General features: G+C 41.3%; 1 protein-coding gene across 2 annotated transcripts; it reads left to right on the forward strand.

The window, feature by feature from the left end:
• Positions 1 to 4,706: 4,706 nt before the first annotated feature.
• SAMD5 (sterile alpha motif domain containing 5) lies at positions 4,707 to 76,795 on the forward strand. 2 transcript variants are annotated; one of them, XM_086318222.1, is made up of 3 exons: positions 4,707 to 10,931; positions 59,839 to 59,896; positions 70,742 to 76,795. In XM_086318222.1, the coding sequence occupies exons 1-2, from the start codon at positions 10,467 to 10,469 to the stop codon at positions 59,860 to 59,862; spliced, it is 489 nt and encodes a 162-aa protein (XP_086174348.1). In that variant the 5' UTR covers positions 4,707 to 10,466; the 3' UTR covers positions 59,863 to 59,896; positions 70,742 to 76,795. The 2 variants fall into 2 exon arrangements, with proteins under 2 accessions (XP_086174348.1, XP_086174347.1); XM_086318221.1 differs by lacking the exon at positions 59,839 to 59,896.
• Positions 76,796 to 129,602: the final 52,807 nt, after the last annotated feature.

The raw sequence follows: 129,602 nt of genomic DNA on the forward strand, positions 1-129,602 counted from the left end.
CAATAAAGCAAGTCGTAAGAATTTTTTTTGTTTCTCAGCGCATATAAAAGTTATGTGTACACTATATTGAAGTCTATTAAGTGTGTGATGGCACTGCGTCTTTAAAAACAATGTACATACCTTAATTAAAAGATAATGCTGTTGGGGAAAAAAAAGGATGCTGATTGAATTGTGCAACTCAGGGTTGCCACAAACCTCCAATGTATGAAAAATGCAATATCTTCAAATGAGGTATGTCTGTGTCATAAATTCTGAACATTTCTCACCCCAGATTTGCCTCTGTAGGGACCAAGTCCAAGGCTTTGCTAGACCTATTGAGCACTGCTTCTGCCCTTGATCCCTCTGGTCTCTATTCCATGAAGTAGATAGAATAGTCCTATTAAATTATGAATCAGCTCAAGTTCTCCTAGCCCAGAACCCTCCAGTGACTTTTCATCACATTTGTGTGCTGTGTGTTAAATTGCTTCAGTTGTGTCCGACTCTTTGAGACGGTATGAACTGTAGCCTGCCAGTCTCCTCTGTCCATGGGATTCTCCGGGCAAGAATACTGGAGTGGGTCCCGATCCAGGAATCGAACCTGTATCCCTTATGTCTCCTGAACCGGCAGACGACTTCTTTACCACTATCACCACCCAGTTTAAAATAGGGCCAAATACCCCTTGCAGCAATTTGGTCCTGCCTCGCCTCTCTGATTCCTCTTGCTTCCACTCTCCTGTGCTTTTCCTTTCCCCCCCACAGTTCATAAACCTTCTCGTTTCTCCCCAAATGCACCACGTTTGATCCTGCCTCAGTACCTTTCCATTTGGTGTTGCGGCTACCCAGAGCACTCCTTCCTCCAGGTATTTCATGACATGTTCTCTCCCCTTTATTTTTCTTTATATTTTTATCTGCATCTGAAATGATATAGTGTTTTATTTGAACCTTTCAAGGACAGAAACTGTGTCCCTCTTTAGGCAGTGCTATATCCCCACACTTAAAAAAGTGCGAGAAACATGACAGGCACTCAATGAATATTAAAAGATAAAAACTAATCAATGAAATAAGGTATTTAAAATTTTTTTAGTTCTAGTTCCACCTACTTGCGTAGTGGACATTGATTATACTCTTTGAAATGGAGCTTTTGTCACAGGTATGGTTCTAGTTGTCTGCAACTCTGGACCTTTACATAATCTCTCTGATCTCTGTCAATGTCAATATCACCTCTTGAGAGTGGCGTGAATGCCCTGTTGGTTCAGTTGTGTCTGACTCTTAGCAACCCCATGGACTGTAGCCTGCTAGGCTGCTCTGTCCATGGTTTTCCCAGGCAAGAATACTGGAGTGGGTTGCCATTTCCTTCTCCAGGGAATCTTCCCAACCCAGGGATTGAACCTGTGTATCTTGCATTGCAGATGGATTCTTTACCGTTGAGCCACCACGGGAGGCCCCCGTGAGAGTGGTAAGGACTGTAATTACAACAGACCACCTTGTGTTCATCTAAGAGTTTCAAGTCACCCACAGAATAATGTGGAATTTGCGCTGCCTGTATATTTGTTTACCTTTTATTATGAAAATCAGAAAATGTAAAATCATAAAGAAAATAATATAATGAACCCAATTTAATATCACCTAGCTTCAACAATTAATTAATCGTTAAGCTTGTTTCATGTAATGAGTTTTTCAAAAAGTTTGTTTCGGTTTGTTAGCCAAAACTTTTTGGCCAGCTCCATATCTCAACTTCTTACTTCTCCAGGTTAACTCTGAAACAAATCTAGGCATTATCTCATTTCACCTGCAAAATTTGCATCTCTATTGTGTGGTTACATTAAAAAAAAACACAAAAAACACACTTAACCATAATACTGGTATCACACCTTAAAATTATCAATTTCTTAATATCAACAATTAGTCAATATTCACATTTTTCTCATTTTCTTATAAAAATATTTAACAATGTTTGTTTGAATCAGGTTTCAGAAAAAGTCTGTATTTTTTAATTGTTTGATCTGCCTTTTGTTCCTCGTCAAAGTCCCTGTCTCCTAATTCCCCTCCCCACCCACTCTCTATTTTGCCACTTTTGTGGAAGAAACAAGGCCTTTTTTCCCCTGCAATCTCCTTTCATTCTGGATTTTGCTGATTGTACCTTCCACATTTTTATTCTCACACTCTTGTAAGTGTGGAGATATAGTGTTTCCTATAAATTGCTAAAGTGAAAGTGGAGAGTGAAAAAGTTGGCTTAAAGCTCAACATTCAGAAAACGAAGATCATGGCATTCGGTCCCATCACTTCATGGGAAATAGATGGGGAAACAGTGGAAACAGCGTCAGACTTTATTTTTGGGGGCTCCAAAATTACTGCAGATGGTGATTGCAGCCATGAAATTAAAAGACGCTTACTGCTTGGATGGAAAGTTATGACCAACCTAGATAGCATATTCAAAAGCAGAGATATTACTTTGCCAACAAAGGTCTGTCTAGTCAAGGCTATGGTTTTTCCTGTGGTCATGTATGGATGTGAGAGTTGGACTATGAAGAAGGCTGAGCGCTGAAGAATTGATGCTTTTGAACTGTGGTGTTGAAGGACTCTTGAGAGTCCCTTGGACTGCAAGGTGATCCAACCAGTCCATTCTGAAGGAGATCAGCCCTGGTTTTTCTTTGGAAGGAATGATGCTAAAGCTGAAACTCCAGTACTTCGGCCACCTCATGTGAAGAGTTGACTCATTGGAAAAGACTCTGAAGCTGGGAAGGATTGGGGGCAGGAGGAGAAGGGGACGCCAGAGGATGAGATGGCTGGATGGCATCACTGACTCGATGGACGTGGGTCTGGGTGAACTCCAGGAGTTGGTGATGGACAGGGAGGCCTGGCGTGCTGTGATTCATGGGGTCACAAAGAGTTGGACACGACTGAGCGACTGAACTGAACTGAACTGATAAATTGCTAATTATTTGTAGAGCTTTGATCAGAATCAAGTTCAACATAACTTTTAGCAAAACCTCTTCATAGGTAGTATCTACTTCCAATTGGAAGTAATAGTAATATCTGGATGTTCCTCTTTTAGTGATGCTGTCAGCTGTTAACATACTACTTAGATTAGCAGTTATCGAATTTTTTGCCTTATGAGTATATTACAGTCTTAAAAATTATCAAGGATCCTGCAGAGCTTTTGCTTTTGTGGATTTTATCTACTGATATTTACTATTTTAGAAAGTAAAACAGAGAAAACTTTAAAATATTTCTTTTTTGGGAATTAACTGGCAGTCCAATGGTTAGGACTCCACACTCTCACAGCCAAGGGTCCTGGTTTGATCCCTGGTCAGGGAACTAAAGCCCACAAACTTACAATAGTTATTTGTTTAAAATAACAATAATCAAACATTATATGTTAACATAAATAGCTTTTATGTGGAAAACTCTATTTTCCAAAGCAAAAAATTAGCAAGAAGAGCACTGTTTAATATATTTATTAATCTCTTTTATTAATCTCTTAAGCCAGACTGCTGGCTTCTTCCTTTTGTTTCTGTATTCAATCTGTTGCAATATGTTGCTTTACTTGAAGTACATTAAAAAAAAAATCCATCATCACAAAGATGTGTTGTTAGAAGTGGAAGGATTGTTTTAACACCCTTTTCAGATAATTGTAGATATTTTTCTTGGTACTATATGAAACCTTGATGAACACCTTTAGTTTTCTAAAGATTAGTTGCAATGTGAGATCTAAAACCACATCAGTGAACGTTTCCTATTCAGTTACAGATAGGTTTATCTTCCTTTTTTAGTGGATCTCTCAGCAGGCATGAATTTGTGACAATATTTGGAAAATATACTGATATAGGTAGAACTTCCAAATGCTGACGTATTTCTTTATTCAGTATCAAAGAATCACATTGATTAATAACCACTGGCTATTTTTAAAAAATCTGTCTTAGAAGCTTTCAAGCTCATGGTAACAAACTAAGGTTTCCATAGGGGCCCCAGTTACATGCAGGTTTCCTTTAAGTTAAAGGTTCAAGAGTGTTCAAGAATTTTAGACTGTATATCCCAACAGCAAACTTAAACCAAGTAAGAAGAAAGAGGTGAAAACAAATATATAAAATTAATCTACCTCAAAAAAGAACACCTACAGCCTCTCAGTCAATAGGGAGCCAAATAGACCTCAGGAAGTAGCCTCACCAAATCATTTGTCCTAAGACCGGATTGGAAATCAACTGTTAGGTGGGAACAACTAATATTTGTTCAGTTTTTGACACCTGTTCATAAACTGAGTGATTTCACAGTTGTGATTAGGTAAATAACTTGCACTTGTCAGAGATAGCTTTCATCAATATTATTTCACTTGTATTGAGATTATTTTGATTATATCAGTATAACCTAATTTTCAGGTGGCAAGTTAACTTTGCAGATTTAAATGAGAAAAAAAATAAAAGTTACTGCTAAGAGCTTCCTATCATTTAACAAAATAGCTTCACCTATCATCTTTACCTTGCTGCTGCTGCTAAGTCGCTTCAGTCGTGTCCAACTCTGTGAGACCCCATAGATGGCAGCCCACCAAGCTCCCCGGTCCCTGGAATTCTCCAGGCGAGAACATTGGAGTGGGCTGCCATTTCCTTCTCCAATGCATGAAAGTGAAAAGTGAAAGTGAAGTCACTCAGTCGTGTCCAACTCTTAGCGACCCCATGGACTGCAGCCTACCAGGCTCCTCCATCCATGGGATTTTCCAGGCAAGAGTGCTGGGAGTGGGGTGCCATTGCCTTTTCCATCTTTATCTTAGGAAACACCAAACTAATTCTTTCTTCTGGTTCCTGAGAGCATTTGAAAATATAGAAATTGGGGGGCTTACCAGAATGGTAGAGAATTAGGCTGCAATGCAGAAGACCTGAGTTCGATCCTTGTGTCAGGAAGATCCCCTGGAAGAGAGCATGGCAACCCACTCCAGTATTCTTGCCTGGAGAATCCCATGGACAGAGGAGCCTGGTAGGCTACAGTCCATGGGGTCACAGAGAGTCAGACACAACTGAGCAACTGAACAGCAGGAGAGTGGACCAGAGATAAGAGTATAAGATTGTTAAAAAAACATATCTCATTTTATTTTCTATCTCTATTAATCTCTTGCTTGGCTCTTCCTGTTAGTGATCTCCAGGTCTCTGACTTTTTGAACTTTTTTTTTTTTTTTACCCTTTGTTCCTTCCTTAAAGAAAGAAAGGCCTGTTATAATAGTAATGAATTATCTAATGGAATCCTGCTGCTGCTCCCTACTGCTCCATGTCTCTCCTCCTTTCATATACGTGTTGTCACGCACAAGTATAATGTATACGGCTCAGACATATTAACAGACATCCCCGCCCACCCTGCCCCCAATTAAGTTGCCAACCCAACGCCTGACTCCCAGCCACTGAACAGATTGCCTGTTACATCACTCAAGTCCATTATTCTTTTTTCTCCCTATGGCATATGCTCCTCCTAGATGCTTTTCAGCTCGTAGTTTAAACAGAGGCAAGACATATTCTGCATTTGAAGATTAATATTATATATCCTTGACTTTTACAAGCCTAGACACCCTGGGGACTGACATTTAATAGATGTTAATGGAATTTAATTTTTACACACCCTATGTGTGAACATTTATCTTCAAAAAAAAATGGTGTGAAACCTCATGAAACCTTATGTGGCACCAAGAAAATTTCACAACAAATTATTTTTCATTCTATATCCTTAAATCAAGTTACAGAGCCTGAGCAAAGTAGAAAAGCTGTCTTCTGAGATTTAGAATTTAAAACTTGAATATAATTATCATTAATTTATTACACTGAGTATCAACAGGCATTTTGCCAGTTATTACCATTACAAAACAGTTCAAAAGAATGCCTAAAAAGAAACATTTAGAAACTTTGTCTAAGATAGGTTAAAAAAGAAAACCTATTTTATTCTTGATTTTCATCAGGTGAGGGGTCCTCTCTCAAAAAAAATATCTGGCCCCAAACATTAAATAATAATCAGCATCATAAATGTTTTGGACATTTTCTTAAAAAGAAATTCTAATAAAGCAATACCACTTGAGAATACTTGTAAAATTATAGGTACTTGACAATGTGTGTTGAGTAAATTAATTTGGTGTTCTAAGGCTGTGCCTAGAAGCATAATAGCCACTTGTATTTTTTAAAGTACATTTTTGTCTGGATGTAGAATAGTTTAATTACAAATTTTGGCTAATGTAATGATTCATGGAATTTGAATAATTAATTAAAGATAGAAGAAAATATCACCTTCGTAATCTTAATTCATGAACCCACATACAAAAAAACAAAAAACTATGGGTTTATTCTCTACATATTTAGAATGCTGAAATCTCTCCAGTTCCAATTAATGAAAAAAAAACTCTTCTCTTTTTGCTTCAGTGCCTGGCACTGAAGTGCCTACTTAATAAACATTTGATGAGTAAATGAATGATTTTGACAGTAGCCAGGCGCTTACAGCAAAATGAGGTAATGCAGGGCATTGTGAAGAACAGGGGAGGAAACAGATCTGGGTTCCTGTCCTAGATCTGTCAACAACCAGGGGCGTGACCTTAGGTAAGTGACTTGACTTTCAGAGCCTCAACTTCCTTTATGTAAACATGGATGCTTGAGATGACCTTGAAAGGCCTTCTAGCTCCAAAAAACTACAGTTCTAAATCTTTAAAATTGCCTGTTTTACTTTGGATTTTAGCCTTGTGTCTCTCTCTCCCCTTAAACCTAAAAAACTTTTGTATTTGAGATTACACATAGTTGCCTTTGGAACTAAATCTATTTAGAGAGGTTCAATATGCCAAGGCAAGCAGAAGAAAGAGCCTTGAGGGCTCACACATAAAAGGCTTGAGCAAGTGCAGGAAAGGAGAGAGGTTACTAGAAGTATCTGGAAAGTGTTGTTTGGACTAGTGAAGACTCCACATAGCAGGCTTTCTCTAGAGGTAATAGTAAGTTTTATTTATGACTGATTATCAAGTGATTAATTTAGAAAAGGCTTCCCTTCCAAAGAGAGTACCAGGATGCTTTATTTCCTAATTGGATACTGACTTGCCCATAAATAAAGGGAGAATCACTGCCGCCGGCTGGGGAGACACTTTGACGTAGCAGGTTTGTTCTTGTCTCTGCCCTGATTTACTGTATGACCTTGGGCAAGTCATTTATCTTTCCCCAAACAAGTTTCCCTAATTATAAAATGGAAATAAAAACACTGCTGCCCTTCTCTAAGGATTAATGAGCAAGGTGAACATCTCTCAGCTCACAGAGTGGAAAAGGCTGTAGATAAGCAAGCAAAGAACCCCTTGGTAACACTGTTGGATTTTTCATACAACTGGGGAAAGGAAAAAAAAAATCACAGCAGTACAACATGGACCTTTCACTTTCCCACTCTAAAAACAAAATGCATTCCCTTATTACAACCAGTCAGATGTTTTCTGCATGTTCTCTAGAAGCTTCCTGGCTGAACACAAGCACTGAATCAATGCCTCCGGAGTTCTAACCCTCGCTCTCCTGTGAACAGTGGTGACATCTTGGGTGGGAGGAACAGGGATTCTTTTAGCTGCCTCCCTTTCTTCTGTAGGATGTTGTTGTTGTTTGTCACTAAGTCATGTCTTGCTCTTTTGTGACCCTGGTGTACTAGGGCCCACTAGGCTCCTCTGTCCGTGGGATTTTTCCCGCAAGAATACTGGAGAGGGTTGCCATTTCCTTCTCCAGAGGCTCTTCCCATCTCAGGGATCGAAGCACTGTCTCCTGGAAGATTCTTTACCACCGAGCAACCAGGGAAGCCCTATACTGTATAATAATACGATATTTGCCGTATATACAGAGAAATGTGTAGGTTCCTGGCATATAGGAAGTTCCAAAGAAATATCTGATATAACTTCTTTTCTCAGCAGCATTATTCAAAGTGCTGGAATATTTGCCTCCTACAAGTCAAAGGTCCTTATGAAACAGTGTCTGGGTACAACGGTGAATCTGATGCAAAAAATAAACATTCATATTTTAAAAGGGGGCCAGGAACTAGTATAAAACCTTGAAGATACTTCTTTCGCTGAACTAAATCAAGTTTGGGGTAACTTATGGCACCCCACTCCAGTACTCTTGCCTGGAAAATCCCATGGACGGAGGAGCCTGGTAGGCTGCAGTCCATGGGGTCGCTAGGAGTCGGACACGACTGACCGACTTCACTTTCATTTTTCACTTTCATGCATTGGAGAAGGAAATGGCAACCCACTCCAGTGTTCTTGCCTGGAGAATCCCAGGGACGGGGGAGCCTAGTGGGCTGCCCTCGGGTCGCACAGAGTCGGACACGACTGAAGCGACTTAGCAGCAGCAGCAGAACACCTTAAAATTCAGTCACGCTATCGCTAGGGGGCACTGTGAGTCCGCCTTGGAGCGAGAGAGGAGGTGAGCCGCGAGGGGCGGAAAGGACTTAGTGATTCCAGCGCCGAAGCGCGCAGAAGACTAGCATCCTAACAGAGTCGACGACTCCAGAGTCGAGCTCCGGAAGGGATGACCCGGGTGACCCAGAGGGGATGGGGAAGGGCTACTTGCAGCCCCACGGCACTCCGCGCTCGATTTCCCACCTCCCACCAGGTTCCTTCCAGGCAGATCCTTCCTGGCAACTGTTCTTAATCTGCTAGTCCCGAGGCTTGGGAACCCGGGTCATCCTCTTCTCTCCGCCCCCAAATATAGGGAATATTTTGGGTGCAATTAGGTGCGTTAGTTTCCCGCCTCAAAGGGCAAAAGCTATTTGATTCTTTAAGGGGTCTATATCCCCAAAGGGGTTACACTCTTCTGATTTAGGTAAAGCGGACCTTCTCCCCGCCCTAAAGACCAAATGTGCAGATCTGGAAACGACACTGAAATCATCGTGGTCCACCTCCAGGGTCGGGGCTAGTGGCTGGAACGTCCCCACGGAGACTCCAGGAGAAATGTCCAGTTCAGGTCCTGAAATGGCTCAGGTGCGTAGCTGAATCGCCCATCCCCGAAAAGAGAGGAGACAGTGACCTTGCCCACCAAGTACTTAGACCCAAATTTCCCGAGCCCAAGAAGAGGTCAAGACACTCAAGGAAACTCGGGCGAGGTACTCGGGCTGTTCAACCTGCTTCTCGGGTCCCCACCCCAGGGGCCTGTTCAGGTATTGAGCACGAAAGAGACAAATCGGTAGATTTCGTTCTTCCCAAGAGAGAAAGCGTGGCAGGCGGAGGTCCGCGCGTCTCCTCTAACGCGAGCTGGGTGGTGGTGTATCGAGGTCCACGCGATCCCGGGGCGGGAGGCTTGCGCTCTGCTGCCCAGGCTCTGGGACTGAACACCTCGAAGTGCCGTCCCTGGAGGACAGAGCCACTCGGGGAGGTCGGGCAGGATGCTGGGTGGTGGCGGTGGGACCGGAAGGAAAGCGTAGTGGACACGAGGGTGAGAGGACCCGGTGGGGGACCGCAAGGGATGCGCCAGCGGAGGGAAAGCACAACCCAACCCAAACTTTCGCGGACCCCGGGGTCTAGGAAGCGCGAGCCAGGCAGAACCACCAGCCTCTCCCACCGCCCGGTGCGCCCAGCGAGGAGGGGCCGAGCGCAGCGCGGGCTGGAAACGGGCGGTCCCCGCGTCGCGCCCACTCGCCGAGCCAACGCGCCGCTGCTCCCGGCGCTGAGCCGCGGTCCACCTGAGAAGCCGGACCGCGGGGCTCCGGCCTGCGCGCGGGCTCGGACGAAAGGGGAAATCCAACACGGATCGGGAAACCAGAGTGGAAACTTGACCTCACAGCCTCGCCCCGCCGGGGGAAGTGCCCTTGGGCGGCCGGCGAGCGCGCAGGCTGGAGTCAGGCTCGGGAAGAAGTGAGCGCAGAGATTTTCACGGGCTAGAGAAAACGGATTAAAAAGACACGTAAAAAGCCATCCAAGGCGGCCGCTGGAGCCCGGCAGTTTGGAAGACCACCCCCTTTCCCGCTAGGAGGACAACCGTGACTCGCACTCGCCGAGACCAGGCGCTCCTGGGCGGCCTCGGGTCTGCGCGGAGGAGGTGTCTCTCCAACGCCGGGAGCATATTCAGACGCCCACGGCAGCGGCCAGGGATTGAGATGCGGCGCGCAGCCGGGGGACCGTCCCGGCTGAGGAAGGTCCGGGGCGGAGCCGGGCACCGCTGACCTCGCACGGGTCCGAGGGGTGTGCCCGGGCCCCGCCTGCCTCCGCCCCCTCGCGCGCCCGCCGTGCGCTCCTCCCCGCGGCGGCTGTGGCGGCGAATCCAGGGGCTGCGCGGAGCGGCTCGCCCAGCCGCCAGTGCCTGCAAGCTCCGGGTTGCTTGGGGAATTCACTTGGCTGCTTTGCCGCTACTCCCTCCTCAGGCTTCTGATGGCTTTCTGTCTCCGGCCCTGTCCCTCTCTTTAAAAGGAAAACTTTACCGAGATTTCGTTTTCCCCTTTGGAGGAAGAGGATTAAAAGTTCTCAGAACTGGTGCCGCTCGGGCGCTGTTTGCCGGCGGGGTTCCGGTGCCACCATGTGCACCAACATAGTTTACGAGTGGCTGAAAGCGCTGCAGCTCCCGCAGTACGCCGAGTCCTTCGTGGATAACGGCTACGATGACCTGGAGGTGTGCAAGCAGATCGGGGACCCGGACCTGGACGCCATCGGGGTGCTGGCGCCCGCGCACCGCCGCCGCATCCTGGAGGCCGTGCGCCGGCTGCGCGAGCAGGACGCCGCCGCCGCCGGCCTCTATTTCACGCTGGAGCCGCAGCCGCCGCCCGCGCCACCCGGGCCGTCCCCGCTCGCCGTCCCCACCCGCCGCCTGGGGGAGTCGTGCGGCGGCCCGAGCCAGGGTCCCCGCGGGGACCCCCGCGGCCAGACGACCGCCCCTCGCGGCAGGGAGCTGGTGAGCTACCCGAAACTGAAGCTGAAAATCATGATCCGGGATAAGCTCGTCCGCGACGGCATCCACCTGAGCAAGCCCCCGTACTCCCGCAAGGTAAGGGGGCGCCGCCCGGACAGCGCGGGGCGCGCGGCTTAGGGACCCGCCCAGCCGCTCGGCTCCGGCTTGGGGCAGCCCATTCCGGGAGACGACGCGAGACGAGGATGCTTCGGGCGTTTGGGATCCTTTTCTGTGTTCTTTCTGTCTTCGCTCTTTTATTCCCTCCTCCCTGGTGTTAAGACAGGACCTCTCACCCAGGTGTTAATAATTCTCCACTAGGACCAAGTCCCCCGCGTAGTCTCGGTCAGCAACTGGACGCTCGGTGCTCCCCCAGTGGGGCCCCGGGCAGTTCTTGATAGCCTCCGTGTATTTTTGGGTCTAGGGGTATCAGAAGAATGGTTAAACCCCACATGGTTCTCGATCTTTCTTTTTTCTCGTTCTTTTCCTTGCCTTTTCTAGAAGCTGCCAAGGGAAACTGGCCAACTCTTTTCATCAAAGAGTGAGAATTGATGCCCTGTTGCTCTCAATTCCATTCAGTCGCATCCCAGCACCGCTGCACATTTGGAACGCGAATGACTGACCTGAACAGTGTAGGGGAAAAGTTAACAGAAAGCCAAGTCGGCCCACTTGGAATAAGTTCCTTCGACTTAGGTAGAGGGAGGTAGTGGGTGCTCAGGGCGTTGGAGGTCCCAGGGCCACTGAAGGTGCGCTGCTGAGTTCTGTGCTGGGTCACCAGTTTGGTTGATTATTAATTCAGGTGAGATGAAGCAGGTGCTACGGACTTCTCAGTGGGTTCGAATGTGGGAAAGGAGGGCACAACCCAAGGAAGTGAGATTTTTCGTCACCAGTGAGGAATTCCCTAGGGAAGGAGCCTGGAAAGAAGCGGGGAAGTTGTGGCAGCCGTTGTGTGAGGAAGGCTGAACTGTGGATTTGAGCGTTTAATGATTATTTCTTTCGAGAACTCGGCCTCCAGCTGAGACTGTTCAGCTTAGGCTTCTGCAGCCATCCAGGTAGAGGGGTCCTAACTTGAAAGGAGGAAGTAGACAGTACATGGAATCCTCAAGCCTGCCTGCGGTTACTGTAGGAAATGGAGCGCCTCAACGGGAAAGTCAGGACAGAGAGAGGCCCAGGGGGAAATGATGGTGCTGCTGCTCTTGCTGGCGAGGAGTGAACACCGCCTGCAAACAGGGCCAGGCGGATAATCCACACGTTGTGTGCTTGTCTGGGGCGCTTGCATTGCTTTATAGTCTGAAGACCATAACGTCTGGATTCAAGGAAGTTCCAAAGAAAACTGTAAAAAGTAGACAGAGGAGTTCAGGCCACTCAGACTTCTGTGATAACAGCCCAGGAAGTGAGGTGGGCTTGGGCTGTGAGAGTGTGAGCACCTGGGCACATGGTGAGAGCACAGGTCAAGTCCTGGCCAGAAAGGGATGCCAAGAACAAGTTCATGTCACTTGGTATTGCTTATGCTTCAGGAGGAGAGCTGGGTGCTGGGCTGGGAGGACAGAGGAGAGGATGGGCTGTAGGCAAGGTTGATGTGCAGGAAGTAACACATTTTGATTCTGATGCTTAAAAAGACAGACTAGATATCAAACAGAATCTAAAAAGAATCAGTGGAGGAGGATTCTAAGCTCATGAGTGCCCGGCCATCGGCTTTGGACTGTGCATTCCTGCCTAAATCAGTGTATGATATGGGTAAGAGCAATTTAATGAAGAAAATTTCAGCTTACATTGTAGTACGATTTACTTTTCATGTAAATAATAATTTTGGTCAACTTCTATATGTAAATCCCATAACAATAATGTTCGATAATAAAAATGTACCCTTTTTCACTTTCTATGCCTATGTAATTCTCTTTCTCAAACTGAAGAACAAAATGAGGCCAGAATGTTTTTGAACCACTTCCACTGATGCTCCCAACTGGGGACCAGAAAAATGTGGCTGACAAATTTAATTGTAAAAATATTCTGTTACTTTATATATTTTTTGCAAGAAAAACATACACTAAATTATAAATAATTATACTTAGAAACCAAAATATAATTAGTATAGTCCAAACTGAGCATGCACGTGTATAGTGCCAGATTATGTTGGTCATTCTGAATTTGTTGCTTATGTGTCCATTATCTCTTTCAGTTTTGGATTTTAGTTTATTTAAGATGTTTTTGGATGCAGCTTGTTTCTTTACAGACAGGTTTAGGACTCCTCTTTAAAATGTGATCCAATTTTTAATTTCCTCAGATTCCTTGGCTCTGTTATGATCAGAAAATATAATGTTTATTATGTGCATTTGGAATTCTGCTTATTAGAGAGGCCTCACCTCTTCTTTATAGTCTCTGCATGGCTGATCCTTGTAATTTTTTTGTACTGTGGTGAGATTATTAGATGGTTTGAAAGCAGATTTTACCAAGGGTGATCAAGGCAGGAAGAGTGAGCCCTTACAGAAGAAAGTAAGTTGCAGAGTTTCCCCAAGAATTACTTGAAAGGACTGTAGGATTGTAGTATTTGCCTCAATAACAGATAATATTACCAGGAACTCTGCCACACTGCTATGTTCATTACATCTTATCAACAGTTGTTAATTTCCTCTTTTAGGTCAGTTAAAGTGTAAGAAAAGTAAGTTTCTCTTTGTTTTCCAAAGGCAGTATAGCTTTGGAAAAAGCGCTGCTTAAAATCTAAAAACATTGAATGACTCCCTCCTTTGCCCTGTCCTTAGCTTCTCTGACTGTGGTGATTTTCTACCTTCATGAAATGAGGACATGTTTTCACAAAGTAAGTATTAGGTAAAGCTTTGTACAAGAAAAAAAGGAAGTGAAGTTGCTCAGTCATGTCCGACTCTTTGCGACCGCATGGACTGTAGCCTACCAGGGTCCTCTGTCCGTGGGATTCTCCAGGCAAGAATACTGGAGTGGATTGCCATTTCCTTCTTCAGGGGATCTTCCCAACCCAGGGATCAAACCCAGGTCTCCCTCACTGTGGGCAGATGCTTTACCATCTGAGCCACCAGGGAAGCTCCTTCTCAATACCAAGCTTCTCTCTCTGGAGGCTCTGCCAGGCTCCAGGTTACTGAGATAGGCAGAATGCACCAGCCCTGCCCTCAAGGAACTTGGGATCTGGTGGGGAAGACAGAATAGAATGAACAACAATGATAAGGTATGCTGATTGCTTTCATGGGAGGCACATGAGCCATGGACAGGTGCCTCCAATCTAGTCTCGGGAGGTGGGGTCATGACAGGCTCTCTAGAACCTGTCTTTAGTCTGAGAACTGAAGGATGCAGGGGTTAGCCTGAAGGAGAGGAGGGACCTAAAGAGAACAAGTGTTCTAGGCAGAGAGATGGTGTGCTCAAGGGCCAGAAGGCGAGGGATGGCACCATCCAGCAGGGCAGAGGGGATGTAGAGGGATTCAGTCTGGCTGGAGCACAGAGTGCTTGGAGGAAGTGGCAGGAGGTGGAGACAGGCGGGGGCTGGTCCTGAATGGACTTGGACTGTATCTCAAGAGGGGAGCTATTGATGGATCCTGACCAGAGATGGAGTAAATGATTAGGATGAGGTTGCAGTGTCAGGAGACACATGCTGCAGCCTGGACTGCTTGGTGACAGTGGGAGGTGCCATGGAGGTAAGTGAGCCAGGATTGGATGACTATTTGAATGACAAGGGTGAGAGAGGAGGGAGGTTGAAATGACAGGTAGAGAGTTCCAGTCTAGGGTTGCGATGCCCTCTCCTGAGTAGGGAACCCAGGAGAAAAGCAAGTTTAGAAACAAAGATGTTGCCTTCGGATTTAAACACACTGAGTGTCCAATGCCGGAGGCATATTTGTACATATTTATCTAGTTAACAGTTAGAAACATGGCTATGGAGCAGAGAAAAGATGCTGGGGCAAAAGATACAGATTTGGGAGTTGTCCCCATGTTGAAGCCACAAATATGTGTGAGCTGTAGAGGGAGAAGAGAGAAGGGACCCAGACAGAACCCTGGAGAAAACCAGGATTTGAGAGATGGGTGGAGGATGAAGAACCTTGGAGGGAGGTGAAAGGGTGAGTCTTCGGAAGCAGTGTTGCTTCAAGGAGGAGGGACTGGTCAGGAGGTCAGAGTGCGACCAAGCAGGATAAGAAATAAGTGTATCCATGGGAAGTAGCAGCCATGCCAGCGGGGACCTCTGAAATAGCAGGTTAAAGTGATGGACAGAGAGGAAGTAAAAATGGGGAGCACAAACTTTTTCTTTTTAAAGACTTAATTTTTTTAAAGAGCAGTTTTATTTTTTTTAAGATTTTAAAATAAGATTCTTTTATGTGGACCATTTTTAAAGTCTTTATTGAACTGGTTGCAATATTGATTCTGTTTTATGCTTTGGTTTTTTTGGCCATGAGGCATGTGGGATCTCAGCTCTCCGATCAGGGATAAAACTCATATGCCCTGAATTAGAAGGTGAAATCTTAACCACTGGACCATCCTGAAAGTCTCTAAAAGCACAGTTTTAAGGTCACAGCAAAACTGAGAGAATGGTACAGAGATTTCCTATCTACCCCGGCCCCTACCCAAGCATGGTTGCCTGTCTTATCTGCATCCCCCACCAGAAGTGGTACATTTGTTATGATTGATAAACTTACATCAGTACATTGTAATCATCTAAAGTTCAGATTTTACATTAGGGTTCACTATTGATGGTATGTATTCTGTGACTTTGGACAAATGTATACTGAATGACATATAGCCATCATTATGGTATCAAGCAGGGTATATTCACTGCCCTAAAAATCCTTTGTGTTCTGCCCATTCATCCCTCTCTTTTCCAACACCTGGGGACAAATTATTATTATTATTATTTTTTTGCTATTTCCATAGTTTTGCCTTTTCCAGAACATCACATAGTTAAGAGTTCTGTAGCCATTTCAGATTGGTTTCTTTCACTTATTAGCGATAGGCATTTATGATTCCTCTGGGTCTTTTCATGGCTTGTTAGCTCATTTCTTTTTAGTGCTGAGTCATATTCCATTGTCTGGATGTACTGCAGACAACTTTTTAACGAAGTCAGACTGAGAAGATAGAATTGAAGCTACATCTGGAGGAAGAAGGGGGAATTTGGGTCAAGCGAGGAGTTTTGTGAATTTGTATTTTTTTCAAGAATGAGAGAAGCTATAGCGTGTCCGAGTGTTGGTGGGAGAACGTCAGGGAGAGGGAGCCTGTGAAGATAATGGGAGAAGGGAGATGACCCAAGAGATCAAGGAAGTGGAGGGAATTGTGTCCAGAGAACTGGAAGGAAAGGGGGTGGAGACACTTTCTCTGTGACAGAGGGGTAGAGAGGAGGATGGATGAGCAGACTGGGGACTTTGTTGGGGTGACATTGAAGAGTCTTCCTTTCTCTCTCTGCCCACATGATACCAGTGAGGGGATAGATGGAGAGATTAGAGATTTTTGGCGAACATTGTGTTAATAGATAAATATTAGGTATTTTGAATCTGGTGTTTATGCTGCTGCTTCTGCTTAGTTGCTTCAGTTGTGTCCAACTCTTTGTGACCCCATGGACTATATATAGCCTGCCAGGCTCCTCTGAAAACTGGAGTGGGTTGCCATGCCCTCCTCTAGGGGATCTACCCGACCCAGGGATGGAACCTGGGTCTCCTGCATTGCAGGCAGATTCTTTACTACTGAGGCATGAGGGAAGCACCTTTGCCTAAATAGAAATATTGTAGAACAATGCTAAAAGGATTTATATAAGTAAACATGAATAGAAACCACACTCACTATTCATATATTTGTGCTGCAGGTTATAAGCTACGTATGATGTTGTGTTATGTAAATTTGGCCATGCTTGTGCATGGGGGTGATGGTAGATGTGGATGGTTCAGTTCAGTTCAGTTGCTCAGTCGTGTCTGACATTTTGTGACCCCATGGACTGCAGCATGCCAGGCTTCCCTTTCAATCAACAACTCCTGGAGCTTGCTCAAACTCATGTCCCTCATATTGGTGATGCCATCCAACCATCTCATCCTTTGTCGTCCCCTTCTCCTCCTGCTTTCAATCTTTCCCAGCATGAGAGTCTTTTCCGTGAGTCAGTTCTTCACATTACATGGCCAAAGTATTGGAGCTTCAGCTTCAGCTTCAGCATCAGTCCTTCCAATGAATATTCAGGACTGATTTCCTTTAGGATGGACTGGTTGGATCTCCAAGAGACTCTCAAGAGTCTTCTCCAACAACACAGTTCAAAAGCATCAATTCTTCGGCGCTCAGCTTTCTTTACAGTCCAACTCTCACATCCATACATGACTACTCGAATAACCATAGCTTTGACTAGATGAACTTTTGTTGACAAAGTAATGTCTCTGCTTTTTAATATGCTGGTCTAGGATGGTCATAGCTTTTCTTTCAAGGAGCAAGCGTCTTTTAATTTAATGGCTGCAGTCACCATCTGCAGTGATTTTGGAACCCAAGAAAATAGTCTTTCACTGTTTCCATTGTCTCCCCATCTACTTGCCATGAAGATGTGGATGGTAGGGAACTGTAAAAGTATCCTGTTTTCTAGCAGACTTGGGAAAGCGGAAGGGGGCTCTAGGGTAGATTGTGGATGAAGCAGGTATATAGATTTCACTGGAAAATACCTCCTAGGCACACGCTACCAACTAGAGCTGTTTCAGTTAGTATAACCTTACTTAATAATACTATAGGAGTGTTAAACTTCATTCACACCACAGACTTTCATGGTAGTAGGGTTATTCATAGGTGTCTGGGAGAGATGGCTTGGGATGAAGGTGTTTGGAGGTAGCATGAGGGCTCCTGTGTCTGGCACCAGGGTGAAGGATATAGAAGAAATATTTAGAAAGAGGTTGGCACAGATAGGCTTGTGTCCTTTGGAGTTGTGCCTTGGGTCCTGGCAGAAGCTGAAATGACAATAAATATCCCTTCTCCCAGGAATTTCTGCCTTTATGAAGTTACTTTGGACAGCCTGGACGTTGGCAAATTTCAGCTTTTTCAAATCAAATCAATATCATCAAGTATCCTCAATCTGGGCAAGAGATGATCTTTCTAGGTTTTTTTGTTTGTTTGGTCTTATTCCCTGAAAAGAATACTGTGGATAAAAAAGAGAGAGAGGAGATGAGCTTGGGTGCTGGCAGGGCTGCCCGTTTCATCATGCTCCTCATAGTTTAGTTTCTATGGAGTTTCAGCATCCCTGGACCCTCAGCCATCCATCCATCCACGCATCCATCAATCCATCCGCCTGCCGTACTTGATGAACATTGAACAAATGCCATGTGCCAAGCCCTTGGCTTTATTGTAGAGAACTAGACAGATATCCTTCTGCTTACTCTTTAATGGACCTTGATGTTGAGGGTCCAGCCCATTGCTGAATGGATGCACCATGTAAAAGTTGAATATTACTTCCAAAAGTTAGCAAGGATTGGAGAATTTTATGCTTGTCTTCATTTCAGATGTTAAAAAACAAGATCAACTGTGGTTGAGACTCTAGTCAGGTAATGAAGTTTAAAATCAAAATGTTTTTCTTCATTAAGTAGTATCAAAGAAGAACTAGGACTTAAAGTGCTATTCTTGCAAGTCATTTGAAAAGAAGATATTGGCAGCAGGGCCAGGACCAAGATAATGCAGGTAGGGTGCCAAGGTGCAAAATTGAAGAAAGGGATCACCCTCGGGGTTGTGCCAGCCTGGGCAGTCTGCCATTAACAAAATCAATCCCTTACCAAAAAATAGCGGATATTTGTGGGGATTGCAGGGAGCCTTCAAGTCGAATGCTGGGCAGTCACCTACCCTTCAGATACTCAGAACCTGCCTTCAACAGCAGGGTGCTGAGAGCCTAGTTAGAGAGCTGAGCTCCCAAACTAAGAGGACATGGTTTCTATGGTGATGACAGCCCATTCAGGTTATCCAGGTGAGAGAAGCATGTGGGTTCCTGTTACTCCTCTGTTGACATGATGGTCTAGTGGTTAAGAGCACAGGCTCAGAAGCAGACTGCAGAGTTCATGTCCCACCTCTGCCCCATGCAAGGTCATCTTTGGCTCCTCTCTCTGCTGTGTGCTTAGTCACCCAGTCGTGTCTGACTCTTTGTGACCTTATGGACTGACCTGCCAGGCTCCTCTGTCCATGGGATTCTCCAGGCAAGAATACTGGAGTAGGTTTCCATGCCCTCCTCCTGGGGATCTTCCCAATACAGGAATCCAACCTGAGTCTCTTACGTCTCCTGCATTAGCAGGTAGATTCTTTAGTGTCTGAGCCACCAAGAAAGCCCAAGAATACTGGAGTGGGTAACCTGTCCCTTCTCCAGGGGATCTTCCTGACCCAGGAATCGGACCAGTGTCTCCTGCATTGCAGGCGGATTCTTTACCAGCTGAGCAAACTGGGAAGCCCCTCTCTAAAAAGTAGTAATACTCGTGACTCTTAAGGTGATTGGTCCTTGTACAGGTGGCACTAATGGCAAAGAATTGCCTGTCAATGCAGGAAATTTAAGAGTTATGGATTCGAACCCTGGGTCAGGATGATCCACTGGAGGAGGAAATGGCAACCCACTCCAGTATTCTTGCTGGGATAATCACATGGACAGAGGATCCTGGTGGGCTGTAGTCCTTAAAGTGATTAGATGAGCTAATACCCTTGAAGTCATTAGAACAAAATTTCTATCCATTTCTTAGGACTGTGATCATAAACTCCCACAAACTGGAGGTGTGAAAAAATAGGAATTTATTCTCTGCCGGTTCTGGAGGCTAGATGTTCAAAACTAAGGTTCGGTAGAGTCTTGTTCCAAGATCCTAAAGGTCTGCACCGATTTACCTTTGGAGGTTTCCCCAAAGCACCTCCAAACAGCGCATCTCTCCCTGCCACTGAGAGGACAGGCACTGCCAACCTGCTGGAGCATGTGCCCAGATGTCCAAGCTGTCTGCATGGCAGCCTGGACCTGGTGCCCAGCCTTCCCCTGCTCTCAAAGTGCAAGTGTCAGTCGCTCAGTTGTATTTGACTCTCTACGACCCCATGGACTATAGCCGACCAGGCTCCTCTGTCCATGGAATTTCCCAGGCAAGAATACTGGAGTGAGTAGCCGTTCCCTTCTCCAGGGGATCTTCCCGACCAAGGATTGAACTTGGTCTTCTGCATTGCAGGCAGATTCTTTACCATTTGAGCTACCAGGGAATCCCTTGGTCTGGGCCCCACTCAAACTAATGGATTTGGAGGGGTCTTTTGGTAAAAGGGCTGAAGCAGCACATCCAGAAGGGGCATAGGTTTTCTCCAGAATCCAAAGGGGCACTGTGCCCCTTCTTTGATTGTCAGAGTGGCCAGATGCAACAGCTCATCCTTACTTTAGATAGGATATCTCAGTATAACCCACACCACTGGACCCCTGACAGTTGCACTGAGATAGAAAGCCCCTGAATTTTTGTTAGATTTCCCACTTTCTTACATGCAGAAGTCTTACCAGTACATCTAGAGTAGTTGGTACATCTTGCCCACTAGGTTCAAGCAGCGTGATGTCATGAGTATAGTGGTCCAGTGTGTTATTTTTCAGAAAGGAAAGGCATTTGGAAGAACATTGCCCATGGTGAGGGCAGGTATATCCAGGACTGTGATAGTTATCACTTTTCAACGTCGTAGTCTGTGTAGAGCTAGAAACAGCATTGAATCCTTGGCTTATGAAAGTTAAGTGAAAGTGAAAGTCAAGTCGCTCAGTCGTGTCCGACTCTTTGCGACCCCGTGGACTCTGGCCCACCAGGCTTCTCCATCCATGGGATTCTCCAGGCAAGAATACTGGAGTGGGTTGCCGTTTCCTTCTCCAGGGGATCTTCCCGACCCAGGGATTGAACTGAGGTCTCCCGCATTGCAGGCAGACGCTTTAACCTCTGAGCCACCAGGAAGGCCATCCTTGGCTTATAGCTAAGGCTTATTATAGCTAAGGCTTATTATTGCTACTGCCAGCATGTGAGCTAAAGGTTTATAACAGTTATTTTCTAAGGTTTATGAAAAGTGCTATTTGAGATCAAACTGCTGATTTGGGCTTGAGGAGGTTTGGGTGGAGTAGGAAGAGAATCCTTGTTTTCAGTCAATATGAAAGTATTAAGGACAAGGAATTGTGGATCATGCCAAAAGGCATTAAGTATACAATCTGTCTTACATAGAGACTAAGTGATATCTAATAGTTTAAACAGATTTCATTACCGCTTCTAATCGAAATAAATGGTCTGATGAGCCCTTAAAACCTTCCTATTATGTTTCCATAAAGTTATAAATACTAACAAAATAAGATCTACCACATTTGGAATATGCTCAAAAGACAAGGAAAACAATTCGTGTGTATTCTTTACCAAAATCCTAATGAACAGCTATTCCAATTTTAAGGTATTTTTCTTAGAGCATAACTTTATAATGAGACTAGAGATGAACCTGTTGATTTGACACCTGTATTTTTTTAGCACTACCTCTATTTGACAAGATTATTTTAAGTACAAGTCAGAAAATAATATACAGTATTTATTTTCTTGATTTTTTGTTTTAAACAGTTAACAATTAAAATAAGGAATGCATTTCAGTTTTAAAGAATTCAAATTTAGTAAAACCATTTCATCTATGGAATAGAATTTGCACTTAACCAAACTAACATACGACCCACTTGCAGTTTGTACCAGTTTGTACTGTGTTCCCGTTTTGACTTTTCAACACAAATGAAAACTCTTTAAGTGGTCACATAAGAATAATAGAATTGAACTAATTCAAGTTTTGTTTGTTTTTTAACCAATCATGGTGCTAACATTGTTTATTTTCAGTCTGTTTGACTTATTCATGTAGTACCATGGGAGAGACATGACCACTTTTACCAGCTTATTTTAGAAAAGGACTCTTAGAACCCAGTTTGTGGGTTGGTCCCAGTTATATAACCAGGAGTTCTGTGAATTAACTCCCACGTAGAACACGATGCTTATAAAACGACAGGTAATAAAAGATGCTAGTTTGAAGTGAATGTAATACCATTATCACTTGACAGTAACTGTGACAGCTAGAAGTTAGGCCAACAAAAGATTTTTTCAGGGAGAAATGTTGTATCACTGACATTGTTTAGAGTTTCTTTAGGGCATGCTCATAATTCAGAGTTTCATTTTCTTTTAAGGGCTCGTCTTTGCCTGCCCCTCTCTCTGCCCTGTCCTTGGAAGACATAAAGAAACTTAATCTTTTTAGTTTAATAAAAATTATTTATTTTGTTAAATGGTGCCAGTATATATCTCAAAAGACTGTTGTGTGAATTAAATGGAATAATATTTATAAGGTTACTTTATAAATTCTAAAAGAACTATACAAATTTAAAGTGTTCTTATTGATAGTGTATAAATCATTGTTTCTAATACAATTTTAAAATATTTCTGATTGAAAAGTGAATACACTGAATTGAGAAAATTTGGAAAATACTAAAGCAGATTGAGAAGAAATTTAAAATGGTCTGTACAATTTCTAACCCTCATAGTGTATTTCTTTAAAAATTACCCATGAATTAGAATTTCTGTCTTATACACATGCACAAATCTGGTATTGGATAAGAAGACGGGTAAGGCTATTCTTGTGTTAGCAAATATCATTTGATGATTTTAATACTAAGACATATTCCATCTTAGTTTAACACCATAATTAATTCAGTCATTTTCTTATTGGGTTGAAGCCTTACCCATGTTATTATTGATTATTTAATTTCTTTATTATTTGAAAATGTCATGTTTGAGAAGTAGTATTTCATCATTCTTTGAATGATATTTCTTAGATTACCAATCAACATAGTTTTATATTTGTAGCTTTTATATTTATAATTGCTACTGCTAAGTTGCTTCAGTCGTGTCCGACTCTGTGTGACCCCATAGACGGCAGCCCACCAGGCTCCCCTGTCCCTGGGATTCTCCAGGCAAGAACACTGGAGTGGGTTGCCATTTCCTTCTCCAATGCATGAAAGTGAAAAGTTAAAGGGAAGTTGCTCAGATCTCGAAGTTGCTTCTCGATCCCATGGACTGCAGCCTACCAGGCTCCCCCATCCATGGGATTTTCCACGCAAGAGTACTGGAGTGGGATGCCATTGCCTGCTCCGATATTTATAATTACGTAGTGCTTTTAATGGTGTTTGCCTATTTTTTTTTTGTTGGTCTTAAACCATTTCCGGTTGCTTTGCAAGAATTCTTTCTATATTAAGGAAAATAATAATTGTTGCATAAAGGTTGCAGAGGTTTTTCAGAGTGTTGGTTTAGCTTAGAATTTTATGATTTATTTTTGGATGTCCAAAATTTTTAAACTCTTATGTATTCTACCTTATCAATAATTTTAGTTGTTTCTTTGAGACTGAAGGAATATAGAGGATACAGACTTAGAATTGAACTTAAAATCTTTTTTTTTTTTTTTACCATTTACTTGGACAAATTATTTAATCTTTCTAAAACTGAGTTGCTCCATCTATAAAATGGGTGAACTATCACCCACTTGTTAAAGAGTGTTGAATACAGAGACAGTATATGAGAAACACCTCAGAGAGTAACTGACGGATAGTAATTCCTCAAAACGTCTGGGTAATGTTTGTGGTATAATACAAAACCGTATGATTATGAGGTTATTCTTAATATGAAGACTTATCTTAAATTATTAGTTTATGTCCTTGTGATTCTGTTGAGGCTAGTTGTTCTTTTCCTAATTTCAAAAAGCTTTTATACTATCAATAACATATATACTTTATTTGTCTGGTATAACAGTTGAAAATATTTTGCCCAATTTACCGTTTGCTTTTTATGGTTTTCTCTTTTTTTAATGAAGAAATATAATCAATCTCTATTTTCATGATTACTTTTATCCTTATAATATTTTATGATATTATCCTTATAATATTTGTGATTATTTTATCCTTAAATTCCTTCTCTATTAAAAAAAATCAGTTAATATTTACCTATATCTCCAATTAATTTTTTTGGTTTCAGATTTACACCAAGCTCTCTAATTCATCTGAAATTTATTTAGGGACACGATATAAGATAAAGTTCTAATGTTATATGTAATCTGATATAGACAAAATTTTGTCACCTACTTTCACAGGAATTATAGCTTTTATTTGTCTGTTCTGGTCTTATTGCATTGGCTAGAGTTTATATGGCAGTGCTAAATAATAATGATAAGTAGATGTTTTTGTCTTATTCCAAATTTTAATGGACATGCTACAAGGATTTTGTTAGTATTCTGCCATTGGCTCTCAGCTTAGGGTATCCTTCATGATGTTGAAGAGCATCTTGGTTTTAGTAACTTTGTAGGCATTTTTTATTAGGAATGGACATTTGATTCTAGTAAATGTCTTTTTTTGCAACTTAAAAATAGTTGAGAGTCTTTTTCTTCTTGGGCCTGCTGCTTGATGTATTGCATGAACAGATTTCCTGACATGAAACCATCCTTAAGTGATGTCTTTTGAAGCAACCTGGGTGTGAGGGTAGGAATTTTGTGATCTCACGCCCAGATTATTGTCACATTCTTTTATACTACGTATCTTTCCTTTCACGATGATGTTTGACATTTACCTTCAGTTTGGTAAGCGCTGCGACAGTTGTTGTCGTGATATTATTACAGTTGACTTCTGCCAGTAGCTTTTGGAGGTTGTCATCTCTGTCTAGACAAGCAGGAGAGGCAGTGACAGCGGGGAGATGGGGGGACCAGCACCACACTCTTCTTACTCAAAAGGCAGTTGACACGGAGTTGTGAGTAATGATTTAGTTTTCTGGTTTGTGGAGACATTTTGTCTTTGAACCAGAGGGCAGAGACTCTGAGGGGGGTGAGGGGTTAACTTGAATCTTTATTGATTTTACCGTTTTCGCAGCCAAAATGGGCTCCCCGCCTCACCACCATGTGCAGCTCAGGAAATTGCTCCCAGATTCTAGAATTATATTCTTCTGCTCCTACTCTTCCACTTCCCCCACGTACCTTGTATTCCCTGATCAATTAGTCTTCGCCCTTTCTGCCCCCACCCCACCCCACCCCTTTTAGTGGAAAATACAGATGGGGCTGCTTGTCAGATGCCATGTTAAATAGAAAACCCTTATAAAAGAAATGGAAGTGGCATTCATTTTAATGTGAATGTTTGGCTTTGTATAGAAACAACAGTCCACTTGTAATAAAGATAAAACTGGAGAACTCTGTAAGAAATATTATTGGAACAAGTCCTTGATTGACAATTAAACATTTGTGGAAAGGTCAAATAGAATGACTTTCATTTTAAAAGGCCATTGAAGTGAATATTAAAGATGGGATACAAGAATGGTATGTTTGTAGATGAAACAGCTACCTCAGTTGCAGTATTCTGCTTAGTTTGTACAAATGGATGCACCCAACACTTCCCAAGCTGGCCATCAATCATGCAGTAAAGATATAGGCACTTTAAAGTAGCCATAGACCAGAGAAGGCAATGGCACCCCACTCCCGTACTCTTGCCTGGAGAGTCCCATGGACGGAGGAGCCTGGTAGGCTGCAGTCCAGTGGGGTTGCTAAGAGTCGGACACGACTGAGTGACTTCACTTTCACTTTTCACTTTCATGCATTGGAGAAGGACATGGCAACCCACTCCAGTGTTCTTGCCTGGAGAATCCCAGGGACGGGGGAGCCTGGTGGGCTGCCATCTATGGGGTCGCACAGAGTCGGACACGACTGAGGCGACTTAGCATTAGTATAGCAAGGTAGTCATGTATCAATGCAAAATGAAATACTGCTGGATTAGGATGCTGTTCTTGGGAAACTCTTGATTGACAAAAGTAGTACTGCTTTAAGTATTAGGCATATTTTCATGGCCAGAAAGTAATAAAGTGGTAGATGGTCTTTATGAAGGGGAAATATTTTACATTAAAAAAGTTGAGTAATTTTTGTGCGTGTGTGTGTTTAGCTGCTCAGTTGTATCTGACTCTTTGCAACCCTATGGACTGTAGCCCACCAGGCTCCACTGTCCTTGTGATTTCCCAGGCAAGAATACGGGAGTGGGTTACCATGCCCTCCTCCAGGGAATTTGCCCAACCTAGGGATTGAATCTGTGTTTCCTGTGTCTCATGCATTGGCAGATGGATTCTTTACTGCTGAGCCACCTGGGAAGTCCCTGAGTAATTCTTAGGACTTGCTAACTACAGGATCCAGTTAAGATGAAAAGTTCAGTTCAGTTCAGTTCAGTCGCTCAGTCGTGTCCAACTCTTTGTGACCCCATGAATCACAGCACGCCAGGCCTCCCTGTCCATCACCAACTCCTGGAGTTCACTCAAACCCATATCCATCGAGTCAGTGATGTCATCCAGCCAACTCATCCTCTGTCGTCCCCTTCTCCTCCTGCCTCCAATCCCTCCCAGCATCAGAGTCTTTTCCAATGAGTCAACTCTTCACATGAGGTGGTCAAAGTACTGGAGCTTCAGCATTAGCATCATTCCCTCCAAAGAACACCCAGGGCTGATCTCCTTTAGAATGGACTGGTTGGATCACCTTGCAGTCCAAGGGACTCTCAGGAGTCTTCTCCAACACCACAGTTCAAAAGCATCAATTCTACGGCGCTCAGCCTTCTTCATAGTCCAACTCTCACATCCATACGTGACCACTGGAAAAACCATAGCCTTGACTAGACGGACCTTTGTTGGCAAAGTAATGTCTCTGCTTTTGAATATGCTATCTAGGTTGGTCGTAACTTTTCTTCCAAGGAGTAAGCATCTTTTAATTTCATGGCTGCAGTCACCATCTGCAGTGATTTTGGAGCCCCCAAAAATAAAGTCTGACACTGTTTCCACTGTTTCCCCATCTATTTGCCATGAAGTGATGGGACCAGATGCCATGATCTTAGTTTTCTGAATGTTGAGCTTTAAGCCAACTTTTTCACTCTCCTCTTTCACTTTCATCAAGAGGCTTTTGAGTTCCTCTTCACTTTCTGCCATAAGGGTGGTGTCATCTGCATATCTGAGGTGATTGATATTTCTCCCGGCAATCTTGATTCCAGCTTGTGCTTCTTCCAGCCCAGCGTTTCTCATGATGTACTCTGCATATAAATTAAATAAGGAGGGTGACAATATACAGCCTTGACATACTCCTTTTCCTATTTGGAACCAGTCTGTTGTTCCGTGTCCAGTTCTAACTGTTGCATCCTGACCTGCATATAGGTTTCTCAAGAGGCAGGTCAGGTGGTCTGGTATTCCCATCTCTTTCAGAATTTTCCACAGTTGATTGTGATCCACACAGTCAAAGGCTTTGGCATAGTCAATAAAGCAGAAATAGATGTTTTTATGGAACTCTCTTTCTTTTTCCATGATCCAGCAGATGTTGGCAATTTGATCTCTGGTTCCTCTGCCTTTTCTAAAACCAGCTTGAACATCTGGAAGTTCACGGTTCACTTACTGCTGAAGCCTGGCTTAGAGAATTTTGAGCATTACTTTCCTAGCGTGTGAGATGAGTGCAATTGTGCGGTAGTTTGAGCATTCTTTGGCATTGCCTTTCTTTGGGATTGGAATGAAAACTGACCTTTTCCAGTCCTGTGGCCACTGCTGAGTTTTCCAAATTGGCTGGCATATTGAGTGCAGCACTTTCACAGCATCATCTTTCAGGATTTGAAAGAGCTCAACTGGAATTCCATCACCTCCACTAGCTTTGTTTGTAGTGATGCTTTCTGAGGTGCACTTGGCTTCACATTCCAGGATGTCTGGCTCTAGGTGAGTGATCATACCATCGTGATTATCTCGATCATGAAGATCTTTTTTGTACAGTTCTTCTGTGTATTCTTGCCACCTCTTGTTAATATCTTCTGCTTCTGTTAGGTCCATACCATTTCTGTCCTTTATCGAGCCCATCTTTGCATGAAATGTTCCCTTGGTATCTCTAATTTTCTTGAAGAGATCTCTAGTCTTCCCCATTCTGTTGTTTTCCTCTATTTCTGGCTCTACCTAAATGTGAAAGAAAAAAAAAGAATTCAATGAGTTGTTAATTGCATCTAAAGCCAGTGCTCTAGTCACCGTCATTTGTAAAGCATCTAAAGAAAAGATGGGATTAGTTCCTGTCTGGGGTCCCACAAACCCCCTGTATCTCTGGCTTGCTTAGGCTTGCGCAGTAGAAGAATAATTCAGGATATGCATATTACATCCATTATAGATTAGAGTGGAGCCAGGGGGTATGCAAAGTAATTTATTCTTTTGAGACCGACTTCATTATAGAGAGGTGGTGGAGAGTTGGAGTTAGGTTGGTGACATTAACTTTGAGTTTTATTGCCATGTCATTTTAAATCAGAGTTTTTACTGCCACTTCTTGGCAGAGCAGTTTGGGCCATGTGTTTATCTCTGTTAATATGGTTCCTTATATTGATATACTCACCTTGAAAATAGTGGTGAATTGAATCTTCTTTTTTTTTTTTTTGAATTGAATCTTCTAATCGTTTATTAAAACATTGTGACAGTGACACGCTTGACCTGCTGAGTCATATTAGTCCTGCTGTCTGACAGGAAGCATGATCTTCTTTATCATCCCCAAGATTGCTGTTTTGGGATGCACATGCTGAATTATGTTACAAGTGATTTGCAGGAAAAGTAGGAGAGGTGTGCTTTTGGAGGCAACAAACTTAAAAAGCAGGAGCTTCCTAGAGCAGCGAGCTAACCCTGTAATATGACCACTTCACTGTGCTTCGATTCACTCATTGTGAGATTTAGACGTATTCTTGGTTCAAGGGCTTTCCAGGTGGCTCAAGTGTAAAGAATCTACCTTCCAAGGCAGAGGACACAGACAAGAGAGGTGGGTTTGATCCCTGGGACAGGAAGATCCCCTGGAGGAGGAAATTGCAACCCACTCCAATATTCTTGCCTGGAAAATCCCATGGACAGAGAAGCCTGTGAGCTACAGTCCATATAGGGTTGCAAAAAGGAGTCAGATACGACTAGCGACTGAATACATATACATTCTTGATTTAACCTTATATGAATTAATTATGGATATGTCTGATTTTCCTCTTCAATCAGGAGGGGACTTCTTGACTGAACTACCTCCTTCATGCAGGATAATAATCGTGGTAACAGTCTATATTATTTGAGTGCTTTATCACAGTATTTCATTTTGTCCTCATCACAGGTCTCTGAGAGCAACGTTATTTGTGCTATCCGTTTTATAGGTGAGGAAGATGAGGACTAGTTGTGGGGAAGGGAGTGGATATGTCCTAGAGATTTTCACTTTATTTTTAAAATTTAATAGCATGCTAATCAGTGTAAATTCCACAGGCTCATGATAGAATGAATCCATATTTTATGTTTGATAAGACAAAGAGAATGCCTTCATTCTTCCAACATGCATTACAGATACTGATTGGCAAAAGGAGACTGGAAAGAGACTCATATAGAAATTGAATCACATCAGTTTGGTAACACAAGACCCTGTTAATCTTGTGTTAATCTTCATCAGTGTTAATCCACTGATGAAGCAATTAGTCATCATTAACTGTGAATGTTACTGTGAACATATTCTGCACAGCAAATACTAGTTCTTTTTGGTTCTGATTTTCAAGAGTTTTTACTGTATTTTTAATAAAAATTTTTTATTTGGCTGTGCCAGATCTTAGTTGTTGCTTGCAACTGAGCTCTTTAATCTTGGTTGTGGCACATGGGATCTTTAGTTGTGGCATGTGGGATTTAGTTCCCTAATCAGGGATCAAGCCTGGGCCCCCTGCATTGGGAGCACAGAGTCTCAACTAGGGAAGTCCCAGTTTTTACTGTATTACTGTCTTTGCTATATATATAACTTGTGATTTTAGTTTCTTTTTTTTCTTAATTATGTTTGGCTGTGCTGGGCCTTCGTTGCTTCACCAGCTTTCTCTAGTTGTGGTGAGCGGGGGCTACTCTTTGTGGTGCTTGGGCATCTCATTGCAGTGGCTTCTGTTGTTGTGGGACTTCCCAAGTGGTGCAGAGGTAAAGAATCTGCCTGCCAGTGCAGGAGATGCAAGAGGCTTGGGTTCAGTCTCTGGGTTGGGAAGATGCCCTGGAGAAGGAAATAGGAACCCACTCTAGTATTCTTGCCTGGATAATCCCGTAGACAAAGGTGCCTGTCCTTGGGGTCGCAAAGAGTTGGGCACGACTGAGCATGCTCCCCCTCTTGTGGAGGCTGTAGGGCACGTGGCTCTGTAGTTTTGGCCTAAGTTGCTTGGTGGCATGTGGCATCTTCTCTGATCAGGGACCCAACCCATGTCTCCCATGCTGACAGGCAGATTCTTTAACCACTGAGCTACCAGGGAAGCCCAATTTTAGTTTAAGATAAGTTCTTAAGATCCAGGGCTTTTCTTCATTTAGAAAAAGTGTAGAATAGCATGGGAAGCAGACGTTTAATCAAGTGATTCTCTTCTTTCTTGGAATACTTCTTCTGAGTTGCTTTTGGAGCCTCCAACACAGGTTTTGAACATCTGTAATATGGTTGGATGGCATCACCGACTTGATGGACGTGAGTCTCAGTGAACTCCGGGAGCTGGTGATGGACAGGGAGACCTGGCGTGCTGCGATTCATGGGGTTGCAAAGAGTTGGACACAACTGAGCGACTGAACTGAACTGAACTGAACTGAATGGCATTTTGGTGTTTGAGGTGGGGTTCTGAAACAATTGCAAGTCATTTTAGTAAACAAGTTAGTGTGTGCTCAGTCACACAGTCATGTCAGACTCTTTGCAATCCCATACTAGTCTCCTCTGTCTATGGAATTTTCCAGGCAATAACACTGGAGTGGGTTCCCATTTAGTTAGTGGGTAGTCCTATTTTAGTTCCAAATCCCAAACAAATGGATGCTTGGGGCTAGTGCACTGGGACGACCCAGAGGGATGGTATGGGGAGGGAGGAGGGAGGAGGGTTCAGGATGGGGAACACAGGTATACCTGTGGCAGATTCATTTTGATATTTGGCAAAACCAATACAATATTGTAAAGTTTAAAAATAAAATAAAATTAATAAAATAAAAAGTAAAACAAACAAACAAAAAATGTGACTGTATTGAGACAAAGCTGATTTTCTTAGAAATGTGCATTCTAGGGAGAAATGATTTATTAATATTTTTATCATGTATATAGCACTACTGTTGTAATAAGCATTGTCTCCCAAGTTACTTTTTAAAAGATTTTTATTTTTAAATTTAAAAAATTTAATTTATTGGAGTATGTTTGATTTACAATGTGTTAGTTTCAGATGTTGGAGAAGGCAATGGCACCCCACTCCAGTACTCTTGCCTGGAAAATCCCATGGATGGAGGAGCCTGGTGGGCTGCAGTCCATGGGGTCACTACAAGTCAGACACAACTGAGCGACTTCACTTTCACTTTTCACTTTCATGCATTGGAGAAGGACATGGCAACCCACTCCAGTGTTCTTGCCTGGAGAATCCCGGGGACGGGGGAGCCTGGTGGGCTGCCGTCTATGGGGTCACACAGAGTCAAGACATAACTGAAATGACTTAGCAGCAGCAGCAGTTTCAGACACACAGCAGTGATTGTTATACATATATTCATTGTTTTTTTAGATTCTTTTCTCATACAGTTATCACAGAATACTGAGCAGAGTTCCCTGTGCTGTGCAGTAGGCCCTTGTTGGTTATCTATCTTCTATGGAATAGTTCCTGTGTGTTCATCCCAAGCTCCTGATTTATCCTTCCTGCTACCCTGCTGTGTTTCCCTTTTAGTAACCTTGTGCTCAGTCGCTCAGTCGGATCCAACTCTTTGTGATCCCATGGACTGTAACCCACCAGGTTTCTCTGTCCATGGGATTCTCCAGGCAAGAACACTGGAGTGGTTGCCATTTCCTCCTCCAGGGGATCTTCCCAACCCATGGATCAAAGCCAGGTCTCCTGTATTGAAGGTCTCCTGTATTCATTACCATCTGAGCCACCAGGGAAGCCCATATGTTTGTTTTTGATATCTGTGAGTCTGTTTCTGTTTTGTAAATAATTTTACGTGCAATCTAATTTTTTTAATGATACAAATTTGTATCATTTAAAAAAATTAGATTGCATGTATCAGTGATATCATACACTATTTGTCTTTCTCTAACTTACTTCGTTTAATATGATAATCTCTAGGTTGCTGAAGTGATAATCTCATCCATGTTGCTGCAAATGGCATTGTTTCATTCTTCTTTATAGCTGAGTAATATTCCAGTGTGTGTGTGTGTGTGTGTGTGTATACCACATCTTCTTTATCCATTCTTTTGTCAATGGACATTTATATTGCTTCCATGTCTTCGTTATTATAAATAGCCCCAAAGGATATGTGCACACAAGTGTTCATTGCAGCACTGTTTACAAAAATTACTTTTAAGGATACTTTTTTTAGCACATGTGTCTTGATTTGTTTGTTTAAAAAATATATTTATTCATTTATAATAAGTACCCCCTTTGCTTAGGTTCATCCATTTTAATGGTCTTACTTTGCAATAAAATTAAGGATATTTGAAATTGAGTAGCAGTTCCAAACTTGGGGAAATAAGCTGTCGTGATCTGAAGAACTAGTTGACATATTGTTGAGTTCCAGTAAAGCTCAGCCCACATTACATCTGTGAGCACCATGTGTGTCTTAACTGGAATATGCCTAGGAAACCTTCAGATCATTTCAGTCTGAAAAAAAGACTCACATACTGAATATGAGGCTTAATTTTGTTGGAAAGAAGGAAAGTTTCAAAATAATGAGAAAGCCTTTGGTTATACTGTAATGTCCATTAGGATCAATAACTTGTTTTAAATAATATTAAGCTCTATAGTTCTGCTTTCATTTAAGGTATAGAAAGCCACAAGAAGACACTGCTCCCACTTTAAGCATGAGAAAAAGATGCATAATGTACAATATCATGCCTATCTTTTGTTCCATCAGAGATCTGAGTTCTAAAGGCAAACAGGTGATCCAAATTCCAAGGAGAGAAGAGACACATCATGGTCAGTTCAGTTCAGTCTCTCAGTCGTGTCTGACCCTTTGTGACCCCGTGGACTGCAGCACACCAGGCCTCCCTGTTTATCACCAACTCCGGGAGTTTACTCAAACTCATGTCCATTGAGTCGGTGATGCCATCCAACCATCTCATCCTCATCCTTCTCCTCCTGCCCTCAAACTTTCCCAGCATCAGGGTCTTTTCCAATGAGTCAGTTCTTTGCATGAGGTGGCCAAAGTATTGGAGTTTCAGCTTTAGCATCATTCCTTCTAATGAATATTTAGAATTGATTTCCTTTAGGATGGACTGGTTTGATCTCCTTGCAGTCCAAGGGACTCTTGAGTCTTCTCCAACACCGCAGTTCAAAAGCATCAATTCTTCGGCACTCAGCTTTCTTTATAGTCCAACTCTCACATCCATACGTGACTACTGGAAAAACCATAGCTTTGACTAGATGGACCTTTGTTGGCAAAGTAATGTCTCTGCTTTTACCAGCTGTCAACGCAGATGTTAAGACAACAAGCAAAATTTTTTGAAAAATTTAAAAAGCTAGTATGGGCTAGCAGAACAGTTTTAAGTGGTCACAAACACAAACACACCCCAGACACAAAGAGGATCTGTATATGCTTGCCACTCTTTTCCATAGGCCTTCACTCAATACTCATGAGAAAGATTAGGAGGGGGCAGAAAACCAGAGAGAGCCTGTCAGTGATGCAGGCATGCAGGTGATAGGAGACAGGCACAAAATCCCCCAGTGTCCCAGAACTTTTGTCATAGGATACAAAAGGTGTCATAGGCAGAGGATGGGCAAGAAAGCTGCCCAACCACCTGGATCCAGGTTCTCTTTTACAGATTAGTTGGTTAGGTATAGAAAATAACTGTTCCAGCCCTGCACTGATGCTGGATAAAGCCCATCTGTACCAAGGGAGCTACAAGATTGAAGGCAGGAGGAGAAGGGGACAACAGAGGATGAGATGGTTGAATGGCATCACTGACTCAAAGGACATGAGTTTGAGCAAACTCTGAGAGACAGTGAAGGACACTGGAGCCTGGCATGCTGCAGTCCATGGGGTCGCAAAGAGTCGGACACGACTGAGCGACTGAACAACAACCACCACCAAGGGAGGAGTGGGAAATCCATTTATGCCCAGGATCTGAACTGACATTAACCGGGGGTCTGCCATAGCTGGGGAGGAGCAGGCATGGACCCATGGTCCTCCAGCAATGCAAGGTAGAGACTGGCTGTCATTCATGGGTAGAGAAGGAAGGGATGCTGAGAAAGCCTCACCTCGGAAGCTTAGGTGCACAAGGTCTGTCAAAGACAGGTGCAACAGGAGGATAAAGAAAACTTTTGACTCCACCATGGAACACTAAAAAAAACTCCTCTGTTACGCCAGATCTCTCACTAAACATAAGGTAGCTGGAATCCACTGCTAGAGGAATTCATAGTTTTTGCTGTACCTTGTTACTATGGCAACAACAAAACACGAATCTACTTCAGTACTCTTAGATTAACACAGCTACTCACAATAATAGCCTGGTAACAGAAGAGATGTGCCCCTCCCAGAAGTAAATTCATTTACCTTAGTCTCAGCTGCTCTTTTACATACAGTGTTTTGCATTTAATCAAAACTCATAGATATGCAAAAGGAATGGAAAAGTAAATTGACTTAGCAGAGAAAAAGCACTCAATAGAACCAGACCTAGGAATGACCAGGATGTTGTAACTATCAGGTTGAAAGTTAAAAAATGGCTATTAATTATAAAAAAAATACCATAGGGGAAAATGGGTATGGGATTATATGGAAACTCTTTATACTACCTTCTTGATTTTTATATAAATCTGAAACTTTTCTAAAATAAACTTTATTAAAAATTATATTGTTAAAGAACATATTTAAAATATATTATTAAGGAAATTAAAGTTTAAGCCAGAGACTGAGAGAAAGAATTTGTAAAATGCTTGTCGGATTAAAGGACTGATGCTGAAGCTGAAGCTCCAATACTTTGGCCACGTGATGTGAAGAACTGACTCATTGGAAAAGACCTTGATGCTGGGAAAGATTGAAGACAGGAGGAGAAGGGGATGACAGAGGATGAGATGGTTGGATAGTTGGATGGCATCACCGACTGGATGGAAATGAGTTTGAGCGAGCTCTGGGGGTTGGTGATGGACAGGGAGGCCTGGCGTGCTGCGGTCCATGGGGTTCAGAGAGTTGGACACGACTGAGCTACTGAACCGATGAACTGACTGACTAGAATATAGAAAGAACTCTAACAATTCACCAATAAGAATAAAATCATTTCAGCAGGAAAATAGACAAACATTTGACCTTCACTAAAGATTTATGGATTGCAATTATGCCCATGATAAGATGCTCAGCATCATTAGTCATTAGATAAATGCAGATTAAAACCACTGTGAGATACTGTACAGTTCAGTTCAGTCCCTCAGTTGTGTCCGACTCTCTGCGACCCCATGAATTGCAGCACGCCAGGCCTTCCTGTCCATCACCAACTCTGGGAGTCCACTCAAACTCGTGACAGTTGAGTTGGTGATGCCATTCAACCATCTCATCCTCATCCTTCTCCTTCTGCCCTCAATCTTTCCCAGCATCAGGGTCTTTTCCAATGAGTCAACTCTTTGCATGAGGTGGCCGAAGTATTGGAGTTTCAGCTTCAGCATCAGTCCTTCCAATGAACACCCAGGGCTGATCTCCTTCAGAATGGACTGGTTGGATCTCCTTGCAGTCCAAGGGACTCTCAAGAGTCTTCTCCAACACCACAGTTCAAAACCATCAATTCTTCGGCACTCAGCTTTCTTCACAGTCCAACTCTCACATCCATACACGACCACTGGAAAAACCATAGTCTTGACTAGATGGATCTTTGTTGGCAAAGTAATGTCTCTGGTTTTGAATATGCTATCTAGGTTGGTCATAACTTTCCTTCCAAGGAGTAGCGTCTTTTAATTTCATGGCTGCAATCACCATCTGCAGTGATTTTGGACCCCCCCCCCAAAAAAAAAAGTCTGACACTGTTTCCACTGTTTCCCCATCTATTTGCCATGAAGTGATGGGACCAGATGCCATGATCTTAGTTTTCTGAATGTTGAGCTTTAAGCCAGCCCTTTCACTCTTCTCTTTCACTTTCATCAAGAGGCTTTTTTTTTTTTTAGTTCCTCTTCACTTTCTGCCATAAGGGTGGTGTCATCTGCATATCTGAGGTTATTGATATTTCTCCTGACAATCTTGATTCCAGCTTAGAATGGTTAAAATGAAAAAGCCTGTCAAAACCAAGCACTGTTAAGAATATAAAGCAAGTAGAATGCATGTTTCTGATAATGCAGAATGGTCCAACCTCTTTGGAAAACAGTTTGGCAGATTCTTATCAAGGTACTCATAAGCTTACCACACAACTAAGCAGCCTCATTCATAGCTGTTCCCAAGAGACGTTAAACGTATGTTCATCGAAAACTTGTGCATGGATATACATAGAAGCTTTACTGAAAATAGTCCCAAGCTGGAAACAGCCTGAATCTTCATCTGCTTGTGAGTGTAGAAACAGATTGTCATATATTCATACTGTGAGATACTACCAAACAAGAAAAAGGAACAAATAACTGGCCCTTGGCAATAACCTTGGAAGCCTTATGCAAGATGAAGGGAGCCAGATTCAGAAGACTACGTAGTATATACTTCCATTTGTATGATATTCTAGAAAAGACAAAAGTATAGTGACAGAAAAAAAGACCAGTGATTGCCGTGGGCTGGGATGGAGGGATGGGAATGACTGCCAGAGGGCACGTAGAAAATTTTTGAGATGATGAAAATGTCATATATTTTATTGTGGTTGTGGTTTCATGACTGTATATGTCTGTCAAAACTCATTGAGACAAATAGATTAAAAGGATACACTGTTGTATGCAAATTATATTTAAACAGACTTATCCCAAATGCTAGTATACTCTAGAAGGACACATAGTAAGGTCTTAGAAAAAATTTAAAATATAATTTTGAGATCATGTGATACTTTCTGTTTACAATAATGCTGTGCTATGTGAGGAGGGTTGGATAAGTTACCGCTCTTCTTGGGGCCTTATTTTCCTTATCTGTGAAATGGGATAGCAATCCTTGATACCTTATATGAATTTTTTTTGCGAGCATTTAAATAATACACATAAAGGACTTAGAAAAATTCCCAGAACACAGTAAGGACTCAAATAATGTTATCTCTGTGTTGCTTTAGCAATTGAATGTAATAGGGGACAGAAGACTTAGATCTCCATGTGTTCTTGATGACCTGAAGTAAGAATCTAGATAAGTGTTACTATTGATCACTGAAAAACTGCAACCTAAAAGTTGAGGATTATGTTTTATTTAGTGGCCTTATGGGTTATAGCCTCTCAGATAACTTGGAGAGGAGGTAAGGGAGGTAAGGGTCTGAAGAGGTAAGTGAGGAGCCAGGGTATATAGGAGATTTTGCCCCAAAAAAAAAATCCAAACCAAACAAAAATCCAGGTAGTCTAAGTATCAAAAGATGACTGCTAATTAAAGAAAAAACAGACACCTCAAGTTAATGAGTTTAGCACTTTTCTCTGTATGGGAAGATGCAAGAGTCTGAGCTTATTCAAATTACTCCTTTGATATACACTTTAACTATCTAGGGCCAGTGTCCTGTTTTTCTCCAGCCTGTGTTCCCCTTAGGTTCACCATCAAGGGTGGCTGAAGAGGTTGATGACTTGATGGCTGCAACACCCTTTGTTTACTGAAAGGCAGGTGCCATTCTTTGTCCATGCTGTTTTACTGCAAAACTGATGTTTGCTTGTGCTGTGCATAAACTCATTTCTGCATTCATTTGACATTTTTTGACTCTGTCTGTTAGACTTTGTTTGTTCGGTGGTGGAATTATCTTGAAGAATAAGACTCAGTCTGTGCTCTCAAGAACTTATTATGAGAACAGACCACTCAATAAGGAATTACAATGCTCTAACTGTGATAAGTACTGTGAGTAGGTGTGGGAGCCTGTTATGAGAGTCAATGGAGTGGGTATCTGATCTGGAAAGCAGGAAGATCTTATGGAGGAGGTGATGATGTGGTTGACCCCTGATGCAAGCTAGTCATCAGTTGGCCTGTTTGGGAGTGGAAATACATTTTTAAAACTTCATGGAACACCCATACAGAGAGAATAGAACCTTAAAAAATAGAACTCAATCTGTATAAATAGTCTTCAGTCTTTAAGTAAAATCAGTTGATATCCAGAGTGTCCATAGCTAGAGCTTACAAAGGATCTGATTCAAACCTTTTCCCGTTTGTGACTTGGCATCATTGTTAGTCATAATGGAAAGGTCAGACTTAAACCACAGCCCTCAAATTGCTAAAGAGAGCAGTTAAGATTGTAAGTTGAGGTGTGAACCATGGTGGTTGGTTCCTGTGTGGGCAAAATCAGCTGAAACCTGTGTCACAGAGTCTCATGAAGAGAGAAACATCTGTCAACCTGTGTTAGAGAAGTGCTGGTTATTGTCAGTGTCCCTGAATGTGCTTGACAAATTCTGCTGCTTTTGAAGGATCAGTCTGTTGATATGCTTACCTACAGGTAGAAAAGCACAACCGAGACAGCCAGTATGCCATCTGGAAAGCTAGATGGTTTATGATGTTCATTTCAGTTCAGTCACTCAGTTGTGTCTGACTCTGCGACCACATGGACTGTAGCCCGCCAGGTTCCTCTGTCCATGGGATTATATAGGCAAGAATACTAGAGTGGGTTGACATTTCCTCTTCCAGGGGCTTATTTAGTGTAGGATGCAGCTTAGGGCTGGGCTGGGTTTTTGGGGTGCTTTGCTTTAGTGCTAAGGAGTGTAGAATTTATTCCATTGCGTGGGACCTGTCAGATATGTTTGACCAGGACAGTTACCTAAACCTGTTTATTTTACAAAGCTTCTTTATGCTTTCTCCATTCTCTGTTTTCTTCCCTGTTATCTCCTCAGGAATTCTGATTCTCTTTCTCCACAAGCACCAGTTTATTGGGTTGCTACCCTCCAACTTCGGGGCTTTGATTTAAAAAACTGTCTCCTATATTTCTCTAATGGTAATCAACTACTTTTCCTTTTTTGTTGGTCAAAAGCATATAATTCAGGATATTCCTGCAAGGGTTGAACATGGATTTAATTGCTAAACTGTATTAGTTGACTGGGGCTGCTATAACAAAATACCACAGGGTGGGTGATATAAACAACAAAAATTTATTTTCTCACAATTCTGGAGGCTGAAAGTCCAAGGTCAAGGTGTGGGCAGGGTTCATTCCATTCTGAGGACTCTTCTTGGCTTGCAGATGGCCATCTTTTCCCTGGGTCTCCTCTCTGTGCATTGTCTGTGTCCTAATCTTCTGATCGCCTCTTATAAGGGCACCAGTCCTATTGGATGAGAGCCCACCCATATGACCTTATTATCCTGTAATTACCTCTTAAAGACCCTATCTTCAATACAGTCATATTCTGGAATTCTGGGGCTTAGGACTTCAACATGTGAATTTGGGGCAGGACACAGTTCAACCCATAACACTGACATAAAGGGGTTGCATCTATATTCTACTACCTGACAGGCAGTCATGCTGTTGGGGTTTAAGTCAATCTGGGTCATGTGTTGGGATCTGAGCTTGACTCTAAGGCTGAAAGTGGCTAGTTGCTCAGAAGCTGATGGATCTAGGTGGTTGCTCAGTGAAGGTGATCCGTTCTGAAGAGCTCTGCTGCTGCTAAGTCACTTCAGTCATGTCCGACTCTGTGCAACCCCATAGACGGTAGCCCACCAGGCTCCCCCGTCCCTGGGATTCTCCAGGCAAGAGCACTGGAGTGGGTTGCCATTTCCTTCTCCAGTGCATGAAAGTGAAAAGTGAAAGTGAAGTGGCTCAGTCGTGTCCAACTCTAGCGACCCCATGGACTGTGGCCTACCAGGCTCCTCCTTCCATGGGATTTTCCAGGCAAGAGTACTGGAGTGGGGTGCCATTGCCTTCTCTGTCTGAAGAGCTCAGTCTCTCCCAAATCCAGAAGCAGTCCTTATTACAATAGTTTTAAGTAAGTTTGGAAAGGAAGAAGATAAGTCCGTGGCACAATTGCATGATGTTTACTAGAGAACAACGAACTAAGCAAGTGCTCAACAGCAAGTATAGTTGATGAGATCCCAGGCACTCAGGTCTTATGCCCTGCAACAGCATATATAGTTGATGAGATCTCAGGCGCTCAGGTTAGATGCCCTGGGCTCCATCATTTTTGATTTGTGTAACCTCCAACAGAGATGGCTTAATCTTTCTCTGCCACTCTTTTCTTATCTATAAATGAAAGATAATGTTCCCTACCTTATAAGATTGTTCTGAAGATTAAAGGAGAAAATGTATACCAAGCATTTATCACAGTGCTTGGTACATAGTAAGCATTCAGGAAGTTAACTAATATGTGTTCAATGTTTAGCTGCTGTTAGAGATAAAAATGGTGAATCTTTTCACAGGCATGTTAACAGTAGAACTATTAGCAAAATATTTGTCTTTCCAGCCATATTTGTATAAATAAAGTAAACTTTTTCTTATATATTTAAAAAATATTTTAAATATAGTTCTGGTAACCTTATCAAATAATGTGTACTTTTTATTCTTGTGTACACCATAATATTTTTGAAAAATAACTCTCCTTGGCCTTAATCCAACAATTTGAGAAATATCAATTTAGATATAACTTCAATTTCAGTTCAGTCACTCAGTCATGTCCGACTCTTTGCAACCCCGTGGACTGCAGCATACCAGACCTCCCTGTCTATCACCAACTCTGGGAGTTTACTCAAATTCATGTCCACTGAGTTGGTGATGCCATCCAACCATCTCATCCTCTGTCATCTCCTTCTCCTCCTGCCTTCAATCTTTCCCAGCATCAGTCTTTTCCAATGAGTCACTTCTTCGCATCATGTGGCCAAAGTATTGGAGTTTCAGCTTCAGCAGCAGTCCTTCCAATGAATATTCAGGACTGATTTCCTTTAGGATTGACCTAGGTAGATTTATCTTCTAGAATTGAACATTTGATTCTGTTAACAGTATAAATTTAATTGTCTTACTTATGTGGAGTAGATGCAAATACGTTATTTCTTTGTGTTAAGATACCCAGAACAATTGGATACCATTACCATTTTGTTACAGATAATGTTATAGGAAGGTTTGCATGAAGAAAGGATGGCATTCACAGAAAATGCTGAATAAACTCACTGGTAATGATTTTCTTGAACCTTTTGTGCTTTCTGCCTACTTCTTCCCACTTTGAGCAAAGCAATTTATTATTAATGCTTTTCATACCACTTTGCTAGTCCTATACTCACTTTAGCATATTTTGAAACATCCAATAAAAATGAGTTGGGCACTTATAAATACTTCGTAATATATGGCTATTTTTTTTTTAACAAAGGGATTGGATTTCATTTTGGCCACTCGTGCTTCAGCGATGGCCACAGAAGGAAAGAGCTATATGGCTATTTCGAATAGTATCATAAAATAATTCTTTCAAAAGTTGCCCAGTTTATACAATGCAAATGGTAACTGAGATACTTACGATTTGTATTGCATGTTTAAAAGAATAAAGTCAGCAGAAAAGGTTTGTTAGTTTTAGTAACAGATTGAAAGGACATTTAAAAATGTCATAAATAGTTGGGACTCTTCAGCATCTTTTTTTTTTCCCCTTAAGATGGATTAGTCTTTACCACATATGGAAAAGGTACTTTTCTAATATTTATAGTCTCCTTTAAACAATCCTACAAACAGAGCTATCCAGCAAACATATTCAGAGGTTCTGCCACAGGAAAGGAAGTATTTGTTCTTTGTGATTGGGATTTCTCTTTAGCAATAATTACCATAAGGACAAATATCATATGATACTGCTTATATGTGGAATCTAAAAAAGTACAAATGAGCTTATTTACAGAATAGAAACAGGGTTATAGGTGTAGAACACAGTCTAATAGCTACTGGGGGAAAGAGGTTAGGGATAGCCTGGGAATGACCTATACACACTGTTACATACGAAACAGATAACTAATAAGGACCTACGGTATAGCACAGAGAACTCTCCTCAGTATTCTGTAATAACCTCCATAGGAAAAGAATCTAAAAGAGTGGACATATGTATAACTGATTCACCTTGCTGTACAGCAGAAAGCAGCACAACATTGAAAATCAACTATGCTGTGTGTGTGCCTCGTCGTGTCCGACTCTTTGCGATCTCATGAGCTGTAGCCCACCAGGCTCTTCTGTCCATGGGATTTTTCAGGCAAGAATACTGGAGTGGGTTTCCATTTCCTTCTCCCGGGCATCTTCCCTACCCAGGGGTCGAACCCATGTCTCCCGCTTTGCCAGGCAGATTCTTTAGCTGCTTAGCCATCCAATACAAATGAAAAAAAATTAACCTTTTAAACTACAAGTAGAGGTGACTAGGAAAGGAATCAGGTTAATACTAGTGTAAGAATGTTTTCAGTAATAATTACTTACCACAGTCTTATACACGTGTGTCACATACACACATGCACATTTTTCTTGTTGGCATTTACCTTGGAGCAGGGCCGGTGGGCAGTGTGCAGGAGGCAGGTGCAGAGAGCTTTTTGTAAGTGATAGGGCATGTCAGTTCTCATTTCCTTTCTGCAGAGAAGTGCAAAGTGAAACAGCCCACGGTACCCTCTGGGGCCTGCCCACTCCTTCCTTTTGCTGGCATCCTAGAGACGTGCCATCCAGCCCCCACCCCTGCCTTCTCAACCACAACTGGCTGGTCGTTTTTGTTTTTTAAATCTTTGTGGTGACTATTGAGGGTTGTGAAATTAATTAATTAAGCAGAACAAACAGTGAGAAGCAAACCTTACCAAGGCTTTGCTGTAAATGCTAAGGATCACCAACTAAAAGGCAGAAATCAGGGGTGCAGAGTGGCTTGGGCTGGAGTTGAGGAGTTGGCGAGATGCATGGCTGGGCTGTGCTTCCTAAACTCTGGGAGAAAAGTCCTTGGTTCTGAGCTCTGGGCATTTTGCATAACCAGCCTTCTTTGCAATTTCTGCCATTTGACGTCTTAATCTGTTATTCTAAGAACTACCAAATCACATTACACAGATCCAAGTTAATCCAAGTTAACCTCTGAACTTGACCTACTTTCATTTAGAATTAGCCTTATTTAAAATTGTAAACTACTGTCTTGACTGTGGCACATTAAACAGTGTTCTGTTTATGAAACATGCCTTTTTCTCCCCACTGTAGATCCCTTCTGGCTTGAGAAGTCTCTGTAACAAAACCAGAATATACATTTCAATTATCCCAGGGCACTTGAACTTTCAAGGATTTAAAAATAATGTATATATTTTTCTTTTCCATTTTGGAAACCAAAGAGATTCTTTAGGATTGAAAATGCTCAATTGGTTTTTGTTCTAATGTTTCCGAAAAAAATTTAAACTTGTTTTTGTGAATGAAGTCCAGTCCACATATGAAATATATACCCAAGTCACAGTAGTTATGATTATGTAAATTGTAGAAGTGAATTTGGCACAACACTTAAAATATTCTGCCTGAAATTGCAGTACTTAATTGTAATCTTAGATGACTGTCAGGATATTGCTGTTTTAAGTCTCTTCAGTCTATAAGATGTGAAGGCAGGCCCTTGTCTTATTTACCTCTTCAACCCCAAGGCAGGACACCATGCCCGGTGCCTGGCAGGCACCCACTGAATGGAATGTGCGCTAAGAGGACACTTGCCTCCATTTTCATCTTGCTGATTAATTTCAACAAACGAGCAACCAACATTCAGGTCAGAACCATGCTATTTATTATTATGGGTTGGCTTCCAACACAAGCGTTCAGCCCAAAGCAACAAAAGCATACTGTGAGAATCACTTGGGTATTATGGAATTTATCATAAGGGGTGTAAGTGTTAGTTGCTCAGTCATGCCTGACTCTTTGCTACTCCATGGACTGCAGCCCACCAGGCTCCTGTGTCCATGAGATTTTCCAGACAAGGATACTGGATATCTTTTTGTAAGTGATGTGCTATGCATCATTTATATCAGTTACATGTGTAATATGTTTATGGATGTATCCGTGTGCGTTCATTTCCCTCCTGTGAAAGTGAAAGTCGCTCAGTCATGTCAGACTTTTTGCGACCCCATGGACTTTACAGCCCATGGAATTCTCCTGACCAGAATACTGGAGTAGGTAGCTGTTTCCTTCTCCAGGGCATCTTTCCAACCCAGAGACTGAACCAGGGTCTCCTGCATTGCAGGCAGATTCTTTACCAGCTGAACTACTACGGAAGCCCTTCCAGCTTGTTGTTGTAATTCAGCAGCACCGTGCCCTGCTGGGTCATGGTCGCCACCCCGGGTCCCCGCTGCTGCAACCACGGTTACCACCTCCCTGCCGGCACCTGCGCACTGCCTTGGTTTGTCCTGACCCCTGGGGAGCCAGTTATTAAATATTAACTGAACTCCACTGAGGAGGCCTTATTGTGTGAGTTACCTTTAGGAATTTAAGTAGTCAAAGTTAACTTAAATTCTTCTGAGCTGAGATTTTACACACCTGCCATGCAGCTTGGTCCCAGGAATGGTCAGACCTTGGGCAGGGGAGGAGTCTGGTGGCACTGCCAGAGGTGGGGTGGGCAGGTTAGGAGCTCAGACTCCAACTGGGGGCCCAGGCCCACCCATCTGTGGAACCCAGGGATGGAGCCAGGTCTTTTGGAGATGAAGGCTTGCCAAATTGAGTGGGTGGGCCACTTTCAAGGAACAAAATGCACAATTAGGTCAAAGCCCTGGGAAAAGCCCAGGTATGAAGCCCAGAAGCTTCAGTGTGTATGTGTTAGTCACTCAGTCATGTCCGACTCTTTGTGACCTCATGGATTATAGCCTGCCAGGCTCCTCTGTCCATGAGACTTTCCAGTCAAGAATACTGGAGTGGGTTGCCATTTCCTTCTCTAGGGGATCTTCCTGATCCAGGGATTGAACCCAGGTCTCCTGCATTGAGGGCAGATTCCTTACTATCTGAGTCACCAATGAAGCCTTCATGGCAGACCTGACTTTGATCAAGTAAAGGGAGCATTTTAGGGATCAGGCAAAGCTTTCAGGGACAACAGGATTGCAAGACATGATACCCAGGAAGCTCAGTGGTGGCAAAAGACAGTAAGAGACTTACTGAAAAAGGGTGAGGATTCTGTATTAGAGGATCAGAATAAATCAGTAGGGTGTGTGCATGGTGTGTGTGTTTGTGCATGTATGTGTGGAGAGAAAAAGAAGGAGAGAGTGAAAGTCTGATTTATTTTAAGGCATTGGCCCACATGATTGTGGGGGCTGGTGTGTCTAAACCTGCAGGCCAGGCTGGAGACTCAGGAAAGAGCTGATGTTGTGGTCTTGAGTCCAAAGTCAGTCTGAAGACAGAATTTCTTCATTCTTGGGAGACTTCCGGTTTTTCTCTTAAGGCTTTGAACTAACTGGATGAGACTTACCCATGTTGTTCAGGCAAAACTGCTTTAGTCTGTTGTAGGTTGATTTAAATGTTAACCACATTAAAAAAATAATATCTTCATAGCAATGTCCAGACTGTCTTGGGGCACCATAGCCAAGCCACATTGATACAGAAAATGAACCATCGCAAACCCCAATGTGAACTCCCCACTTGGACACAACAAAGGGTGGGAGGGGGTCAGGTCACCTCCTGCCACAGTGTGATGGTCTGCCATATCTAGGACGCAGCAGAACGACACAGGTGGATTTAGGGGGGGGGTTGATCCCTGCTTTGCCATTGGCTACTTTAGTTTGGGGTCTTGAGTGAGGTGAATGCTTTAGCCTTTTCAGCCTGTCTCCTTCCTTATAAAATGACAGTTTTTGTAGAGACATGCTTTGTCAGAAGTGAAATGGCTGGGGTTTTCAATTTTTTTGTAGTACCCTTTATGAAGCAAAAATCTCATAAGGAATTCCCAAGCAGAATTAACAGGAGCTTGTCTGAAAGAACAGTTAGGGCAAGGAGTAAGAGTCAGATAACACATACACAGCAGGTTGGGTAACTCATTGGTTTGAGAATCACTGATTCATGTCATTCTAACCCTCTTTCCCATCCTGGCTTTGACAAAATCAAGATTTGAAGTCACATTTCTCCTGGCTGCAAAATTGGCTAGAAAATTCTCTGTTGAAAGTTGTGTCATTTACCCTGGTTTGCACTGATTTGTGTAAACACAAGTGTATATTTTGACATCTAGAAACATTTTTTTATGATTTTTAAATGAGAATTTCCTCTGCTCACTCCTCTGGAGAAAGTTCTAGTGAGAGCAAGTCAGAAACTTAGAAAAAAAAATTTATTGGTGTACAGTGGATTTAAGATGTGTTAGTTTCTACTGTCTAGCAAAGTGAATTGAATTAATTATACATCTGCATATAACCACTCTTTATTATTTTCCGGTATAGGTCATTACTGGATAGTAAAGTCAGAATTATAGAACTTACTTGAACTTATATAAAAGTGAGAAAATTTTAATTAAAAAAAATTTACTATCAGAGTCTTTGCTTTGCCATGTCTATAGGTTTGATTTGCTTGGAGCCAAACTGGATATTATGACAACATTTAGGTCTAAATAACTTGAGGAAGAACATCTAAACCTAAAATTATGGAACTCTGGAGTATTGGGAATTACGGGCAGTTTTTAAGAATACTTCAGCACGACGAGGGCATGATTTCTGTTGATGAACTTACAGTTGATAAGAAAAATTTGTGAAATATTACATGTGTAAATTAAGTGATAGCTTAAGGCAGCAAAGATGGGGGAAGCAGGGGGGCTGCTAGTTGAACTGAGTTTAGAATAAGGAGGATGAATCCTTCAGGGTGGGGTGATCTGGGAATCTCTAACATAAAGGATGAAATTTGAGTCAGGTTTAGATATGAATTGAGAGGAGGAATGGAAGCATTCCAGGAGAACGTGAAATATAAGCAAACACATATAAGCAGTGGGAAAGGAATGTTCAAGGCAGAGCAAAATCCTTTTTTTTTTTTAAGTATATTCAAAAATAAGATACTCAAAGGAGATTAAGGCCCTTCAGATGCCAGTGCATTGTGATTGGAAAATTATAATGCATGCAGTTTATAAAAAGGCTCCCTATGGTGGCACAACCTCATTAAAAGAAAATTGTTAGTTTTGCAGGGCTGTAACCTCTATAGTGGACATTAGGCAAATTAGTAGGAGTTAGTATATAGGAAATTTAATTTTAATAGGATGGTTACACTGCATGCTGAACCCTGTGATGTAATAGTAAATACTATAGCTACACAGATATGTGCATTCATGTGAATGCCAGTATTTATGGAATATATTTAAGAGGCAGTTATTACATCATTAGCTATTAAACTTGCACATAAAGTTATGTTCATAATATCACCATCCCTTCCAGTGGCTTGGTGGCCCTGTTCATTGCTCATATGTGTGCCGACGAGAATGTTGTCATTATAAACTTTTTGTAAATGGAGTGACATCCTTTGGTCATTTTTAGTAAGGAGATTGATGCTGCTGCTGTTGGGACTGTTGCAGTCCCCATCACATCCGATTGGTGAGGGTGGCTGTGGCAGTGATTTGTTGTTTGTTGTTCAGTCTCTGAGCCCTGTCTGACTCTTTGCAACCCCATGGACTGCAGCATGCCAGGCTCCCCTGTCCTCCACTATCTCCTGGAGTCTGCTCAAATTCATGTAAAGAGTCACTGATGCTGTCTAACCATCTCATCCTCTGCTGCCCCCTTCTCCTCTTGCCCTCAGTCTTTCCTAGCATCAGGGTCTTTTCCAATGAGTCAGCTCCTTGCATCAGGTAGCCAAAGTATTGGAACTTCAGCTTCAGCAACAGACCTTTCAATGAAGATTCAGGGTTGATTTCCTTTAGGATTGACTGGTTTGATCTCCTTGCTGTCTGTCTAAGGGATTCTCTGGAGTCTTCTCCAACACCACAATTCGAAAGCATCAGTTCTTTGACTCTCAGCCTTCTTTATTGTCTAACTCTCACATCCATACATGACTACTGGAAAAACCATAGCTTTGACTATACGGACCTTTGTCATCAAAGTGATGTCTCTGCTTTTTAATATCCTGTCTAGGTTTGTTGTAGCTTTTCTTCCAAGGAGCAAGCGTCTTTTAATTTCGTGACTGCAGCCACCATTCACAGTGATTTTAGAGCCCAAGAAAATAGTATCTGTCACTGCTTCCACTTTTTCCTCTTCTATATGCTGTGAAGTGATGGGATGCCATGATCTTAGTTTTTTGATGTGGTTTGGGGAGGGATGCACTGTTTAATATGCTTTTGTGGATGGTATATTCTATTTATCTGTTCTGTTTTTCTTTTTTCGTATTATGATTTTCCTTAGAAATGTAAAATCCTGGTGATTAAGAAACCATCCACATAGTTTTGCTCCAAAATTGACTTCCCCTAATTTGGCAGTGTAAAATGCTCTTATTGCTTGAGACAAAGCAAATGCTTTCAAAGTTAATTCTGAATAGCTGAAATTCTTTGGCAACAAAATAATTCTGAATACTAGCAGAAAATTTATGGATTTCAATTAGAGTTTGTAGGGTATCATAATTCCAGTTTTATATTCCATGCAGTTCAGTGTTTTGGACTTTTAATGGGGCCAGTGCAGTAATAATAAAAGTGATTCAAAATGCACCCAGTAATTACAGAGATTTGCTGTTGCCTTTGCATTAAAAATGATGATGATTTACACTCAGTGAAATTGCGGTCTGTGGCTCTATTTAGGGTATTCTTGCTATTAAGCTGCTTATTAGTTATGGTCAGTGATTTAAAGCTTAAGAGCTGTTAGAGGGCTGTGAAATTATTTATTCTTTAATAGATAATAGTAAATTTGAAACAGACGTTAGGTTAATTATAATCTTGTACATTAAGAATATGTATTAGCCCTTTGTCTTTTCTTAGGTCTTTTGAAATTCATTTCAAGTAAATGGCAGATGGGTGATTAGGTTAGAAATCCTGGTATATTCACTGCTTCTCCTGGTTTCTAAATGGTTAAACACCTTTTCTGAATGTTCAGGGAAATAATTTGACTTCTCATTGTGAGTCCTTCTCTCTGCTAAACAATTGCTTGTTTTTACTTTCAACTTGTCCTTGTTCCAGGTTGACATTGCTTAAATTAGGCTGAGAAGATCATAGGGTTAGCCCCATCTTCTGACGTGAGGGTCAGTGTGGGACAGAGATGTGGTTGAGGCCAATACACTTTTAAAACTGGTACTGCAGGAAGGAGTTTGTCATTATTCCTACTGCTGATAATTACATGTATGTTATAAATTTGCATGTGTATATGTGCTCCTCATTGTAGTTTTATGTAAGACAGAAATTATCCAGTGTAAATATCAGATGTGTCAGAATGTGAGTTTCTCATAACAGTAATTAAATTTGATATTCAAGTTCCTGTGTTAATGTCCTCGTATAATGCTTAGATGTTGCACTGAATCAAGAAAAAGTCTAAGATAAAGAGATTCTGTCCAAACTTGTTAAATTAAATCAAATGAGCAAATACACATGTATTATTTAGGATAAATTAATATTATTAAGTTGTGCCATAATAAGAAAATGACCCCCTACTCAATTTCAAAACCTTAACAGATACTTATGTACGGCCCCAAGAAAGTCTAGTATTTGTTGGTGGAGGCTGTCTTCCACACAGTGACTCAGAGATCCAGACTCCCTCTATCTAGTGTCCTGTCATCTCAGCACAAGGCCTCTTCAGGGACAAGAGTGCTTGAGATTGGATCTTGCTATTTTTAAAGAGTGTGACCTGGAGATGACTTCTATTATTTCTACTTAAATCCTGTTTGCCAGAACTCCATCATATCCCTAACATATTTGTAGGGGAGCCTGAAACAGTAATCTTCCTTTGTGCCAAGGAAAAGGCAGAGCTGTCAGCGTGTTCCCTCTGCTGAAATATGCAAATACTTCTGAACTCTATGTATAATCATGTGAATTTATCATTGGAAAAATGCCAGGAAGGCATGACATCATTTGAGCAGTTTTATCATCCCCCCATCCCCCTACTCCATGTGCCAAGAATCGATAAGAAAATCAGCTGGTTGTACCCAGTTTCCTGTCACTTGTGCTGCGGCACATTTTAGTTTTTCCTAGCTTTTCTCTTTCCTTCCTTTAGAGAAGTTGGTGACCCAGCACAGCTGAGACACTGCACCTGGGCAGGGTAAATCATACAGTATGTTTGCCCTGAATCTGTACCACATTGGCTCCCACTTTTTCATCGCTGATCCTCCTCCCTTTTTGTTCCCAGAAAATTCCCCTCATTTCATTAGAATTAATGATGCACATTCTGAAGGTGGGAAGGAGTCATTATTTAGCCATTTAAGATAAGGAGCAGCGGCTGCACTTTGCTGGAGCAGCCATGAAGAGATACCCCACATCCAAGGTAAGAGAAACCCAAGTGAAATGGTAGGTGTTGCGAGAGGGCATCAGAGGGCAGACACACTGAAACCATAATCACAGAAAACTAGCCAATCTGATCGCATGGACCACAGCCCTGTCTAACTCAATGAAACCAAGCCATGCCGTGTGGGACCACCCAAGACGGGCGGGTCATGGTGGAGAGGTCTGACAGAATGTGGTCCACTGGAGAAGGGAATGGCAAGCCACTTCAGTATTCTTGCCTTGTGAACCCCATGAACAGTATGAAAAGGCAAAAAGATAGGATACTGAAAGAGGAGCTCCCCAGATCGATAGGTGCCCACTGACTCATTTGAAAAGATCCTGATGCTGGGAAATATTGAGGGCAGGAGTAGAAGGGGACGACAGAGGATGAGATGGTTGGATGGCATCACCGACTCAATGGACATGAGTTTGGGTAAACTTTAGGAGTTGGTGATGGAGAGGGAGGCTTGGCATGCTGCGGTTCGTGGGGTCACAGAGTCAAACACGACTGAGCGACTGAAACAGAACTGAACAATAGAACACTAGGTTGATAAATCTGGTTACATGTTGTATTAGTTTTCTCTTGCTGCATGACAAGTTTCCACCAACTTAATGGTTAAAAATAACCCTCATTGGTTATCTCACAGTTAGTTCTGTAGGTCCACACTCTGGGCAAGTTGGCTGGATTCTCTGCTCAGGGTCTTAGAAAGCCAAAGCCAAGGTATCAGTCAACTTGGGCTCTTATCTGGAGGATTTGGGGGAGAATCTGCTCCTAAGATCGTTAAGTTGTTGGGAGAATCCAATTTGTTCAGCTGTAGATTCGAGGTTCCTACATTTTTGCTGGCTGTAGGGTTGGAGACGACTGTGTGACTTCACTTTCACTTTTCACTTTCATGTATTGGAGAAGGAAATGGCAACCCACTCCAGTGTTCTTGCCTGGAGAATCCCAGGGATGGGGGAGCCTGATGGGCTGCTGTCTATGGGTCACACAGAGTTGGACACGACTGAAGTGACTTAGCAGCAGTGCTGGGCAACCAGGGGCTGACTGTATTCCTTCTCATGTAAGCCCTTCCATCTTCACACTGGAAGTGGTGAGCCAACTCCTTCTCTTGCTCCCAGTTTCTCTGTCTTCTAGCCAGAGGAGCACTGTGTTTTAAAATGACTAGAATTAGATTAAGCCAACCCAAAGAATCTGTGTTTTGTCATATAGTGTAATTTAATCATGGGAGTGACATCATGTTTTCATGGGTGTCAGCCTTACTCAAAGGGCAAGGGGTTTAGACAAGGGCGAGAGTCAGTGACGACATTCTTCGAATTCTGTCTCCCTTAGGTGTTTCTGCCCAGGATAGGTTCGAAAGGAAGTTTTTGTTGTGCAGAACCTGTTTTTTTTTTTTTTTTCCCTCCCCCAAACACAGCTTTGAAAGGGAAGAAATCTTTCTACAACAAGAGTTAAATGCAGGTAGGGGAAGAGGAGGAAACTGAGGTTGGTGAGGTGGGAGGATGAATTTTCTTGCAAAGTATTCATGATGTATACAAAATACTTAAAAAGCAACTTAATTTGGATAATGGGGATATAAAATAGCTTATTTTTTTAAAATTAAGACTGCTGCTGCTACTGCTGCTAAGTCGCTTCAGTCGTGTCCGACTCTGTGGGACCCCATAGATGGCAGCCCACGAGGCTCACCCGTCCCTGAGATTCTCCAGGCAAGAACACTGGAAAAATTAAGACTATAATCATAAAAATGCATTTAATAAATAAAGCGAGGAAAGAATAAAATACTGGGCAATTAAAAGAGAGATTTAGTGGAGAATGGGACATGGGGGAGAGCACAGAGACTGAAACATTCAGAAATCTTAGTAGAGTAGCAATAGCCCTTAAAGGATAATGTTGCTGTGTCTAACAGCCAGGTTGCTCTTTACATACACAGTGTCATAATTTTCTTACATGTTGCCGGTTCAGAGAGATCACCACTCAGAGATGGGCATCCCACCTCTCCCCTTCAAACTGCTAGTACTGTCTTTAAAGACCTGCCCTAATTTGAAGTTGTCTCGGTTATTTGCACGTCTCATTGTTTATTCTCTCTATGCCCTCCCCCTCCCTAAAGTGTACACTCCATGAAGGGAGGGGCATAGCTGCCTTGCTCTTCTAGGCATTGCACCCAGTGCCCAGAACTGTGCTGTGCACAGGATGAGCACTCAGGAAATACAGATGGAATGAATAAATGACTGGAATGGGCTACCACCCTTTCATCATTGGCCCCTGAGGCAGATCAAATTAAATAAAGGCTTGGAGGTTACAGTTTTCTCTCCCAAATAGGGACTCCCTTTATTTCAATGAGGCTCTTCTAACCTCTTCCCTCTTCCCACTTGGTTGTTTCATCTAATAGAATTCTGATGATACTTAAGTTTGTATTCATACAAAGACCTCGATGTTTCTGGTCAGCAGGCTGATATATCAAATGTTCTAACTGTAACATGCTTACTTGCAGTGGTATTTATTAATAAATTAAATTGAATTTTGTCTTGTCGGGGAATGCTTGCCTTGCTATTTAAATTGTTTCATTGTTACATTAAGTTGTTAAATTAAAAAAAAAGAGAGTTTCTGTAAAGTGTTTATACTTTTCAGGTAACTTGAATATAAAATGATGATGAATGTTCCCTATCAACCTTGCCCTGGAATGGGAATACAGAGAATTGAAGCCTCGGCTCAGGTCTGTCATTAATGTCCTTAGAAGTCAACATTATTTGTGATTTCTGAGAATCATTTCAACATCCATAAGATGAAGAAATTCACAGCATAGGACGTGTGATGGTTTCTTATCCTTCCCCATGAGGTATCCCTCATGCTTTTTTCTTCTTCATTGGAAAAAGATTTAGTTTCTTTGATTGAGACTTAATATTCCTAAATATTGATTGCCATGTGCTCAAAGAAAAGATGGTACCATGAAAGAATTTTCACAGGGTTCCTTAAAGTGAATTGCTCCTCTTACCCTTGGCTTTTCTCCTGTGAAAATGAAAGTATAGAGTAATAGACTGTGTTACTGTATTCTCAGTCACCTTGCTACATTATACGCCTTTCTCCCGAAGGATTATATATTCCAGCCCTTTGAATTAAATTTAGGCAGATGGCATGTTTTAGTCAATGAAAGGTGAGTAGACGTGATACGGACCTCTTCCAGGCAAAAGCTTTATAAAACCGTGCAGAGTTCACAAATTTAATATCTTCCGTCAAACCGCAATAATCGGCTATGTTTTTGATGGAGACTGATTTGTCAGCTTTGGTCCTAGAGTCATGAAAATGTCCCAGAATCATAGCATACCCACCTTGGAATTGCATCATGAGTAAAAAGAAAGCTTTGTAGTTGGAATTCATTGAAATCATGGGGTCATTTGTTACTGCAGCATAAGTGGCCCATCCTCACTCATACACATGCTGACGCTTGTGTACATCAGTTCAAATCATCTTGGCCTTATTTCTTATCCCACTCACTGCTGAGTGAACAGTTCTGCACAAGCTTCAACAGGTAGCTCTGAGATGTAGCCTGACGGCTCATTGGCTCAAGCCTGTGCTTCTTGTTTTATAGCCAGGATCTCCTTTGACTATGTCAGTAGCTCCTATGAGAGCCGACTGGGCACTCAACGTGTGTAAACACGAAGTGCAGAAAAATGAGCACCCAAGAAGCAAACCTTGACAAGTGGGTAATAGAAGATGAGGGCTAAATGTTTCTTCTTTCTTCTCTCGCATGCATGGTTTTGAAATGCATTTCCTGAGGTTCCTCTGACCATCTTACGGAATCAAACAGCACATCACAGAGTGGTCAGTTGCATCCTTGTGTTTATTTCACTCTCCCTTGCCACTATTTCTGCTCTCTGGGATCACATTCTCAAATAAATGACTGTACCTAAAGCTTTCATCTCAGTTTCTGTTTTTGGAGGAACCAGTCAGACATTTTTTTAATTGACCCAATTAGAACATTATCTACCACTAGAGTGAATTCTTTAAGTAATTCAGTGGTGTCAACTTTAACTTGACACTGTAAAGGATTTTACTACATTTATAGAAGCTCGTGAAGCAAGCATAAGCACTTTGTTACTCAGCCTGGAAGTTATTGTTAGATTTGCTGATTCCAAAACACGACTTTCCCCTCCACCTCACAGAGATTAATTTCCTGTCCTGAGTTCTCAGTCCATTCTGATGCTGTAACACAGACTTTATTTGGGAGGAATCATGTATTTTTGAGGTTCAGTGATTTATTGACTAACATACTGTTGGGGTTCCCTGGTGGCTCAGATGGTAAAGAATCTGCCTGCAATGCAGGAGACCCAAGTCCTGTCACTGGGACGGGAAGATCCCCTGGAGGAGGGCATGGCTACCCACTCCAGTATTCTTGCCTGGAAAATCCCATGGACAGAGGAGCCTGGCGGGCTACAATCCATGGGGTCACAAAGAGTCAGACATGACTGAGTGACTAACACTACTACTATTACTACTAGGCGAATGTTTATTTGTTTAAGTTTTATTTATTCATTTTAAAAGCCAATTAGATCTTCACCTTTCCTCAGTTGAATTTTCTTTTATAACAGGTGTCACAGAGTTCCTTGCATGAACAATGGAATGGATTGAATAAAGTAGGCAGATGTTTAAATGTTAATACAGAATTGTGGTTTTGGTGAAACTGTTGCTTTGGGGAGCTCCAAGTGGCCAGTCCACTGACAGAGACAAGTGGAACGTGTGTCTGCATCGTGGGAGATACTGCCTTGCTTAGGAACTGAATTGGCCAAGTTCCCATAGCGTCTTGGCTCTGTTTCCCCTTCACCTCCTTGTCAGTCTGTTCTCTAGAAGTCTTAAAATCACAGCATGATAAGACCAGAGGGTATCTGAAAATCATCTCATCAAACTCTGTGTTCCATAGATCAGAGGACAAGCCTGTAAAGGTTAAGGAAAATGACCCACTTTGGTGGTAGAAGCAAGAGAAATGGAGGGGGTGCCATTTTGGTTGTTAAGAAGCTACCATTCTTTTCTGACATAATTAAATTCTTGATTGTGATGCTCTTAAATGAACCATGAAATTCTAAGTGCTTCTGATGCAAGTGTGATTTTTAACTAAGGCTTTTTTCCCCCCTAATCTGAATGTTAAGGTGGCAGATGCATAACTAATCTTAGCTGAATCTATATTAAGAAATCAGCAAGGTGTCTTTATTTAACTTGCATCATCTGTGAATATAATGTAGTGTCAAATAACATGATTTTGCACATGATATCCTAAAATAAAAACAACTCTGCCTTCAAAGTGATGGTAGAATGCAGTTATGTGAGAGGTGATTTTACATTAGGTCCCAAAGGAAATGAGAAACATAGAAGAGAATAACTGAAGAACTGGTTCCTAAATGTGATTTCAGCAGATGTTTATACATATTTTTTAATGGGCTTCCCTGGTGGCTCAGAGGGTAAAGTGTCTGCCTGCAATGCAGGAGACCTGGGTTCGATCCCTGGATCAGGGAGATCCCTTGGAGAAGGAAATGGCACCCCACTCCAGTACTCTTGCCTGTAAAGTCCCATGGACAGAGAAGCCTGGTAGACTACAGCCTATGAGATAGCAAAGAGTCGGACACGACTGAGCGACTTCACTTTATACATATTTTAAATACAGTTTTATCTGAGGAACAAAAAGTCAGCTCTTGGGATTGTGTTCCATGTCATACAAGGGAAACTCCTATCAACAATAGGGGGTTTCTGAAATCTCTTGTTATCCTAGTTTTGAATTGTCTGAAAGATGTGCAGTCCATTGAACTTCTCTGTTTTTGCTTGGGGATGTTTCCATGGATCTGTATTAGTTTCAGGAAATTTCGGTCCTTTCTATTATCTCTGGAACCAGACATGATTCTTGCAGAAGCTACATGGGATTATCTGTTTCTCTGTTTTTTAACATCTTTGTTACAGTGGGTCAGATTCCTAAAGGAGTAAACAATGAAAAATTGTCAGGCTCAACTGTGGAAGATTGTGTGAAGATGAAAGCAAACTATTCTGATTTAAGTCATAAAAAATGTTGGCCTTTAGCTTATTGAAATACTGCTGTATTCAAGCAGTACTGAACTGTATTCAAGCAGTACTGAAATACTTCTTGACTGGCATACTCACCCATGCATGACTGGAGCAACCACACAGTGTTAAAGAAGTTGCAATTCTGGCATTTGACTTTCACTTGGTTAATCTTTTATTTTAATGTATTTGAATTTCTTTAAGAACATGATCTTAGTTTCTGATGATTCCCTTTCTTCTGTGAAAGCATCTTCTAACATGAGAAACCGAGACTCTTAGGAATTAATCCAAGGGTCTTGGAACCTACTTGGGTACCAACTATTCTCAGTGGATTTTTACATAAATACTATGTTTCATATAAATTTATTTGAAGGAGTTCTTGAATTCTTGGTCACTTTTTTATACAACAACGTACATTTTATTTTATTTTTCCTTATTTTTGACTGTATCATGGGGCTTGTGGGATCTTAGTTACCTGATTAGGGATTCACCCACATCCTCAGCAGCTAAAGCTCAGAGTCCTAACCATTGGACCACCAGGGAATTCCCTCTTGGTCACTTTTAAAGCAACAATTTTTCTCAAACAGTGGAAAGAAAGTAAGAAGAATGTAATATGAAGTTACTCTCTTTTGTGGTATATAGTGGGGGTGTGGGGGTGCATACACACATACCCTATGGCAAAAGTGGGCGGTCTTATGTTTTAAAACAATTAAAAAGAGATTTTTATGCTTGAATAAGCCGAGAACGACTGCTATGGGAGTTATGTTCTATAGAGCATGCTTCACAAAGCTAAATGAAATTTTTAAAAGTTAATGGCTAGACAGTGCTTAAAGCATACACATTATTCCTGATTTATTCTAATAACATTTGTGGATGACTAACTTAATAATGTTGCCGCACATCCATTATGTTTTTGTTCTGAAGATGTGTCTAAGTATCTATGCCTCCTTAGGGGTGGGTTTATATCACTCCCTGATTGAATGAAGAAATAGAATTCCATGCCTGTTATGGGGCATGTGTTAGAAAAAACATTCAGACACTTATATCGGCTTACACTGTGCCAGATACTGTTCTAAACCGTCTTGCAACTATTTTCTCTTTTAATTCTGATAATAACTCTCTGAAATGTAGGTAGCACTGTGGTTCCCGTTTCAGATGGGAAGGAAGCACAGAGAAGCTCTGTGTCCATGGCTACCCATCTAGGAAGTCGTCAGCCTGGAGTTTCCTTCCAGAGTCTGAGCATGGATCTCTAACCCTGCACTGCTTCCCCCAGGATTTCACTTCTGTCCTGGCAGGAAGGGATGTGATGATTGCCGAGGAATACCTGGAGGATAGGCTGGTTTGGTTTGAGGAAGTAGACCCATGCTTCCTCCATCCTCCCCCACCCTCCCCGCCTCAACATCTCTCTCACACACATACACACATACAGAGCCACCCTGGACTTACTCTGGACACCTGACATTAGGCTACCTTGAACTGTAACTGTTTGAAGCCCTCTGATTTGTGTTTTGCACCCAAACCTTCTCAGAGTACCACTTCATAACAGCAAGTGTATGTGTGCAAAAGACCTTCAGTGTATGATGGAACTCAGTCCTATTTACATGTTTTGCTGCTTCAGGTAACCCATTTACATGTCCTCAGAGTTCATTTGGACAAGGCTAACATTTTGAGGATTATTCAGAAGACTTCATAAGTACTGTTGATTTCTTTAAAAAAAAAAAAAAAACAGTTAGCTGATGGTTCTTAAGACCCAGAACAAGGGCATCAGAGTTTGTGGCTTTCTTGAGACGTTTGAAAGTGTCCCTCTTTCCCCTGCAAAAATCAGAGAAGTGGAGTGATGGAAAATAGCAGAGATCCTCTGAGTAGTGCTTCACTCTGCTGCCACTGAACATGCAAATGTGCTTTCCAAGGAATTGCTAAAGAGGATTATGACAGTTGTCTTGCTTCCCTGCCCATTCCAATTTGGCAGGTGAGGTTAAAGTCCAGTGGAGGCCACGCTTCAGTATTCAGGGAGCTGGGACTGGACGCCAAGAGACAAAGGGTTATTTTTGATCAGAATTGCCTAAGTCACTTCAAAAGCTCTTGCTTTTGTAAAGGCTGGCAAGCACAGTCCCTTTGAGAAGTGTTTCCCTGCCCACCCCTTCCACCCAAGCCAGCCTAGCTATCTTTACAAACCCTCTCCCCAGAGGAGGAAAGTCAACTCACCTTCAAGGCAGAAAGACTATCTACAGACTTCCTAGTTTCATGAGGTTGAGGCAGGTAGGGAGCCAGGAAGGTAAATGAAGAGTGGTTGGAAGGAAGGAGTTATTGCAAAGGGCAGAATTATATTCCAGACTGATGCACTGGTCTGAGATCCACTGGTGATTTTGTGTGTGTGTGTGTGTGGCCTGTATCTTGACTCTGGTGGTTCTCAATGTGTGGTCCACAGATTCCCTGGGGGTCCCCAAGACTAAGTTTGCAAGGTAATAATTATTTCATAACAATACTCTTTGACATTATTTGCCTTTTTCACCTTGTGGACAATTGCATTAGTAGCACAAAAGCCATTAAGTGTAAAAATGCTATCACATTAATGCCAATCAAGGCAGTGACACTAAACTACGGTAGTGCTTATGGCATTCTTGTACACATGCCAAAAAAAAATGACCATTTTTCTTAAAATGTCCTTGATGAAGCAGTAGAAATTAGTAAGCTTATTAACTCTCAACTTTTGAGTACATGTTTTTTGATAACCACTCACAAAGATTTCTGTTGCAAATGGAAATGAATGTGAACCTTGTCTCTCTTACCAATCCCTTCTATTGTTGTCTAAGTTACTAGCTCAACTAGCTGCTTTAGTCGTGGAATATCATTTTCACTTAGAAGAACACTATGGAACAAACTATGGTTACCTATTGGATATTTGGCAGCTAAATTTCTTGTAAGTGAATAAAGTGAACCTTTCCCTGGTGGCTCAGATAGTAAAGAGTCTGCCTGCAATGTGGGAGACCCAGGTTTGATTCCTGGGTTAGGAAGATCCCCCGGAGAAGGAAATGGCCACCCACCCCAGTATTCTTGCCTGGAAAATCCTGGGAGCCTGGTGGACTACAGTCCATGGGGTCACAAAGAATCATTCACTACTGAGCAACTAGTAATATTTTAAGAAAAACAATGTACAATATATGTTAATGACAAAATTTGAATATTTAAGTAAAACTTACATTAAAAACTTGTGTATGCCACAGTAAAACTGATAGTTTCCCAAGACTTGAAGCCTTTTTTGATGGGGTGGGTGGTGATAGTAGCATATGTTTCTTTTTTGACATTGAATGATGATTAAGTGTTAACATTTAGAAGATTTGCATAACTCAGGAACCCAGTACTTTCCAGATGATTAATGCATGATATTACCAAGTCACATATGAGAAAGGATCTGTTAATAGTAGAAGACAGACAGATTTTCATGTAGTTAATGGAGTACAAAAAGTTTATTGATATGGTTTCAGATTTCACATTGTAACTGACTTAAGAAACTATACGTTATCAATTTTGGCATGGTATCATAAGAAGTCTACAATTGTTTACCTAGAAAATCTATTAAAATATTTTCCTCTTTCTAATGACAGATTTCCTTCATATATTTCAACTAAAACAACATACTATCACAGTTCAAGTGTGGAAGATGTAAGTACTCGGTAGCCTATTAAACTAGCCATTAAAGAGATATGCAAAAATGCAAAACAATGCCATGTTTATTATTAATTTGTGGGTAAATATATTTATCTTTCATAAAAATGTTGTTTATGTTAACATGATGAATGTACTATCTTAATTTTTAAATGAATTTAATATTTTAAATATTTCACATTTGCAGTTTCAAATATGGTAAATATCAAGTTATTTTATTTATATATGTGTATATATACATATATAATACATATATATATACATATATATACATATATAATACATATATATACATATATATACACATATATATATGAGTTACAATTCATGAACAAAAGCTCTTTGAAATCCTCAGTGGTTTTTAAAACTACAAATTGTTCCTGGAACCAGATGTTTGAGAACTGCTAATATAGAAATTACCATGTTGACTAGCTGGAGGTTTCTGAACTGTTAAAGGAGTCAAAAAAGTTCTCCAGGTTGGGAATAGTAACTCCTTCATTACATATCTTTAAGTGTACAATGGAAATTATTTAAATATTTTCCTCTGTGAAATGAAGACCTCTTGGAGCTCAAATATGCTTACATTGCACGTTAAACTCTCATTCTTCAATTCTTCAATAACTGATAGCAGAATAGAAAAATACTGGCGTTTACATTCATTTTTAACTTATTGGAAATAAAAATGCCCACGTATATAGTATGTGATTTGTAGAGAAATACTTACAGGTAGTCACTGAAACCTTTTTTCTTATCTTGCAATTTAAAGCAAATCATAAATATTCAGGTATATAAACTAGTGGACATCAAGCAAAATAAAAACGTTCACCCCAGCTGCTGACTATTTTATATTTTTGATCTTGTAGGAAATAGTTAAATCTCAGTCTGCATCCTAATATACATGGAGGCCATGCAGAAACACAGTATTTAGTTTTTAATGTATTTTTTATAAATCATATTTTTCCTACATAATTAAATAGTTGGCATCATTTATTTAATAGGATGAAGTTAAAATTTTCTTATATATTATGAATGACATTAAATATAATATCTAAGTAAGTATTATGCACATTTCTTACCCTGAATAAAAATGAAATACTTTTTGCTTAAAATCACATTTGCATGTACTGATGAAAATGAAGTGATTAAAAATACTCCTAAGCTCATTTGAGAAATTATATATTTCTATGAAAGGGTTCCATATTAGTTTCTGAGGGTTGTACCACAGACTGAGTGGCTTAAAGCAACATACATTCACTCTCTAGCAGTTTGGGATTCCAGAAGTATGAAAACACAGTTTTGGTGAGGCCGTGCTCCCTTCCAAAGCTTTGAAGGGAGAATTCTTCCTTGCCTCTCTCCCAGCGTCAGGTGGCTCCTGGCATCACTGGGCTTGTATTAATAGCTGCATCACTGCATTCTGCATGTCCATCTTCATATGGCCTTCTTTTTTGTGTGTCTCCTCTCCTCTTGAAAGGACACCAGTGATGGCATCTGCAGAGCTTACATCATCTGCAAAGGCTGTATTTCCAAGTTCACATTCTGGAATTTCAGGTGGCTGGAGTTTGGGGGGATGTTATTCAACTATTGTACATTCCCAATCAAAAATGGTGGGGGGAATTCCCTGGCGGCCCAGTAGTTAAGACTCCTTACTTCCTTTTCAGGGAGCATGGGTTCAATCCCTGGTTGGCTGAGTCCTGCATGCTGTGCAACCAAAATAAATAAGTAAATACATAAATAAAATGAAACAAAAATGATGGGGAGTGCAGACATACTTTTACAAGGGTGAGCTTCACTGTTGGATAGAACGGTTTTGCCACTAATTTGACACTCTCAGGATATCTACACTTGAAAGCCTCAGATTCTTTGTAAAACTGAGTTCAGGACAGCCATCATGTGGGCTTATGGTAAGAAGTAAAGGAGATTATGTTTAAATATGCTGTGTCCTCAGCACAGTGCCTGGCACAGAAGAAGTTCATTCAGTTAATATTAGTAGCTGTTGACTGTTACTGAGGTAGACTTTTTATAATCATAGTATGTACTATAAAGATAAAGAACTAAAGGAACTAAAGAGCCTCTTGAGGATGAAAGAGGAGAGTGAAAAAGCTGGCTTAAAACTCACCATTTAAAAACCCAAGATCATGACATCCGGTCCCATCACTTCATGGCAATTAGATGGGGAAAAAGTAGAAACAGTGACCGATTTTATTTTCTTGGGCTCCAAAATCACTGTGGACGGAGACTGCAGCCACAATATTAAAAGGCATTTGCTCCTTGTAAGGACAAACCTAGATAGGGTATTAAAAAGCAAAGACATCTCTTTGCCAACAAAGCTATGGTTTTTCCAGTAGTCATGTATGGATGTGAGAGTTGGACTATAAAGAAAGCTGAGTGCCAAATAATTGATGCTTTTGAACTGTGGTGTTGGAGAAGACTCTTGAGAGTCCCTTGGACTGCAGGGACATCCAGCCAGTCCATCCTGAAGGAAATCAGTCTTGAGTATTCATTGGAAGGACTGATGCTGAGGCTGAAACTCCAATACTTTGGCCACCTGATGTGAAGAACTGACTCATTGGAAAAGACCCTGATGCTGGGAAAGACTGAGGGCAGGAGGAGAAGGGAACAACAGAGGATGAGATGGTTGGATGGCATCACCGACTCAATGGACATGAGAACCCATGTCTCCTGCATCTCCTGCATTGCAGGTCTTTTTTACCACTGAGCCACCTGGGAAGCCCTAGTATTCAGCATCCTGTAGCATTTATCATTGTTTCTGTTCTGGACTTCTATTGAGCGTTTCTAGGCCTGTGTCTTGATCACTATTTTGGGTAGCATTTGGAGACTTTGAAGCATAGTACAGAAAGTCTCTAAAAGCCCTTTCTTTGTAATTCTGTACCAGTCCTGCCCAGCCCAGCCTAATCTGTCCTCTTGGAACTGTCAAACTGATTTCATGTCACAGTTCTCTTGGTGACTGTTCCAGATCCCCCCATGCCACCTTCGGGTGCCTTAAAACTACCCCTGCCCCCTCACCTCCCCTTCTGCAGACGGCCTTGGCTACGTCATTACCTAGAACATCGAGTCTGCTGCACAAGAGCTCCCTGCCTCTCCCCTCCTTCATCTCAAAGTGTGTTGGCATCTTTGCCCATCTGTTCTTTGTTCCCTGTTTCTGGTGAAGAATTACCCTCTCCCCTCTAAGACTAATCCGTCCTCTGGGTATCTACTCATGGCCCTAGTCATAATTATGGCCCATAATTATCCCTTTGTTTTCTTGCATTTGGTCTCTCTCCATGGAACCCTTCCACCCCTTCTGTAAATGTGCCCAGATCCTTCCTTGTTCTTAAAAGCACTGTCCCCTCCAGCTACTATTTTGCCTCCTTAACTGTGCTATTATACTTCTTGAAAGTGTGGTGACCTAGCCCCAGCTTCATGTTGTGACCGGCTGTTAATTATTATAAAATTGCTGAAAGAACAATTCAGAATTCCTACCAGTTCAACTCCTGATAATTTCTTCCTGGTAGAGATAAGTCAGGACCAACTCTGGGCAGTGAGGGAGGTCCTAGGCCTCTTGTCTCCAGTTTTCTGCAGCTTGCAGACCACAGCCCTGTGGGCTGCTCTCCATGTGGGGGAATTTTAGCATATTTGGAATATGTGATGACTGCAACAAAGTGCTTTTAAGAAATCGGGAATTTACATAGCTATTCAGTTGGAAAAATTATAAAGCCAGTTAATGCCTGGAGGAGAGAATAAACAAAGACACTTTTGTCTTTTAACCTCTGAGTTTTTTCCTGAGGGTTTGCTGAATAAGAAGGGGTAGAAAAATTTCCATCCTCTCCAGTATATTTCAATTTGCTGAAAACCTGCAAATTTAATCCTGAGTGAAGCCTAGAACTCTGTGAGTCCAGAGAAAGTGGTAAGTAGCAGTGCAGTTTGTTATAACCCATTTAGTTTTGTCCAGGAACTAGCTAGTAAATCAGTACTTAGCAAGGACACCCCATACATGAAGACAGTTCAGTTCAGTTCAGTCGCTTAGTCGTGTCTGACTCTTTGCGACCCCATGAATCGCAGCACGCCAGGCCTCCCTGTCCATCACCAACTCCTGGAGTTCACTCAGACTCACGTCCATTGAGTCGGTGATGCCATCCAGCCATCTCATCCTCTGTCGCACCTTCTCCTGCCCTCAATCCCTCCCAGCATCAGAGTCTTTTCCAATGAGTCAACTCTTCTCATGAGGTGGCCAGAGTATTGGACTTTCAGCTTTAGCATCATTCCTTCCAAAGAAATCCCAGGGCTGATCTCCTTTAGAATGGACTGGTTGGATCTCCTTGCAGTCCAAGGGACACTCAAGAGTCTTGTCCAGCACCACAGTTCAAAGGCATCAATTCTTTGGCCCTCAGCTTTCTTCACAGTCCAACTCTTGCATCCATATATGACCACTGGAAAAACCATAGCCTTGACTAGACGGACCTTTGTTGGCAAAGTAATGTCCCTGCTTTTCAATATGCTATCTAGGTTGATCATAATTTTCCTTCCAAGGAGTAAGTGTCTTTTAATTTCATGACTGCAGTGACCATCTGCAGTGATTTTGGAGCCCCCAAAAATAAAGTCTGACACTGTTTCCACTGTTTCCCTATCTATTTCCCATGAAGTGATGGGACCAGATGCCATGATCTTCGTTTTCTGAATGTTGAGCTTTAAGCCAACTTTTTCACTCTCCTCTTTCACTTTCATCAAGAGGCTTTTTAGTTCCTCTCACTTTCTGCCATAAGGGTGGTGTCATCTGCATATCTGAGGTTATTCATATTTCTCCTGGAAATCTTGATTCCAGCTTGTGCTTCTTCCAGCCCAGCGTTTCTCATGATGTACTCTGCATAGAAGTTAAATAAGCAGGGTGACAGTATACAGCCTTGATGTACTCCTTTTCCTATTTGGAACCAGTCTGTTCCATGTCCAGTTCTAACTGTTGCCTCCTGACCTGCATATAGGTTTCCCAAGAGGCAGGTCAGGTGGTCTGGTATTCCCATCTCTTTCAGAATTTTCCACAGTTGATTGTGATCCACACAGTCAAAGGCTTTGGCATAGTCAATAAAGCAGAAATAGATGTTTTTCTATGAAGACAGGATAGTGATAAATAACGGTTTATATTGCATTTGGGTATTTGTGTTTACAGTCAAAAAAAAGAAAGTATACACAGATCATTCTGGAGCGGGCAAACGTTTTTCTAGTCTATAGAATCCCTAGAAAATCTACCCTGTGGAACTCCTGTAGCAGGAAAAAGGACATCCATGCCAGCTCATTGTGTAACATGACATCGTGTACTCCAGACTGTTGTTCTGGGAGGCAGCCTCAACCTTCCCAGGAGCTCAGAGGCGCCCCTCAGAGGCCTTTGGAGGAACTGAAAGGTGACCATGAAGATACTGATGGGATTAGTGAACATATTGATATTTTTTTCTCGGCCATGTAGGCAAAGGTATCTATACTCCTGTCTGACTTGCTAGACTTAAATTTCTTGATAGCAACTTAGTTTACTGAGAAATTGGATGTAAAAATTTTACTGTGGACAGTTGAATCAGCCAGCAGCAGTAGTATGTGATGTGCTCTATAATATTTCCAGGGTGGATATTGCTGTTGTTGCTCAGAGGCCAAGTCCTGTCCGACTCTTTGTGACCCCATGTTCTGCAGCAAGGCAGGCCTCCTTGTCCCTCACCATCTCCCAGAGTTTGCCCTAGTTCATGTCCATTGAATTGGTGATGCCATCCAACCATCTCATTCTCTGCTGCCCTCTTCTCCGTCTACCTTCAGTCTTTCCCTGCATCAAGGTCTTTTCCAGTGGGTTGGCTCTTAGCATCAGGTAGCCAAGGATTGGAGCTTCATCTTCAACATCAGTCCTTCCAATGAATATTCAGGGTTGATTTCCTTTAGGATTGACTGGTTTGATCTCTTGCTGGACAAGTGACTCTCAAGCGTCTTCTCCAGCAGCACAGTTTAAAAACATTAATTTTTTGGCACTCTGCGTTCTTTATGGTCCAACTCTCACATCCATACATGACTACTGGAAAGACCATAGCCTTGACTATATGGACCTCTGCAAAGTGATGTCTCTGCTTTTTAGTACACTCTCTAGGTTTGTCATAGCTCTCCTTCTTAGAAGCTGTCATCTTCTAATTTCATGGCTGCAGTGGATATAAAGAAGTGTAAAATGTGGTTATGCCTTTGGAGAAATTTGAAGCTAAAATGAGGCTGGATTTATACACACCTGCCACCTCCCCAGTCTGTTAGAGTATTACCAATCTTCCTTGGGTCCATCATGATAGGTAGTGTGACATGGCTAAATGTTGAGAAAGTCATGTGGTAAAAAAAATCGTGTGTATCACCAGATTAGTGCATGTGTGCCATCCAGGCAAAATTTTTACTATTATTTTTAATTTATTTTTCCTAAGAGATAGTTGCTGCTGCTACTGCTGCTAAGTCATTTCAGTCGTGTCCGACTCTGTGCAACCCCATAGATGGCAGCCCACCAGGCTCCCCCGTCCCTGGGATTCTCCAGACAAGAACACTGGAGTAGGTTGCCATTTCCTTCTCCAATGCATGAAAGTGAAAAGTGAAAGTGAAGTCGCTCAGTTGTGTCTGACTCTTAGCGACCCCATGGACTGCAGCCCACTAGGCTCCTCTGTCCATGGGATTTTCCAGGCAAGAGTACTGGAGTGGGGTGCCATTGCCTTCGAGAGACAGTTGACCCACCCCCAGTTGTAAGGAAATTGCATGGACTATTATTGTACAGTCACCAGTTTTTTGTTTTTTTAAATCTCAGCTACCAAATGTGGAGAATTTATTGGTTCTACATCTGCAGTGGGGCTACCTCCTTTTAAATACTATCACAATAGCAAAATAACTTCTAAATGGCTTATCTTGCATCTGACACTGATTGCCTTTTAATTAGGGGGAAATTAGAAGCTAAAAAGTGTAGCAGACCTGAAGTCAGTTAAAAATCAGAATAATCAGCTAAGAAAAAAACACACATTATCTCATAAAACTTAATATTTAGCCACAGGATAATAGTTTTTTATTCTCTCAATAACTTTTTCTGTGCCTTCGTGCACCCCCTTCGTTTCTCTGATTGGAACTCTAACAGATTAGAATTGCCAGATATGTGGGAAATGAAAGACTTCCTCTCTTCTTCTCTCACCCTCCTTAATAGCCTAGAACAAATAAAACTGAGAAATCCACAGTTCAGCCCAGGAATTAGGTTTGTATGGCCCTGAGGTAAGAACTCTGAGTGTCTCAAAGCAGGTCGGGGAAGAATTAGGCCAGCTAGGGTTATAAACGTTTTAGTAATATCTTCTCAGAAATAGATAATAATTTGGCACATTACAGACTACAGCCATTCAATTTTTATAAACTCTGTCTTTAAAAACAGTAAAGCTTCAAGAACGTTAGTAGAACCAAAAATATAATTTACCATTTATTGGTCTTGTGGTCTCCCTGATAGCTCAGTTAGTAAAGAATCTGCCTGCAATGCAGGAGACAAGGTTCGATTTCTGGGTCGGGAAGATCCCCTGGAGAAGGGAAAGGCTAGCCACTCCAGTATTCTGGCTTGGAGAATTCCATGGACTGTATAGTCCATGGGGTCGCAAAGGGTTAGACACAACTGAGCAACTTTCACTCACTCACTCACTCATTTATTGGTCCAGAGATGGAATTTTGTGAGTTTTGAGAAAGGACCAGATTTGAGGCAATTTTTTTCATGATTTTTTTTTTCTAAGTCAACCTAGTCCTATATCCAAAGAAGGCTGTAAATGCTTATAAGGTGTGTGTATGTGTGTGTTCTCAGTCATGTATGACTCTTTGTGACCCCATGGACTATAACCTGGCAGGCTCCTCTGTCCATGGGATTTCCCAGGCAAGAATACTAGAGAGGGTTGCCATTTCCCCTTCCAGGGGATCTTCCTGACCTAGGGATGAATACGCGTCTCTTGTGTCTCCTGCATTGGCAGGCGGATTCTTTCCCACTAGTGTCACCTGGAGAGCCCAAACTTATATAAAACAGATTTTTGTTCCTTGGAGGAATGAAGAAAGGGCTTTTTTTTCTTTTTTTTCCTCTCTGTAGGAATATGCTGGACAATTTAGGGGGAAAATGAAATGGAAAAATGTGAGCTGATAGGAGCAGCTCTGTGAAGTGAGACTGGACTGACATCGCTTGTTTGCCCATAAGACGTTTTTTAGCAGTTATCTCCTTAATGCTGATCAGAGTTGTAAACGTGTTCATTTCTCTTCTGCTTGAAGAGTGGGATCTATAAGGAGCAGGATCTAGGATGTCACGGTGCATGCCAGGTGCCAGAGCGCCAAGGAGCCTTCCTAGCAGGGAAATTACTAATGTCTCCTGTGATCATGAAGCAACATGTGCTCCGCTAATTACTGTTCTCTGAGACTGCTCTCACATCTTGAAACTCTCCATGACCCAACTGCGGAAATCCTGTTTGTCTGCCTCCCACCCTTTCCCCCAAAGAATGAAAACTAGCAAATGGCAAGGCTGGGCTTGTTTAATCAATGCAATTTGTTTTTGCTGAACCTAAGATGCAAGAGGTTTCAGTTGGGGCTGTTAGCTTGATGCTGTATTTGTGGATGACTTCGTGGCCCACATCTTTAGCTGAGTTTAATGTGGAGGGTGCCTGCGTTTACTAGATGACAGCCTGGCCAAGGCGTTTTCTTTCTTTCCATAGGTTCCTGGAAGACGATGATCTTTAACACAGTGACCTTTAATGGTTGGCAGGGGTATCTTGCTGACTCCAGGCAGAGCTGTATCAGGCACGGTGCAACACCTGAGAATCTTTTGTTTTAACAAGAGTCTTCTCAGGATGGTGTCGCCTTCCTTGGTGACTTTGTCAAAATTCAGCTGTAGTCTTCCTGAGGTCTTTTGCTGTTCAGTTGTCCAGTCGCTCAGTAGTGTCCGACTCTTTCCGACCCCACGGACTGCAGCACTCCAGCCTTCCCTGTCCTTCACTATCTCCCAGAGCTTGCTCAAACTCATGTCCATTGAGTTGGTGATGCCATCCAACCATCTCGTCCTCTGTCATCCCCTTCTCCTCCTGCCTTCAATCTTTCCTATCAGAGTCTTTTCTAATGAGTCGGCTCTTAGTTGCCCTAATGCTGTAATCAGAGGCTCCTTCTGGTTTTTCAGGTAGAAATAGCAAGTTAACTCACACTCTAAAGCAAATACATTTTTGTTGCAGCTCTTTTTCATTTATTCATTTATTAGAGCATTAAAAATGAAACAGTTTTGCCTTCATGTTAAGCTAAATTTCCCTCACTTCTCCCCTCAAAAGAAAAAACACCAAAATACTTAGCTTGTCAAGTTAGATCGAACGTTGCTTTTACATAGTTTATAATAGGAGCTTAATTTTCATAGAAGAATGGATTGGCTTGGAGATGGGTTTATCTGAGTGACTATTTGAATATATTAGTGAGTACTAAGATATTATTACTTGGTATTACAGGGACAAAAAGATCTCAAAACAGCCTGATTCTCTGGGGAAAGAAACTTTCTGAGCATGGCTAGTAATACTTTCTGTCCATTTAGATGCAATTGTTGGATGATTTTGCCCAAAGTAATTAATAGTGACACATTAGTTAACATATTGCTATCAGCAGGTGGCTGTTTGAGCAGGGGTGAACATAGCCTGTGCTAAAACAAATTATTGTACCCTAGAGAAATGTGCAGAATCATTTTTTAAAGTCTTTCGATAATGCCTGCAATACAATTTTTCTGCAAGAGATAAAACTGGGGGTAACACTGGAGAGTTGTAGACTAGCAAAACAAAAATGAAAGCGAGCATAAGTGATTCAGCCTTTTCCAAAAGCATTTTCAGTTAAGCAACAATAAAAACAAACACACCAGAAAACAAGTAAATGGTTCAATACAAGCAGCACAGTCTGCCTGTCGTATCAAAAATCAAGGGAGAGACCCAGGCATCCTCATTCTTCCTTTACACTCTTTTTTTTCCTTCTCCTTTGTCCATTCTGATCTGTCAAGGGACTCTTGGCCCAGGACACAACGGTGACAGATGGACAGGAAACTGGAATCTGTTGCGCTTTTCATTTGTGGAGGAATCATGGTGACCACGAAGGGGTTAAAAGTGTCAGCACCAATCAGAGCTTGGCGATAATTAGTGTAATATCAATCCCAGAACACTGGTGCAGACGACCACACAATAGCAGATGAATTCTGCTAGGTTACTGCTTTGTAGGAAATCCTTATTCATCTCTTTCCAGCTTGTGCACAAATATGCTTAAAAGCCTGTGTGAAAAAGTTACTGTTTGTGCACACAAATGATTATGATTAAAGATGATTGTGAATCTTTTATTTAGGAAGGTGCATTTTGAATTAGCCTTTACACAGACAAGCTGGATAGATACATACCTCCTGAGCACGAGCTAGGTAGCGTTTCAAATATTTCAAATATTCTGCGGTATGTTGACTGATATTCTATGACTAAGGCTACCAAAGTGTAGAGTTGAGTGATGTGATTTAGGAAGGCAAACTATTACAAGATATATTTTTATTTAATTTTGTTTTACTTTCCTATTCTCATGAGAAACATTAAAGGAAAGAGAAGTAGACCTTTTTAAAAAAACAGATAAAGGCTTGAGAAGAATAAAATACATTTTCTTATTATTAGCTTCAAAGAGAAAATTGATTGATAAACAACAGTCTTAAAGTTAGTTTTCAAAAGTCCATATGGTAACCAGAAAAGGACAAATATGACTTAAAAAATGGAGCAGAAATCCGTGATGGACTAGGGGAAGAATGGGTAAAGGAGAACTTAAATAACCCCGATATGTTCAAATCCACAGGTCCCAATGGCTGGCATCCTAGAGTTCTTAATGAATTGGCCGAAGTCATCACAGAACCGCTAGATATCATTTTTGAAAACTCGTGGAGGACTGATAAGGTGCCTGAAGACTGGAAAAGGGCATATTTAGAACCTTCTTTCAAAAAGGGAAATGGATGATGACCCTGGAAATACTCATCAGCCTAACTTTTTGCTTGGAAAAATTCTGGAATTATCAACTTAGTACACTGGGTAACACATTCATAATAGCTAGACAAAAGGCAGTGAAATATCACATATAAAGAAGTACTGAATTCATTTTTTAAAAAACATACCATTGTTAGAAACAGTCTTCTGCGTGTTTGAGGGTTCTGCCCTCCACACTATACATTCTTGATGAAAACAAATGAGACTGGCTAAGCTTTTGGTTAATCTGACTAATTTTAAGTGTGTAATACAAGACAAAAAAGTTTCTGGCAATAGCTAGATATTATATCATTTCTAAATTAGCCTTTAACTTGAAAACAGTCATTTTAATTTTGTATTTAAACATTTTTTTTCTGCTTCATATAAGATTGTGTTTTCATAGGTTGAGATATTTTGCATAATTCTATATAGAATAGTTTGGTGAAGGAGCTCTTACTTTAGGTGCTTTAATATAGTTATTTCACATATAAGTACAATGATAAAGGTGACAGATTTATGTTCCTTATAAGATATACTTATAAAGAAAGAAAAGCAAAGGAAGAAACTTTTTTCTAACTTCTGTTTTTAAATTTCATCTGACTGAACTTGAGTGTTGGGACCTGTAAGAGTGTCTTACTCTGACGTACGTTAAGCAAGGGCCAGCTGTGTGGCTTGATGGCTGGTTTTCCTCAGCCCTGGACGCTGCTATGTCCCAGACTGCCTCCCCAGATTCTGATTTCAGGCCTTTGGCGGGGGGTGAGCAGTGGGAGTGGATATTAAGAGCCCTTTATAACAAGAGACTAAAAGGAGAGTAGAAGGAGGTGAGAGGAGGAAATGAAGATGAATCTTGAATTTTTTCTGCTTCCTGATGTTCTTGCCTTTGGATGTTGGCAGTTTTCTTTTCTGCTTAGAAAATGCAACCATGTTGAGAAGACCAAAAACTTAGTTGAAAGGAGACAATCAAAAAGATCTAGAAACACAGCCAGCCCCACGGTCAAACAGCTTCTGAGAACAGCTAGGCAGAACTGTATTCCAAAATCTTCTCTGGACTGCTTAGATATACATAAGAGATAAAAGTTTACATCACATAATACTCAAGAGTAGGAAACTCTCAGAAAAAAAAAGAAATTTACCTTCATTTTTTCCTGGTGCATACTGGAATGGGTAGGCAGTTAAGGTCTCCAAGGGCCATTTTAATCACTTTAAAAATATCAGGTTTACATAGTTTAGCCACTTCTAAAGATTAATTTAGACTGGGTAAATTCAGTCTCATTCTTAAGTACAAGTGCAAGGAAATTAAGCTCTGAAAGTATGTATCCATTGTCTTTTAAACAACGTGCTGTAGCTTGCAGCTCTGTAAGAGTTATATTCCAACCAATCTTTCATCATTATTTTTTTTAAGTGAACTAGAGTCTTTAAAATTTCCAAACTAGGTTTTCTTTCTTTTCATGGAGTGGGGATCTCTATAGATTTATAGATATGATTTATTGTGATAATAAATGGCTTCCTGTTCTAGACCTCATTTCCAGGTGCAGCATCTGTGGCAGATTTATTTCACAGATGTACATTTTCATGCATTTATTGAATTGTTGCTGGAGAGGACCCGATTTCTGAAAAATCTATTATTTTCACCCTGGGCATTATGATGCGATCTACAGGAACTAGAAAATTCTTCAGTCATTTCAAGTTTGATTTTCTTTTTGTATAATATGTACCTTCAATTATTTTGCCAAGTTTAAATCTTCTCTTTGGGTTTGCTCTTAAAATTTGAAAATGATAATCCTCTACCGACATTGCCAGGAGAAATATCAACAACCTCAGTTATGCAGATGATACCACTCTGGCAAAATGGCAGAATGTGAAGAGGAACTAAAGAGACTCTTGATGAGGGTGAAAGAGGAGAGTGAAAAAGCTAGCTTGAAACTCAACATTCAAAAAACGAAGATCATGGCATTCAGTCCCATAACTTCATGGCAAATAGATGGGGAAACAATGGAAACAGTGACAGACTGTTTTCTTGGACTCCAAAATTACTGCAGATGGTGAGTGCAGCCATGAAATTAAAAGACGCTTGCTCCTTGGAAGAAAAGCTATGATAAACCTAGACAGCCTATTAAAAAGCAGAGGCATCACTTTACCGACAAAAGTCTATAAAGTCAAAGTCCATAAGTAGTCATGTATGGATGTGGACCGTAGAGATGACTGAGTGCCTAAGAATTGATGCTTTTAAACTGTGGTGTTGGAGAAGACTCTTGAGAGTCCCTCAGACTGCAAGGAGATCAAACCAGTCAATCCTAAAGGAAATCAGTCCTGAATATTCATTGGAAGGACTGATGCTGAAGCTGAAGCTCCAATACTTTGGCCAGCTGTGTGAAGAGCTGACTCACTGGAAAAGACCCTACTCGTAGGAAAAGATCCTCATGCTGGGAAAGACTGAAGGCGAGAGAAGAAGGGGACAGCAGAGGGTAAGATGGTTAGATAGCATTATCCACTCAATAGGCTCGAATTTGAGCAAACTCGGAGAGAATGGAGGACAGAGGAGCTGTGGTGTTCTGCAGTCCACAAAGTGGCAAAGAGTTACATGACTTAGCAACTGAACAACAACAGCAATCTAAATTAAGAGGCACAATCTAGAACAGTGAAATAGCCTATGGAGTTGAAAGATTTCTTACCTGAAAGTAGAGGAAGAAAGCTTTAAGCAGAAAAGTATTGAAGGAAGCCCGTTAATTCCTTTGCATTAAATGAAGATGAGTTAAGAGTTAGACTATAGATATGAGAAAGGAAGTAATCTTACCATGAATTGTATCTGGAGATAATAATGCTTAAGAAGAGTAATTTTTCACAGTGTTTTTTTCTTTTATCTAATATTCATGGTATCCTTAATTTTTTAAGGAGAAGGAAATAATGGAGGGATAAATAAATATATTATCAAAACTAGAGGATTATCTTGATTTGTATTTCCTAGACCATCGAGAGAGGTTAATTACAGACTTCATAATATTGAGGAATTGGGAGGATTATAGCAAAATTTTCTTCATTTGATCTAAAATTTTTGAAATGAAGATTTTACTTACTCACATATTCTTGGCAGAGTGAATGCATAATTTTAAGAGTTCTTTCCTCACAAAGGAAATTGTATCAATTTAGAATAGCTGTTACTCAGGCATTTTTTCTGTCTAGAGAAATTTATAGCATCTTGATGTTGTGAAATTAATAACAGAAACAGTAAGCATTGAGTTTTCATTTTGGAGTTCCTCAGATCTGAGTTCAAATTCTAGAATCATGTTGATAGCTTTTTCCTGTGGTGATTGTGTTATGAACATAAGCTAACTGTTATATATACAAATAGATAATTGATAAGGACCTACTTATTATATAGCACAGGGAACTCTAGTGAATACTCTGTAGTGACCTATATGGGAAAAGAATCTAGAAAAAAGACTGGATATATGCCTGTGTATAACTGATTCATTGTACTGTACACATGAAACTGACCCAACATTGTAAATCAATGATACCTCAATAAAAATTTAAAAAAAAAGAAGACAAGCTGAGACTTTAGCACGGGAAATGATCTTGAACAATTACTGAACTCATCAAAGACTTTTTAATCCTTGTCCATAAAATGGGAAGAATAAATACCCTTCCTTAGTTCTTAGGAGGCTTAAGAGTTCTGCAACAAACCCACACAGTTCATGGTGTTTGACACATAGTAGGTGCACAGTGCCTCACTCTCTTGCCTTCTTTTTTTTCTCTTATATAAAAGATTACCTTGAAACTAACTAGACCACTCAAGCATAAATTGACATGTCCTTGTGGCTGTCTTCAACCCACTGAATAAGGCCCTTTGCTTTCTTTGGAGTGTGTGTTTGTGTGTGTGCTGAGTTGCTCAGTCTTGTCTGACTCTGCAACCCCATGGATGGTAGCCCGCCAGACTGCTCTGTCCGTGGGATTTCCCTGCCAAGAATATGGAGTGGGTTGCCATTTCTTTCTCCAGGTGATCTTCCCCACCCAGGGATTTAACTCACATCTCTTGCATCTCTTGCATTACAGGCAGATTTTTTACCACTGTGGCACCTGGGAAACCCTTGCTTTCTTTTAGGAAGGATAAAACAGGATTTCAGTGCCTGCTCATAGTAGGGTTGAAGAAGCGTTTATTGATAGAATGAAAAGGCTGTGATTTTTAAAAACAATGAACCAATGACTAAGATCAGTGTTTTTCAAGTCTGGGGTAATAGTCACATATAAAGGAACTCTTTAATTTACCTCTTTTTAAAACAGCTCTAGATTTATAAATTTGCTCTGCAAATTAGTGAGGGCAAATGTGCATTTTCCTTTCATTTTATGACTGTGATTTACAAATTAGGAGTGCACGTGGGCATTCCCCCATAGCCTTTTCTGAGATGAATCCAGCCAAGACACGAAGCAGATGATGGCGGATCAGCAAAATCTTCTAGATGAAGAGAAACCAGATGTGCTATGCCTGGGATGCACCTGCCAGCAAACAGAAGAGCCTTTCTGGTTTGTTCTCAGTGAAGAGTCTGGGTGTTATAAAAAGGTCTTTGCATGAGCACTGAGCAGTAACAAAAAAAAGGTCAAAGAAAATTTAGTTCTTGGACAAAATGATTAATATTTACATGTAATATTTAATTATGTGTTAAAATATCATGTTCAGACAGGCATAGCATTTCTGAATTTCAAAATAGAGAAGAAGATTATATCCAGAGACATATGTAAGACATAAGCAAGAGCTTCACCTTAAAAATGGCCAGATCTCCATTCATACCAAGGACGGAGTAATAGGGAATTCTTAGAGTAGATCAGCTGACAACTTGTGCTTAGAAGAAAGCCATCATAGATCATAGATGCTGTATTAAATTAAACAAAGTTAGTTCTGCAGAGCAAAGTGAATCAGCTGGGCTTTCTCTTTTAAATTTCCTAATTTTATTCTTATTAATAGTCTGAGTGGTAATCAATGAAACATTCCTATATCAGATGTTTTACCTATCAGATTCTTTGATTCAAAAATCCTCTTCAGTTTTCTGTTATTAATCTCTTAAGGAGATAAAATATAATCATTTTGTATTTCATGATCATTATTTTAGATATTTCCATAAAAGGAAAGAAAAAAGAACAGTAGTTCAGAAAAATGAACAACCTTATTTTTTAACTGATCAAAATGGAGATTTTCTTTTAAATTGTTTAAATTCCTAGAAATTAAATTTTATTTTTTATTGTTATTATTTAAAGATAATATTTAGAGGAAAATTGCAGGTTAAAGACTATTTCAAGAGCTTGGTGGGTTTTTTTTTTTCTTTTTACAATTTGGCCAAAATTTCTTCCACTAGAACAAAAGGAAAGAAGTTGGCTATTTAATGTTGATGAGAAATACCTTTTATAGATATATTCTGTACCATGCCCTTTGTCAGATGAATTTTCCTTTGTTATTCCAAAAACTGAGATGCTGTATTGAGTATCTTGAGGGCAAAGTGGAATATTGATTAAGACAAATGTTAGAAATTCTGTTGTTCATTGAAGTTGTTGCTCAGCTTGATAAACTGGACAGTATTCTCAGATACCCTGTGGGTTATGAAAGCATTGTTCTTTGAAAAGTTCTAATCATACAAAAATGTGTGCACAGGCCTGAAAAAGCACCTCGTGTCTGTCTAGGCAGTAGAGCAGAGATGCATTCTAAATGAAAGTTGCCCTGTGGTTTTGTATATGTAATTGCAGTTGACACCTTTTTCCTTTCAGTTACCGTTTGAAAAAGGGACTGTGTGAGAAAGCTGAATTGGAACCATGTTATGAATCCTGGAATGTATGCTCATGCAACGCTGTGATCTGCAAACATATGTCCTCTGTTCAATAAATGTTACAGCTTTCACTGCGATTCCCGCCTTGGCTCTTTTGTGATCATTTACATTTCAATGAATGGGACCTAGTATGTGCGTTATTTAAATGGATGATATATAAATGTTTACGATACTGGAGCATTATGGTTAGCATGGGAAATCAGAGTGCTAACACAGAAGAAAGGAGAAAGCCTGGCTCCCCACACTGCATGCAAAATTCAAATAAATCCTTAATGATGTTTGCTTGGATGCTTTTGTGTGATGGTTATGTATATGTGTGTTGTGGCTTCTCCCTTCTCTCCCCACCTCTCTTCTGATTAAAAAAGTACTTTTGAGGGTGATAAATAGCATGCAATTCTGTTCCAGTTATTGTGGCCCCCCCGAGTGGGAGGGAGAGTGCTGGGATATATTAGGGGGTCAGTGGGGTCATTTGTGGAGTTTCTCCCATGGATTCTGCTGTGGCTCCCAGAGTCCCTGAAACTCCATCACCCACAGGTTGATGTGATTCAACTATAAATAAGCGGCATCTTGGGGGTCATGAGACCTAAACATTTAAATTCCAGCCTTACCACTTTCTGCCTCCAGGACCTTTGAACAAATAGAATAATTACTGTAAATGCTTAGCACACTAATTAGCACATGATAAGCAGCCCCCAACATTAATTCAAAGAAGTTTTGAAATAGTGTTTTGGGTTCTCTATATATGGTATCATGTGGTATGTTTTGATGATAATGAATAGCTGTTTTTATTCACACTGAATACAAGATGAGAGGAAAGTAAATTTAAAACCAGGAAGATGTGGAATAAATATTAGGAAGAAATATGCAGATTTCTGATTTTTAGAAATGAAAAAGGACCTGAGGAAGACCTAAACAGATTCAGAAATTGTGTAGTTAAGACACACTGGAGCCTGGACTGTGTGACAAGCCCACCATGACACTGGGCTGGTGATAGACAGTTGAGGTTTTCCCAGATCCTCTAATCCTGGCTTTTTGTCTGATGTCAGGTCCTAGAAAGATACCTACAGGGATCTGTGGCATCTTAAAAAGAAAAAAGACCCATCTTTGTAGACTGGCTTTAATTTCAACTTAGTTTCAGAAGTTTTCAAGACATGCTTTTGTTCATAAACTAAAGCTCCAACCAGCCCCTGGGTTCTGCGGGAGCCAGCATTATGGTATGAAAACATAATCTTTCAGCTCTAAAATCTCATGCTTCAAATCTTCCTTGATCTGTTGAGCATTATTTAGAAAAGTCAATAATGTTGGTGAGCAGCTGCAAAATGTATTTTTAAAAAAACGTTTCCCCTACGAGCATGCGGTAGTGATCCCAAGTAAGGAGGATTTAATAGAAAATAAGATGGTTTATGTTATTAGTAAAATCACTTCGCCTAAGGCAGCCTTTAAAGTCTGTCAACTGAATCCGGAAAATGAATACCTTTTAGTTTAATTGCAGGTCATATGCTGTCCCATTGAGGATTTCTTAATTTATAAGAGGAATCTTGAACAATTTTAGTGAAAAGCTTACTTCCCTCCCTCCCTGACCTTAGAGTTACTCTGAGGACAGAGCGTCTTCATATAATTATGGACACTTTTTTGGCCCACTTTCTCCACTTTAATACATCCACATACCATTAACAGGATATCTGTGGAATCTCATCTGTCTCTTGGTTGAGTAATGAACACCAATCATAGGTTGTATATATTCGGTGTGCATTCTTGTACATCTGCCGAGCTCCATCAATTCAACTTCAACTTCATTTTGGAAATTAATCAATCTACATACTAGCATTTGCAAAAATAGCCATTTTGAGTGAAGAATATACATTTAGTCTTTTTTCTAAATCCTGACCTGTAAATCAGAAGCCCTGATTGCAATCTAGTCTTGGTTTTTCTGGTGAGTAGCTGTTTAACCACTTCCTTTCACCCCTTTGCTCCTCTCAGGTCTGTAAACATGTCCACTGGACAGCGTTGCCTAAACACACCCTGTGAAAGGTCTGGGAAACAGATGGTATCTGTGAATAACATCATGTCCTTGAGAAGAAAGTCACTGAGCGGCATGGTCTGTTTTTTGACTGTGACCACCCCAAGGCTGTGAGCACATCTGGTTCACCCCCACTAGAGTTGTTCCCTGCTTATGACTGATCCTTATGTAGTTCTGGTGCATTTCTGGTACGTGGTAGGTGTTCAGTAATGTTGTTGAATGAAGAGCCAAGTGAATTGCTCACATGCATAAGGAAACTGAAGTCAAGTTGTGTCAGTTGGTTCTACCAGGGCACTTCTGGTCTCGGGGAACTTGCAGGAACTTGAACTTGATGGCCTTTGTGTTTGAAGGATAGCATGCCTTTCACTGGGGCTTCCCTAGTAGCGCAGATTGTAAAGATTCTACCTGCAGGGCAGGAGACCCAGGTTCAGTCCCTGAGTCAGAAAGATCCGCTGGAGAAGGAAATGGCTACCCACTCCAGTATTCTTGCTTGGAGAATCCCATGGGCCGAGGAGTCTTGAGAGCTATAGTCCATGGGGTCACAGAGAGTTGGACACAACTGAGCACACATACGTGCCTTTCACTCCAGGACCCAAGAAACCAAATTTCTCTTTATCAGAAGTTCACCTTGAGGTGGGGTTTATTGTTGTTCAAATCCTCTGGGTTTCCTGTTTCCTTTTGTATAAAACTATAAATGCAAATATTTTATAAAATAAAAATTCACATGCTCATTTAAGTTTTCTTCTGCAGAAATAGATCAAATATAATTTGTGAAGGCGTCTGAAAGTACCAAATTGCCACACTATTGGAATTATGATTTTCCTTTGGTTATATTTTTCTAACATGGATTGTGAGAAGGATATCACCTATTCCTGCAATTAAAGTTAATAAAATATAAATCTATTCTTGCAATTAAAGTTAATCAAACTCTGATGAATGTACTTATCACATGAATGCTAGTGTATGCTGTGTTACTAGAGAAGATGCAAAGATACTTTGATAACCTGTCCTGCACAAAGAGTGAGGCTTCCCAGGTGGCACAGTGGCTAAGAACCTGCCTGCCAGTGCAGGAGATGCAAGAGGCACAGGTTCCATCCCTGGGTTGAGACGATCCCCTGGAAGAAGAAATGGAGTGAGTAATACTCGCTCCAGTATTCTTGCCTGAAGAATGCCATGGACACAGGAGCCCAGCAGGCTGTGGTCCATGGGGCCGCAGAGAGTCAGGCATGACTGAGCTCCTTAACCTTTATTTACGTTTTATAGGGTTAAATTATTATGAGACCACACGTGTGCTTAGTCGTTCAGTTGTGTCTGAATCTTGTGACCCCATAGACTGTAGCCTGCCAGGCTCCTCCGTTATAAGGGCCTTACCTTAAGAAGCAGGAGGGGTCAGATGGATGAGAGAAAGTTTATCTTAAAAGACGGCGTGTTAGAGGGGTCAGGAGACAAGGGAAGAAGGGGTGAAATAGGCTGCCAGTCTAAGGTGCTGTAGAGGGTAAGGCCACTGGTAAGTGCCACTGGAAGAGAAGAAATGTTCAACTAGTACACCATACAGCTTTTTCATTAAGATTTTTCTTTTTAGCTTATCGGCAGAGCTATCTTAGACTTCTTTATACACAGATATTTATGCTTTATCACTCAGACACACGCAGCTGTAAAAGTAAAGCAAAAGAAGCATGAGGTCACCCTCCAGCGTTTTTCTAGGCAGACTCTTCTGAGTCACGGTTGGACTCAGGTCTGTCTTCACAGTGTCCTGGTCCTCAGGAGGATGGCTGACGGAGCCTGTCTGAGAGCCGCTGTCATCTCTGGATTTCATCCAAGCCCTTCTATTAATACGAGTTTAGATGGTGGTACTATCTTGATCTTACTTGTCTGCAGAAGGTTTCCAGACAGTGTCTCATTCTTTCTTCAAATGGTGATTAAATGGTTTGTTAGCGGAAGTGTAGGCTGGAGTCTCTGCAATTGTCCTACCAGGAATGGCATCCGAGTTTGCATATGCACACCTCATAGCAATTGTGTCACTAGTCCTGGGTCGTCAGCTGTAGCTTCCCTTCCATTGTTCTCTGTCCTGATGTCATCGAAACGGGACAAAGTGTGCTTTCAAATCCACAAAATACACTTGTCTGTAAAATTATGAGGAAAATTAGACCACCCATCTCATTTTACTTTCTCTTCCTCTCTATATTATATATTAGTAAGTTTTGATAATTCTATATTAGTAATTTTGTCTAACTACCTTAGACTGCGTAAGAATTTCTTTTGACCTTTTTTGTAGTTGAGTCTGTTAATATTATTCTGTGGTCTTCTGATCTGATTTACCCTACAGTCATGGCATATATGAGCTTCCCTCTTGGCTCAGGTGGTAAGGAATCTGCCTGTAATGCAGGAGACACACCCAGGTTTGATCCCTGGGTTTGAAAGATAACCTGGAGAAGAGAATGGCTACCCACTTGCCTGGAGAATCCCATGGACAGAGATGCTTGGTGGGCTACAGTCCATAGGATTGCAAAGAGTCAGATAGGACTGAGCAACTAACACATACATACATACACACACAATACATACTGGTAAATTTGGTTTACTATATTCTGTATTTCATGGGGATCTCTGGTTCATGGAGAGTCTTTAAATGATGATTTAAATATTATATTTTATAAAATGTAGCACCTTCTGCTATGGAGTGATAATTTTTCATTTGAGTTCTTTAATGGTGTATGAAAGTCATTCAGTCGTGTCCAACTTTTTGCAACCATATGGACCACACAGTCCATGGAATTCTCCAGGCCAGAATACTGGAGTGGGTATCCTTTCCCATCTCCAGGGGATCTTCCCAACCCAGGGATCGAACCCAAGTCTTCCTCATTGCAGGCGGATTCTTTACCAGCTGAGCCACCAGGGAAGCACAAGAATACTAGTGGGTAGTCTATCCCTTCTCCAGGGGATCGTCCTGACCCAGGAATTGAACCAGGGTCTCCTGCATTGCAGATGGATTGTTTACCACCTGAGCTATCAGGGAAGCCCGAGTCCTTTAATGATGATGCCTTATTATAGAGTTAACTATCATAGCACCAATGTCCCCAACCACTGCTGAAAGCAGGAGTTTGTTCTCACTAATGCTTCAGGGCAAGAAATACTCTATATTGTAATTAGAATTCCAAGTGGCAGCTCATAATTTACTATTTGACCTTTAAATATTAGGACCCTGTTAAAATATTTGAAGTTTCTAAATGTCCACAGGAACTATTGGTCTTCCATGCCTTATGCTCAGAGGATGTGTGGTGAAGCAGAAAGAGGCTGGGGCATTGGGAGAAAGGAACCCCAGCTCCCTACTGAGTGGCCTTGGTGAAAAAATACCCAGTGCTTTCACTGGTCAGAGCAAGGTATACAAATTCCATTTAATTCTTATAATAACCCAATAAGGTAGTTGCTGCTGCTGCTCCATTTTATAGGTAAGGAAGCTAAGACACAGAGACTTTTTAAGTCTTAGGAAATTCATTTCACCTCTTTGATTTCAGGTGTCCTTAGATTTATAAAAGGTATGCTTGTGAGTACTAGCCATATCCTGAAAACACACTGCATATATCAGGTGATTGAAATGGAAACTAATTTTATTACACTGGCTTTTAATTACTTTTTCCTCCTCCATGAGTGCCCCCTAAGGTATAATAATTTGCCATTTGAAATCACTTTATACATTCTGAGAGGAAAACAAACATTTTGGAATTTTTGACCCTCCCCCAAATAATTTTCTCTTACACATATTGATTCTTCTTATTTTGTCTTAATTAATTGATAACCTTTTTTTATATTGGAGTATAGTTAATTAACAGCATTGTGTTAGTTTCAAGTGTATAGCAGAGTGATTCAGTTACACATATACATGTATCTATTCTTTTTTCAAACTCTCTTTGCATTTAGGTTTTTCATAGTATTTGGCAGAGTTCCCTGTGCTATATAGTAGACCCTTGTTGGTTATACATTTTTAGTATAGCAGTGTGTGCATGTCAATTTTTTTTTTTTTTTTTACTAATATAACCCAGTGGGCAGCTTTGTACCAAGATCCAAACATTTCCACATGTCTGTGAATATTCTCCATGATGCCTGAACTGAAGGAATTTGGTGACCAAATTTTTTTTAAATTGGGCATTTGGGGAGAAAACATAGTATCTTCTCTACTTTGAATGAACTGATGATCATTCAGTTGGACATATAACAAACTATAACTTCCAATAGATCTCATCTTGATAAAATCCCAATATTAGCATTAGAAATATTATTTTTAGAAAATTACTTTATTGCCCCCCATGAAATACAAAACAGGTAATATTTATGTACATGTTAAGACAAAGGAGTTCATTGAAGAGTTTGATAGAGGTAATTGACTAAGGCATAGTGTTAGGAAACACTGGACTCATTGCCTCAAATTTTTGAGGCTGTTTTCTTTCCTTCTTTCTTTTTCTCTCTTTCCTTCTTGTAACTGACAACAAAATGAGTCAAATATATCTCTTTTAGCCCACAAGTCCTATTCATCTGCTTTTATTTTTCTATGCTTTAATCTCCCTCCAAGTACATTCAAAGAATAAGTAAATATGTTTTTTGAAAATCTTGGCACATTTCCTAGATTTTAGAGGTGTGAGGAAAGGGTTGGCAAAGAAGTGACTTTTGAATGAAAAATTAAATCTCTGCTTAGATTTAAAATCTCCAGACCTCATTGATATAAACCAAAATAGTGTTTGTAGTATGGAAAACAGCCAGTTGTATGTGATTTAGAGAAATGAGTTTTTTGAAAAGCATGTAGCAACTAAATCTGTATATAAATCTAGTGTTTGGTGTTTTTAAAACACAAACCGTAGTATAAATCTCAACCAATACTTGAAAAGAATAAACTGATGAAGGCTATATTCTAGCATGGAGTATAGTATTTAAAAAGTCCAATCTATCAAAATAATAGGTCTGTTAAATGCAATAATAGGAATAAGGCAAGGCCTCTGACTGTATCATTCAATGGGGAGAAGTTGGAACACATTTACAGAGCGTGCTTCACAGAGTTACGTACAGCTGACGTACGTAATAAGGAATAAGGACAAGAAAGTGCTGGGAATTAAGCTTACTGCCATCAGAAGTTTATTGCCCTTCTGCTTTATATTTTGAATCTTGCCTTTAGATATTTTTTAACTCTTAATTAATAGTTGCTTAAGGTTTACTCATTTTGATACTCTGCTGCTTAGCTGTGGTGTTAGTAGAATGTTTGGGGTCTGTGTGCCTGCTGAGTCGCTTCAGTTGTGTTCAACTCTTTGCAGCCCTATGGACTGTAGCCCACAAGGCTCCTCTATCCATGGAATTCTCCAGGCAAGAATACTGGAGTGGATTGCCATGCCCTCCTCCAGAGGATCTTCGTGACCTAGGGATTGAATTCCAGTCTCTTATGCCTCCTGCATTGGCAGGTGGGTTCTTTACCTCTAGCACCACCTGGGAAGCCCCACGTTCGGGGTCTACTTATATATAAATTCACCTTGTTTCATAAATAGTAAATAATCTTGGGCAAATAAAATGCTATGCCCATTTTCATTCCCACCTCCCAAACGAAGATTGACTTCCAGTTAGGAGAGTAACTTGGACTACCCAGTACACCTCTCTGCTCACCTTGGGGATCCCAAGGGAGCTTCTAATTATTGAAAAATTGCATGAGTATAAATATGTCTTCACAATAAAGGATGAGTTTATTTTTTGCATGATTCAAAAACAATTCTAAGGCATTATCTGGTTATAGAAAAAAATTAAGCATAATTTTCCCCTTGATGGTAAACTTGGTTACAGTAGACATAGAGCATGATAAATATTAATAGGTTATAATCCACATCCTGTAGTTAAAAATGCTTTCAAACATTTTGGAATTAACATCCACAGGAAAAACATACAGCAGAGGTTGAGAGTTGTCTGTGGGTAACACTCATTCATATTTTATAGAGTCATATATTCAAAGTGAAAAAATTAAGCTGATCCACACTTATTACAGATCATAAAACACAGTGCAAAGAAAAGAAAACACAAATGTCAGTGGAAAGAAAAGAGTTACACGTGGATTTGAGTTCTTTCTGCCACCTAAATCCATGTGGCCTTGGGTGAGTTACCTCACCTATGTCAGGGTTATATGAACTGTTTATGTAGTTCTGTGCTCAGATATGCAGATGACACCACCCTTATGGCAGAAAGTGAAGAGGAACTAAAAAGCCTCTTGATGAAAGTGAAAGAGGAGAGTGAAAAAGTTGGCTTAAAGCTCAACATTCAGAAAACAAAGAAAATGGCATCTGGTCCCATCACTTCATGGAAAATAGATGGGGAAACAGTGAAAACAGTGTCAGACTTTATTTTTTGGGGCTCCAAAATCACTACAGATGGCGATTGCAGCCATGAAATTAAAAGACGCTTACTCCTTGGAAGGAAAGTTATGACCAACCTAGATAGCAATTCAAAAGCAGAGACATTACTTTGCCAACAAAGGTCCGTCTAGTCAAGGCCATGGTTTTTCCAGTGGTCATTTATGGATGTGAGAGTTGGACTGTGAAGAAAGCTCAGTGCTGAAGAATCGATGCTTTTGAACTGTGGTATTGGAGAAGACTCTTGAGAGTCCCTTGGACTGCAAGGAGGTCCAACCAGTCCATTCTGAAGGAGATCAGCCCTGGGATTTCTTTGGAAGGAATGATGCTAAAGCTGAAACTCCAATACTTTGGCCACCTCCTGCGAAGAGTTGACTCATTGGAAAAGACCCTGATGCTGGGAGGGATTGGGGGCAGGAGGAGAAGGGGACGACAGAGGATGAGATGGCTGGATGGCATCACCAGCTCGATGGACATGAATTTGGGTGAACTCTGGGAGCTGGTGATGGACAGGGAGGCCTGGCATGCTGCAATTCATGGGGTTGCAAAGAGTTGGACACAACTGAGCGACTGAACTGAACTGATGCATATAGTAAGTGCCCAATAAATGTTAGCAGTTTCCATCAGAATTCACTTTCACATTTGACAACTTTGCTGTTAAGATTGTGTGATGAACCAAGCCCTAATTCCTAAATGACGCTATTTGAGGAGAGTTTATTGAGCAGTGTTCCTGCAGGTACCACAGTGGGCTCCTGAAGGGACCCCAAGGAGGAATGAAGAAAGTATTTACTGTGTGTAGGAAGGAGGTGGGTGTACAGAGGATTCAAACTCCATCAAAACAAAATGGCAGTGCTTGTTGTTCAGTCACTGAGTCCTATCCGACTCTTTGCAACCCCATGGATTTCAGCACACCAGGCTTTCCTGTCTTACTATCTCCTGGAGTTTCCTCAAACTCATGTCCATTGAGTTGATGATGCCATCCAACCATCTCATCCTCTGTTGCTCCCTTCTCCACCTCCCCTCAATCTTTCCCAGCATCAGGGTCTTTTCCAGTGAGTCACTTCTTCGCATCAGGTGGCCAAGGTATTGAAGCTTCAGCTTCAGCATCAGTCTGTCCAATGAATATTCAGGACTGATTGCCTTTAGGATTGACTGGCTTGATCTTGCTGTGCCAAGTAAATTCCTGTTGCATGATGTGTATGATTTAGATGAACAGTCTTAAAAGCTGGGTAGGATTTTGATTTTTGGGAGGGTGAAAGAGGAGTGAGGGGGAGGGATTCTCCAGTAGGGGAGCTGCTTGAGCAGCTTGAGGCCTAAAGGGATGAAAGTGTGTGGTGTTTGTGGAGGAAAGGATGTCGGCCAGTGGCTCTGGAGCCTAGGCATGTAAGGACAAATAGGTGAATAAAGGGAAGATGTGTCTGTTGGCTTGGAAAGTGGTCTCTGATTCCTAAATATTATGAATATACTGAGAGGCCCTACTTTATTTTTTAGGCTGGATATTTTCAAGCTCTTGTTTCTCAAGGTGTATGGCTGTCGGCATTCACATGCCCAACGTATTTTCATATGACAAATGTGTATTGATGCCTTACTCATGCCAGGCACTGTTCTAAGTGCTAGGGAAAACGAGACATAATCCTGCCATCATGGAGAGTGATTTTCTGAAGAAATATAGGTGTGGGTCATTTAGTGCTGTATTAGAATGCAAATCCATGATAATCTGGTTATGATAGGAAGAGCCTAGTGCATAAAATCACCAATTATGCACAAACTGCCGCTTTAAATATTCTTGTCAGCAGATTACTGGTACACTGAAAATCCACACCAGCTCTTCTGGGTGTCTGGCTCCCAGCACTGACAACTGCTGCTCAGGTCTTTGAGGAGGGAAGTGATGTCATCTGAGAAGAAACCAGAGCATGCTAATATTAAGGCTAGTCTTGATTTCCCTGGTGGCCCAGGGGTTAAGCCTCTGTGCCTCCACTGCAGGGCGCACAGATTTGATTCCTGGTCCAGAAACTAAGATCTTGCACGCTGTGCTCTGCGGCTAAGGAAAAAAAAATGCTAGTCTTCCTGTGAGCACCATTATTCTGAGAATTCATGACAGCCTTTCCCTGGTTCTCCCCCGAGACTTCCTCCTTCTTATTTGGTCGTCACCACCTTTATAAAGGCCAAAGGCACAGCTCTTGTCAGCGCCAATCTACCACTGGCCTTTTCCTCTCATTCAATCTTAGCTCCCTCTATTTTATTTCCCATTCTCATTAATTATATTTGTCTGGACTGGCCCTGTCAGGTAGCACTCTGTGCGGTGATGGGAATGTTTTATTCTGCCCCATTCAATACTGTAGCCACTAGCCATACGTGACTGCTGACTGTTTGGAGTATGGCTCATGCTACTGAGGATTCAACATTTTAAAATTTAATTTAATTTTTTAAAATTAATTAACTTACATTTAAATAGTCTTAGGTAGCTAGCAGTAACATGTTAGACAGTATAGAAGTAGATGTTCATAAAAACTATCCAAGTCCACATTCTGTTTGGTTGACAATCATATTTCTGGAAAATTCTTACATTCGATTTTTCTAGTTTTCATGTACCTGGAATTCCTTTTTTGCAGCCAATCTATGATTTTTTTTTTTAATGAAAATTCTCACCTAGATCTAGGAGCAGGAAGGTGACATTACCTCTTGCTGTTTGTCTACACATGGCCTTCCAGCCATAGCAGCAGGCAGGAAAAAGATGCCATGTTGGGGGTACAGCTTTATGGTGGCTTTTTATTCTATTCTACCTCTTGTCAGTCTCTCACCAAGGAAAAGAACAGCATTTTTTTCTTCCTCTCTTTTTAAACAGGCTTCCTCAAGGTAAGAGTTGCAAGAGAGAAGAGATAGTCCTGTTGAGACAAAAAGGTACTCTGAAAAGTGATATGATTCCCCTTTACTGGCTCCTGCTGGTTGGGGGATGGGAGATGAAGGAGAGGGAGGGGTCATATATGACCTGACAGGTATCTCCATGAATGATGTCATTCATTCGTGAAGGATGCACAAGATAAGGAGTCTGTTAGCAGGGCTAGGGATATGTTGAACTCCATTTTGGATGCAATGAGTTTGAGGTCTTTGGGGTGAGATGTGCAGTTGGATGGAGAATGTATTTCTGCACCTCTGGAGAGTGATCTGTGCTGGAGATAAATGTCTGGGAGTCATTGGCATATGCTAATTAAAACCACAGGAAAGATATGGTGGCCCAGGCACAGTGTGGAGAGTGAGAGAAGGAAAGGCCAAGAGACAGCACATAGCCCTAAGCATCAGTATTCACATGAACCCATGAAGCATAGGAGCTTTGACCAAGGTAGGAGGAAACAGCCAAGAGAAGATCATCACCAAAGACAAAAAGAGAGACAGTTCCAAGAAAAAGAACATTTGACAATGTCATGTGTTGTGAAAGGTCTAGGTAAGGAAGGACTGAAAAGTAGCCATTAGATAAAGTCCCACGACATGGAAGGTAGAGACTCCAATGAAAAAGGGTGATGTGGCTTTGACAGATGGATGGAAGGCGAGCAAACAAGGCCTGCAAGAGGGGTCCACTTAGAATAAGTGTGGCTGTGAAGGGGCGGGAGCTGGAATGGCTGGAGCTGCGGTAGGGAGATGGCTGGAGAGGTGTTTGGATTTGGTTTTGTTTAGTTCTACAGGTAGGTTAGCGATGGTTGAGGGTCTGTAGAGAGGGGTTAAAGATGAGATGTGGGAATAGAGTGAGCAGATCATCCAGAGAGGGGCTCCTAAGAAGGGTACAGGTAGAGGGGGAGACAGCAACCTTAGGCAGGGGAAGGAGGGTGTCTTTCCATCTAAGATAGAAAGGACCAGTGTGGAAAGTTTATAGGCTAGTAGATAGTGAGAAAATCCTGAGTGCTGGTTTTGTTGAAACTAGTTTTATGTCTAAGATTCTCTGTATCCCTAAAGTGACCTTTATATTTGACCTAATAGAAATAGTAATATGCTCATCAAAAGAGTCCCCATCGGAATAGGCTGTGCTCCCAAAGTTGGTCCAGGGCTTTACGAAAGGGCCTGGCCTGCTGTCCTCTGCAGAAGGACTTCTTGGCAGCAGGCAGTATGCAGGCTCTCAAATCAAGGGGAGCTCTAGGTATCCCCCTTGAGTATGTTAAAAGCAGAAAATGAGCACAGTAACTGTTTTGGCTTTTCCTCTCTGCACTTTGTATTGCAAATGTGTGGTTTTAATTTTTAAAACTCTATGAAAACACCTCCCTGAGTTTCTAAGTCGTACCATATCATAGTATGCATGTGTGCTCAGTCATGCCCGACTTTTTGTGACCCTGTGGACTATATCCCACCAGGCTCCTTTCTCCATGGAATTTTTCAGGCAAGAATACTGGAGTGGGTTGCCATTTCCTCCTCCAGGGGATCTTCCCCACCCAGGGATCAAACCCATGTCTCCTGTAATCCTGCAGTTTCAGGTGGATTCTTTACCACTGAGCCAACGGCGAAACCCAAGTTTGAGTCTCTAAGGTGCAGAGCCCCGAAAGCTGTGAGCAAGACTTTGGATTGTACCAGTACTGCATCCAGAGGCCTGGTGTTAGCTGCACCTGCTTGTGTGCGATGGGGTTCCGTGGTGCCTGCCTGCCTGCCTGCTGTGGTGCACAGCTGAAACCTTCATTGTTTTTGCAGGTGCTAGAAAACACAGTTGCTTTAGGCGGATGGGGTGGGTTGGGGTCTGTGTGGCATCAGCTTCTGGGAAAATCTTGTTACACGAAATGAAAATCTGACTAAACATTAGAATACTTAATGATTTCTTAAAATAACATACCCCTTTCATTACATAAAAACAGGATGTATAAAATCCATACCCAGTTTTAAGCATAAACATTTCATTATGTGAATATTTTTCCAATATGAAACAGAGCAGCTGTTTCTCCAGATGCCAGATCAGCGCTCTGGAGGGAATAGTTGCTCAATCCAATACCACAGTGAGCTGGATATTGAAAAAAATGCTACAAGATGTATCTGGTCTAATCAGTAAGCCTCAGTGAACCAAAATACAAACACACAACACGGAATTAATGCAAGAATTTGGATTACATTCTAAACAAGGGAAATGTAATCGCTATGTTTTTGAGCTTATCATGTTCTAATTTTTATTATTTAAAACCTATTAAGGATCCATCGCAAGAAACCCTCTTTGTTTTTCCTACAATCAGTTGTCATTGTGGCAGCCAATTGTTTTGAGAGAGAAAGTACAACGTTATTATTTATGAGAAAGAGCTGACACATACAATCCATATATTTAGCTGACTCTAGTATGCCTGGGCCAGCATATTAAATCATATGCATAACTACTTGAAAGATAGATCCAGAAGGTTACAGGTAATTTTTATGCAGGAACCATCAGCCCTATACTGAAATGAAAAACTGCTCATAAAGTAGTCCATAACCTCTTGCCATTCTGCTCGAAGAGTGGTAAAATAAAGAGCAAGGGAAATTTATGGAAGGATTCCGTTGCTCTGGAATGAGTTACCTGATAATTATGTGGAATTAAAAAAAGTCTGCAAAAATTGGCAATTTACCTGGAAGAAACTTGTTAGAAAAAAAACTAGTTCTTTTTTTATTTTATTTTTTGCAAATAAAGCTACATCTCTGGAATATTCGTCTAAGATGTATATACTTAAAATGTTCAGTTATATTATCAAGTTTAAAATACTTTAACCTATTTCAGAGCATATAGGATTTCAGTAAAAATTTATACAGCCTATCCATGTAGGAAAAATACCAGGCAGTATGTAACAATTTTTATCTTTGATTGGTTGGATTTATAGGCATTGTTATGATTTTTCCTTTATTGATGAATATTAGCTCTGAGCGTGTACTGCTTCCATGATTACTAAAAGACAGCCCATCAAAAAAAAAAAACCAAACCAACCTGTTTCATACATTTTTATGGACAGTTCATGGAGACCATTCAGATGTTCTTGACTAAGGACTTTCTTTTGTTTTTCAAAGAACTGTCATTTGTCTTTTCATTATATTTATAAAGGAATTCTTTAATCTCTATAGTGTGATCCACTGCTTCTTTAACTCTTTGCCACTCATATTCCTTATCCTAAGATACCAGAGACCCAGTGCTGGTTCTGGGTAGGGCTTACTTAGCCTGAAGCTGCCCAGAGCCTACGCCTTCCACTTGCTTTTCTAGCCCAGCCAGTGTTGCTCTGTACTCACAGCTGCTGCGCTGGCCAATTCCTGGCCCACACCCCTCTGCTTATTACTGGATAATGAAGCCCAGCGACCATGCCAGGCAGCGTGGGAACATGGCTTTGGGTGACATTTGCTTCCTTGATTCTACACAATGTCTTACCACTGATGAATTATTATATAAATTCCAATTATATACTTATTTTGTTAGTGTAACATACCTTCTTAGAATAAATAAATGAGGACACATACTTATCGTTAAAGGGTTTCAAGCCACTAATTAGATTAGCTCTGTGAGTGCCTGGCAGAATGTAACTTGTGTGTTATCTTTGGCAAATGTGCTATCAACTATAAAACCCTTAATAGGAAATGTGACAGGAAGAAAAGAGCATGAGAGAAAATCATTGAGTTTTCAAAAGTAGCTTCCTGATAGAAATAGCTATAACAAACAAATGGTTCTTAATATTATCAAGGATATATAAATGCATAGCTATGTTAACCATATTTTGGAGGGGAAGTTCTAAAAATTGCACCCATCCACATTGACTCCTGGTGGCTCAGATAGTAAAGAATCTGCCTGCAGTGCAGGAGACCCAAGTTCAATCCCTGGGTCAGGAAGATCTCCTGGGGAAGGGAATGGCTACCCACTCCAGTATTGTTGCCTGGAGAATCCCATAGACAGAGGAGCCTGATGGGCTATAGTCCATGGGGTCTCAAGGAGTTAGATATGACTGAGCAACTCAGATTACCAACACACTGACTTATTAAGTTTTATTCCCAACCACCAATGCCCTAGCCCTTGAACGAGTGTCTCTTATTTATAGGAGGTGTATATGGTGCAGACAAAAGGTTGAGAACCACTGATAGTGATACAAGAATCTGGAGAATGTCGTGGCAACTAGTTGAGGATCTATTAATGGAGAGGGATGGAGACCAGTGGTTCCCTGGTGGCTCAGATAGTAAAGAATCCGCCTGCAATGTGGGAGACCTGGGTTTGATCCCTGGGTTAGGAAAATCCCCTGAAGGAGGGCATGGCAACCCACTCTAGTATTCTTGCCTGGAGAATCCCCATTGACAGAGAAGCCTGGTGGGCTACAGTCCATGGGGTTGAAAAGAGTCGGACACGACTGAGTGACTAAGCACAGGAGGCCCGTGGAGGATTTTTAAACATTGACAGTTTCAAATAAAAAGCTACAGAGATAACTCCAAATGCTGCTGTAAATATTATCAGAGGGAAAGGATGAGGCTGGATGGAGTTATAGCATGAACCCTTTCCCCAGTGATTGTTAAGTCAGAAAACATGCCCCCAAAGTCAATAATTAGTCTCACCAAAGAGAGTAAGGTGTTGCTCTTAAGAGAAGCAATGGGCTTGCTCCTGCCTCTTATGAACTTTATGAAATGGGCAAGAACTATTAATGAGAAGGCAGCAAAGTGCTTCTGTTAGTAGGTGCATTGAGTGTTCAGGTCACTAGGAATTCATTTAATAAATTACTACTCTAGCATAAGAAATTACTTCTTCATAGCTTGAAAAAGTGTTCCAATGGAGTAGCAATTTACTTCCTTCTTTTCAGGAGGAACAAACCCTATATACAGTATGAAGAACCTGCCATTTTTTGGTGTCATTTAAAGGATTTTTATTTTTGGTCTTAAACTATGGATTTGTAAAGAACTTTGATTTTCTTAAGTCCTAATACTATCTCAGTTTGAGAGAGGAAATATATACATATATTCACACCATGAATGCAGAAAACAGCTAGTGAAAAGTGAAAATTACGTGTTAAGAAAATCAAAGTTCTTTTAGTGGTAAGGACCACAAAAAGATAAGAGTTGTAGTTTAAGTGAAATTTTCTTGGGGCCTCATTCTGAACAATGTGGTCATGACAAAAAGAAATGGGTCAGATCAGAGAACGGGGTGGGAAGTGAATATTAGCTTGGAGCTGAGGTAGCAGTCATCCTTAAGGGTGGCCATCACAGGGCGCCATGATTAATTAAGGAATCTGCCAGTCATATGGGCCTGTATCGTGGCTTCAAAAGGGCAGAATGCCTAGATATTTACACAGGGATCATACACTCATATTCAGAGTGTTGTCACCGCTTCTCTTGGCAGCCTGGGACTTGTTGGCAAAACGTCTTCAATTATGGGCAAACTGCCTCGTTTCATATCATCACACACCAATTTGTTAGGATGTGTGTATTTGGAAAGCTTTGGAAACAGACGTATTTGACTTATTTTTTAAAGGGTGGGGAAAAATCCTTGTGTACATATATTTGAAAACACCCAATCTTCTGAAATTTCACTCATATAAATATTTAATAAGAATGCTTCTGCCTTTCGAAAGGGAAACAAACTAAAGGAGGGATATCTGTATTAATGTTGATGTTAGTACCTCTTTGGGTGTTTACAGAGAGATTGCTGAGTGGAGAGTCTAGAATATTTCTGCCTGAATATCCCCCCACATTTAAACTAATCAATAATACCATGGTTTTTCTCTAAATAAGTCCATACTGCCTAGGTTTTTCTTTTTATCATTTCCTCCATACTCTGTGAAAATAATAGGGGTTAAAGTTTTAGCCATTATAATTCATATTGCAATAATATAAAGATGTAAGTGATATAAAGATAAATATAAAGACACAGAAAGAATGGAAAAGGGCCTTGACAGCAAAAATAAAGGCCAATTAATAAAAGTCAAAATGAAAAAAAATTTAGCATCCTTCCTTTTTTTTTTTTTGCTCCTCACCTGCCTTTCTCTAATAGGCTGAAAGAAAAACAATCATGAGAAATAATAAAGAGTTATTAGCACATAAATGATGTATTCTGCTGCACCTCGTCTATGGTTTTATATGTTATTTTAAGCTTTGAAGAAAATAGCTGTTTTCCTGCGACGTTGATTGTAACATGAATGCCAATAAAATGAATGTTGTTTTCCTGTTAGATTTAGGGAGTTTGACAGTCTTTATTTGTGTGTGCTAACTGCTACTGCTAAGTCACGTCAGTCGTGTCCGACTCTGTGTGACCCCCATAGACGGCAGCCCACCAGGCTCCCCCGTCCCTGGGATTCTCCAGGCAAGAACACTGGAGTGTGCACTTGTTTAATTCTTGTCTTCTCTGCTAGACTGTAAGCTTTTAGCGATAGGGCCTGTAACTTCTTCACCATTCTGTTCCCATCACCTGCAACAACTATGCTGTTACTGTTCAGTCTCAAAGTCACGTCCAGCCTCTGTGGCCCCACGGACTGGAGCACGCCGGGTCTCCCTGTCCCTCACTATCTCCCGAAGTGTGCTTACGTTCATGTCCATTGAGTTGGTGGTGAAATTTAACCGTCTCATCCTCTGCCACCCTCTTTTCCTTTTGCCTTCAATCTTTCCCAGCATCAGGGTCCTTTCTAATGAGTCAGCTCTTCTCATCAGGTGGCCAAAGTACTGGAGATTCAGCCTCAGCGTCATTCCTTAAACAACTCTATTTCTTGCTAAAGATATTTTTTTAATGACTCTTGAAGACATGCTGTTCTGTAAAAGTATCATCAAGTATAATAAATCTAAAATCTTGTAAAATAAATGAATATAGATAGTTAGATATTCTCCACTCATGTCATGGTGAATTTACTAACACCAGCAGGCATGCACCTGTAAGCCCTTGAACTGACTGTGTGATAATTTTTTCTATTGCAGCTTTTTCCAGACTTGATGGGACTTCTCCGCTTCTGTGTTTTCCCTTCCACTGTCTAAAATGCTTTGCCCCTCTCAGCCTGCCAGAGCAATGACTTATTTTTGTTGTTTAGTCTCCTAGAACTTAGAACAGTCTTATGGACTCTGTGGGAGAGGGAGAGGGTGGGAAGATTTGGGAGAATGACATTGAAACATGTAAAATATCATGTAAGAAACAAGTTGCCAGTCCAGGTTCAATGCACGATACTGGATGCTTGGGGCTAGTGCACTGGGACGACCCAGAGGGATGGTATGGGGAGGGAGGAGGGAGGAGGGTTCGGGATGGGGAGCACATGTATACCTGTGGTGGATTCATTTCGATATTTGGCAAAACTAATACAATTATGTAAAGTTTGGAAATAAAATAAAATTAAAAAAAAAAAGAAGTATAATACCAAATAAAGTTGGACTGTGAGGACTCATTTGCTGGAAAGATAGTCTACAACCTGGAAACTTTCCATGTTTGAAGCTTTGCATTTTTCAAAACGAATGAAGATCTGTTTCCACTTTTAAAATTCTATTGATTTCTAACAGTGGTAGATACTTGCTACTATAGGATTTTTAAAATGGAAGCCAAGAAATTAAGGTGAAACAAGCAATAAAGTGAGTCAATAGGAAGATGAGAAGCAAAGGCTAGGGTAAAGTTGCTTTCAATTTATCTCATTTATTCTTGAGAATCATTTTTATGCTCATTAACAAGTCTTCCTAGGAGTCTGAAACATCTAATTTGTTTTCAAGTATTTTAGACAAATATATCATGTGAATGATATTTACCTGGTTTCAGGCAATTATTTCAGTTCCCTGAATAAAATTCATTTTCTTACTCTATGATATGATTTTGAAATACATTTTAGAGGACTACTAAAAAAAATCATCTGTTTGTCAACATAATTTATACTTTTGTTGCTCATAAGGATCACCTAACCTAGAGAAAGTGGTATGTGGGTTATTTTTCCTATGCATCTTTTTACTCACTTCAACTAATAAGGTGAATCGCATCAGAGTGCTTTTGGGTGATCACACCTCTTGGTTTATGCCTGTTGTCCGGGTATTATTATTAACAGCATCCATTTCACTTTCAAAAGTTTGGACAGTAACTTTTGTGGTTAGTCAGTCTGTAAGGCCTTTTAGAACAACTTCTTCATACTCTAAACATGTCCCTCTTTTCTCTAACTCTGCTTCTCAAACATCAAGCTTTTCTTCCTCATATATGCCACAGAGATAAATCTAGCGTGGCCATCATACCACCAGGACATAAAGGATTGGGAGCTGGAGACAGATGACCTAGTTTGAGAGCCCAGCTTGGCCATTTGCAGGGTACGTGACCTTGGGCCAGCCAGCCAGCCTGCCAAGCCCCAGCCTTCATTTGCACGTGGGATCACAGCAGCATTTCGTGGAAAGGTAGTTGCAGGCCTTGACTCGTGCCCAACTGCCTGAGTGCTCTGCCATAACATAAGACTACGAGAGCCTTAAATAAGACGACATATTTACAAGCTCTTAAAATAGAACCTGGCTCATGGAAAAATAAAAGTGTTAATTGCTCAATCATGTCCAACTCTTTGCGATTCCATGAAATGTAGCCTGTGAGGCTCTTTTGTCCATGGAATTCTCCAGGCAAGAATACTGGAATAGGTTGCCATTTCCTTCTCCAGGGGATCTTCCCGACCCAGGAATTGAACCCGGGCCTCCTGCCTTGCAGGCGGTGTCTTTACTGCCTGAGCCACCAGTACTAGGTATGTGATAGTAATTGTTTATAGTGCTCTGAGAGAATTAAATATGATATAAATGCAAGTGCCTAACACATAGTCAGCACTCAGTAAATGAGATCTAGTGGTATTACTGGACACTAACCTGATGTGTCTCTGGTTTTTCTCCCTCCCTAATTCCATCAAAAAAACATTCATCATAGATATTCTAAATATGTACATTCATGTATGTGTGTGTATGGGCCCAGAATAGGAGCTCTGAGCAGATATTGCTCTATATTCCCAAATAGATGGTTCAGTGCTGCCAACTACAGTTAAAAAATCTAGCAAAATGCCAACACATTTTGAATAAGATGCAAATGTGAAATTCACTTGCTCTTAGAGGGTGTATAAAGGCCTTGCTAAATTAGAAATGCAGAGAAGGGAGGGTTTATTGGTCCTGTTTATTTGAAGTCAGAGCCAGAATTGTGATGGTTTAATGCTCCCAAATATTTCTTTGGGTTTTTCCAGGAGAGAAAGATTGTATTTATCTCTTAAATGGCCCATAGCTATTTTCACATAGAAACTGGGAGAAATTATTTTTCTTCAGCATTCTTCAAAGAAGGTATAACTCCCGTGGAATACAAGTTCCTTCAGTGAATGAAGTATTTCGTATCCCTCACGTGCCTTGCATGGGTCCTGTACATATCAGAAACTAGTGAGCATTTGCTGAAGGCAAGGAGGTCACACCTCACATGAGGGGTGCAGCCATTACTTGATTTCATGGTCTTTTTTTTTTCTTCCCATTTCCTGTTTACCAGGAACAAACTTCAGTAGTTAGAAGTCGGCTTGACCTCACTGAGTGACATTTAAATGAAAAGTTTTGAAATTTTCTTTGTGATCAGCTTATGATGATTTTTTTAAAAATATGAAGTCATGTCCTGGGATACTGCAGAGGTAATTAAGGCTGTGTAGAGGGAAGAGGGCTTCCCAGGTGGCTCAGCAGTAATGAATCTGCCTGCCAATGCAGGAGATGTGGGTTTGATCCCTGGAAAAGCAGATGGCAACCTACTCCAGTATTCTTGCCTGGGAAATCCTATGGACAGAAGAGCCTGGTGGGCTAGTCCATGAGGTCACAAAAGAGTCAGACACAACTTAGTGACTAAACAACAATAACAACAACAGAGGGAAGAGAAATTGTGGTGAAGGGGAGTGACTTCACTTGGTCACATCAGAAGTTCGTGGCCAGGGCTGAATTCTAGTACCCGTGTATTTGCCCACTCATTCATTCTTTCATTTATTTTATTGAATATTGAGAGCCTCCTCTGTCACCCTGGAAAATATATGAATTTATAATGGCAAACAAAATAGACTTGGTTCCCTGTCCTAACAGAGCTTACCATCTAGGGGAGAGGCAGACAAAATACTGATATGAATAAATATTCAAATAAATATATGATCAGTGTACTAAAACCAAAGTACAGGAGACTAGGAGGAGGGGTAGGTGACCTACTTTAGACCAAGGAAACAAGAAAGGCTTTCCATACAAAAAGTTGCCAATTTAATAGACCTGTTATTAGTACTACAGAATGATTGGTTAGTACTTCTGGTGGATTCCTTATAGTTAATGTGTTTGAAATTGTAGCTAATGCCCAAGCTTTGTATAGTGGTGTTGGGTACCAGGCATTTGCAGTTGGCTGCTGCTGCTGCTGCTAAGTCACGTCAGTCGTGTCTGACTCTGTGCGACCCCACAGACGGCAGCCCACCAGTCTCCTCTGTCCCTGGGATTCTCCAGGCAAGAATACTGTAGTGGGTTGCCATTTCCTCTCCGCAGTTGGCTGAATGCAGTACTTTCAGGCTGTCTGTGTCTGAAAGGTTGTCCCAGATACTGGCATGACTTGAGCCTGAACTTCAGAAGAATTAAAACTGCAAAATCAAAAAAAAAAAAAAAAAAAAACTGCAAAATCATTCATTGACATCAGACTCCATTGTGCTTTCTTCTCCCAGATCATCTCTTGTAGTTACTTTCTGCCTCTATGTCCTGAGGCTTAGCAAACACATCTATTGTAGGAGGTCGACTTAGTCTCTCTGCAAACTCATTTCTGTGAAGGTAAAAATACAAAGCACCAGAAGCCAAAGAGAAAAGCACAAGCACGAGCACTTGCATTTCACAGCCTTAATTATCCATTGGTATTATCTGAGCACTTTGATCTTCTTTGCGCCCCTCCCTTGTTCTTTCTCTCATTTCTTTGCTTGTTAAGACTTCATCAGAGGTTAGGGTAGAGCAGGAAGAGGAGAATGCAGTAGTCTCTTTTCCTTTTTATTAACAGCTCTTGTAAAAGGTTTTGGTGGCAGGGAACATTGAAGGTAAAATGAGATTATAATGAAGTTTACAGATAATGCCATTGACTTTAATTATACCAAGTTCTGAGCAGCAGAGGTAATTGAAACTGAGTGGATTTTTACAAGTTTTCATCTAATCCATTATGTGACAAAGGTAGGTATTGGTAAATAGCTGTTTCCACTTGAAGGTATATAATTAAATGGATTTCACAGAGTTATTATGATGGCTGATTCTTTTCAGAAGTGAAAGGAGAAAGATACTAGGCAGGAGTATGGAGCAAGGAGGTGGGTGTTCAGAGCTCATCCACACTTGAGACATATTACTGGAAAGGAAACTCTGAACAGTCTTTACTAACAGTTGGTTAATCAGAAATTGTCACCAACTTGCATGTCTGTGAATTCTGGCCATTAGAGGAAAACTGAGGTTCAACCTGACTGGTCCTTGGGTAATTCAAGAGCCTGAAGCATCTTCGAAGACTTACAGAAACGCTGAAGTAACTTCGATGTCATTTTAAAATGTGTGTGTAGTATGTGTGTATGTTTTCCTCTGGAGAAGAAATGACAACCCACCCCACTCCAGTATTCTTGCCAGGAGAATTCCATGAACAGAGGAACCTGGTGGGCTACAGTCCATGGGGTCACAAAGAGTTGGTCATGACTGAGGGACTAACACTTTCACGCTTTCCTTAGAAGTCGATGTGTGTACCTTAAAATGTGACAATTCTATTATATTTACTCAGTTGAACGTCCCTCCTCCAGGCGCAAATGGAGGACAGAATGTAGCTTCTCTAAAGCTACAGAAGAAAACCTTGGTAAAGCTATTAATTTAATTTTATATGGTAGAAAAATTTTCATCAACTGCCTTAGAACTTCCTCAACATGATAACACCACTGCATAGTATGTCACCCTGAAAACTGATCCTGCTCTGAGACCCACTGCACCTTGAGCAGCCCCCTCAAAACTCCCCATTATGTGTGGAATGCTCACACAGACTGTGAAATCTTTTTTTTTTTCATACTGAAAACAATAAGTATTACTGTTTTAACATGGTGCAAAAAGCTTTATACACAATCAATAACTTAATGCTCACATCAGCCTTCTGAGATGGAGGCTATTATTTTTCCCAATTAGTACTGCAGCTTAGAATAACTTCCCCAGGAGCTAGTCAGTAGAGTTCAGATTCTAACTCAGGTCTCTAGTGCAGCCCTTATGCCCTTGTTTTTTGTCCTCCCTAGTCGTGAAGGTGTTCTGGGCTACTTGCCCCCTACTTCCCACCCCATCTCACAGTGATTGCAATACTGAATTTTTTAAAAAAATTATTGCTTTAAAAAAATTTATTGCTTTTGTAAGTATTGAATTACAATGTTGCATTGATTTTCAGTTCAGTTTAGTCGTTCAGTTGTGTCCAACTCTATGCAACCCCATGGACTGCAGCACACCAGGCTTTCTTGTCCATCACCAAGCGCCGGAGCTTATTCAAACTCATGTTCATCAAGTCAGTGATGCCATCCAACCATCTCATCCTCTGTCATCCCCTTCTCCTCTCACCTTCAATCTTTCCCAGCATCAGGGTCTTTTCAAATGAGTCAGTTCTTCGCATGAGGTGGCCAAAGTATTGGAGTTTCAGCTTCAACATCAGTCCTTCCAATGAACACCCAGGACTGATCTTCTTTAGGATTGACTGATTGGATCTCCTTGCAGTCCAAGGGACTCTCAAGTGTTTTCTCCAACACCACAGTTCAAAAGCATCAATTCTTTGGCACTCAGCTTTCTTTTTAGTCCAACTCTCATATCCATAGATGACTACTGGAATAACCATAGCCTTGACTAGACTGACTGTTGTTGGCAAAGTAATGTCTGTGCTTTTTAGTATACTGTCTAGGTTGACAATAGCTTTTCTTCCAAGGAGCAAGTGTCTTTTAATTTCATGGCTGCAGTCAGCATCTGCAGTGATTTTGGAGCCCAAGAAAATAAAGTCTGTCACTGTTTCCACTGTTTCTCCATCTATTTGCCGTGAAGTGATGGGACCGGATGCCATGATCTTCGTTTTCTGAATGTTGAGCTTTAAGCCAACTTCTTCACTCTCTTTCACTTTCATCAAGAGGCTCTTTAGTTCTTCCTCACTTCTGCCATAACGGTGGTGTCATCTGGTATTTATCCTGGCAATCTTGATTCCCACTTGTGCTTCACCCAGCCCGGCATCTCTCATGATGTACTTTGCATATAAGTTAAATAAGCAGGGTGACAATATACAGCCTTGACGTACTCCTTTCCCAGTTTGGAACCAGTCTGTTGTTCCATGTCCAGTTCTAAATGTTGTTTCTTGACCAACATACAGATTTTTCAGGAGGCAGGAAAGGTGGTCTGGTATTCCCATCTCTTGAAGAATTTTCCACAGTTTGTTATGATCCACACAGTCAAAGGCTTTGGTGTAGTCAATAAAGCAGAAGTAGATGTTTTTCTGGACTCTCTTGCTTTTTCAATGACTCCACGGATGTTGGCAATTTGATCTCTGCTTCCTCTGCCTTTTCTAAATCCAGCTTGAACATCTGGAATTTCATGGTTCACATACTGTTAAAGCCTGACTTGCAGAATTTTGAACATTACTTTGCTAACGTGTGCTGCTAAGTCACTTCAGTCGTGTCTGACTCTGTGCGACCCCATAGACGGCAGCCCACCAGGCTCTGCTGTCCCTGGGATTCTCCAGGCAAGAACACTGGAGTGGGTTGCCATTTCCTTCTCCAATGCATGAAAGTGAAAAGTGAAAGTGAAGTCGCTCAGTCATGTCCGACTCTTAGCGACCCCATGGACTGAAGCCCACCAGGCTCCTCCTTCCATGGGATTTTCCAGGCAAGAGTACTGGAGATGAGTGCAATTGTGCAGTAGTTTGAGCATTCTTTGGCATTGCCTTTCTTTAGGATTAGAATGAAAACTGACCTTTTCCAGTCCTGTGGCCACTGCTGAGTTTTCCAAATTTGCTGGCATATTGAGTGCAGCACTTTCACAGCATCATCTTTTAGGATTTGAAATAGCTCAACTGGAATTCCGTCACCCCCATCAGCTTTGTTCGTAGTGATGCTTCCTAAGGCCCACTTGACTTCACATTCCAGGATGTCTGGCTCTAGGTGAGTGATCACCTAGATGGGTCACAGGGAACCATACTGAGTATCTTGTAATAATGTATAATGTAAAAGAATCTAAGAAAGAATGTATATATGCGTGTAGTTCCCTGTATTGTACAGTGGGTCCTTGTTGGTTATCTATTTTATATAATGTATATATTTTAATCCCAAACTCCTGTGTAATTAATCCCTCTCCTTTCTTTTCCCTTTGGTAGCCATAAGTTTATTTTCTGTCTATAAATCTATTTGTGTTTTGGATGAGTTTATTTGTATCCTTTTTTTAGATTTCACATGTAAGTGATATCATATGATATTTTACTTGTCTGACTTACGTCACTTAGTGTGATAATCTCTAGGTCCACCTTTGTTGCTGAAAATGGCATTATTTCATTCTTTTTTATGGCTGAGTAGTATTCCTTTCTGTATATATACTAATCTTCTTTATTCATTCATCTATTGATGGACATTTAGGTTGCTTCCATGTCTTGTCTATTGTAAATAGCCAGTGAGTATTAGGGTGCATATATCTTTTCAAGTTATATGTGTTTCTCTTGAGGTATGCCCAGGAGTGGGATCACTGGATCATATGGTAACTCTATTTTTAGTTTTTTGAGAAATCTCCATACTCTTCTCCATATTGGCTGCACCAGTTTACATTCCCACCAACAGTGTAAGAAGGAACCTTTCTCTCCACACCCTTTTCAACATTTATCTAAATTTTAATTTGTAGGCATTTCATCCATACCCTTCAATGCCTCTGAGTTCTTATCTGGAAAATAATGATAACAGGAGTCCTTTATACAACTCAGTATTATTATTTTGTCTTTATGATACAGATGAATGTGATATAGACTTATGCAGCATAGATTTTGCTGGCATGGGTATCTAAGGAAAATATATTTGGACTACATCCTGTTTACATGATGTATTAGCTGGAACCCCTGCTGTGTTTGCTGGGTTCCCAGTTAGGCAAGGTACTTAAGGCCATGTAAAAGTAACTAAAATTTATCTAGAAAATCACATTATTTTAGTATTTCTTTTATTTTCATTAATGTTTTCTTCTTTGCCAGGATATGTACTTGTCTTTTTTTCCTCTGTTGGTTTTTTTTTTTTTTTAATACCTCCTCTACTTTTGTCAAAGAATATGTCATGATGTAGATGGACTTACTGGTCCATGACTGTTTTTGTTTCAGCACAGTCATTACCATGAACTTTCTTATACAGTGTTCTCAAGTTGTGAAACTTAATGTGGTTTGCAAAAATTGATTAAAAGTATATTTATGACTGCCTGTTTATTAAACTACTGGTGTTTCATTGTGGCCATAAATGCTACTTTGGCAAAATTTTTGATTCTGTGTATGTGTACTTGAAAATTGGAGACTAACGTCTATTCTCTAAACACACATTTTCCAGCGAAATGACATTATATTTTGCTCTAAGAATGCCACTTGAAAAAAATTCTATTTGAATAATGAGTTATCAAACGCTCAAGTGTTTCTCTGTCCCCAGTTATTAATAAGCTGCTATCCCAAACCATTTTTCCTCCTAACTTGACAAACATGCCTGTTTATTAATATTTGTACATGCCTGCTTTATCTGTTAGATAGGTGATATGGAATAAGGTTCTGTCTGTTTCTGTTTCATCTTGAAAAATGTCATATGGACCAATCATGCTAGCTCGTGGCAATCTTTCTTTAAATTTATTCGGAGCCTACTTTCTAGGAAATGGCATGCTTTATTTTGGTGTCACATGCTTCAAGTTTCAAATAAACACCATCCAAGGACTTCCCCTTCATGCCATAAAGACTTATGGGGTTATGATGGTGAGGGTGAGGCAGGAAGAGTGTTGACCCAGTTGAAAAATCACCTTCATGGCACTGAGCATCCTGGTAGCTGTTGTCCGGTTAGCCAGTAAGTGCTTGAGAAGGATATTTATCATACAGATGGGGCTTTAGACAATCAGCAGTTTCTCAACTGTAAGGTTGTTGATTTTTAGGATTAATTAGTAGGGTTATTAATCCAAACAATTAAGTTCTCTCCTAAGAGTACAGCTGTCTGATTAATTAATCTATTAATTAATCAGTGGCTTGTCCAGATGTCTGTTGAGATACTGTCCCATGAGCACTGCTGGGATGTGTGTTCAGACCATGAATTAATCCCTTTCACTTACTCAACTTTACAGTAAAAGGAGACTATTTATAACAGAGCTTGTTGTGGGTTTGCTGTGAGCAAAAATCTATTTGTAATTATTTCAGGATATCCTTCTCACTCTCATATGAGACATACTTTGGTGTCATGAATTGATAACATTTGATAAAATCTTAATAGCTTTTCAGATATATTTCCTCTCACCTTACGGGAAAGTGTACTTACAAAATTAAACATTCCTGCTGAAAAGAGAAGAGTCATCACATTCTAAAACATGATTTATTTATTTCAATAAAGCAAGAAAATTATACCAATATTTCTAGTCATATAAATTTCATGACTTCTTTGAGAGCCACTGTTTTCCAAGGTAAAACTTTTCATGGCAAACTGTGTTTTCCTGAGTCTTAACTCCAAATCCATGACTGACTCCAGGTTCCCAGAATAGCCTTTCTGGCGCAATACCTGGGACTCCCCAGAGAGCCACTGTCTGTAGGTAAAGGAATGCCTTGCTCCTCTGGGCATGGCTGAATTACTGTGGCCTCTGTTTACTTGTCTACTGCGAGAATAGGGCCACCTCTGTCCCCTGCAGGCCGCCCATCACCTCAGCTCTGCTTGGCCAGTCCTGCTGCATAGCTGTCTCCTTCCTGGAGTTATATTACTTTGGCTGGATGATGCCAGTCTCTCTAGTGCAGCCTTACCAATCCACTGATGCAGTGGAGTCCATGAGGTGACAAAGCTTCTGAGTATTCTTTTTAAAAGTGGGAAAGAATGGTTCTCCCCTCTTTTTGTGGGAACATATAAAATAGCAAAAGATAACATGAGTTTAGAACCAGAAAGACTTGGATTTGGGCATTCATCCGTCTATTGTCTTGTTGTTCAGTCACTCAGTCGTGTCCGACTCTTTGAGACCCCGATGGACTGCAGCACGCCAGGCTTTCCTGTCCTTCATTAGCCCCTGGAGTTTGCTCAAACTCATATCCATTGAGTCAGTGATGCCATCCAACCATCTCATCCTCTGTCTCCCCCTTCTCCTGCTGCCTTCAATCTTTCCCAGCATCAGGGTCTTTTCCAATAATGAGTCAGCTCTTTACATCAGGTGGCCAGAGCATTAGAGCTTCAGCTTCAGCATTAATCCTTCCAATGAGTATCCATTGTCTACATACATTAAACAGAGGGTAGTGATGATGATGGTGACTTTACAAGGGTAGCTTTGAGCTATTGCAAGATTGAATGTAATCCAGGCTCCTCTTTGGAAATTCAGCTATTGATTTCCCCAGCAGAGTTAAGCACGTTCTGTAAATCAAACGCATGCATGCATTCATTCATTCTTCAGTAGGTACTCAGTGTGCATCCATTGTGTCCAACACTGTGTTACGTCTTGAAGATGTGTGCCAGGTGCATAAGGGTGTGGAAGAGGACCAGAGGGAAGAATATGCCATGGGAAGTAGTTGAGGTTGTGGACCCATTTGAACTCACTAGCAGGAATGTGTGGAAATTTGAAAAAAAAAAAAGACTATTGATGGACCTTTGGGCAACGGAGACATTTACAAGGAGAGCAGAAGAAGGGCCGGTAATGAAAACTGAGGAGATGTGGTCAGTGGGGTGGAGGAGAACCAGGAAGGGGGATGAAAGCCTCAGTGGGTGGTGTCACAGAAGACAAGGAAAGAGTTCCAAGGAGCCAGTGGGCAGAGGGACACATTTTGAATGTTAAGTGTCTCTTGGATTAGGCAAGACCAAGGCGTTGGTGGCCTTGATGGAGTCATGGCAACGGATGCCAAACTGTCATAGTTTTGGAGGTGGATAGGAAGGTGGAAATATAAATTTCTTGAAAGAAGCATGGCTTTGTAGGAAAGAAGGCAATAAAAGAGGCAAGGAGAGTTAAGACAGGTTTGTTTTTTCAGATGAAGGAGACTGAGCATGTTGTGATATGTTCCAGATAGTTTTGCTTGCCAAAAAAGTGTAAAATTTGCAATGAACTAAGGTTTCTATAATTATGAAAATGGAAATTAATCTGTCACCTCCATTTTAATGATTGAAGTAAGATATATATTCTAACCTAACACAGTTATTGTATTTGTCAGAGTTGGAAGGGAAATGCATTTACTTTAAATTTTTTATTCAGTTTTTCCAGATTAAACCTGATATTTTGACTTGTGAAATACTTTGGGGGAAAAAGACCCAATCTAAACAGTTTTCCATGAACATCTTTGACGCCTCAGTGTTCAGCTCAGATGTTTCCTTCCTGAGTTGGAATTAGAAGCAATGAGAACCAGACCCCTTGTCAGGTCATATTTCAGTCAGTTCCTTGTCATAGGAGATTTGTAGAAAAGAGAACATCTTTGCCTGACTGCTTGGTTAAACTAAAGATCCTGCTATATCAAACTGATCCTGGCCCTTTCTTTCAGTCATTACATAGATTTTTATTGGATGAGCCTGACTTGTGAGGTCAGGTCACCCTGAGCCCAGCAAAAAAAAGCCCAGGTCAGTTTAGCAGCTGACCTGTGAGCAAAAGCTGCTAAACTCAGGAATTTTGCTGGGCTCAGGGTTCTCCCCAATTTCCCTCCCCTTTTTGTCTTCCTCTGGATTCTTATTTTTAGAAGGGAGAGTCACACTATTAACAGAGAGAGGAAGGAAAGTGACAAGGAGATAGGACTCTCTTTGCAGTGTGGTCAGAACTGCTGCTTGTTCAGCCTCTGGGTCCTTGAGGAGCTCCTTTAGGGCAGGAGAGCGTAGGGCAAGGACCCCTCTTAGATGTTCTGTGTAGCAGGGGATGGCGATGATTCTTGCAGTGGTTCTCCCTGGTCCTGCCTCTTCTGGCTAACTTCACTCCAGCGCTGCTTCAGGGAATTCACAGAGGAGTCAATGTATTCCTGCAAAGGAACTAACCAAGTGTCTCAGTTTGAGATGCCAAACATTTTTTTCTTTCTTCCCTCCCTGCTTTCCTTCCTTTCTTGCTTCCTTCCCTCCTCCTTCCCTTCTTTGTTTCCTTCCTTCTTGGATTCAGATACATTCTTTATCCCTTGATAGGTAAAAGAGGTCAGTAAACAGAACTGAGAAATGGCTAGCTTCCCTGTCTTTTCCCTTTTGGGGAGTTTCATTTGCAATTCTTCTTCCTCACTTCTCCTCCCAACCCCCAACCCCAGTCTAGCTCAGAGTGCTCCCTGGCCCTCTCGGGTTTATCTTTCTTTCTCTTCAATTTCAAAATTAGATGAATAAACACATCTATTCTTGGAGTACATTCCTTTCCCTCACTTTCCCTCTCCTCATTTAGAATCCTGTGTTTTGACATAATTTATCATGGGTTGTCACCCTGGATGATTAAAAAAGGCACTAATGAGATGAAGCGTGTCAAGACTCGATCACAGGGTCTCTACATTCTGTCTGATGGTAATAGGACACCTTCAGGAGACTTGGAGAAAGTGGGAAGTGTGAGAACAAATTATGGATTCTTGTGGATGAGGGCAGAGGTGAGGCGAGGAGATGCCAAATCAGAATTCCTTAAGGAAATCAAACAGCTCGAGAGCAGTTCTGTTTCTGACTGTGTGACTAATTCATCAAGCGATGGGGGTGACTGCTAAAGCTTAGAACGACCTAACCACATGAACAGACTCTTCAAAAATAGGTGTAGATTTTTCTTGCAGTGTTCGGGACTGGACTGTGATGATTGTGTAACATACATAATATGAAAGGCTAGCAGATTGATTCATTTTCCATAGATTTCACGTGGAACTCACAAGCTGACTCTGAGACACACCGAGTTTATTTGCTTCTCCAGTGGGACTTCTTGTATGAGGTCTATCTCTTACTCTGAATCAGTGCAGCATAGCAGGCAAGTTGGCAGTGGTTCATTAGGAAACGAGCATACAAAAATAAGCAAGTCATGAAATCCATCAGGTTTCTGCCACAAAAATTTATAGATTATAAGTTAATAATATTGTTTGGTATGTACCAAACACCACCAATTAGATCTTTTCTGCTGATCTGCATGCAACTGTTTCATTCAGATTACTTTTATATCCAGAACAAGTCCTCTAATTCATGTAAGAGTTTATTTTAGTTCAAGACTTGTATTTAACTATAACTTGTGATTTATTATTTTTTTAAAAGACCACTGTACGTGTGTCTGCTTAATATTGTTTTAGACACTTGAAACCTCGGTGCATCTTGAGGACACTTTCTTCACAAACCTTCACAGAATGAACACATATCCACATTGTGTGAACATAAATGTACCTTAGATTACGATCCCCAATCCTAGTCATGTCAGAAAACTTCAGTTCAGTTCAGTTCAGTCGCTCAGTCGTGTCCGACTGTTTGTGACCCCTTGAATCGCAGCACACCAGGCCTCCCTGTCCATCACCAACTCCCGGACTTCACTCAGACTCACGTCCATCGAGTCAGTGATGCCATCCAGCCATCTCATCCTCTGTCGTCCCCTTCTCCTCCTGCCCCCAATCCCTCCCAGCATCAGAGACTTTTCCAGTGAGTCAACTCTTCGCATGAGGTGGCCAAAGTATTGGAGTTTCAGCTTTATCATCAGTCCTTCCAAAGAAATCCCAGGGCTGATCTCCTTTAGAATGGACTGGTTGGATCTCCTTGCAGTCCAAGGCACTCTCAAGAGTCTTTTCCAACACCACAGTTCAAAAGCATCAATTCTTCGGCGCTGAGCTTTCTTCACAGTCCAACTCTCACATCCATACATGACCACTGGAAAAACCATAGCCTTGACTAGACGGACCTTTGTTGGCAAAGTAATGTCTCTGCTTTTCAATATGCTATCTAGATTGGTCATAACTTTCCTTCCAAGGAGTAAGTGTCTTTTAATTTCATGGCTGCAATCACTATCTGCAGTGATCCTGGAGCCCCCCAAAATAAACTCTGACACTGTTTCCACTGTTTCCCCATCTATTTGCCATGAAGTGATGGGAGCAGATGCCATGATCTTCGTTTTCTAAATGTTGAGCTTTAAGCCCACTTTTTCACTCTCCACTTTCACTTTCATCAAGAGGCTTTTTAGTTCCTCTTCACTTTCTGCCATAAGGGTGGTGTCACCTACGTATCTGAGGTTATTGATATTTCTTCTGGCTATCTTGATTCCAGCTTGTGCTTCTTCCAGTCCAGCGTTTCTCATGATGTACTCTGCATATAAGTTAAACAAGCAGGGTGACAATATACAGCCTTGACGTACTCCTTTTCCTATTTGGAACCAGTCTGTTGTTCCATGTCCAGTTCTAACTGTTGCTTCCTGACCTGCATACAGATTTCTCAAGAGGCAGATCAGGTGGTCTGGTATTCCCATCTCTTTATAAAAAATAGTTCAGTTAAAGCATTATTTTTGTCTTATATTACTGTGATTCTCTTCTCATATGGTACAAAAAGATTAATCATGGTATGTTGGCTGACCTATAGAACTGATAGAGCTAACCACATTCACTGTGAATGCGATGATGCAGTTCAGAATTTTCATGAAGAAGCAGCTGCCAGAAGGAATGTGTGCTGGGGAGTGTTCATATTTTATGAAAACTATCTTGGTCCATTGCCTCCTTCCTTGAATTAGCGCTCAATTATCCTTAAGGAAGGGGCTGAAGGCTCAGCAGAGCTGGTAAGATTACCCCCAATCTCGTTAGCACAGCAGCAGCTGCCTGAATTTTCTCATACCAAATTGCAGCAACTTGTTTCGTTTCATTTGTGCTGTCTTAGTTTGTAAAAGAAACAAATGTATTTTACACTTTTGAAATGTCTTAGCACAGATTGAGAGCTCTGTAACAGCCTGAAAATTGGTAAAAATCTCTCACTTATGAAACATCTTTCATTCCCCTTTGAGGTTGGACAGGCTGAAAACCTCACATTCTTTTTTTCTTGGCAGTGAAAGTTCATCATTTTCAACATAACATTTTGAATTCAGAACACAACTTCTGGATTAAAAAGAATGGTGGGGCTGAATCAGTGTCATAAATTCTGCAGTTTTTTTGTTTACTAAACTAATCTATTTTAAAAATTACATATGGGGGTAGTTTATTAGATCGTATTTCAGAATGTGCCTTTACTCTGTTTGAAGGGATCATTGTGGAAACATAGTCACAAAAGTTTCTCACCCTAGGAGTATAAGTATAGTTCCAGAATAAGGAAAATTGTTAGGTAATTAAAAATAGCAAAGGAAAATATTGGGTCAAGAATACTGAAGCAAAAGGGTGTAGGATGGGAAATATAGGGACCCTGAAAGCACACAGTTTACTAGGACTCATGTCAAAACAGCTACATTACTTGAAGTTGATGAGCCTCTACTAGAATGGATGTAATGGAAATACATTGTCTATGTATGAAGCAGATTAACATGCTGTAATTTTAAAGCCATGTAAAGACAAAATTGAAAAGATAAGACTTTAAGTTCAAGATTCACATTCTTTTAAAAAGAAACTGATCTTATGTTTCTTCCTAAGGAATTGCATCAAGTATGTTAACTGAAGTTATTTCTAAGTGATTACAGCAGAAATTAAATTGGATATTAGGGAGGAAAAGATCCCATGTATTAATAAAACAGACTCTGTTGTCAGCATAATTTTAGGCCAACTGGTATAATATTACCCAGGCAAGTGTGATGTTTTTCGTGCTTTGTGCAATAATTTTGTGTGTGGAGGTCTATGTAGATATTAATGTGGGTTTATATTGACAAAACGAGAGATACTGTTTATTGGATTTCTAGTTGAAGGCACTCCTTCCTTTCAAGCTACAGGAATCAAAATCAAGATCTCAAAGCAATATTTGCACTCCCTTACATATTGCAGCATTATTTATAATAGCCAGGATGTGAAAGGAACTCAAATGTCCATTGACAGTTGAATGGATAAACAAAAATAAGGTTTATATTTGCAACAGAATATTGTTCAACCTTAAGGAAGAAAGACCTCCTATAAAACGTGACGACTTAGGTGAACTCAGAGGATATGAAGGTAAATGAGATAAGCCAGCCACAGAGAGACAAACACTGCATGATTTCACTTACAGGAAGTATCTACAATAGTCCAACTCATAGAAGCAGCAAGTAGAATGGTGGTTCTGGGGCTGGTGTTTTTCAGTCACTAAGTTCTGCCCAACTCTTTGTGACCCCGTGGACTGCAGCATGCCAGGCTTCCCTGTCCTTCACCATCTCCTAGAGTTTGCTCAGACTCATGTCCATTGAGTCGGTGATGCTGACTCTGGAGCTGGAGGGAGGGGGAAATGGCAGTTGCTGATCAAGGGATAGAAAATTTCAGTTATGCAAGATGCCTGAATTCTAGAGATCGCTGTACAACATTGTAGCTAGAGTTAATATCTCACTGTGCTCTTAAAAGAATTGTTGAAAGGGTAGGTCTCGTGTTAAATATTCTGACTCCAAAGAAAAAAAGAAAAAAGTTTAGAGAATCAGTACTTCAGATGTGCTCCAGTTAGAAACTAACAATAATAAGTAGATTGAGTTAGGGGAATGATGGGCGTTCGGTGCCCTCTCTCAGAACCCCAGGACCCGCGCCTTCACTGATGTCTGCTCTTTAGCTTTTTCAGTGTCCATTGAGGGAGGGTTACAGAGCTAGTTCTCTGTGGAGTCAGGTCTGGAATAGTGGTTTCCCAAGTTCCTGACCAATCGCTTTCCATTAAGTTGTTACACAAAGATTTCAGGTACATTAACATTTTAGCAGATCTGTGAATGGAGCAAAGTCATTTGATACACAAAAAAACTACCTTTTCTGTGAGATAGAGGTTTTTTAGATCTTTCTGTATTTATGCAGTAATTGAAAACTGGGCATGACAGACTGAGTTCCTGTGTGCGTCTAACTTTCATTGGAAATATCCTCTAGGAATTTTTCTAAAAGAAATTTGGTGTTAGTTTATGAGGCCATGTGTGTAGTTTTAGGCCTTAATTTTCCACAGAGGCTAGATTAAAAATACACAATTTTAAATTTAATATATTTTTTTAAAATTTAGAACATAGACTTAATATTAGTAGAAAGCAATGTTTCATTTCTTAACCTGAAGACCAACAGCTGGAGAATTTTAGATTTAATAAAACCATCAAAAATGAGCTATGACAAGATTGTGAAAAAAATCTCATTTTTAATAAATTTATGTATTTTAAATCGAAGGATAGTTACAGTATTGTGTTGGTTTCTGCCATAGGTCAACATGGATCAGTCATAGGTAAAAATCTCATTTTTAGTACTACTCTTAATTTTTCCTACTACAAAGACCTGGCAGTTCTCGATGAATATAGTTTGAAAAGACAGCACAAGTGTTCTGCAGTTGGTATGAGATTGTGAGGAAATTATACCCTTTTCCCTCCGACCAGGTAGATCGGAGCCAGGAGATAGATTCCCTGTCAGATTAAGTGCTATGTAATTACAAAGTCGTTTTCAAGGTAGGCGGGTGAGGTCAGTTGTCAGGTTTGGGGAGTTTTGAAACACATAAGCATGTGCCAGCAGTGTTAGATGGGAATTCAGTTTCAATTCTAGTTGTTGAGGACGGAACTAGCATTGGCTTATCTTTCCTTCAAGGACCATGAATGCTTTGCTGAGCTTGGTGGGAAGAATTCTTTTGATCCTCTGACACATTGACTTGATATTGGCTTAAAAGCTTCAGCATCATGGAATTTGTGAACCAAGGCTGGCAAATTTACCAAATGAATTAATGTCGGGTGTAATTGCCTTACTGATAGCTTCCCAAATGCGTCTTCTACAACACCTTCTTTCCATACATGCTGTTGTTAGGAAAACGCTAGGCTGTGCCTCATTGGATAACTGGAGTGACAAGAGTAAGATAATTAAAAAAAAAATGGAGAGCAAAAATTTTTACTGTAAGAACTTCTGAAGCTCTGAACTGTGGCCACTGATTTGTATCTTGAGGTGGACAGTCAGAGCCTCGGCCACTAAAATACGGTCTGGCTGTGTTTTTGCAGCCAAGGTTTCTCTGATGCTATCTGTGTGTCACTTCCCGTGCCCGGTCAATGTCGTGCTCATGTTGCTGCTTTTAATTTTGAATTTTCTAAAATGTGTTGGTAGGAATGGATGGTGAAGAACTGAGTAATCTCTGTGGCTTTAGTCTTATTCTGGAAACCAAAGAATTATGTAGGATATTTGAAATAAATTTAAATATTTTTCAAGTTTTTAAAAACAAAATAGCCTACGAAAAATGTGAAGGATAGAAGGGATGTTTCTTAAAAAATATTAACACATTAAAAAAATCTATTGAAATTCCATAAAAGGCAATCATTTCCTTAGTTATGTTTTCTTCAACAGAATTTACACTAATTAGATCACAACATTTTGCAAGTTTACCATGCAGTAATTCAAGATGGAGTGATGAGCTGAACAGAAATGATAAACAAATTAACTGTTAGGACTGAAAGATAAACAAATTAACCATAAAGATTCTATCTGGTTCTGGGCAATATACTTTACAAGGAGAAAAATTCTTTTAAGCAGAAAAGCCAGAGTGGTAAAGGGAAAAGAACTATTTCCCATGAAGGATGTTTGAGGCACAAGACTGTTTACCATAGACAGGATTCTAGTTGGAGTAGAGATGTGTTGCCATATAGTACCTACATAGCAAATATTTGTTGAACGCACGAATACCTATCTTCATAATGCTTGGGGACTGTCATGTGAAAGGAATTAGATAGGTTTGTCCCATTGATAGAGTTAGGATCCGGTCTACTCAATAAAAGGGAGAACTTCCAACTGTATAAAGAGGGACCAGCATCCCCTGGGTGAGTTTGCTGAGTAGTACAGACTGCACGGCCCTTTGCTGTGGTTACCATGGAGAGGATTCAAGAAGTGCACGGAAGATGGGGTCAGGGGAGTTTGCTGGCTTTTTCTTTTTCCTTTTGATTCTGACATGCTGTAAAGTGATCTTCTGTGTTTGTTTGTTTTTCTTGGATTCCTACTCAATTTCCTCATTCTGTTTTGGCAAATGTTGAGGTTTTATAATACCAGTGCCTTTGGATTTATTGAAACAGAACAAAACAAAATGGAAAAGCCATGCGTGAGATGAGGCAGGCCTGGGTGGCCGTCACTGGATCCTCTCTCCAGCAGTCCCCAGCATTTTCGGCGCCAGGGTCTGGTTTTGTAGAAGACAATTTTTCCATGAGCCGGGGTTGGGCGGGGGGCGGTGGGGGATGGTTTTGGGATGATTCAGCCACGTTACATTTATTGTGCACTTTATTTCTATTATTACTCCGTCAGCTCCACCTCAGATCATCAGGCAGTAGATCCTGGAGGCTGGGGACCCCTGTCCTATACGCTGTATGTGTGGCAAGAGGAGCTGATGTTTCCACTCCATTTTAGTGTTTAGAATTGTTTTTATAAACACTGATGGAGTTTAAAATTCCAATTACATTTTAAAAGCTGCTTACTTTCCTGTATTAGGTAGGTAAGAACTACCTTGAAAAGCTGTTATTTTTAAATCCCCTGATATGGGCTTGACTGTGTCTCCCCTAAAATTCCAGAGAAGGCGATGGCAACCCATTCCAGTACTCTTGCCTGGAAAATCCCATGGATGGAGGAGCCTGGTAGACTGCAGTCCATGGGGTCGCTAAGAGTCGGACATGACTGAGTGACTTCACTTTCACTTTTCACTTTCATACATTGGAGAAAGAAATGGCAACCCACTCCAGTGTTCTTGCCTGGAGAATCCCAGGGATGGGGGAGCCTGGTGGGCTGCCGTCTCTGGGGTCGCACAGAGTCGGACACGACTGAAGCGACTTAGCAGCAGCAGCAGCAGCAGCCCCTAAAATTCATTTGATGAAGTCTTAACTCCTAATACCTCTAAATGTGATCTTCCTTGAGATACGGTCTTTATAGAGGTAATCAAGTTAAAATGAGCTCATTAGATACAAATACAATACAACAGTGTGTGCTCAGCGTCTGACTCTTTGTGACCCCTTGGACTGGAGCCTGCTAGATTCCTCTGTCCATGGGATTCTCCACGCAACAGTACTGGAGTGGGTTGCCATTTCCTCTTCCAGGGGATCTCCCCGACCCAGGGATCAAATTCACGTCTCTTGTGGCTCCTGCACTGGCAGGAGCTCATTAGAGTGGGCGCTGATCCGAAATGACTGGGGTCCTTATGAAAAGAGAACTCTGTATACAGACACATGTATAGGGAGGATACCAGGTGAATGCGGAGACAGACATCTACAAGCCAAGGAGAAAAAGCTGGAATGGGTCCTTTCCTCACTGGCCACAGAAGGAACCAATCCTGTGAACACCTTGGTCTTGGATTTCTAGCCTCCAGAATCATCAGACGCTAAATCTCTGTTGTTTAAGCCATTGAGTTTGTGCTACTTACTTAGCTACTTGTGCTAGCAAAGTCGTGCACTCCCTAAAAGACAGTACTTTACATCTCTACCGGGTCCCTAACAGGGGAACATATTTGGTAGATAAGAGAAAACGGTTGCTTCATATGAAATATTTATTTTCCTCAGATACACCTGGCTTTAATTTTTCTCACAGTCCCATTTACGTTAACACAACTCGTTGCGACTTCTGTCGCTTCCATTAAACAGTTGGGAAAAGAGCCACCAGCAAAGCGTGAAGATCCCACATTATACTCTGTGCTGTGTTCTGTAAACGAGGCACATAATTTTCGCGCTTATGAGATACTTTCCATGCCGGGCACACACCTCTTGTCACACATCTGACACTGTCCCTGTTCAGGTTTCCATTTACATTTATATGTGAACAGTATTTGGGCTGGCTGATAAACACACAGTGGAGGGAAGGAAGTAATTTACCTGAAGCATTTAGTCCTTTGCAACTTTTATTATTCCTAGCTGATCCGCCCCATTGGAGTAAAAACAGGAGAAAAATGTCCCTTTTCAACACAGACTTTATTCAGGACATGGCTGGGTCTCAGGCAGTGACTGCACTCCTGGGAGCCGTTGTCAAGCCGGGCGATGTTGTGTGTAAGCACTGCCCGGGGGATGTGATTCTCCAGCAGTCTCCCAACCCCCAACCATCTGTTGTGCAATGTATCTCCCACAAAATCGTATTCAAGCATGGAAGTGAAATTTGTCTTATTACCAGTATTTTACTATGAGTGAGACACTTGCTGGACATGTCAAAGTAACAGCAGACGGTCTTTGAAATTCAGATCACCTACTAGTCCTTTAAATCAGACTTTCACACACTGTCCTGGAGCCGAAGTCTTCTGATATGGCCTGAGGTCCCTGAACCAGTCACTTGGGGGAAGGTCTGACCTTCATTTTCCTCGATGCCACAAAAGGTTTGATCAGGATTTGGGGCTGGGCCCAGGGGCCTGACCTGGGATGGGTGTTCTACTGAGGGGAGACAAGGAAGAAAGAGCCAGGGGGGTCCGTAAAAGTCAGAGGTCTTCATAGGAAATTAGACCTGGCTCTGGAGTGACCAGATATTCTCAGATGGAAAGTGCAAGTGAGGAAGGTGAGAGAAGAGACTGAGGACTGATTAAAGTGGAAGCTGTTCAGACGTACCCAGGCAGCGGGCATGCCCGACTCTTTGTGACCCCATGGACTGTAGCCCACCAGACTCCTCTGTCCATGGAATTTCCCAGGGAAGAATACTGGAGTGGGTTGCAATTTCTGCCTCCAGGGGATCTTCCCAACCCAAGGATCAAACCCGTGCCTCCTGCTTGGCAGGGGGATTCTTCACCATTGAGCCACCAGGGAAATTCACCCAGAGAGAGTGAGGGGCAATCACCCTGACCTCAGTGAGGTGTTCCACGATAGGAATGGACTCCTCTGAAGACTAGAATGGAGCCAGACAGTCCTCAGCTTTTCTGCTGCTTAAATTATTTATTTAGGAGGAACAGAGACTCCCTGAAGTCACCTGGAGTAGTGCAGTCTCATTATAAGGCTCTGGGACAGGAATCTCACTTCAGTTGCCTAGAGCTCCAGGAACAGTCATACAAATGTCATTTGGGAAAAGGATGGTTGTCATCAGGGCTCTAAGGCAGCTGGGATTTCTGATTCTCTTCCCGCCTCCCCAGCTCACCAGACTTTAAATAAATGTCTGTTTTCCCTCCTGTTCAAGTTCTTATTGAATAAGTAAGCTTTCTTATTTAATAAATCCTGGAATGCAAAGTCAAGTGGGCCTTAGGAAGCATCACTACGAACAAAGTTAGTGGAGGTGATGGAATTCCAGTTGAGCTATTTCAAATCCAAAAGATGATGCTGTGAAAGTGCTGCCCTCAATATGCCGGCGAATTTGGAAAACTCAGCAGTGGCCACAGAACTGGAAAAGGTCAGTTTTCATTCCAATCCCAAAGAAAGGCAATGCCAAAGAATGTTCAAACTACCACACAATTGTACTCATCTCACATGCTAGCACAGTAATGCTCAAAATTCTCCAAGCCAGGCTTCAACAATTCATGAACTGAATTTCCAGATGTTCAAGCTAGGTTTAGAAAAGGCAGAGGATCCAGAGATCAAATTGCCAACATCCGTGGAGTCATTGAAAAAGCAAGAGAGTTCCAGAAAAATATCTACTTCTGCTTTATTGATTATGCCAAAGTCTTTGATTGTATAGATCATCACAAACTGTGGAAAATTGTTCAAGAGAGGAATACCAGACCACCTTACCTGCCTCCTGAGTAATCTGCATGCAGGTCAAGATGCAACAGTTAGAACTGGACATGGAACAACAGACCGGTTCCAAGTCAGGAAAGGAATACAACAGGCCCTGCTTATTTTACTTATATGCAGAGTACATCATGAGAGATGCTGGGCTGGATAAAGCACAAGCTGGAATCAAGATTGCCGGGAGAAATATCAATAACCTCAGATATGCAGATGATACCACCCTTATGGCAGAAGGCAAAGAAGAACTAAAGAGCATCTTGATGAAGGTCAAAGAGGAGAGTGAAAAAGTTGGCTTAAAACTCAACATTCAGAAAACTAAGATCATGGCATCTGGTCCCATCACTTCTTGCAAATAGATGGAAAAACAATGGAAACAGTGAGAGTCTTCATTTTGGGGGGCTCCAAAATCACTTCAGATCGTGACTGCAGCCATGAAATTAAAAGATGCTTGCTCCTTGTAAGAAAAGCTATGATCAACATAGAAAGCATATTCAAAAGCAGAGACATTACTTTGCCAACAAAGGTCCATTTAGTCAAAGCTATGGTTTTTCCAGTAATCATGTAGGGATGTGAGAGTTGGACTATAAGGAAAGCTGAGTGCCAAAGAATTGATGCTTTTGAACTGTGGTGTTGGAGAAGACTCTTGAGAGTCCCTTGGACAACAAGGAGATCCAACCAGTCCATACTCAAGGAAATCAGTCTTGAATATTCATTGGAAGGATTGATGCTGAAGCTGAAGCTCCAATACTTTGGCCACCTGATACAAAGAACTGACTTACTGGAAAAGACCCTGTAAAGATTGAAGACAGGAGGAGAAGGGGACGACAGAGGATAAGATGGTTGGATATCATTACCAAATCAATGGACATGAGTTTAAGCAAGTTCCGGGATTTGGTGATGGACAGGGAAGCCTGGTTTGCTGCAGTCCATGGGGTTGCAAAGAGTCGGACACGACTGAGTGACTGAACTGAACTGAAAATTGAAAAAAAAAAAAAAAACAAACGTGGCGCCATTGATGCAGTTCATGTCTCTCTCTGATTCTGTTTTCCTTTATCTGTCGTGGCTTCCATTGCCCCCACCAATTGCTGATCTATCATCGTAGGTCTCAAGTTCATACTCCCACAAAGCAAGGGTGGTGTTGGTTTAGTTGGCTTGACTATGACCTAGTTGCTGTCCAGCACGAAGGTGGGCTGATCTTGGGTCAAGGACCCATCTCTGGCTGTAATGGGGTAGTCACCTGGTATCTTGTGTGGTGCTTGTGACAGGGGCTGTAGGTTGTACGTCCTGTGACCTGGCCACCCAAACAGAAGCAGCACCATCAGTCACAGTGTGCATCAGTGCCGCTCTAATGCAGTTCCCATTGTTTTGACTTGAATCTCCTCTCGTTAAAAAATCCTTATTTTCGTTACTGTTTCCCAAGGATCAAGTTTGCACTTTCTTACTTGGAGTGCAAATTCTTAGTAATCTGACTTCAGACTACTTTCCTCACCTCCCCTTCCATAACTATTCTATTCTGACCTTCCCTCATATCTTGAATTGCTCTAAAATTTATTTCCCTAATAATTGTACTCCTCTTTTTTTAGGAAATGTGGTAGGCACAATGCTAGAATTGGCCTCAAAAGAAAAAAAAAAGTAACAATGCTGGAGAACAGAGGAAACTGCTGTGTGATATTGGATAAGTTACTAGTCATCTCTGGGCCATTGTGTCATTTACAAAATATACTAAAGTACATCATGTTATCTAAATTTCTTTCTTCCTCTTATATCCCGTGGAGGGCTGAACCGGTGCCTGAATTCAATCTTATCTCTCTTTTTCTTTTCTGAAGTCATTGCATTTGAAATCTCAGCTTTTGTTTGAAAGTTCATTGTGATATTTTATAGAGTCACTCGCTCTATTATCTGCCCCCTTGCTCCTGCACCCTCTATAGTGGCTGTACAGTGCAGGGGAGCCCTGTGAACCTGTGGCTTTGCTTCCCTGTTGAGTGTCCTGAGCCTCTTATTAAACGCCTTCTTTGAGCCCCATGCGCTAGGAGACCAGTCTAACCCACAGTCACGGTCTGACACCTTCCTGACCAGTTAGATATTTGGGCGCTTGCCTGGTCACACGCGCAGGGATTACTCTGTACTCCTAACAGCTTTTCTCTTCCATGGGCATAATTGAGTCACTCATTTTCTTCTCGTGATACCCTGTTCGGTGATCACTGGTCATGTCACCTGTTGTCTGGGCTCAGTAGCCTGATATTCCATTAAATGTTTTTCAAGTGAATTGACTAACACAAGAAAAGAAAAAAAAATGAATGTAAAAAAAATAAAGAAAATTAAGAGACACAGGGGGAGATGGAAGGGGTAAGGAAGAAGGGGAGGGAAAGAGTAGAGAAGAGGGAGAGGTGGAGAGGCCAGAGGAAAGGAAGGTGGCAGAAGAGGCAGGAGAGAAGGAAAATTGTGAGACTAGATCTTTGCCTAGATTACACATTTTTCTCAACCAGCACTCCACAGCTGCACCGCCCGTTCACATTTATCCACTAAGTGACTATCCATCTGGTCTTCTCTCCTTTACTTCTCCTGGCGATTGCTCTACAGAATGGGGGCATCAAACCCCAAGAAGCAGATTAAAATATGTTTTAAAGAAAAAGACAAGATCAGAAAAGGAGCTGCTAATGTCTGCGGAGATGGAGAAGTGCTTGATGAAGGAGATGACACTGGGTGAGCCCAGCAAGATCAGCAGGCTGTGTTAGGCAAAGAAGGAGGCATCTGAGTTGAGTCCAGCCTGCAAAAAGATGTGTGTGTGTGTGTGTGTGTGTGTGCGTGTGTGTGCTTAGTCATGTCCAACTCTTTGTTGACCCCATGGACTGTAGCCCGCCAGGCTCCTCTGTCCATGGAGTGTTCCAGGCAAGAAATACTGGGGTAGGTTGCCATTAATGACTCCAGAGGACTTTCCCCAACCCAGGGATCAAACCCACATCTCTTGCATCTCCTGCATTGGCAGGTAAATTCTTTACTACTGAACAAATAGACGAGCTGATACAAATGAAGGAACTACTGTTACATACAACACTGTGGTCTCAGAATCTCAGAAACACTGTTTGAGTCAAAGCCAGACACAAAAGAGACATTCTTATGACCCCATTTTATAAGGATGCTTGCCTGCTCAGTCGCTTCAGTTGTGTCTGACTCTTGGCGACTGTATGGACTGTAGCCTGCCAGACTCTTCTGTCCATGGGATTCTCCAGGCAAGAGTACTGGAATGGATTGCTGTGCCCTCCTCCAGGGAATCTTCCCAACCCAGGTGTCTTCTGTGTCTCATGCATTGAAGGGGAATTTTTTTAGCCACTGGGCCACCTGGAAAGCCCTTTATAAAGGTGAAGAACAGGCAAAATTAATCTATGGTTTTAGAAGCTGTAAAGTGATTACCTGGAATTGAGGGTAATATTCCATGGGACAAGGAGACTAAAAACTTTCTGTGATGTTGTAACTTTGCTATGTGTTGGTTTGGATAGTGAGGAAATGGGAACATATGTATGTAAAAATTCATCATTCTGCACACGTAAGGTTTTTGCATGTCATTATATCTGAAATATACTGCAATTAAAAAATACTAAGTAGAAGAAAGTTTACACGTAGAATTGTACATTTAAAATACCAACAGAAAGTCTATTAGACAACTAGCCCTGATTTTAAAATGTATATTTCTGGTTTTTTGAAGCTTGTTGAAATTTAAAATTAGGCTGCATTAGTGCCATGCAAATACATTATAGTTCTGATTTGAAGGTTAAATTTAATAAATGAGTACCTTTAAATATTTATCAACTTAAAAATAGATCACTGGTAATGTTTGTCTCATGCCATTTGGGCACCTGTTTTTTATGACTTGGGGAAAAGTACTCATTTTTATTTATATCAACAACTAGTAAAATTGAAAAAAATTGTTATTTTTATTTATTTGAGGAGCAAAGTATCCATTATTTCATTCATGACTGTGAACTTGTTTTTATAAACGCCCTGCACAAATAGTTGAGGAATTTGCTGTGCGTGCTCTACTAGCAAAATCCAAATATTAATAAATGTTTAGTTCTTTGAAATATGCCTGGGGTGTGTGTCAGTATAAACATACTTTCCTTAACATAGTAATGTGAAAATATTAGCTGGAAAGATTCATATTTTTTGTGAATTGAAAGTGTATCCATAAGTATTTTTTTAATAAATAAATTATATTAGGCACAGTTTGAAATATACCAAAGACATAAACAGTTTCTTCACTGGAACTCTGCAGCTCTAGTCTGAGGTCATGACTTTAATCTTGGCTTTGATGTTGGTAAAAGAAAATGCTGCAAAGGTCCCAGGGGACTAAATAACCCAATGCCTCTCCCCTTTTCCCTTGGCTATTAGGACGTTCAGATATAAATGCATGTTCACTTAAGTACGTAATTCATTTCAAGTATATGGTGAGTTTCTATTTATTTTTTTCATTTTAGCTTCCCAATTTTGTATATTTCTTTTAAATAAGAATGGGGGAAGAAGTTACTTATGAATGATTTGAAAGCATATCTCCCATTTAACTGTGTTTTTACAAAGAGTTTCAACGTCCCTTATGCGCTCGTTGCTTCCTTCTTGTCTGACTCTGTGACCCTTATAGACTGTAGCCCACCAGACACGTCTGTCCATGGGATTTTCCCAGCAAGAATACTGGAATGAGTTGCCATGTCCTCCTCCAGGGGATCTTCCCAATCCAGGGATCGAACCTGCATCTCTTTACATCTCCTGCATTGGTGGGTGGGTTCCTTACTTGCTGAGCCATCAGGGAAGCCCCAGTGTCCTTGAAGGATGAAGTAATTTAGAAAACACTGGTGAGGAACTTCCCTACTGTACAGTAGGTAAGAGTCTGTGCTTCCAGTGCAGGGGGCCTGGGTTCACTCCTTGGTTGGGGAACTAAGATCTCACATGCCTTGTGGCTGAAAAAATTAAAAAAAAAAAAGAAAACCTCATTGTTGAGCCATGGAAATGTACCATGGGAAAACAGGGATTCATATTCGAAGAGATGAATCCCTGGGTAGACACGTGTTGCTTAAATGACTTACTGAGAAATGGAATCCCAGCTCCTAATACCTATCTCCATGTGTAGCCTCGTGAGATGTGAATGCATGACAAGCTATAAACACAGGGTCTGGCATATGATAGCTGCTCAATGAATGCTTCTCTCCACCCCTCCTTTCTTGCTTTTTCAGAAATTCCATGGCCACTGTGATCCCTCTATTAGCTATACATACAGTAGCTTTGGGGGCTTCCCTGTAGCTCAGATGGTAAAGAATCTGCCTGCAATCCAGGAGACCTGGGTTTGATCCCCAGGTCAGGAAGATCCCCTGGAGAAGGGAACAGCTACCGGCTACCCACTCCAGTATTCTTGCCTGGAGAATCCCGTGGACAGAGGAGCCTGGCAGACTACAGTCCACAGGGTTGCAAAGAGTTAGACACGACTGAGTGACTAACTTTACTACTACAACAGTAGCTTTTAATAGTTCTATTCACTGACCATATGGTAATTTCAGAATATATATTAGTAAGAAGAGAGTGAGTGATCTTTGGTTCAGATAGTTTTTCTCCCTTGTTTTCAGTGTTAATAAATACATTCAAGTGGGACCTAGCAAGTTGAAGCTATGGGATTTCTCATCTGTGAATTTGAATAATTGGGGTCATGTGGCTTTCTCTCTTCATCATCTGAGGGATACTGTGGACAGTCTTTCTCTGAGCAACACTTACCTGGTGTAAAGATGCTGTTCCCTGTAGAGGAGATTTGCATAGGCTATGGTGACCCAAAAACATATTAAGAAAAATTAATAGTATGTCTTGAAAAGTAAGTGAGAATCACAGGAACCTCAGTTGAAGCAGCGTCTCCTGTGTAGGCTCTGTGCACAGCACTGGCTGCCATGCCACGAGGCCCCAAAGGACTGAAAAAGATACCTGGGAAAAGCAACTTTTCAGATTCATTGGCCTTTGGAATTGGTTTGTGACTTATAAACTCAGCTTAGAACATAATTATGTCATTTCCATCTTCGCAAATGCGGCATGCTCTCAAATCTAAGCTGCGGGGACTGCTTTATGAAATGAAATTGCTCCATAGTGCTTTCAATGGAAATTGCTGCATCAGCTACATGGTAGTGTCTATTCTGGAAGCTAATTGAAATTGCTCTGGCAGATGCTGGAAACAAATGCTGGGTTACATTAGCTTATGGGGGTCACTTTCTCCACTGTCACATGTAAAACTTGTCAAACTGGATTGCATTCTAGGAAAGCGCACAGGCCTTGGAGAAAGGGAGTTTGGCTGCTGCCCTCCATACAATGCATACTTGTGGTGGCATTCCAGCCCTGTGCCTCATACAGTAATAATACCTACTTCTCATCATGGGGCTTCCCTGATGGCTCAGATGGTAAAGAATGTGCCTGCAATGCAGGAGACCCGGGTTCGATTCCTAGGTCAGGAAGATCCCTTGGAGAAGGGAATGGCTCTCCACTCCAGTATTCTTGCCTGGAGAATTCCATGGACAGAGGAACCTGGCAGGTTATAGTCCAAGGGATTGCAAAAAGTCCGACATGACTGAAGTGACTTAGCATGCATGCATGCACTTCCCATGATTGCCACATAGATTTGTTGACACATTGTATAAAAGGAAAAGTCTACTGAGTATGTGTGTCTTGTACTTCTTAATATTGATTTTGTCGTTATAAAGTGAAAGTGAAAGTCACTCAGTCGTGTCTGACTCTTTGAGACCCCATGGACTATACAGTTCATGGAATTCTCCAGGCCAGAATACTGAAATGGGTCCTAGGGAAGATAATGACATTATATTCATTATATTCCTATGTCATTATATTCACAGTCATTTATTCAATAAACATTTATCAAATGCCTAATAATTTGGTTATTTATTGAGTGCTTAATAAAAATGGTTAACTTTTATTAAATGCGTAGAATATGCTAGAGCACTGTATTTTTTATGTTTTAGCTCACTTACTCCTCACAATAGCCCTATAATCTCTGTTTTATTAAATGAGAAAACTGATATAGCTGAGGCATAGAGGTGAAATGATTTGATCAGCATTTGTTGAGTGCTTTAAATCTAAAGCACTTTAAAAAGTGTTTTAAATATAAATAAAAGCAGCATTTTTTGAGTGCTTGCACTGTACTGGGTGGTAGGAACACACGGGTCAATAAGATACAGCCTGAAGTATGAGAACATTAAAGCCTAGTTGTGGGTAAAACAAGAATAGGAAAACTGATGGGCCTGAAGATGGAGAACTGGCTTGGTCCTCGAGGAGCTCCATGGAGGGACACCTGGAAGCATTTTGGACCAAATGATGGGGAAGGGGAGTTCCAGCGGCTTGGGAGAAAGCTTGGACTAAAGGGAGCCTGGAGCATACACGAGGCAGCTGGACTTTGAAGCCAGTGGTTAAACTATCAGAAGTCAAAATAAAGGGAGCTTTACATTTTATCAGGAACTGAACAGACAGAGCAAGTTAAGGTCAGCAACTCGGGGGGACTGTCCACTCCCAAAGCCATATGTGAGGAGACAGAGAGGACCCTCTAATGCCTAGACCTTAATGGGGAACCCATTTTCTAGCGAGCCTGGAGAGCTTTGGTTTCTGAGGAAGCTTAGAACCAATGACATACTTTGTCAATTTGGGACGTGTCCCTCAGGGTACCTGGATGTCCAAGCTCGTTCTTCTGAGTGTCTCATTTTTCAGTTTAAGCCATTTGAGCAACATAAGTCTGCCTATAGGATTCATCTCTTTCAAGTATTATATTCCTTTGGTACATTCCCCTGGCTCGACAATGTTTCTTAAGTTACTTCATCTTTTAAGGAGATTGTGTCTCTAAGTAGAAAACTGGAATTCTTTGCAGAAACATAGTTAAATGGGAGCTATGCTTTCAAACCATTCAAAAATAACATCTTCCCCATTCTTATTTAAGAGAAATATATGAGATTAGAAAATTAAAATAAAAAATAATAGAAAGTCATCATGTACTTGAAATGAATTAAATACTTAATTGAACATTGCATTTATCGCTGAACTTTGTAGAAGCCGAAGTATAAAGGAAAATGCTCTGGATCCTTTAGTTCCTATAACCTGACAGAAAAGAAGCATAACCCCTGATCTGGAGAGAAACTTTCCTGAGTTCTCTGTAAGCATTTTCTCTACAAGTATGGCGGGTATGCTACTCTTGAGGATACTTTCAAGAAAAGATACTCCTTGTTACTCCTAAAGTCACAAATTAATACAAGACGAGATGCCTGGTTTTTGTCTCTAAATAAATGAATTGGAGAGGAAATCGGACCAGTTGTGCTCCATTGTGTTTTCCAAGAATGAGGGAGCATAGCCTCCTTTACAAATTCTTGAGGAACAGAGCAGACAGGGGAACTGTTCTCAGTATCAGTGACTAGAGACATCTGTTTAAGTGCAGTTGGCTGCAGGCGTGTTTGGACCATAGTCACTGCTATCCTCAGTCTAGAGAGGCCACTCGCGTCTCAGCTAAGCTGCCCCCTTGTGGTGATTACCCAAAAGACTGGCACCCCGGCATTAGGGTTCCAGGAGCCCCTGCAGGCTTACGCCCCCTGGAGAGGTCTGGTGTAGTCCTAGTAGGCTAGCGAAGCTTCCACTGAAGTTCTTTTCTGGTTAATGGACAGGTGATATGTGATCACCATTTCAGTTGTGGATTCTGTAGGAAGTATAATGTTATTTCATCAAATCAATTGAGTGTTGGTGTTTCCTCCTTTAAGCCACATGTACTCCTTGCGGAAAAGAGCCAAGGCGCTGTGCTCTTCCTTGGTCCCAGGCCACCCTGTGGGTCTCATCCCTTCCTCTGCCCTGCCTCTATCCAGCCTGCTGTCTGCTCCCCTTCAACTTGGAGCTCAGCCTGCGTGGGTAACCTGCCCCTTTTCTTCTCAGGACTCCCTCCTCTTCTTCTCCTCACAGATTCCAGCCTTAGCCTTCCTCCTGGCGGACCCCTCAGCCACAGACTTTGCCCACTTCCTCCTCAGCTCTGCTCTCAGAACCAAGACCACAGAGCATAGTGTTTGCTTTGCACATTCATTCCTGTAACCTGAGCAGGCGTCGTGGGCAGAGCCTGGTGGGCGTTCACCATGGGGGAGATTACATACAGGAATAACTAATGCGGGTTCGAGGCCGCAAGTGCGTGTACATTACAGAAGGTAAAAAACACTTCCAGAAAGACCCGGAGAAACTTCCTGAAGGAAACCATGTTCCTAAAGCAGAATGCACTTCTTTCCCTGGTTGCTGGAAATAGGATACGGGTGAGCTCATCTCTTGAGCTCAGCCCACTGGAGCGCCCGGAGGTAGTCAGACCAGTTTTCCTCTGTGGACTGTACAGAGTTATATTTTCCTGCGTGTATCCTGATGGGAAAAGGGTAGGGAATTTTTATTTTTATTTTTTTAGAGGGCTTAGATTTGGACATCGGGATTGTGACTCTGAGGGAGAGTTCCAAGGGAGGCAAGGTTGGAGGGAGGCAGTAGAGTCTCTTCTGTGTTTTTATGTTTGTGGATATGGCTGGGTTTTTGTGTGTGTAGCAATAGCCAATGAGGCTAAAAAGATGGATCAGTGCGCCATCAGGCAGGGCCTTTTTACACACCAGGGTCCTGAGCTTGACTTTTACTTTGAAGTCTGGGTTGTCGGTGAAGTTTATGCCTGTGGAGAGTGATAATCAGAGCGAAGCTTCTTAGGTACTTAGGTATTTCTTGGGGTAGAAAGGAAGATGGGCTGGAGAAGTCCTTGGGGGAGGTTTTGAAGTTTTATATGTAAGGAATAAGATAGGGTTGAATTGCCAATGTCGGTTGGATCACCGCAAAAGAACCAGAGTTCCAGAAAAATATCTACTTCTACTTTATTGACTATGCCAAAGCCTTTGACTGTGTGGATCACAACAAACTATGGGAAATTCTTGGAGATGGGAATACCAGACCACCTGACCTGCCTCCTGATAAATCTGTGTACAGGTCAAGAAGCAACAGTTAGAAATGGACAGACATGGAACAATAGACTGGTTCCAAATTGGGAAAGGAGTACAACAAAGCTGTCTGCTGTCACCCTGCTTATTTAACTTACATGCAGAGTACATCCTGCAGGATGCTGGCCTGGATGAAGTACAAGCCAGAATTAAGATTGCCAGGAGAACTATCAATAACCTCAGATACACAGATGACACCACCCTTATGGCAGAAGGCAAAGAAGAACTAAAGAGCCTCTTGATGAAAGTGAAAGAGGAGAGTGAAAAAGCTGGCTTAAAACTCAACATTCAGAAAACTAAGATCATGGCATCTGGTCCCATCATTTCATGGCAAATAGGTCGGGAAATAATAGAAACAGTGACAGACTTTATTTTGAGGGGCTCCAAAGTCACTGCCAACCCACTCCAGTGTTCTTGCCTGGAGAATCCCATGGACAGAGAAGCCTGGTAGGCTGCAGTCCATGGGGTCGCACAGAGTCAGACACAACTGAAGCGACTTGGCAGCAAAGTCACTGCAGATGGTGATTGTAGCCATGAAATTAAAAGATGCTTGCTCCTTGGAAGAAAAGCTATGACCAACCTAAACAACATATTAAAAAGCACAGACATTACTTTGATAACAAAGGTCAAAGCTATGGTTTTTCCAGTAGTCATATGGATGTGAGAGTTGGACCATAAAGAAGGCTGAGTGCTGAAGAATTGATGCTTTTGAACTGTGGTGTTGGAGAAGACTCTTGAGAGTCCCTTGGACTGCAAGGAGATCCAACCAGTCCATCCTAAAGGAAATCAGTCCTGAGTGTTCATTGGCGGGACTGATGCTGAAGCTGAAACTCCAATATTTTAGCCACCTGATATGACGAACTGACTCATTTGAAAAGACCCTGATGCTGGGAGGGATTGGGGGCAGGAGGAGAAGGGGACAACAAAGGATGAGATGGTTGGATCTCATCACCGACTCAATGGACGTGAGTTTGAGTAAGCTCTGGGAGTTGCTGATGGACAGGAAGCCTGGCATGCTGCAGTCCATGGGGTGGCAAAGAGTCAGAAGCAACTGAGCGACTGAACTGAATCCTTCCTTGTCAAAGGCACCGGGAACCTTTTCCTGTCTCTCTTCTCCAGAGACCAACCCAAAGGAATGTAGTTACTTGACTGCAATCTTGCATTCTTGGGCAGACGGTCTGGCTTGGTGTAATTCACTGCCCAGGACAGTAAGACTACGGTTTACAAGGAGGGCAGCTGTATGTGTGTGGATATGGGGGAGAGGGGGCCGGGGGCAAGCAGGAGGGGTCCTTGTGAGCTGCCCATACTCCCAGAATAGGTGTACTGTTCTTATATGCTCACTGCTTACTTGGTTATTAGTTTTCAGTAACCCCTCACACACAATAGGATTCTTAATGGCAAAGCTTTGCCGCCTATGGCAAACCATTTTAATGTTAAAATCGTTGTTCTGATTCCAGAGGACTTGGACATAAAAATGGTATGCCCATATAACTGTAGGAATAGTACATTAGCATTGTAAGCGGTGACTGGCTCCTTCCCCACTGAAGATAATACAGGAAGGGATAGGGTAGATGGAGTAATGTGATATTATCTTTGCTGTTTCCATGATTTGTTTTCCTGTGAGAACATTTTCATCAGAAAAAAAACAATATAACTCAGCAGATCCTTGTAACAATTCTTCCTAAAAACA

Source organism: Bos grunniens, chromosome 9 (genome assembly GCF_055505025.1).
Source record: "Bos grunniens cultivar Pamir isolate PY7600 chromosome 9, Bosgru_T2T1.0, whole genome shotgun sequence".
NCBI classification, from domain to species: Eukaryota; Metazoa; Chordata; class Mammalia; order Artiodactyla; family Bovidae; genus Bos; species Bos grunniens.

Excerpts from the sequence above, each read along its gene's own strand:
- SAMD5 (XM_086318221.1), top strand. The coding sequence starts at position 10,467 with ATGTGCACCAACATAGTTTACGAGTGGCTGAAAGCGCTGCAGCTCCCG. Across the intron at positions 10,932-70,741 it reads AGCCCCCGTACTCCCGCAAG|GTCCCAATGGCTGGCATCCT; the intron begins GTAAGGGGGCGC and ends TCAAATCCACAG.